Source organism: Pteronotus mesoamericanus, unplaced genomic scaffold (assembly GCF_021234165.1).
Source record: "Pteronotus mesoamericanus isolate MK-2021 breed Mesoamerican mustached bat unplaced genomic scaffold, CSHL_Meso_final scaffold_125, whole genome shotgun sequence".
In the NCBI taxonomy this organism is placed as follows: domain Eukaryota; kingdom Metazoa; phylum Chordata; class Mammalia; order Chiroptera; family Mormoopidae; genus Pteronotus; species Pteronotus mesoamericanus.
In genome coordinates, this window is record NW_026555304.1 from 9,598,418 (window position 1) to 9,742,596 (window position 144,179).

At 39.4% G+C, this 144,179-nt stretch overlaps 1 protein-coding gene and 2 pseudogenes across 4 annotated transcripts; all 3 read right to left on the reverse strand.

Moving 5' to 3' along the window:
- Positions 1–24,101: 24,101 nt before the first annotated feature.
- On the reverse strand, positions 24,102–108,901 carry PTPDC1 (protein tyrosine phosphatase domain containing 1). Of its 4 annotated transcripts, XM_054588082.1 has the most exons (10): positions 73,243–74,119; positions 71,206–71,290; positions 48,080–48,251; positions 45,582–45,662; positions 45,235–45,353; positions 44,058–44,195; positions 40,988–42,219; positions 30,782–30,967; positions 28,824–28,934; positions 24,102–26,020 (listed from the first exon to the last, which is right to left on the reverse strand). In XM_054588082.1, the coding sequence occupies exons 2-10, from the start codon at positions 71,282–71,284 to the stop codon at positions 25,904–25,906; spliced, it is 2,235 nt and encodes a 744-aa protein (XP_054444057.1). In that variant the 5' UTR covers positions 71,285–71,290; positions 73,243–74,119; the 3' UTR covers positions 24,102–25,903. The 4 variants fall into 4 exon arrangements, with proteins under 4 accessions (XP_054444057.1, XP_054444058.1, XP_054444055.1 ...); XM_054588083.1 differs by lacking the exons at positions 71,206–71,290; positions 73,243–74,119 and adding an exon at positions 108,678–108,901; XM_054588080.1 differs by lacking the exons at positions 71,206–71,290; positions 73,243–74,119 and adding an exon at positions 48,724–49,066.
- On the reverse strand, positions 36,842–39,637 carry LOC129082247 (diphthine--ammonia ligase-like; annotated as a pseudogene).
- On the reverse strand, positions 60,253–67,191 carry LOC129082248 (bromodomain adjacent to zinc finger domain protein 1A-like; annotated as a pseudogene).
- Positions 108,902–144,179: the final 35,278 nt, after the last annotated feature.

Genomic DNA, 144,179 nt, shown 5'->3' on the forward strand with positions numbered 1-144,179 from the left:
CACAAGAGCAAGTAAATCTTCAAGAAAAGTAAAGGTGATAAGGAGAAAAAACAAATTTTAAAAATAAAGAGATTTAGCCCTCTCTGGTGTGGCTCAGTGGATTGAATACCAGCCTGCAAACTAAAGGGTCACTGGTTTGATTCCAGTCAAGACATATGACTGGGTTGTGGGCCAGGTCCCCAGTAGGGGGTGCTTGAGAGCAATCACACATTGGTGTTTCTCGCCCTCTTTTTCTTTTTCCTTTTCCCCCTCTCTGAAAATAAATAAATAAAATCTTAAAATAAAATAAAAAGATTTAAAATATTTGAGAAAAGATGAGAGATATAGATCAAAGAAGATTCAACATAAATATAATAGTAATATCCAAAAAACCCCACAATAATGGAAAAAATATTAAAAAACTATAATTTAAAAAAAAAAGAAAAGTTGCACAATAACTACATATTTAAATGGGAAAATGAACCCAGGCTGGCCAACAATTATATGTACTCTAGTAAAATTATTGGACTTTAAAAGCAAAGAAAATGCCTTTGGACAATCAGACGAGAAGACCAAATCATTTATAATGAAAATAAAACCAGATTGATACCAAACTTTTCAAAAGGAACATCATACCAGAAGACAGTGATGATACTCATGTGTAAGATGTCTACAGATTTGGTGCAATTCCAACAGCCTTTTTTTTTTTTTTTAAACCTCTCCCAAGTATATGGTTGTTCATTTTAGAGAGGGAGAGAGAGAAACATTGATCAGTTGCCTCCCACCGGGGATTGAACTTGTAACCCTTTTGTGTGCAGGATGACGCTCCAACCAACAGAATCACCAGGCCAGGGCCAAACAGCCTTTTTTAGCAGGACTGGGAAAGAATTGGGAAAAGAATTTTATTTTCAACTGATGCAATATTTATATATAAATGCTACAAACTCATATAAATATAATAGTAACTTGGGAAATACTGTTCACATGAGTTCTTTCTGAAGAATCTTCTGGACTTGGGGTCAGGCCAAATCCCTCCTATAACTTTTCTTTTCTTTTTTTTTTACAATGCATGAGGCATATAAAAAAATATAAAATATCTGAGTCCATATTAAGATAAGTGACGAAGATGAGACAAACCTATACAGAAGAATTCCAGATTAATTTAGGCAGATAGTCCTGTTTCCCCCCCTTAAATGTAAGATACACTCAGTAATTGGCTCCCAGGAAGTGAAGAATGAAAGGGGATGGAGAGATGAGTAAGTTTAAAGTGGAGAAACCTGGCAAACACACCCTTAGCCAGGTGATCAAGGTCAACATCATCAGTGATGTCATGTTCAGAGCATGAATCATGATATGGTGTGAGAAGGGAACTTCACCTTTATGAGAGGTTTTCCTCTCAAAACACGTATTCCCAAATCCAAACATGAGAAAAACATCAAACAAATCCAAACTGAGGGACATTTCTTCAAAACCTGGAACGTAAGAGCTCTGAGAAACTGTCACAGTCTAGAGGAGGCTAGGAGACCCAATGATTAAATGTCATGTGATGTCCTGGATTGGATCCTGTGACTGAAAAAGGACATTAGAAAATTAATGAAAGTCTATGGCCATACCACCCTGAATGTTCCCAATCTCATCTGATCTCGGAAGCTAAACAGGGTCGGGCCTGGTTAGTACTTGGAAGGGAGAAAATTAATGAAATCAAAATAAAATGTTGAGTTTAGTTAAGAGCATTGTACCAATGTTGGTTTTATTAGTTAAGTAATTTATTTATTTTAGAGAGAGGGGAGGAGAAGGAGAAAGAGAGGAAGAGAAACATGATGTGAGAAACATCAATTGGTTGCCTCTTGTACATGCCCCAACTGGGAACCAAACCTGCAACCCACACGTGCCCTAATAGGGATTTGAACCAGCAACCTTTTGCTTTGCAGTATGATGCCCAACACTGAGTTACCCAGTTAGGGACCAGTGTTGGTTTCTTAGTTGCAACAAATGTACCATGGTGATGTAGAATGTTATCAATAAGGAACTGAGTCAGGAGTATGCAATAATTTTCTCTACTATCTTTAAAACTTTCCTGTTAACCTAAGACTTCACTTTTAACAAATATAGTTTTAAAAATACAATTTTAAGGTGTGTTATGGACTAAATGTTTGAGTTCCCCCAAATCATGTTGAAGCCCAAACCCCAATGTGATTATTTGAAGATGGAACCTGTGAAGAGGTGATAAAGGTTAAATAAGATCACAAGGGTGGATCCAAAATCCAAAAGGGCTGGTCCCCTTATATGAAGAGGAAGAGACTCTCCTCTTCATTCTCTCCTCTATGTAAGGACACAGCAGGAAGGCAGCCGTCTACAAGCCAGGAAAAGGACTTTTACCAAGAGCCAATGCTGCCAGACCGTAGTCTTGGACTTTCAGCATCTAGAACTGTGAGCAAATAAATTTCTATTGTTTAACTCACCCAGCCTACGATTCTTCACCTGTTAGGGCAGCCTCAGCAGACTAATCTAAGATATATGATTGTACTATGATAGGGGTGTGCCCAGGATGCTACTAGAACACTACAAAAGAGGAATTCAGGTTATGAATTCCTCATGCTACTAAGCAGCACAACTTGTGAAATATTTACCAAAAAAAGAGAGAGAGAGAGAACTTGAATCATACCAGCTAAGTTTACTAGAAGACAGAATCATGCTGAAGACAACATTGGGAGGCAACCAGAACATCATCTTTGGGAAACCATACAGGACAAATGACCTATTTTCTTCATACGTAAATCAGAAAGGAAAATTAGGCACAAAATCTATAGATTAAAAAAAAAGGTCTATCCACCAAGTGTAGATCTGCTTAGGATCCTGATATGAACAAACTGTTAGAAAATAGTGATGACAACTAGACATTTGAAGATATAAAGGAATTACTGTCATTTGTTTTTTAAAAGTCAGACATCTTAGAAGTACAAACTGAACTATATACAAATAAAATCATGTAATTGTGCAATTAGTTTCAAAATTAGCTAAGAGAGGAAAAGGATCCCTATAACATGAGGGCAGAGTAATAGATGAGACAAGATTGGACATAAACTATTTTTGATAAAACTGGCTTAGTTGGCTATATGGGAATTCATTATTCTACATTCTCTAAGTTTGTATACCTTTGAAATTTTCTATAATAAAAAGTTGGAAAAAGAAAAGCAGTATGTGATTTTGGTTTCATGGGTGTATACACCTCAGAACTTATCAAATTGTACACTTTAAATATTGTATGTTAATTTTACTTCAATGAAACTGTTAAAGAAAATAACATATTCCTGGCTGGTGGGGTTCAGTGGATTGAGTGCTGGCCTGTGAACCAAACAGTCGCCAGTTCTATTTCCAATCAGGGCATATGCCTGGATTGCAGGGCAAATCCCCAGTTGGGGGCATGTGAGAGGCAACCAATTGATGTATCTCTTGCACATAGATGTTTCTCTCCCTCTCTTTCTCCCTCCCTTCCCCTCTTTCTAAAAATAAATAAATAAAATTTAAAAAGAAAATAAACTATATCTGCAAATGAATAAAAATGTTTTGGAAGGAAGAATGTTAAAATGGTCATGGTGTTTTTCTCTGGGGAGGGGTTTGAAATGGGCTGTTACATTCAAGGGGGACTGGAACCCTAACTTATTACTTGGATTTTTATAACACAAATGTGCCCACATATTAACTGTGTTATTTTTAAGTTAAAAATAAATGACTAGCTCACAAATAGGATCTGGAGATTGTTGACTCTGATTCTTCAGAGAACTCCTGAGTTGCAATGTTTTTACAGTAGAAGCTTTGTTTTTATAATCTGAAATATCTCTCAATTAATAGCAACTTATCTGTTATTTAAAAAGCTTTTCCTTGAGAATTTCCAAAGGACTAAGATTGGAAAAATCTGCTTTTTAACAGATGTTTTACATTTTCTCCCCAGTTCTATCTATAAATATGTAAAAGTAAAATACTATTTTTCTAGACTCTGACTAATGCATGAATTTTGGGGGCCACTGCCCGTTCAGAGTACACTTCTATTACCAGATGTTTGTCTTCCTGCTTTCTATAGTTAAAGGTTTCAGAAGAAGTGTAGCCAATACAGCCACACTATTATTTTCTTCAACAATTAAAAATTTTAACAATCAGCATTTACAAACTAATTTTAAGGCACAGAAATCTCAATTTAATTTAAGAGCCTCAGAAAGGTTTCTGCCCATCACCTCCTCACATGGTGCTATTGGTATTTCCCTGAAGTCACCATTGAGGGAATTCTGACAGTGCACTTCCTGGCCACCACCCAGGATTGTGAGTCATGAAGAAACCCTGGTGTATAAAATAAACCTCAGGCAAATGAGTAATGGTACTTTAGAAAGTAATGCGTCCAAACCACAGAGTAGAAAATTGAATTAAATACAGGACCATCTAAATTCTTTTCCCCTGGTGTCATTGACTCAATCCTCACTCAGCTACCTTCAGAGTCCCTGGCCTTAGGGACACAGACATGTAGCTGGCCCACCACTAAAGAGACAAGTAGCCCTGGGAGCACATAGCAGGTCCAGGCAGGATGGCCTTTCCCTAGAGCAGACCCTCAAAGCCACATTCCTTTGGTAAGATGGAGAAGGCTCCACAGTAGGAGGGACACTCACTTGGACTTGGCCTACAGTTTTATGTTAGAAAACACAGGTATGGAATTCTGGATAAAGAAACAATGTCTAGAGGGACTTCTGGCCTTTTGTTCTGGGGAGACCAAGTCATTCTTTGTCCCTGGGCTATAGGAGAGAAGAAAGTTGGGAGAAATAAAGTCAAGAGGCATTCTAGTGCCAAATTTCAAAGAGCCCTCCCCCTAATTTTTTGAATCCACAGACACAAGTGGGCCAGAAATATCACATTTCTTTTTTCAAATCAACTCTGTTGATTCGAAGTTCCCATTCATCCCATCACCCCACCATATTTGGTGAAATATCTGATCTCAGTTGATTCTGAGCCCCACAGTTGTGCTGAGGTTCAGGGACCATCTGTGGCCCTGAAATGTTGCATAAGTCCTTTGGGCCTTGGTCCTCTGCTCCCCTTTCCAGATGCCACACTGGGCTTGAGGCCCAAGGAATTTCAGCAAGGCTGGAACATGTACACATTTTTTCCTGAACATTTAGAATTGCTCCTGGAAGCTAGTCTCTCCAGAGAGCCAGAGGGAGTCCCATTTCATGACAAAGAGTTGATGCTGTGTGTATTTTTCATGCCCATAGACATGCTGATGAAGAGGGATACAGGAACTCAGAGACCTGTCTTAATGTGAGAGAGAAGGTTCTGCACTGGGGTAGGGAAGCATTTACTAACACTTGCTAAGGGCCTTGTTCCTGTGTCAGGACCCTGGAGATGCAGAGATGAGTAAGGGTTTGTCTTCACAGGAGAGGGTGGATCTGAGTACAGTGTGAAGTCCTACAGTGCAGACATGGAAGACTCCAGAGGAGGTGACAGCTGGGAGAGTCTGCAGAGCAGGGCAGCTGTGGATGGAGAGGGCATTCTGGGAAGAGTAAACAGCAATGCCAAGGCCCAAAAGAGGGGCCTGCAACTAGAGACACTTAGGACTGGTCAGTAGACAAGGAGGCTTCAGTACAGGGCTGTGGGAGATGACAGGGAACTAGGGGACCCACCCGGAGTCAAGTTAAGACAAATAGAAGGAGCGTTACATGTCATGCAAAGGCTTTGCACTTTGTCCTCTAAGCAATGGGGAGCCAGAAGAAATGTTAACATGGAAAGGATCATAATAGCATTGTTCTCAAAAGTGCACAATTATCTACATTATGTATTCTCATGGAAGCTTTTTGTTCACTTACTTGTGTAGCATCTCCCCACAGCTGAATGTACAAACCATGACCAGTGTTTCTCCAGGTCATTTGGGTACTTGTGAAGGACAAATGGAAGCAAATATAGAATGAATGGATTGCAGAAGGATACCATTTCAGGATCTGTATCCGTTGAATATGGGAGTGGGGGTCAGGAGTTCAAAACCACCAGGTGCTTAGATTAATTTATGCTTATCATTTTTCAATGTGGAATTTTCACTTACTTGTGCATTAAAAAATTATATCAAAGTAACACACAGGTTAAATGGTAAACCTAGAAAAGAGTTTATAGAAAGAAGCTCTGCTCCCTGCTCCATCTCCTCCCAGTCCTGCCTCCCAGAGTTATCCTCTTTAACTCTCTAGATAGTTCTCCCTGCAATTACCTCCACAGCTCAAAATAATTTGCTCATTTCACCTTTTTCTTGTGGACACTACTGACCTTCACTCCTCTGATAGCTGAGCATTTCTCTCAAAGACCTTTCCCCACCCCCCAACCCCAGGTGGACTCTCCACTACATTTAGTCTTTTTAGCCTAATTTTAACTAACACACTTAAATTTCTGCTTCTTGTTCCAGCAACTAGAGACAATGGAACTCTCTGACTACCCATTCTGTGGAATGAGCCAGCCTGTCCCCTTCCCTCCTCTGGCTTTCCTTCTCCCAAAGGCAGACACAGGGCCCTGAAGACTCTGAGAGCCCATGGAAAGATGCTGAGGACTCAGGGAGTGTGCTAGAGGCTTTATTGAACTTGGATTTGGGTGGGGTGGCTGTGCAGGTGCAGTCCTCAGAGAAGGCTGGCATTGAGCAGTTGTAGCTTGTGCCTGAGCCCAACAGGACACACAGCTTTAAGGGTAGGTATTCCCATCAGCCTTGCATAGTGGGAAAAGGAAGGGAAAGAGGCTCAAACTGATGGACCAAGGCAGGGAGCTGGGAAAGTGGGTAGAAAAGGACTGGACACCCACATTTCAATACTCTTCAATTTTGTTTGAAAATCAAAAAAAGACCAGATTGCAGGTGCCAGTACTGGGGTTCTGGCCAATTTGTTTTCCATGGGACATTCATGCCTCTGAATTCTGAAGGGGAGAACATGTTATTTTGCAGTGAATGCTAGGCTTGGGTTCAAATCTAGGTCCATCCCCTCCCAGGAGTGTTTGTTCGCAAACTGGAGGGCCTGGGGAAATTCTTTGTGTGAAGCAGCCCCTACTGAAATGGCATACTGCCCATCTCCCCAGTCCAGAAGGATGGACAATCTAGAAAGACATGCTAACATTTACTACAGGAATCATGGGCAATATAATCTCTAAATCTCAACCTGCTCAAATTATGGAACCTTCCAGAGAACTTACGTACTTTTTTCAAAAAAGTGAAGAAAATTCACTGTAAGAATAACAATGATAGTAACCCTTTTAAATCTGTAAAGCATTTTATGTTGATGAGATTTCCACACAGCAGTCTAAGGAATTACAGAGAAGGGGCTGGGGTCTCCATTTTACAGGTGAGGAAACCAAGACTTCAAACTCAAGTCACCATGTTCAAGGTCACACAGCTGTTTTTCCCTCAGAACATAGACTATATACTGTGAGGTACACTTAATCTCAATAGATTACACATGTGTATCTCCATAGAAGTCCACCAAGACCAAGATCTGGAACACTTTGTACATCCCCTGCACTTCCCAGTCAGTGACTCTTCCCACACACACGAGACCATTTTGACTTCTTTCACCATGGGCTAGTTTTGTCTAAATTATATAAATCATGTTGTATATATTACTTATGACTAGTTTCTTCCACTAACATAATTTCTCTGTGATTCATTCATACTGTTGTGTGTACCAATAGTTCATCTTTTTATAATTGTTGTGGTATTTCACTGCACACACATACACATGTGCTCATATATGAATACACATGTATACATGCACACATACATATGCATGTGTACATACATACCTACTTCTCTTCTTCTTTAAAATGATACTTTGGGTAGTTTCCAGTTCACAAAGCTGGAACTTAGAATTTAGATCTTTCCATTCTAAGTCCATTCCAGACTTCTGGGCTCAATTACCATATGTTTTATCTATATAATAGTAGCAAACATACACAGTTGCTTACTCACCCTTGCCCCAAAGTGGCACTGGAGGAAAAGACAACTGGGTCCAAGAGGGTTTAGATTCACTGTCTGGTTGGAGATCTGAAGATGGAGCTAGCATATCGCTTATTTGGCACATCTATTTCCCTCGATAGCACATCAGCCCCTGAGGGTGGGGCAAGATGTGTCGGTTCTGTTCACTATCTCATTACAACATAGTAGGTGTTTCATAAAAGTTAAACAAATGGATTTGAAGGTTGTTGCCAAATAGGTGGACTGTGATAGCCACCCAGGGTGACATCTGGTCTTGTCTTTTCACTTGTAGGTTTTATTATTATTCAGGTATGACAAGGCCAAAAGACAGCTGCCATTGAAAGATAGTTTGTAAGTCACAGTTTCCAAGAGGGGACACGACTCACCACAGGGGTAGGGGAGGAATATGGGGAGGCACCGGGATGGGTTAGGAGGCAGAGAGGAAGGGGAAATATGGGCAAGAGCCTGTATTGTTGTTTCTGAAAGAAGAATCGAGCGAGGCATGGTAAGCAGGTTCAGGATCGGTCAGTTGGAATAATATCGGCTGGCTCTAGGGCACAGGGATGTCCCCAGCTGTGTGGCACCTGGCTCTGGGATGGCTAGGGCAAGTGGATAAAGGAATAGCAAATATAAAAGAGGTAGTGGTGGTACAGGCTCTGGGAGGGTTGGTTTGCATATGAGACAGGTAAGACCCTTACTCTTTCTAGGAGTTGGCTAGCCTGGAAGAGGCCATTCCTCTAGGTCTGCAAGGCCCTACATACCACAGCGTCACAACACAGTAAATAAAAGATATGATTAATATACTTTGCTCTTCAATATTTAAATCAGGTGTCTTTTCTTGTGACACCAGCCCTGATTGCCTCTGTCACTCCAAGGAGACATAGTTCTTCCTTCTCAGCACTCCCCTACTCACCCAACCTCACAGCCATCTGTGAGCATCTGTCTTCCCACTGGGTTGGGCTTCCATGGAGCAGAGAGCTAACCCATACTCATGAGGGAAGACAACAGGTTCCTGTTTCTTCTGATGGAGTGCATTGCAGCTGTCTCTCCAAATGGTGGTAACATGTACACACTAGCCCAGGCAGGAAGGCTGAAGAGTAGGAGGAGTTATTTTGCATGGGTGAGGTGAATTTCACAATCACTTCTTTTGAAAGTCCTGCCAGGACTCCCTCTGTAGATGGTATGTTCTCTCCCTGATCCCTCAATGGTGTTTATGTGTGCAAGAAGGGAAGGGTCTCATCCTTTCACCTCGATAGCTGGCAATGGGAATTTGCCACCACCTCATGCTATCTCTGTTTTAGGTCATTTATTTGAGTGAAAGAGAACAAAGGGGCTGCAGAGGAACATCCTGGCTGAAAACATACTTGAAAAGTTTAAGGAAGAATTTGAGACACTTCAGATTAAGGACCAAAACCAATTCACTCAAATGTATGAAAAGCATGGAGAAATCATAAATCTGGTATTTAGTTACCTTTTATTTGTTTAGTTGTTCAGTCTGCCAAATTACCCAGATCTTAGAGTTGAAACCAGATATTTGCCTAGGAATAAGTAGAGGATTACCTCCAAATAAATGCATACACCATGTTGACTTCATTCTTAGTGAGGGAGCCCATGGATGGATGTGTGTGTGCATCTGTGTGCACATCTGGTATTCAGGCCTGCAGCCCACAGCAGTATTCAAGAGACCCCAGATAGAGTGACTCACATAGTTATAGTGAAGTAGCATCATATTTAAATTTATGAGAATTTAGATACCCTTGATCATACCAGAAAGGGAAGGGGGGGGTAAGACAGAACAGCAAATCCATTATTCCTTCTGTTGATTCCTGTGTGCCTATTAGGGATGAAGAGTATGAGAGCTGAGTATGATTCTGATGTTTAATCTTTAGCAAGTTTTTTATACAATAAATCCTATCAACCTTTTACTGATGTTGTATTATGCTCTGTATACTGGACACCTATATGTGCATGCCTAGAGCTTGATTTATACAAAACCATGTGCTCCCTGCATACCATATTCCCCAGCTAAGGGGCTGTCAAAGGAAATTTGACATATGTGGCCTTCCCTTTGGTACTGACTTAAGGACACTCTCTGAGTCAGATATAACTCGGATGTGAATTAGATATGGCATCAGGAATTCTGCCATTGCAGCTCTAATTCTTTATTATTGACAAAGCACATTCTCAGTCTTGAGCAAATTTGATCCCCCAACAACCCTGGAGGAGGTTGGACAGGCAGAGTTTCCACATTTCACAGATTAGGTAGCACCAACCACCAGGTTCAGGTTGCTATGTTTTCTGCAGGGAAACACTAAGGTGGAGACTTCTTTGCAGGGAGTCAGATATGTTCCTGAATTTTTATAATTTAGAGCTGACTTGAAACACTGCAGCCGACTCCTGATGCACAGATGTGGCTTGTAAAGAGGGTCAGGGAGGAGCAGCAGAGGCCTGTCCTTGAGGGGCAGGGCTTCTCTGCAATTCTCTCCCCCTCGGATGGTCTCAGACTGCTCTGAGCTCCACCGGCCTCTGCTCTGTTCCTTCATCCTGCCTTTTCCTGCCAGGACACAGTGGCCTGCTGGGCACACCCTAGCTCAAGCTACTAAGAGGTTATAAAGGAACAGGATGTGAGACTTCTGGCCAAGATGGAGGCATAGATAGATATACTTTGACTCCTCACACAACCAAAGAAGGACAACAACAAATTTAAAAATAAAGGATAACCAAAACTGCCAGAAAATCGAACTGTATGGAAGTCTGACAACCAAGGAATTAAAGAAGAAACATTCGTCCAGACAAGCAGGAGGGGTGGAGATGGGCAGCCGGGGCAGAAAGGACACATGGCAAGGCCGCAGCTGGCTTTGCATGTGGATAAACCAGGAGGAACAACTCGGGAGCAAGACAGACCACACAACCCAGGGTTCCGGTGCAGGAAAAAAGGCCTCAAAACCTCTGGAGGTAAAAACCTGTGGGGGTTGTGGTGGCAGGAGAAACTCCCAGCCTCACAGAAGAGTTCGCTGGAGAGACCCACAGGGTCCTAGAATGTACACAGACCTATCCACCCAGGAATCAGCACTAGAAGGGCCCAGTTTGCTTGTGGGTAGTGGGGGAAGTGACTGAAAGCCGGCAAGAACCGAGCAAGCGGCATTGTTTCATCTCTGACCCCTCCCTGACAGACAGCGTCATAACGCAGCAACCTGGGCTGCCCTGCCCTGGTGAATACCTAAGGCTCTACCTCTTACAATGTAACAGACATGCTGAGACAAAGAAATATGTCCCAAATGAAAGAACAGCTAAAAGCTCCTAAAATAGAACTAAGCAATGAACAGACAGCCAACCTATCAGATGTGCAGTTCAAAACACTGGTAACCTGGATGCTCACTGAATTGGTTGAGTATGGATGCAAAATGGAGGAAAAAGTGAAGGCTATGCAAAGTGAAATAAAGAAAAATGTACAGGGAACCAAAAATAAAGGGAAGGAAACTGGGACTCAAGTCAACGATTGGGAGCAGAAAGAAGAGATAAACATTGAACCAGAACAGAGTGAAGAAACAAAAATTCCAAAAGAATTAGAGGCTTAGGAACCTCTGAGACAACTTTAAACACTCCAACATCTGAATCACAGGGGTGCCAGAAAGAGAAGAAGAAGAACAAGAAATTGAAAACTTATTTGAAAAATCAATGAAGGAGCACTTCCCTAATCTGGCAAAGGAAATAGACTTCCAGGAGATCCAGGAAGCTCAGAGTCCCAAAGAAGTTGGACCCAAGGAAGCACATACCAAGGCACATCATAATTACATTACCCAAGATTAAAAATAAGGAGAGAATCTTAAAGCAGCAAGAGAAAAGGATAGTTACCTACAAAGGAGTTCCCATAAAACTATCAGCTGATTTCTCAAAAGAAACCTTACAGGCAAGAAGTGGCTGGCAAGTTTTCAAAGTCATGAAAGACAAGGATCCACATCCAAGATTACTCTATCCAGCAAAGCTATCATTTAGAATGGAAGGGCAGATAAAGCACTTCCTAGATAAAGTTAAAGGAGTTCATCATCACCAAGCCCTTATTATATGAAATGTTAAAGGGACTTAGATATCTAAGAAAAAGAAGATGATCAAAAACTGTGCAAAAAACTGAGCAAAATGACAACAAACTCACAACTGCCAACAACTGAACCTAAAAAACAAAAAAACTAGAACAGGAACAGGATCAGAAATGGAGATCAGAGGGGAGGGGGAGGGGGAAGAATGGGGGAAAAGGTACAGGCAATAAGCAGCATAAAGAGTAGGTACAAAATAGACAGGAGGAGGTTAAGAATAGTATAGGAAATGGAAAAGCCAAAGAACTTATATGTATGACCCATGGACATGAACTAAGGGTGGAGAGAGGGGAAGTCGGGGGGGAGGGGTGGTATGGGATTGAAAGGAATAAAGGGGAGAAAAAAATGGGACAACTGTAATAGCATAATCAATAAAATATATATTTTTCAAAAGAGAGAATAGGATATGATTTGGTATTCCCATTTGGACCCTGCCTTTAAGTTTTGGTTTTATTTGCCACAAATTCTCAATGGTTCTATGTGTTCTTTGGCAGTTACTTCCCTTTCCATGGCTTGAGAGTTCATTGCAAGGATCCCTATTAACTGAGAGGGGAAGGTGTGAGGGGCCAGCAGGGCAGTGGGGCTCTCCCAAAATCCCTTCTACCTAAAATGTGCTCAGGGTATCTTGAGCCTGTAATGGACTCAAGGCCCTTATGATATTATCAATAGCTACCATGTTGCAAAGTCTGTGATCCTCAGGTACTCCACTAGGCATGCTATATCCATTACAGTGTTCAGTCCTGACAGGCGGTGGCTTGGTGGAGTGGAAGAGACTTTGATCTTGGGGTCAGAAAGTCTCCATCTCTTAATCCCAGTGCTGTCCCTATCTGGAAGTATGTCCTTGGGCAAATACATCTGGGAGCCTTCTCAGCTGTCTTGAATAAAACTATCTAAATAAAAAGGGTTTATGAGAATTCTATAAAAGACCAAGTATGACAAGTGCTTGCTAGATCACCATTCAAGCAACTTAGTGTTATCATCACCTTTGTCCTCCACACACCAGAGCTTCCTGTGCAAGTGACTTTTGATGCCTGCTTAGAATACATGTGGAATGTCAGGGCTGGTCCTGAGTGCCCAGGACTGGAACAGGAAGGGAACAAGTGTCACTGACTTTTCTTTTGTCGATCAGATGTGCCTAAGTGATGAAGAACCACTGTGTGGAATGTGCAAACCCTTTGGGGACCATAAATACCACCAGGTGGCTAAGATTTCTGATGCCTACGCAGAGAGAAAAATGAACTTTGCCAGGATATTCAGCTGTTGCTGCAGAGATCTAGGAGTACAGTGCAGGCAACGCAGGTATGGCTCTCACAGCTTGTGGCATCTCCCCAAGTACACAGCTGGGAGATGTTTGGTTTCAGTTCAAAAGGTTTTCTCTTCAAGCCACTAGGCTGACTGAGGCAGTGCTTAAATGCAAGGGAGAAATTACATGTGGCAGTCTCCAGTACTGACTTTCCTTAAGTGTGTCCTGAAACAAGTCAAGCTTCAAAATGTGCACCTTGAGAAATGAGTGAATTCTGATTGCTTCAAGGGCTTCCAAAAATAGTAGGTTAATGGACATATCATTTACCCTCTTAAAAGGTGGGTAAGTGAGGTGTGTCCTAGCTTCTATGGCCTGCTTTCTTTATTTCGTATTTTCTCCCTGCAGTAAAGGTTTTAGGAATTAACCTCTGGATACACTTTGTCAAGAGAACAAAATTTTCTAAGTCATTCACACACACACACACACACACACACACGTGCGCGCGTGCACGCATGCTTTGAGGACTAGGTGGTCTTTGAGAAACAAATTCTAGTGGTGAGCTTTCAGTTCTTGTAGAGAAGGGACATCTACAGATGGCCAGGGAAGAGGTCCCTAGGGTCCAATCTTGGCCACAGTAGCCACCTAAAAGTTGGTGCCATAGGTTGAGTTCTTTGGAAACAGAAGCTAAGACAGAGTTTGGGGTACAAGATATCCAAGATCAATCCTTGTAAAGGAAGGGATAAGAAACAGATGAAACAGAGGGGAAGGCAGGCTGGACCAGAAGCACTTGTTCAGGTAGAGACTCTGGAAACAGCATGGCCCATCAGAATTCCACATTGTGCTGAAATGGCCAGGCTAGTACAAGTCCTCTTGCTCAGTCACTTAGCATGGCTGCTCTGAGAAGGCAAACAGAAGGATTTGACAGCTGGGGACTGGTCATACAATGCAGGCAACAAGTCCTCCCTGGAAAGGCAGATCTTGGAAGAATATCTGTGTCCACCACAGCTGACTTTTACAGATCTTCTCAATACCTAATAATATTTGTTAAAATAGGGTTTATTACTTCTTCATCTGGCCAAGATGGAATAACAGGGTCTGAATTTACTCTTCTGTCTGAACAAGTAACAGCAAAATAAACAGAAAAATATAGGAAACAGTGGTTTGCAAGGCATTGGAGCTCAGGCAATGAAAAATAGTAATTCCTCACATCAGAAGAATAGAGAGCTTCCAGTCAATGGAGATGTAGGTAGACATGCATGCCTTGCTTCATTGCACAACCAAAAGAAGGAACACAACTAACTTAAAAAAACACCCAGAACTGCAAGAAAATGACCCAGAAAAAACACTCAGAACTGTACTGAAGTACAACCAAGGATTTAAAGAAGCTATATTCATGTAGGCAGGAAAGAGGGGTGAAGACAGGGAGTCAGCTGGAGAGTGGACTTGGTGTGGCAGCATCGAAGGGAGGGCAGAGAGGTGGAGAGGCAGAGAGGCAGGGAGGCAGTGGCCGGCAGAACGGGCAGCCCCATATTCACGTGTGGTGGATAAAAATCAGGGAGACATATTATGAGCAAATGAGCCCAGCCCCAGACCAGACCGTGCAGCCCAGGGTTTCAGTGCTGGGAAAAGAAAGCCTCATAATTTCTGGCTGTAAATGCAGTGGGGACTGGGATGGCAGAAGAAACTGCCAGTTTCTCGGGAGAGCCCAGAACTTCCACAAACTCATCCACCCTGGGAACCACAACCAGGACAGCAGCTGGACAGGTGCATCGCATACAGGAAATGAGTGAAGTGACTGGAAATAGGGTGAGGGCCTGGAAAGCCCCCAGAAGTCAGTCAACATGGACATTGTCTCCTCTTCAACCCCTCCTCAACACACGAGCCATGGTTGCCCCACCTTGAATACCCAAGGCTCCGCTCCATACGATTTAACAGGTGCACTAAAATGGAATCAAAATGGCTCTACCTAGTACACAGACACAAGAAGGCTGCCAAAATCAGGAGACAAAGAAATATGGCCTAAATGATGGAAAAGGACAGTACCCCAGAAAAAGGACTAAACAAAATGGGGATAATCAGCCTATCAGATGAAGAGTTCAAAACACTGGTGGTCAGAATGCTCAAAGATGTTCTTGAGTACAGGAAAAGCATAAGGGAAAAACTGAAGACTCTACTAAGGGAAATAAAGAAAAATCCACAGGAAACCAACAGTGAAGGGAAGGAACCCAGGACTCAAATCAATGATTTGCGACATAAGGAAGGAATAAACACTTAACCAAAACAAAATGAAGAAACAAGAATTCAAAAAAATGAGGAGAGTTTAAGAAGACTCTGGGATATCTCCAAAAGTGCCAATATTTGAATCACAGGATGCCAGAGAAGAGGAAGAGCAAGAAATTGAAAAATTATTTGAAAAAATAATGAAAGAAAACCTCCCTAATTTGGCAAAAGAAATAGACATAGAAGTCCAGGAAGCACAAAGAGTCCTAAACAAGTTGGATCCAAAGAGGTCCACACCAAGACAAATCATAATTAAAATGCCAAAGCTTAAAGAAAAAGAGAGAATCTTAAAAGCAGCAAAAGAAAGGCAGAGAGCTACCTACAAAGGAGTTCCCATAAGACTATCAGCTGATTTCTCAAAGGAAACTTTGCAGGCAAGAAGGGACAGGCAAGAACTATACAGACTGATGAAAAGCAAGGACCTACAACCAATATTATTCTATTCAGCAAAGCTATCATTTAGAATTGAAGGACACATAAAGTGCTTCCCAGGCAAAGTAAAGCTAAAGGAGTTCATCACCACCAAGCCCTTATTATATGAAATATTAAAGGGACTTATTTAAGAAAAGATCAAAACTATGAACATTAAAATGGCAAAAACCTCACAACTATCACCAACTGAGTCTAAACAACAAAAGCAAACTACGCAAACAACTAAAACAGGAATAGGATCATAGATATGGAGATCATTTGGAGAGTTATCAGCTGGGAGGGGGTAGGGAGAGAATGGGGGAAAAGGTAGAGGGATTTAGAAGCATATTTGGGTAGGTATAGTATAGACAGAGGAATGTTAAGAACAGTACAGGCAATGAAGAGGCCAAAGAACTTACATGCACAACTCATGGACATGAACTAAGGGGGTGGGGATCACAGGAGGGAAAGGAGGAAATCAGGTGGAGGTGGGCAAAGGGGGAAAAAATGGGACAACTGTAGTAGCATAATCAACAAAATATACATAAAAATAAAAATAATAATTCCTGAGAGATGGAGTATAAACAAGGTGAGCCCTAAAATTGCTCTGGCTTACTGCCTTTAGAGAGTTTCCAGGCCAAGGAGCAGAGAGAGGGAGCCCAAGCAAAGTCTGGCAGATTCCCTCACTTCAGGAGACAGACCTGAGAGTCTAGAAAGGTCAAGGCAGGTCAAGCACACAGGAGAGAGTCCAGAGAAGAAAACACTGCACAGAGAACCCAGAGATCTGCAAGAAGACCCATGAGTTTTCAACAGAGAACTGGTCCGTCAACACATTTGTAGGGAAAGTGCTGCAGGTGGAGAGGAACCATAGGAAAGGATTGAGGGAAAGAGGACAGGGAATATGCCTATTTCCACTAAAAAGACTGGACAAATTCATTAATCATTGGATACTGGGACAGTACTCACGAAGTCTTAGCCCCATCAGACCCACTTAACAAATAATGGGAGAACTGAGAGGATCAAACTTTTTCCAAGTAACTTAACTTTATCCCTGGACAAAATTTAAGATTCACAGAAATACAAAACTATCAGCATCCAACAAGGTAAAATTCACAATGTCTGGTATCCAAACACTACCAGGCAGCTAAAAAGGCAGGAAATTATGGCCTATAATGAAAGCAATAATTAATAAGTTCAAATCAGAACTGAGGCAAATGCTAGAATTAGCAAAGACATTAAAAATTATTATAATTGTATTCCATATTTCAGAAAGTTAGGGGCATGGGAGATATTTAAAAAGATTCCAATTAGATTTCTAGAGATGAAAACTACAATGTCATGAAAAATACACTGGATAGGATGAACAGCAGGTTACAAAGACACTGAAAAAGAAAGTTTTATGAATTTGAGGGCTTGGCAATAGAAACTATAGAAAATGAAAGAGAGGAGTAAGAATTTTTAAAAAACAGCATTGGCAAGCCACAGAACAACTTCAAGTGTCCCAATATATGGGTAACTACAATCCCTGAAGGAAATGATAAGGTTGGTGGGGGGCGGGGACGGGACAGAAAAAATGTTTAAAGACATTATGAAATAATGGCCAAATATTTTCCAAACTTAATGGAAACTATATAAACCCACATCTGGCACCTCAAACATAACCTAGAGAAAAAGGAACTCCAGATTCCCATGAAACCTGGTCTTCCAAATCTTCTCAGGCCTAGGCACAATGATCGCTCAGGCAGCACAGTGTCACCTCTTCCCTTACCAGATGCATCCCCTCCATGAACCTCCTGATTCCGCCCAACCCCGCCCCATCTCTCCTGGCCATTCTCACCACTGGTTCCATGTGTGGTAAGTAAAAATTCAGGAGGGATCTCTCAGGAGCAAGGAGTACCAGACCATACCAGCCCCCAGCCCAGGTTTCCAGTGCCAGGAAGATAAGTCCCCATAACTTCTGGCTATAAAAACCAGTGGGGATTGAGTCAGTGAAAGAAATTTCTGGAGTCTCAAGCAGTTCCCCTTAGAGAATCCAAACATGGACTTACTCGGACTCACACCCCCTGAACTCTAGCACCAGCACAGCAGCTTGAAAGGCACCTGCAGAATACACAAAGGAACAGGTGTCTGGCATCAAGGTGGAAGCTGAGAGACAGCTTTCCCCCAGACAGAAAGGCAGGCAAGGCCACAGTCCCTTTTCTGAGCCATCCCTTCCCAAGCCACAGAGCTGGCAGGCAAGTGCTATATCTGCAACTCCATCAACCTGGATAACACTGTTTGCTCCACCCTGGAGATCTTCTGAGACTACATCCCACCCAACTTACAGACCCTCCCAAACTGTTAATGGTAACTTTTCCATATGAATGGCTGGTCTCCCCTTAGGCTTCACAATTACCTAAATCCTATCAAACAAGCAGCAGCAAGCCTCAGTAATCCCCAAGCCCCCATACCTCTTGCTAAGTGGCCCTAGGCTCAGTACTAGCGGCATCTAGCCTAGATTTACAGCTTGGCTTCACCTGGGAATCTCCAAGCCCAGCACAAGTAGCAGCCATCTCAAGTTGCATTATAGCTCAGGCAGAGTGGCCCCTGGCAGAACACATGTTGGGGCTGACCTTAGCCTGTATCACCCAGGAAACCCCAGAGCCTGTGCTCCCAGTGGACAGCTACAGCAGCACCACCTGCCTTCCCCTGCACAGCTGATCCTCAAAAGAGGAAGGTTGATGGTCAGTGGCACAGACAGTCCTTGCAGCTGACTGGCCCTGGGTAAATCCCTCCCATTGATCAGCCAACAGCAACCAAGGCTCAACTACAAGAGGGTGTACTTATCTCACACAGAGAGTGCACCTCAAGTTCCCAGCTTCGGCAATAGGGGAGGCTGTGCCACTGGACATTACAGGACACCTAATACATGGGCCACACTACCATGACAGAGAGTCAGAGCAGCTCCACCTAATACATAGAAACAAACACTGGGAGGCTGCCAAAATGCGAAGACAAAGAAACGTGGCCCAAATGAAAGAACAGATCAAAACTCCAGAATGAGAACTAAACAAAATGGAAATAAGTAATCTCTCAGATGCAAAGTTCAAAACAGTGTTTATAAGGATGCTCAAGGAACTTAGTGAGGATCTCACAGCATGAAACAGATCCAATCAGAAACAAAAGATACACCAATTGAAATAAAGAACAATTTACAGGGCAACAGCATTAGAGTGGATGAAGCCAAGAATCAACCCAATGATATGGAACATAAGAAAGCAAAAAACAAGCCATCAGAACAACAAAAAAGAATCCAAAAATATGAGGATAGTATAAGCAGCCTTGGGGATAACTTCAAAATGTACCAACATTCGCTGCATAGGGGTGCCAGAAGGAGAAGAGGGAGAGCAAGAAATTGGAAATCTATTTGAAAAAATAGTGATAGAAAATTTCCCTAATTTGGTGAAGGAAATAGACATACAAGTCTAGGAAGCAGAGAGTCCCAAACAAGATTGATGCAAAGAGGCCTTTTCCAAGACACATCATAATTAAGCTGCCAAAGCTTAAGGAATCTTAAAAGCAGCAAGAGAAAAGCAGTTAGTTACCTAAGGTGGGGGGTGGTGCCCATAAGTCTGCCAGTTGAGTGCTCAAAAGAAACTTTGCTGACTAGAAGAGGTTGGCAAGAAATATTCAAAGTCATGAAAAATGGGGATCTACAGCCAAGATTGCTCTACCCAGCAAAGCTATCATTTAGAATTGAAGGGCAGATAAAGTGCTTCCCAGAGAAGAAAACTAAAGGAGATCATCATCACCAAACCATTAGTATATGAAATGTTGAAGGAACTTATTTTAGAAAAAGATAAAAGCTATGAACAATAAAATGGCAATACATACATATCTATCAATAGTTCAATCTAAAAAACTAAGCAAACAAGAGGAAGAGAGACAGAATCATGGATACAGAGAGTGTATTGATGGTTGCTAGATGGAAGGGGGTGTGTGGGTGAATGGGTGAAGAGGTGAGGGGATTAAGAACTACAAATTGGTAGTTACGGAATAGCCAAGGAGGATGTAAAATACAGTATAGGAAATGGGAGTAGCCAAAGAACATATACGCATGACCCATGGACATAACAATGGTGTGGTAATTGCTTGAGGGAGTGGGGGCTGCTGGGTGGAGGGGGCCAAAGCAGAAATATTGGGACAACTGTAATAGCATAATCAATAAAGTTAAAAAGTAAAAAGCAATAAACAAAACTTTCTAACAATAATAATGCAGATAGCTAGACAGTATAATATGTTTGGCTTACTAATAATCAAATAAATACAAATTAAAATTAAAAAAATATTCCTTCCTGATTTATCCTGGTTTTTGAGTATGTCACTGTCATGGTTTTCTTATTGCTTCCTTAGGCATTACATGTGTGATTTGGCACAATCTGTTAGAAACATTTTATTACTTTGAAGTGTAGAACCATTACTTCCATTCTGTCAGTATTCACTGCACTCCCTCATTTTTTATTTTTATTACAAAAAAACTCATTTATTTATTTTTAGAGAGAAAGGAAGGGAGGGAGGGAGAAAGAGCAGATGAGAAACATTGATGTGCGAGAGAAACATTAACTGGCTGCCTCCTGAACACACCCCAACAGGGGACTGGCCTGTGCCCCAGGCATGTACTCTGACCAGGAATCGAACTGGCAACCTTTCACTTTTTGGGATGATGGCCAACCAACTGAGCCATGCTGGTCAAATCTCACGCCCTCATTGTTTAAAAAATTTATTTATTTATTTATTTATTTGTTTGTTTGTTTGTTTTCAAATACATTTGTCTCTGCCTACCCCCACCACTTTCCCCTGCCCCCCTCCCACCTCTCCCTCCTTCAATCCCCCCCCACTTTAAAAGTAATTGCCCCAGGTACTTCCTCTATATATGCTGAACACTACATCAGATGGTGTTATCATTTTTGTTGCAACCATTAAGTATGATTTAATAAACTTAAGCGATAATCCATTACGTCGACTCATTCCAATGTCCTTTTCCTTTCTGAAATTCCAAGCCTGTTTTTTTTGTAGCAGTTGCTTTCGTTGAGAGGATATCCTCTGGCCACCTTTGATCAGGCTGCCCCCTGTGGTATAGATGCAGACTGGGTGGGTGTGTCAGTGGGTCTGCCCCCAGCCCAGAAGTGCTGATTCACACCACCTCCTTGAAAATGGGTGGGGACAGTGCAACTCTCCCTCAGCACCTAATACCTCATGTGGTCCTTTTATGCCAGGTTGTGTAAACCCATCTGCCTAGGAGGCCCACTAAGGACCAGGAGAGAGAAGGATAAGAAGACAGCATGTCAGCTACTAAAAGGGCCTGTCACCATGCTCTGCTCTCTTGGTGCTGGTGGAGATGCCGACCAGCCTTCTGTGCCACTTTGTTTAGCCTCATTGCTGCTGGGTGGAAAGGAGTGCTACAGGAGTATGACCAGTCAATTCCACTGCCTAAATCTTCACTGCTCAACTCATTGAGGAGCTCCCTGCCCCTCATTAGAGTGGGGGAATTGTGTCCTAATCTCTCCTTGTAAGGTCACCAGTCATGTTGGATTAGGGTCACTCTAATGACCTGATTTTAATTTTCTCTTTAAAGACCGTATTTTCAAATTTAGTCACATTCTGACCTGTTAGGGGTTAGGACTTCAACACAGACATTTTAGGAGGGCATAATTTAGCCCACAGTACCTCCCTACCTCCCTGGGAGGTAGTTAGGTAGTTGAATGTAATTATATTTAACGAAGAATTAATTAGCACATATTCTATTTCAACAAATCAGAGTTAAGTTTTGAAGGACATTCTGAATTAATGGAATGATAGTGTTGAGAACTAACCTTCCAGCAATGGAAGTGGGGGCTGAAGGAGGTAACTAAGTGGCAGACATTGCAGAATTCAGTTAGAGTGCTGACAGAGGGAGAAGACAGCATGAACAAGTGATGTGGTAGGTGTGGACATGCAGTAGACTTGGCTCTGGATGGATGTACAACTGAATAAATGATCCTGTGTGCTTTCAGCATCAGCAGAGGACCAAGCACGGAGTACTCTTTCAGCAATCCTGTTGATGAAAGAATATGAGTCTCATATTGGTCTCTTCTACTTGTATTGGGGCTCTACTGTGAGCATACAGGATGTTCTTAGAAAGAATCAATCATTTAATCTAATTAACTTTGTTATAATTACTCAGGAAATGTCACCTAGTGGTCCCAGAAATACTGCATTTCATATTTGGTTGAACCATATGGATGGCTAATATTTGGCCATTTTGACCTAAAGAAATGGCCATTTCACATGGTTCAACCTAATTCAATATTTGAGTCATCTGTTTATGTTTTTATTTTTAAAAGAAGGAAGGAAATGACCAAGCAATCCACTAAATCAAAGCCAAGGAATATTTGAAGACTGTGATCAAATGGTCACACAAGTAGGAACCTTTTCCAAAAACATAATTACTTCTCCAAATAGGCGATATTAAGAGTAAAATATCTTTTCATTATAATCAAGAAAGCTAAGCAGCAAGGGTCTAATAGACCTCTGTTGTGATATAAGTTGCAGTGGATCTATGAAATTTTTCTGTGCAAAAGGGATTATGATATGAAATCTTATTGTAACATTATTTTCAGTGACTGCATGTTTTATTGGCTGGCTTGGAATGAAGGTTTATCACAGCTCCACTAATGAATGCCCCTATTGTGAATACTTATAAATCAGTTTTATTGTCAGTGTCAGGCTAATCAAGATCAGCTCATGCCTAAAAGCATGACTAAAAAATAATGCACTACTGCATAACAGGATTTGTGGCACTTTTCTCCTGCCATTTTATCTGTACACAATGTTCAACCACCTAGAATCGAGAACTCCTTGAAATAAGGTCCTAATCCTGGGCCACATTTACTAAAAAGCACCAAAGATAATGTTGTTGATTTACTTGCATTTAAAATATATCAATGCTTGTTAATTTGAAACAACAATGAAGATCTTATGAGTATACTGTCACTTTTAATCAAGCCCCAAAATAATTTGGAGGACTTTAAAAATCAAGAACTTGAGGGATATACTCTATCTATAACACAGTTTCTGGAAATTTTTTTTCTAGACATTTAGAGAATAGTCTGAAACAGCACCCAAGTGTATGAATAAGCATTCTCCCTTTAAGAGAAAATAGAAAAACTTTATCTCTATTAAAATATGACATATGGCTACTTTCATGGGACTCAGTGATGAAAGGACACACTTTCTCAAATACTAGGAAGCTGGTTGAAGATGTGACTAAGTTGATCAGCACAATACTTCTGAGTTATGTAAATACACGAAGCAATGTCTGAGCCAGTGGTACTTTAGCTCAAAGAACATCAGCAAATATTAAGAAATAGAAAAAAAAACATAAGTGGCAAAAAATCATGCACTTCCTTAGTGTAATATGCTGGAAATCTTATGAGTGTAGCACAGCAAGTTCAGCATTTTCCAGAGGACCAAACACATGGTCTATTTCGCAGCACTAATGGACAAGAGGATGCTCTGTAATACCAGCATGGAGTCTAGTGCTAGGAGGGCCTCAAGGCCCCTGATGGAGTGCTCCATGCTGGGTAGCTCTACCTGGTTAGGGACCCCATAGGTAGGTGATTTCAGGAGAGAGGAAAGCATGGTTCAGAATCAGTCAGACTGGGATTCCATCCTCAGGCAAGTATGAACAATACTTCTCAGTCTGGTAAGACAAATAAGCCTCCCTCAGGTAGTTTATATGTGTGCTCTTGGCCCTTCCTATTTATGTTGAGCTGAATTTTGCAACCCTGTAACTCCTTCCTTTAGGTAGATTTCTATTCTCTGGGCAAGAAAGACCTCCTGAGCCATTCAAATATAGGAAGTTTGGAATCTTGTCAGTCTTGAGATTTTCCTCATCTATTCCTCTTAGAATTCTTCAATCCTGGTCCCCCGATCCACTTGGTCATTCTGAACCAACAGAGCTGCGACTGACCGGAGATTGGCTAGCTGACTGTTCAGCCTACAACGCACCCTGCCCATCAGGATAATCTAATCACAAACTGCATCTTTTTCATCAGGATGTGCATGACTCTCAAGCTAAAGAAGTACAAGATGAGGGTTTAGGTTGTTCTTTTCATGTTTATTCAAATGAATACAATAATTGTAGACAGCCCAATTAATTCTTCCACCAACTCTCCTTTCAGGTTGGTGCACTTAGACTTTAGGTGTGCACTGCCATGGTTGCATTGTGGTTGTGCAGGATCTATCCTTTAATTTGAAACGATTACTTCAGACTCACAGGCCAATAGCTCTCATCTCATAAGCCATGATGCTACTTGCCCACATGAGACTGAATGAGAAGATAACAGACATCCTTTTGGGTAAAAAACATTTTTATAACGTACCTTTGGATAAAATGTAACTGTTTTTCCCCTACTTACACAGATCAGGCACTTGAAAATAAGAAATATCAGCAATGAGAAACTCAGTTCATTAAAAACATTAGATTTGATATCCTAAGAAAATTCAGAGTGTAAAAGAGAATGGCATTTATTGTTTGCCACCAGAGTTAGTAAGACTAATAATAAAATACTTTTAATGTGCTAGACCTTGACTCACATATGCAGATCAGAGAAACTTCATTTGTTGTAAATTAGTATTCCCTGATAATCTGTCTTTTTGATTAAGTACTTCTTTAGTTTGACATTGGTTTGATTAATATCACCCTTATTGGGATATTATCACCTTCAATCCTCTCTGGCTTGGTCTATGGTACCCCACATCTTCACCTGAATAATAGTTATGGCTTCAATAGCTGACTGATAGTTTGATTCTACAAGGGACTAGTTTAGGCAGTTACTTTTTCTTATCTAAAGCCAGTAGGGTGAATGAAACCTAAATGGATTAAATTCATTTAAAAAATCTTACTTGTCCTAATCAAAAGGCAGTCAAAGGCAACTGGGTCTATAGAATGGCAGACTGGGAGGCATGGGCCAGATCTCACACTACCACACTATCAGCGTGAACGGACATGGCTCTGGGGAGCAGCTACGGTGCTTGGAGAGAGCAGGGCTGCAGAGCCCACCCCATGAGATAGGCCTTCCCATGGAGTCCTGCTTCAGCGTAGCCGCCCACAGTGCCCACAGCTGATCCCAGTTCCTCTGTAAAGATGCTATTTGGCTCAGCAGCTGCCCAGGGGAGTGGGAATAAGGCTTGATGTGTGAGAACCACTCCTGCCTCCTTGACAGTAGAGGTTGGCAAAATCATCTAAAAGCCTGAGCAAGTCTACTTTCTACAGGTAAAAAATCCCAACCATCTCACAGTCATTTCTTTAATGTAAAACTAAACCACCCTGAAAAATATACACTTTGAAACACTCTGCCACACTTACAAAAAAAGCTTTCAAACATTTTTAAAAAATCCTTTAAAAATCTATCAACAGCCTTCTTAAGAAATATAAAACACTTGGTTTAAGACACTTGGTGACTTCCTTATGTCATGCATCAGGGACGGGTAAACAGTGAGGTTTTACCATTGACATCTATTTGGTAAAAACTCTAGAAAGAGTTCTGTCAACAGATGTTTTGGAAAGAAGAGTTACAACGTTTTTCCAAAGTGTCAAAAAGAATAAGGATGTAAACACTACATACTTAAAATATTAATGTGACAATATTAATTCAGTTAAATAAAGTGGCACCAACTTTGTGGCAATTTTTTAACACAAAAATGTAGTTCATTGACATTTTAAAATAAATAATTGCTCCAAAGAGAAATAGTCATTCTTAGCACAAACCAAGAGCTTCTGAAATAAAGTGCGAGGAGACAAAGCAGCTCCACACTTTAGCTTGTTCACCTATGAACAGAAATGCCTCCTGGATCTTCTGGTCTGAAATATGCGCCACGAGAGGAAAGTCAGCTTCTCTAAACACTAGGCTTAGGGCTGTCTTTTGTCATTTTTCTTTTTTCTTCCAGTGTGTGCTTAAATATTTTCTTTAGGGTGTTGTAAACTATTGGTCCATTTTCAGACTCAAAATTAACCTGGTGACAAAGAAAATTTATATTCAGGATACTGTAACAAGAATTTTAATCAGTCTATTTTGGGAGAAAAGATATGTGGTGGAAAAATAAAACTAGTATTTATAAACAAAATTCCATATAAATTTAAAAGTATACACATTTCATACATTAACTTTAATTGAAAGAGTATATTAGAATTGTCAATTACATCAATGCCCAACATATCAATGAAAACACAAAGAATTAAATTGAGTGATTGGATACACAGTATACCCATTAACTGTCAGGAAGCAAGTCAATAGCCAGTATGAAGTGAGTTCTGAATCCAGAGACAGATCACTGATGATATAAGGAAAAGGTCTCCTCAGGAAGACAACATGCACTAGCTGTCATGTTGCACTGGGGTGACGTGAACAGGAGCCTGGCTCTCTACCCACTAGCCATGCAACCTCAGGTCATACCTGACCTCTCTGTAAAAAGACCACAATGCCCATCTCCGTAGGGTTCTGAGTACTAAATATGAGAGCCTGACGTGTGTGACACATATAAAAAGCTGTATAGCAGTTTCCTCTCCCCTTGGTGGGAAGGCATCAAGTACACATATGTGGACTGTCTGCCCAAGTTCATCATAGTGCAAGGTTAGGAGTGATGCAGCATAGAGAACCAGAGCATGCCTTTACCCCAGCCCCAAAGAAATGTGTGACTCCTTAGGACAGGGTCAGATCTTGGCCAGTGACTCCTTCCTCCTGCAAGTGGACGGAGGGAGGGCTATCCCCTCGTGAAGGTCTGGGAAGGGTCTGGGATTTCAGTCTGCTCACAAGCTAACAAGTTCATTTGCCAGCTTGAGGTCACTGGCAGGACATACTAGACTGCAAGGTCAGAGACAAACAATCTTCTAACTTGAACAACATAATCATAGGTGGAAGCTACACAAGGAGGGTGTTTACATCATAACTGATGATCCCAATGTGGGGACTGCAGCAAGCCTGCTAAGCTCTGGCCTGAAGGGAGACTTCTCTTTAGGACATAGGAAGCAGATGCCACACAGACTTCCTTGAAGAGCCCGGGATTTTTGGAGACCAATATTAAGGATTTATTTTTTCCAGTTAATTCGGGCATCTTTATTTTAACCATTATATTTTCTATCATACTTGGAGAAACTTTTTACTAACATTGACAAGTTTCATCTATTTACTTATTAAACACCAAACCACAACTCTCCCCACAAGGCAAGTAAACTGTTGGTCTATGAGGGTCTATGAAAATGTAATGAAATAAAGACTTAAAGGATCACATGATCAGAGTTTGCACTGTGAAAACTCAAATGCCATAAAGCTCCAGATGAGGAAGATGAAAGCGTGACAGAATAATAGCACTTTGGAAGGAATGGAGGGGAGAAGACTGGTGAATGGGCACAGATAATAACTGCTATCATCATTCATGTTTATCACAGACATCATCATTAAAAAGCTGGGTTCTTTGTTAAATGACATTTTCATAAGTGAGAGAGGTACCAACAAAGTAGCTGAATGGGTGAGAAGAACCTCTTCATCTGGCAGGAACTTGGCTCTTTTCTTTAGCCAGGAAAAATTGCTATAAGCCAAAAGGATGTGCAGCAAAAGGAATTTTTTTTTTTTACTCTTTGCTCAGGATTGGCCAACCAGGACACATTACCTAATTGTCAGTGCTGCATGATGAATTCTCACTAGATGATTTCTTGTTTAGACCCAAGGTAGAACTGACTCACCAACAAGGTTCTCTGACTCCTACTAGCACATCATGTAAAAATACTTTCTCAATACCCAATTGTTTCTCTCCTTATAAAAGTTCTTTGTTCAAGGTGCTGGCAAGGCTGTGGAGAAAAGGGAACACTAGTACACTGCTGGTGGGAATGCAGACTGGTGCAGCCATTGTGGAAAGCAGTGTGGAATTTCCTCAAAAAGCTGAAAATGGAACTGCCTTTTGATCCAGTGATTCCCCTGCTGGGACTATCCCCTAAGAATCCCAAAACGCCAATTCAAAAGAACCTATGCACCCCAATGTTCATAGCATCACAATTGACAATAGCCAAGTGTTGGAAGCAACCTAAATGCCCATCACTTGATGATTGGATCAAAAAACTATGGTACATTTACACAATGGAATACTACGCAGCAGAAAGAAAAAAAGTACTACTAAACTTCGCGACAGCATGGATGGAACTGGAGAGCATTATGCTAAGTGAAATAAGCCAGGGGGCAAAAGACAAATACCATATGCTCTCACCTAACCAACAATACAAGCGGAACCTAACCAACAATACAAAGACGCAAGGAAAATAAGACCAGCAACACTGAAAGGAAAAGAAGCCAACAGAGACAAGAGGGAAGGAGGGAGGGGGGGTGGGGGAATAGGAAGGGAAGGGGCAAGTCAAGGAACATATAGCAAGGACTCATGGACAAAACCAAAGGGGAAGAGTTTAGGGAGGGAGGGAGGGGGCAAGGGAAAGTGGTGGGGGGAAGGCAGAGACAAATGTATTTGAAAAAATAAATTAATTAATTAAAAAAATTCAACCCCTCCTGCCCCCCAAAAAATAAAAGTTCTTTGTTCAAATGTTCTCCTTCCAATAAAACTCCACAGGTCAACTTTTTCTATTATCACTGTTAGAAAATTGATATTTTTTGGCTGAAGTCTGCAACTACTTTCAAGAAATGTCAAACACATTTCCATTAAGAGGAAACATAGGTAAAAGTTTTATTTTAGAGGCAGCTGGTGACCTCTGGATTCTAATTTGCAAAGATCACGCTGCTTGCAGTCTGAAGGGGGAAGGAACAGTGCCACCCACCTTAGTGAAAGCTTTAATGGCACGAGCAAGGACAGCTTCTTCCACATCCATGGGAATTGTCTGCAAGCTCACTATGCAGTGCAACACGCAAAGAATAGTCTGGTACTGGCCCTGTTTTTGCAGAAATCAAAATCAAACAAGTTTACTTTTGAAAAACGCCTCAAGAAATAAACTCAAAGCAAATGCAAAGCCTGAAACTGGTTTATGACCAAGTATTCAAAACCTCTAATACCAGACTATCTACCAAGGGCTCTACCACTGTTAACTGCTGTGTTTGAAAGCTTTCAGGAGAGAAAAATCAAAGCTGGTTAGTTATTACATGAAGTACAATTTCAAATGAAATGTCTTCCTTGAGGTGAACTGAAGGGATGATCCATTCTTATTTCTGGACACAATTGTCTCAGTTGGGCTGGTGTATGCTGACGTGTCACGGCAACCATGGACTTGCATGCCCTGTCCACTGCATACGCTATGGAGGGAAGGAGGGGTAGAAGAAGAGACAGAGCAGCCCTCCAGGAGCATGCCAGAACTTCAGGGAGAAGGTCTTTGATAAATGAGCCATGACTTGATTCCTGGGGCTGTTCACATTAGAGAAACAAAGGAGAAACCCCGCCACTGACAGTGTGCATCCAGTACGCATTGCCCCTTAAGGGTCACTGACTTCATCCTGGACATCTACTCAGAGGGCATTATCTGAAACACAGAAACACCTGCAAATACAAACGATTATATCAGTGATGCTTACAAAAGTAAAAACCTAGAAATAATGTCAATGTCAAATAAGAACACATGGTGTTGGAATGAGTGATGATGAAACCATGTCATGTAACAAAAAGTGCACAGCTTTGTGCCAGAGCTATTTGAACTCTGCTCCAACACAGGGTATGTACCTTGGGTGGGTTACTTCACCTTCCCTTTTCAGTAAAACAGGTCCTCTACCTTTCCAGGCTATGGGGATGAATGAAAGTGAAAATGGAAATTACACCCTAGCAAAGGCCTGGCCTACCATAACCCAAGAAGCGCAACTGTCTCTCTTATCCCCTTTAGATTCATTTATGTAATTTAGCTGCTGAGAAATAGCCTAAGAGAAGGACTCCTGATACAGGAAAGAAAATCTTACCTTTAAAGATGTGTGTCACACTACTGCATGTCTGCATGTCTGTGTGCGCATTAGCAGATGTGCAAATGAGGAGGCACTGCAACACAGTATGTAACTCAAAGTCCCTTATGAGATAACATTGTTTCCTAAAATAGTGTATTTTTAAATGAAAATTTAATATCTCTGTATGGTTAAAAATATTAAATTGTATAAAAGGATCTACAATGACAAGTATCCCTCCCTCTTTTCCTAGATCCATTGCCTCCTAGTGTATTCCTTAAGACAACCACATTATCAGTTTCTTGTTTTTCCTTCTATAGTCTTCTATATTTTATACATGTACTATGTAACTATGTATGTGACAAACTCCCTGTTCAAAAAAAATACAAATGAGTGCATATTCCAACCCATCTCACAGCTCCTCACATTATATGCTTATGGTAAATAAGAGGAAACATAATTGAAAGTGAAAGTGGTTAATTATGACATATCCTCCCATGTTAGAGTATTACCTATCCAACAAAGTTAATATTTATGAAAAACACTAAATATGGTAATTAATTGTAATTTTGAGCAAAAATGAAGCATAAAGTTCCATGTGAAATGATTTTACCAAGTAGCATATGCAGTGTTAAGACTTGAAAATGTTTTAAAGTGGCTCTCCTGGGATTATGGACATTTCCCTTTTCATTTTTTATCTTCTAAATGTTTACACTGGGTATTTCTTCTTTATCTTGGAAAAACTTAAATTAGACCCAGATATGAGATTCCATATGAATTCCCTTTATATAATTTTTTTTTTTTTAGTTTGTGAAACCTATACAGTTAACATCATCAATTGGTCCAACAGCTACTTTACCTTCTCTAATAAAAACAGTGCTTCTGCAGCGTCCGCATGCCTGTCAACCAACATGCTCATGTCCTCTTGGGTTATCACAGGCTCCTTCAGCTGCTCCACCCATGACCACATCAAACTGCACAGGATGAAAGGATCTTTTTCACCACATATTCTTTCCCAAGCTCCATTTCGGGAATTCAGTTCTTTCTAAAAAGGAAGAAAGAGAAAAAGGGAGGGAGAAGGGAGTAAGGGGGCCAGGGACCAAGGCACCATTTGGCATCTGATGATCCTCAGGCTGTCCAGGAGAAAGTCTCAGGCTCTGGGTATGCGCTGGGGCCCTTCCCAGCACCCCCACTTCCAGGAGGCATATTGAGTTGAAATATTTAACTTTTCTAAGCCTCTGTTTCCTCCTATTAAGTGTGCCCCTACCCCAGAGGTGTTGTGCTGAGGTCTGCTAAAACTCCTAGTGCAGAGAAGGGCTTGTAGTTAACCAAAGTTCTCCACTTCACTCAGAAACCACAGAACAGTTCAGGATGAGAGCCTGCTTTTTCAGGGTCTCGGCAAACAAAACAGAAATATTTGCGGCAATGAAGTAGAATGATAGGTTGAAAATCATAAATAAGCGAACATTTACAAATTAACCTGAAATAAGGGAAAGCTTCTGACTGAAACTTCAAAGTGTGCTCCCAAGAAGTGCCTAAAAATTGATAAATGAAGTGTATGTACTACTTTCAAATTCCTTTTTAGAATCCTATGTAGAATTCAACAAATAACAAAACCTGTACCCGGAAATTTGATAGAGTGAAAACTACTAGGAAATCTTGCCACTACTCCAAATGCCTGGAGATAATTTAAACAGGTGATTTAAAACTTCACCTCACAGGGTGTAGGGGAAAAGTGAGATAAGAATTTTAACTTCTGACAGGACTTTTAATTTTAGATTTATGTTTTAGTAAATAAAATGTTTGCAATAGTAATACGCATACTTACTAATTGCTACCATTCATTCACCCATTCCATATTTGCAGAACAGTTACTATATGACAGAAATTATGATACATGACTTACCTCTGATTCCATAGCAACCCATCAAAGAGTCCCCTATACAGAAAATATGTACTGGCTGGCTCAGGAAAGATGACATAACGTGCCCAGGAGCCCAAGTCGAGAAAGGGGCAAAACAGGCATTCCCACCCAGGTCTACTCCACCCAAGTCTGTGATATTCCTGCCATGCCACCAGGGTCCTCTGGCACTGGGTTTCTACTTATTATCTCATAAATAAGCCAATACTTTGAGAAGAGAAGCTGGGCAGAAACGACAAACTCAAAGACCCTCTTAGTAAATGACTGTTACATCACTGTTTTCTGAAATCTTCAGTGGAGTTGGGAAAAGTCATAAAAATGATTACAATTATTAAACACATAAGCTGCAGCCTGGCTCGGCTGCATTCGGACCACGTGACCGTGAGCATGTCACTTGACACCTGTGACCCTTAGTTTCCCCATCTGTGATACTTAATTCATAAGGATGGTACAGATTAACAAAGAACCTGTAAATAATATCATCTGCTTCAAAGGATTATTGTGAAAATCACATGAGATAAAAGACATGAAAGGGCATATTACAGGCACAGGTGGCACTATGCTATTTAAATCATGTTCACTTTACTTTTTTTTCCTAAAGATTTATTCTTAGAGAGATGGGAAGGGAGAGAGAGAGGGAGAGAAACATCAATGTGTGGTTACCTCACGTGTCCCCTACTGCAGAGCTGGCCTGCAACCCAGGCATGTGCCCCGACAGGGAATTGAAGTGGCGACCTTTTGGTTCATGGGCTGGCATTCAATCCACTGAGCCTCACCAGCCAGGGCTCACTTTACTTTTTTAAAAAATATTTTTTTAGTTTTTCAATTACAGTTGATGCACAATACTACAAATATAGTTTCAGGTGTACAATCCAGTGATTAGATATTTATATAACTTACAAAGTGATCACCTTGATAAATTTAGTACCCAGCTGACACCATAGAGTTATTACAATATTGACTATATTCCCTGTGCTGTATTTTACATCCCCATGACTATTCCGTAATTACCAATTTTTACTTAACCCCTTCACCTTTTTCACCCAATGCCCCAATTCCCCTCCCTGCTGGCAACCATCAAAATGTTCCCTATATCTACTGGGGGGCTCCCAAAAAACCACCAAGAATTATTTTCTGGAGGGCAGATACCTTAAAGTACAGGCTTCCCCCACTAGGTGTGTGTTCTAGGGATCCGTCTGTATCACTGTACCAGAGGCTGCATTCAGCTTCAGTGAATTTTTTTTCAGTGAAGACTCTTTGTTAGCTCATTTCTTGATGGGTGATTTATAAGCCCACCTGCCCACACCTAACTGAGTGTTCAGGAGTTTTTGACCAAAAACAGCATGACCCCAATGCTACACCCTCCCTATTCACGTGATCTTGCCCTGAGAGACATTTTTTCCCCCTGAGGAAAACAGTTCTCAAAGGGAAACATTTTGCCAATGTGAAAGAGGTGAAATAAAAAACAGCAGAAGCACTTAAAGGCATCAAAATCAGAAGAATTCAACAATTGTTTTGAGCAGTGGGAAAAAAGTCTCAATAGGTGTATTACATCAAATGGACAGTACAGTACAGGTGACTTAAGTTTAAACATGCAAGAATATACAATTTTATAAACAGCTTCCACTTTTGGGGGTTCCCCCTTTTATGAGTCTGTTTCTGTTCTGCTTATTTAGTTTTTTAAGGCTTATTTACTTATAGAGAGTGGGGAAGAGAGGGAGAAAAAGAGGGAGAAACATCGATGGGTTGCCTCTCCCATACCCCAACTGGGGACCAGGCCCACAACCCAGGTATGTGCCCTAACCAGGAATCAAACCAGCGACCTTTCACTCAGAGGGACAATGCCCAACTGAGCAACACCAGCTAGGGCTGTTATTTTGTTTTTGATTCCACGTATAAATGAAATCATCTGACATTTGTCTTTCTCTGATTTATTTCACTCAGCACAATACCCTCTAGGTCCATCCATGTTGTTGCAGGTGGTAAGATTTCATTCTTTTTTACGATTGAGTCATAATCTATTGCATATCTGTTCCACTTCGTCTTTATCCGTTCATCAAATGGTGGACACTTAGTTTGCTTCCGTATCTTGGCTATTGTAAATAATGCTGCAAAGAACAAATGAATATATGTCTTTTCAATTTAGTGTTTTGAGTTTCTTTGGATAAATACCTGGAAGTGGAATTGCTGGGTCCTTCCTTGTCTCTTCCTATAACCTTTATTTTAAACTCTATTTTTCTGGTATAACTATTGCTACCCCAACATTTACTCTTTTTCATTTCCATTTTCATGAAATGCCTTTTTCCATCCCTTTACTTTCAGTCTGTGTCTCTTTCAATCTGAAGTGATTCTCCTGTGGACAGCATATGTAAGGGTCTTGTTTTATTATCCATTCAGCCTCCTGATGTCTTTTCACTGAAGCACTTAACCATTTACATTTCAAGTAATTGATAGACATATGTTTATTGCCATTTTATTATTCATATTTTTGATTCTTTTCTTTTTTTTCTTTAAAAAGGCCTTTTAACATTTTTTATAATACTGGCTTGGTGGTGGTGAACTCCTTTAGCTTTTTCTTCTCTGGGAAACTTTTCTTTTTGTAAGTTTTTAATTTTTTAAAAATTTTTGAATCATGTTTATTCTATTACAGTTGTCTCAATTTTTCCCCCTTTGGCCCCCACCACCCATCCCATCCTCACCTCCCTCTCCCAGTCAATTCCCACTCTGTTGTCCATGTCCATGGGTCATTTGTTACATGTTCTTTGTCTAGTCCCTTGCCCTTCTTTCCACCATTGTCCTCTTTCCCCATCCCCTCTGGTCACTTTCAGTCTGCTCCAGGTTTCTGGGAAACTTTTTATCTGTTCTTCAATTCTAAATGATAGCTTTGCTGGGTGAAATAATCTTGGTTGTAGGTTCCTGCTTTCATCACTTTGAATATTTTGTGCCAACTCCTCTTGGCCTCCAAAGTTTCTGTTGAGAAATCAGCTGACAGGTTTATGGGAGCTCCCTTGTAGGTAACTAAATGATTTTCTCTTGCTGCTCTTAAGATTCTCTTTGTCTTTAACCTTTAGCTTTTTATTTATTTTTGTTTTACAATAGCTTTATTCATAATTGCAAAAACTTGTAAGCAACCAAGGTATACTTCAGTAAATTGTGGTATAGGATTGGCCAAAATTCACTTTTTTTTTTTTCCGTAGAAGGTATTTTTCATTTTCACCAATAACTTCATTGATTTGGATATTTTGAGTTGGCTGTATCCTGTGTGGTATAATGCTGATTGTTCTCAATTATTGTCTCGATTCGATCACATCAACTTTAACTGGTCTACCCAACTGTAGAGCATCGTCCAGTGAGAAATCTCCAGCACGGAACTCCGCAAACCACTTTTGACATGCTCAATCAGTCACAGCACCTTCTCCATACACAGCACAAATCATTTTTTGCATTTCAGTTCCATTTTTACCTTTCTTGAAATAACAATGCATAATATGCCAAAAATATTATGCATTTTCTCCCATCTTTGATATTAAGATAGCTACAAAAAGATTCTCCAATTTTGATAGGTTTTTAAAAATGTATGTTGATAAGACAGCTGTCACAATATAACGTAAAAAAATTGTTTTGAATGATGTTCAGGACAACTCAGTGCTATTAAAGTTATCTTACAGAAAAAAAAAATCCCAAAAAACAATGGAATTTTTTGGCCACCCCAGTATATCCAGACAATGGAATATTATCCAGCACTTAAAAACTCATGCAAAGATATGGAGGTACCTTAAATACACATTGCCAAATGAAAGAAGGTAATCTAAAATTCCAACATACTGTATTATCCCAACTACATGACATTCTCAAAATGACAAAACAATGGAGGCAATAAAAAAAAAAATCAATGGTTGCCAGAAGTTGGGAGCACAGGAGATTTTTTAGGGCAGTGAAGACATTCTATATAATACATAATGATGGGTACATGTCATTATGTATCTGCCCAATGTACAATAAACAAGTGAATCATATGTAAACGATGAATCTTGGGTGACATCAATGTACCAAAGTTCACAGTTTACACCATGATTCATCAATTGTAACAAATTTACCACTATGGTGGAGCATGTTGATTATGGGGAAACTATGTTTGTATGGGGGCAGGGGTGCATGGGAATTCTGTATGTTCTGCTCAATTTTGCTATGAACCCAAAACTGTTGTAAAAAATAAAGTCTATTTTTAAAAAGTTGTCTAAAGTTAGCACAATGCTGAAAAATTGCGTTTTAGAAATCCGTTATAAAATAATCAGTGAGAATTAATGATAGTCTTTCTGATCGTCCAATAATGAATATATTGAAAATAAAAATGATACAGCAATTTGGTGACACCCAATAGAATAAACTTGACTGGCTAAATAAAGTGGTTGCTTTTTTTATCCTCATTTTCAATTGCTTCTGTACCATAATATTATTGGCATAGGTGAGAACAGTGAAGAGATAAAGAGGAAAATAAACCAGTATGAGGAAGAAATGTCACAGAAATATGAAGCAAAAGTAAAGAAATGGCACATATGATATAGAGGATGTGAATGGGATGTGTTCATAAAAGTCAAGAGTGAATCCAGAGTAACTTGATAATAACATAACATTCACATTTCCCCAATTAATAAATGATCTTCTTAACTTTCTCTGATGATATATGTATATATTTTATCCTCATGCAAGGGTCTGCTTACTGACTTTTACAGAGGGGAAGGGAGGGAAAATGAGAGGGACAGAAACACTGATTGGTTCCCTCTCATACATGCACTGACCAGGGACTGAAACTGCAACCTTGGCATGTGCTCTGACTGGGAATCAAACCTGCGACCATTTGGTTTATGGGACAACGCTCTGAGCCACAGGCCAAAGAGGATGATACATATTTTTAAGAATCAAAAAATGTAATGAGAAAAAGCTGGACATAATAATTGAGAAAATGCTAAATAATTTTTTTCACATAAATATGGCAGCTTAGTAAACAATGTTCAAAAATGCTTTTAAAGAATTACGTAGATAATGAAATGTTCAGTAGTTGCCAGTCACTGGCGACACCTTGTCTTTCCAGTGCAATTCCAAAAAACGTAGGTAAGCCACAGGTACAAATGCATCAGCTGAATGTATGGCTATTTATGATGAATCTACAATTATTTTCTTCTTAAACAGAGAGCAATCCAAAGTGAATGTTTCATACTCTCCACCATCTCCACAAACATGGACTCCATGTTTCTTAGAAAGCTCTAAGAGATAAGGCTCCATCTGATCCAGGGTTTTTCCAAGATGCTTATCTGGCTCTAAACCCAAAGCTGCCACTTTGATGATGATTGCCTAAATGTTATCATCTCTTGGAGCAAATGTTGGCCAAAGGTAAGCTGAAGGCTGAAGATTAAACCTTTTACACACATTTTCAACTCCAACACACTGATAATCAGAAAGTATATAACCTACTGATATTCCTTCCACCTTTTCTTTAACAAGTTTCAAAAGGTCAGAGATCTTTAATCTCATCACCTTCACATTTGGTGTATACTTGTCCTGTATCCACATGCCTTCCTCTTATGGTATGGCAACAGAGAGGAAGAGTCATTGCTTCTGCATACAAATCAATGGCATGATGGCCTACTGTCTGATACATGTAGCTTTCCAGTTCATTTGACTGCATATGGTTTTCAGCTGGTCTTGGATTTGCTAAAGCAACAAATCTGATGCCTGGCAGTATGCACCGCACCATAATGTAACAGCTGTCCTTCCAACCATGGATGAGAGCTGCAACTCTCATGCTGGGCACAGTGCACATGTGTGGCAGGCCTATCGTTAGCATTCTCACTATGATGTGTCTTGGTGTCGGCCTCTTTAGGTTCATCTTGGTTGGGACTCTCTGTACTTCCTGGACATATATTTCCTCCATCAGGTCAGGGAAGTTTTCCATCATTATTTTTTTCAAACATGTTCTCAATGCCTTGATCTTTCTCTTTTCTTTCTGGCACCCCCATGATGTGAACATTGTCCCAGAAGCTTCTTATAGTATCCTCATTTTTTAAAAATTCGTTTTGCTATTCTGAGTGGGTGTTTTCTGCTTCCTTAGCTTCCAAATTGCTGATTTGATCATCTGCTTCAGTACTCCACTGTTGATTCTATGTATTCCTCGCTTCTGACCGGTTCTTTTATGTTTTCTATCTCCATCTTTATGCTTATCTTTGTCGAAGTTCTCACTGGGATCATTGAGCATCTTATAACTAGTGTTTTGAACTGTGCATCTGGTAGTCTGTCTGCATTTTGTTTAGTTCTTTTCTGGAGTTTCATTTTATTCTTTCATTTGGGACATGTTTCATGTGGGACATATCTCCTCATTTTGGCTGTCTCCCTGTGTTTGTTTCTATGTATTAGGTAGAGCTCCTATGTCTCCTGGTCTTGGTATAGTGGCCTTATGTAGTAGGTGTCCAAAGGGCCCCAGTGGCAGAGCCTTCCCAGTTATCTTATCTGGGCATTCCAGGTCTTTCCACTATGGGGACTGTGTGCACCCTTTTGTTATAGTTGAGCCTTGATTGCTGTTGGTATATCAGTGGGGAGGATTTACCCCCAGACTGCTTGGCCACATGTACTGGTCATGACCACTCAGGAGGGTCTGCCCCATAGAGGAGAACAGCCTTCAGCAGGGCTCTCGTGTCCACTGAGTCCACCCCTGAATGGGTTGCTTGTGGAAGTGGTTGGGTGGTGCTTTGGCATGGTCTGAGGTTGTCTACCAGACGCACTGGTTCTGGGGCCTCCCAGGAGGTACAGGCCAAGGTCAGCTGCTTCCTGTGCCCTTCCCGGGGCCACTGCGAATGTGCTTCAAAGCAATCTGTAGATAGCTGCTACTTATACTGGGCTTGGAGATGCCTGGGAGAGGCCAAGCTGCCCACTAACGCCGGCTGCTGATAGTACCAGGCTGTGGACCACTTAGCAAGAGGTATGGGGCATGCTGAGGCCAGATGCTGCTTGTTTGAGGTTTTAGAAAGTCTGCAGCATGAACCAAGACAGACCATTAGTATGGAAAAGACATTGGGAATAGTTGGATGGACCTGAAATTTGGGTGGAACAGAGTCTCAGGAAATCACCAGGGAGGGATGAACAGTGTTAGCCAGGTTGATGGAAACTCATATATGGTGCCCACCTGCAGACTCTGTGGGGAGAAGGCTCAGTAAAGGAAATACAGCCTCTGTCAGTACTTCTGTCTGGGAGAGCTGCCCCACCATCCCTTGCTAGACAATTTAGTTCCTCTCTCTATGTCCCTAGTGCATTTTGAGCTGCTGTGAGTCTGAGTCTGTGTATGGGCTCTTTAAAAGGAATACCTGGGACTTCAGGGGCCCTCCATCTCACTTAGCCACTATTCCTGCTGGTTTTCATAGCCAGAAGTTATGGGGATTTCTGGACTGAAAGCCTGGGCTGGGGAAACCTGGTGTGGGGCTGGGACCCCTCACTCTTCAGGGGGGATATCTCTGTAGTGGAGATATCCCTCCTTATTTTTAACCACCACACCGTGGGTGTGGGGCGAGCCTGTACTGAGTTCCGCCCCTATAATCAGTCTCTACATGGCTTCTTTATATCCTTAGTTATAGGACTTCTGTTCAGCTAGGTTTCAGGCAGTTTTGAATGATGGTTATTCTGTAGTTTACTTGTAATTTTGATGTAATTGTGGGAGAAGGCAGTTACCTTCTACCATCTTAACCGGAAGAGTCCTCATTTTACTCTTTCCAGAATTCAACTAATTTGTTTTTATTACTGAAAGGTGTATAATAAAATCCAGAAAAGAAAAAAGGCAAACCTTTCCAAACAAAAAGCTGTGTGTCGTGTTCACCTCTAGGAATGCTTTCATATGTTATACATTGAAACAATCTGGCTCACATACTGCACTAAGAAGTGTGGGCACAAGTGGGGCTGACCCATGGGAGGACATGAACTGTCACATGTAAAGCCAAAGGACCTGCTGCAAGCTCTCATGACACACAGTGACGCAGTGGAAAGATCTGCCAACTGAGTGGAAGGCTTGTTAATTTAAGAGTAGGCAATAAAGAACACACTTCATGTTGAAAAAAATAATACATTTAACTATTTGTTAAGCAAAACACAATTCTGATTGAGAGAGTGTGAAATGCTCTTTTCCTCAGTTACAAGTGGGTGTGAGGCTCCATGCCTATTGCCCCACCTCTGCATCTGGAAGGGTGTGGCCCTCTTGAAAAGTGTACCCACCTTGCTTAATTAATGGCAGAATACAGAAGAGTAGCTATACAAATAACCTGTGGTAGAATATAGACTAACAAGTCAAGATTTCACATTTGGGCAGTTTACCTGTTTCTGATGAAGTTTATAAGGACTGCCTTTTCTCTAGTTCAGCTGCTCATTCAGGGCAGAAAATGTGGCTGATTTAAGGCAGTTCAACACTCTTTTGTGCTGAGAGTACAACACAAAAAGGGATTGAAATTTTAAATTTCACATTCTAATTTAAGTAAAAGCCAAGAAATGGACCCCACAGACTTAATCTCAGCACACAGGTATTCTGCAGTCTCTCCCATTTGCCTTCCAGATATGGCAGCTACCTCACTGGGGCAGTACTGGGGAGTCTACAAGAGGTAATGCTGAGCAGAGAGCATCTGTCATGCTTCCTCCCTACCTCACTCAATACTTGTACAGATGAGCTCTGGAAAAGAATTGCTCTGATTTCATTTGTGTGTCAGTGGTTCTCAAACTGTGGCCTTGCTAGGCCTTGGGTTGACCTAGAGATCCTTCAGGTCAGTTTAGGTTGTTTGCTATGGCCTGTCCATGTATCCGTCAATGTGTCCGACAGACCCAGCAAGTAAAAAGGAAGCTATTGATACCAATCGTATCCATGTTTTCCTTACTTAAGCACCCTGCCAAGAGCTAAGAGCTTTCTTTCAGAGAGACTGAAGCAAGCCTGCACAACAGTCCACATCTGTCATTTCTAGGACATCGGGCTCTTGTTACAGCTGAGAAAGCTGAAGTTCAAAAGTATACCAACATGTATTCAAATTCCTACAACAAATAAGTTTGGGAAAATGCATGATGTTTTTGCACTGACATCAGTATTTCCCAAGCATATGTAATTAAATGAAAGGCAAATACCTGCCACATTTCTACCTTCCTTTTCACTTCCTCCTTTTCTGCAAACTCACTGAAGTTTGCCAGGGCTTTGGCTGCCAGTATTCTCCTTTTTTCAACATTCAATTCAGACTGCAGAGCAGTGTGTGGTGTCACTCTGGGCACATCTTTGCTGTTTTGGGTTTTCGGTCCAATTGAGGACTGTGAGGACTGTGCTTTGCGGCTGGAGCCACAGTCTACAGGGATGCTGCCACTACCATGAACTTCACACAGACGTGGGATGCCTTGCTGGGGAGAACAGTGTGGTTCCTTGGGGATATTTGCAACGCTGGATGTAGCTGATTCCCCAGGGTTGTATGAAACTGAAACACCTGAAGAGAAGGTTTTACTCCGTTGTACTTCCTTTGGAATAGTCTTCCTTTGGAAAATTGGTGACCCATCATCTTTGAATTCTTCCAAGTCTCCAAATTTAGCCTGATTCCAGAAAGAAAATGTACTGCAGACCAGCATTTCCTTATTGAAATCTAGCCGTGGAGTCTGTGAGGTGTCACGGTGGCTAATAGACATCTGCTGCCTGGGGCTGTGGCAAAACGAGACTTCAGCAGGCACTGTCCATGGAGTCCCTGACTGCTCCAAAAGTGACTCAGACCTCTGTAAATCCGAGTCGCTGTAGCTGAGCTGCCTTTTCAGGCGAGTCAGGGGCTGAAGGCACTCTACATTCCGCCTCTTCCAAAGAGGGCCAAACTCTTGTTCACTGGAAAGAATCACATCCTGATTCTCCAAATCTGCCATCACTGCAGTGGGAGTGAAGGAGTTCAATGCATCACTGTCATGCCTCAGTATCTCTTTGTCTAGCTGCATTGTGACCACCTCAGAAACAGTCTTTTCAATTTCAGCAGAGAGGCCAGGTATTTCTACCACTTGTTCTGTCACTACAGGCCTGTTCTCAGCTAAGTCCAGCAGCAATTTGCATATGAGGTGGATAATTTTTGGCACGTGTTTCAAAAGTCGTGCCTCATAACCATGAAGTAGATGCCGCTGGCGAATCAGATACTGTGTTAAGGTGACAGCATGTGATTTGGGGTCACAGCAAGAGAATATGTTGCGAAGAGGAATCAGAAACTGAGTAAACTCCCTCACACATAATAGCTGTCCTCGAGTCTGAATGGAATTGGGTCGCTTTGCCCGAACAAATATAATGGCTTGATCAGCAGTCATTCTTGTCGCAAAAACTAAGTAACAAGCTATTAAAACACCTAAGTAGAGAAGAAGAAAGAACTGGATAAGAAAAGCTTGTATATATTTGTTTTTATTTACCAATCTTTGATGATTTAAACTTGATATATGTTAGAAAACTATATAAATAAGAGAAACATTTTAAGGATAATTTTGCAATTTTTTGTAAAGGTGTTTATATATTTACCTGTTTATACAGTACCCCTCACTTTGACTAAGAACCCTCAGTGCCCCTTGTACCCAGGGGTGAACAGGGAAACTGTCACAGTGAAGCTAAGTGTGGATTAAGGGAGGATGACTGAATAAGACAGAGTAAGGGGGAATGACTGAGTACTTGTGGGATGAATGAACGCTCAGGAATAACTGAGTAAGTGTGGTGTGAGAGGAGGATGACTAAGTGCAGAGTGAATGAGGACTGACCAAGTAAATGTGGACTGAGGGGGATGACTAAGTGTGGCATGAGGTGGGTAGCTAAGTGTGAAGTGACGGAGAATGACTAGTGTGGAGAGAGTGAGGAATGACTGAGTAAATGTAGAGTAGGTGAGAAATAATTGAGTTAAGTATGAAGTGAGCAGGGTGACTCAGTAAGTGTGGAGAGAGCAGGACGACTGAGTAAGTGTGGACTGAAGGGTAACAATTGAGTAGTAAGCATGAAGTAAGGGGGGATGATCTGGCATGTTTATCCTGTTTATGCCCTATTCCAAGATGAGAGAAGTAAAATTCTGCTTCTATGTCCCATTTAACAGTTTCTGAAGATTGCTATGCAGTGGATCCAGACACTGCACTTAGAACTTCCCACTCCTGCCTTTGCTATCAATTGTTGACACTTTCCTGCCTGGCATTCTACCAACTTGAACATTTTTAAATTTAGGAATTATTCACATTCACAAACTTTTTTTCCTGACAATTCTTCTTGCAGACTTGTCTTTACACTAATGTGTTTTTCTCCATACCATGATATAATTATATATTGCTGTGAGCACTTAATATTAAGGAAAAGAGCTTTAACAGTATAAATACTATGCATTCTTATTCATTTAAAATTAAAATGAATATTGAAAAGGTGATAATTAATCAATTAGTTCAAATATAATACTTAATTACTATCAAAGTAAAAGGCAATCAAAAGACATTTGTGTAATTCACCAAAGCTGTGAATCTTGTTACATATCTCAGAACCTCTGAACACTGCATATTCTCTCAGTATGTGGTAGGTAGGGTCCAACATATCATTCTCACTAGGACAGGGAAACTCTTTAGTGTAAGTATGAAATATCCTCAGACCTATTATTACATGCAAAATTTTGGCTCAACCATAAGAGCTGATGATATTGAGCAGAACTGAATCCACATCCTGACAAAGCTCCTGAGCAGGTGGGAAACTCCATGGCAGATACACAGGTACGCTGTGAACAGAGTCAAGCTCAGGTGTCTGGCTGAACCAAATGGCAATGAAGATTCCAATGCCACAGTCTTTATTTCTGCCCTAATATCAGCACGGCACTGAGATTCTCCTGCCTTTTTAAGTAAAATCATTGATTTTTATATAGAATTCTAGGCACAGATAGACTGTCCTTCACAAACAAAATTCTGACAGCCATGAATTTAAATCTTGGCCCTGCCACTTTTTTTTCTACTGGAGGGAGCAAATTACTTCCATGTCTTTAAAACTCACATTGTTTCTAAAGACTTAATAAGACAGCAAGTGTAAAATGTTTAGAACAGTAGTTGAAACAATGCTTGCTATTTTGATTATTATTTGGCTATGGAAAATAACATTTTTTAAAACACTGGGTATTAAAAAATGTTATTCCTTATATGTTTAAACAAGACAATAAAACTATCTCCTAGAATTTACCTGTTCGACCGAGCCCTGCGTGACAATGGATAGCTACTTTTCCTTCTTGTAAGGCAAATGTCATCACCTTCACCATATCTAAGATGGTGGTGAGTGATGCTACACCATAATCCTTCCATCCGAAATTGTAGAAATAAACTGGGCAATGGAAAAGAGAACAGGAAAAAATGTCAACATACAAGAAAAATACTTGCAAGGATATTCGAAGAAAGTGAGTGAATTCATAGACTAGAATTCTGTAAGTCATGCAGATCTCAGTGGAAGTGTAGGCCGAGAATAATAGGCTTTTTACATTTCCATGAAATTTATTGTTAACATTTCTTACAAAGCACATTCCGCATTACTGAAGGTATTTCCTGCTGAAACTCAGCCAGAAAGAACTACGGAAAAGCAGGATTGCAAATTAATAAAGTCAATGATCTATGCCAAAACATCTCAGCTATGAAGAGAAAGCATACAACCCTGAACCATAGAAATGCATCTAAAATGACTGATGAATGGCAGAAGATGGTACATACACATTTTCAACCCAGTGGGGAAAAAAGAACTAGATATAGCTCTTGAAAAAAAATGTCCCAAAATTGCAGAGGTTAATCCTTTCCAGTCTGGTGTAATTCTACCCCTAAGCTCCCATGACTAAGAAGCTTCTGGAAGTGCCACATAAGGAATCCTGGCATCCTATCCAGGGGCAGTACTGCTGTGCAGCAGCAAAAGCAGCAGTGAGCCCTGGGTTCCAATCCTTTAACATGGTTAAGCTGTGTGACCCTGAGCAAATCAGAACTTGCTAAAAGCCTAGGTGGCCTCATGTGTGAAGTAGAAACAACTACATTACTTAACTGCTTTAAGGATAAAATGAGATGACAGGTCTAACATACTGTTAATCAATACAGGCACTAATAAAATGGTACCATTATTTCTATAGGGTCTCTTCCCAATGTCCCTGTCATAGAAATAGAAAGCCTGTGCTTTCAACAGCAATACCACACACACACACACACACACACACGAAAGACAGCATTCTTTAAAATCAAAGTTAGTTTATCTTCATGTTTTAGGAGCCTTATTACTATGCAGTAGGCATTTGTTTCCATCACCTTTTAAACCTAAGAGTTGAGCAGACAAAAGTTTCTGAGTGCTGTCCTATATAACTCATGCAGAGGAGGGTGGAAGGACTTACTGCCAGCTTCCATGAAAGCTTCGGGAAGGTATGTGAAACCACTTTCTTGTTCCAGAGGGTTCCCACAGCTGGCATGCTCACCAGGCCGCTGCAGGTTAATGATTGTTTTTAAGCCATGGCTCAAAGGAAAAGGAAAAAAATTAATCACATTGGCAGTTAGCTAGCACTATTAAAAAAAAGCCACCACTTTTGGCATTAATAAAACATTAATTATTCTTAAATTTCCTATTTGAAATCACTTTTTTATGCCTATCATTAAAATGAAAACACTTCTCCATTGAAGTCAAAAGCAATGGAAGAGAAAACTTCTAAGTTTGCTTATGGAACTGTGTGAACAATGCATTTACCTCTGAAACTGCTCAATGATGTGGTACTTCTCAAGGAGCTCAGTAGATGGGCGAGCCATTGCCAGGATGTTATCAGTGACCCTAGAGATGAGAGGACAATCTGGTGAGATGCACAAAATCTAGAACATTCCAGCTCCAAGGACTGAGAGAACAGGTATCATGCCACCACTTTTCCTAAGATTTCAATAACTCTGTAAGATAAGAATTCCTATACAAATCTGGCTTCAATTTTGCATTATGATTAGGATTCTGAGAAACTCCAGCTGCTTAAATCTCTGGAAAAAGTATTTACAGAGTGTGAAGGTCAATGGAGGCAATCTGGCTTCCTCACCCAGGTGTCTGGGGGACTAAGATAAGTAGTGTTCTCATAGCTTTGAGACTGGGCCCGATAAGCACTCCCATAGCTTTGAGAGGGCTCACATGCACAGAATCTCACCATGTTATACAACCTGTTTTGGTTCTCTGCTGGCTTTGTTTCTTTTTAGTACATAAGTGGGTAGGGGCTCCCCACTGGGACGCAAAGGAGAGAGAGGGGACAGATGACATGCACTGTGACACGTGAGGACACGCAGCTTGTAGCAGGTATGGATCGCCCACCCTTAAATAAAGGCCTATCAGACATCCCCATGGCTCCGCGGCTTTTTCTTCTGTTGCAGGAATCCCATGAACCTGTATGGCCTAGAAAGGCTGCAATACAGACTGTAACAAAACATTTTTAGGGATACTCAAGAGTTTCTAGTGCATATGATGGAGAAAACTTCAACTGGCAGCAAAGGTGACAGTCTAGGTGGGTTATCCAAAGTTTTATTAACCAACTGAGGAGAACCAACTAGAAGGCATTTCTAGTTCTTGAACTATCTGCAGTTCAGCTACCTATGTGTTAAATGGGAATAAAAACACCTGCCTTGTAGGGTTGATATGCAAATTCAACATGGTGTGGGTGCAAAGTCTTTAGCAAAAATCCCCACATGTACTTATAAATAAATGTTGAGTTATTGCAACTTAGAAAAAAATAAAAGCTTTGGAATTGGGTGGGCCGGGTTTCAAATGCTGGTCTTTCTACTTTGTAGCTGTGTAGCACATTAATTAAGTTTCTCTGGACCTAATTCCTGTATCGATAAAATGACATTACCAATGCCTACTTCACAAGAGTTTTACAAGGATGAGATGATAATCTGAAAGTACCTAGTGCAGTGTCTGGCCTGTAGCCAAATGCATATTTACTGAGTGTACAAACAGAGACCCAACAAACGGCTGTACCTCATCAGGGCTCTGGCTTCACTCTGTTCTGGTCAAATTTCTCATCAGTATTCTGGCAAAAAGTATATCAGGCAGTATATCAAAAGTTGTGGGTCACAACCTGAGAGAAGTAACATTAAATGAAAAGGGCAGGATCCAAAAAGATACTGACCCTATCCCCAGGGTAATACCTGAAATTCAACAGGGATCCCAAAAGCTTTGGAACCCCCAAAATTTAATAGTACTTAGTATAAGAAGAGATGTGAAACCAGAAGAGAGGAAGAAAGATGGTTTAAGTCAACTATAAATCAAAAATATGAATGTGACCTTAAGCTTCATTATTAGAAACTTACTTGTCAGACCACACCTCAGGAATAGTGCTTGCTTCTTCATAGTAGTCTTTCAGAAAGACAGTGAAAGACTACAATATGATTTGTGGAGAACAGTGACAGTGGACAGCCAACTATATCCACGTAACCAGAAAATCCAATATGAAAAAGTACGGGTTGCAAGTTAGAGGCTGGTTGACAAATATCTAATTTGTAAATGGACTCTTGCTGTATAAAATGATTCACCACTAGAATTCTTTAAACAGTGATTTCCTCTAAGTGTGTCTCAAATGGGATTTGATTATCAAAAATCTTCAGACAGCACTACTCTGAAAAGATACACTTAACAGTTTATGATTAATAAAAAGCAGTACGATTCAATAATGATTCAACTGCACTTATATACCATAAAAAAAATGCAAGCATCTTACATTGCCCACTGGACCAACAACTCGTAACACTCCTACTGAGACGGTATTTGTATGAAATGGGTTCTTTCACAGAGTATAGGACCAAAATTAAAACAAGGCTATAGCTTACCTTTATGAAACTGAAAACTACATATGTACCTCATATTTTTTCAAATTTATAGCTCAACATTTTTATAATTTCTGAAGTTTAAGAGCTATTTATCTAGTTAGCATTTCCTGAAGATATTTACATGCATTATTTCACTTAAGTAAAAAACACCCTATGGAATTGTTTTTGTTATTTCCATTTCACAGAGGATAAAACTGAGGTTCAGAGTGCCTGTGTGAGAAGGCCACAGCTTGTTAAACAGCAAGGCCAGGGATGGCAGGCAAGGTTCCGACTTCAAATCCCCACACTCCCTCTTCCATAGCCTCCTGCCACCAGGCACCACCGACATCTTCATTCCCTTTTCCTGCACAGCTGCAGGTCAGAGCTACCACAGATGACAGAATCACTCACCAGGAAGAGTAGATGCCCTTAATGGCCTGCTCCTGCTCACTCCAGCGGGCTGGATTTTCATACTTGCATGATCTGCCACCGCATGCCATGGAGCAGGCCACATGTCCAGGAATGACATGTCGTAAACGCTCTCCCACTTTTGTATACTTTGGTGTTGGACGTCCTGAATTGCCTAGAACATGCAAGGAAGGAATTCAAAATTCCACTCTCCACACGGAACAGTGGCCTGGAGACAGCTTGTATTTTATCTCGGGATTGTAGATCAGGAGCTGCTGTTAACCCCTCTTCACGTTGTCAAAATTAAAACCATTAAAACCAAGTGCACTATCTCTTAATACAGGAAACACTTTGATACACAATCTCCACGTGCGACAGTGGTCACAAAGAGGAAGCGACTTTAGAAGCAGATCTTTCAAAACGGAATGAGGTTTGTTCAAAAACTACATTTTAAATATAAAAACACAAAACATTCAATCATTTTATCTCCTATTACACATCCACTAAAACTCTTAGCATAACATACAATAAAACATAAATATAGAATTGTCAAAATTTAACAAGGTATAAACAAAGCACACCCTCTTCAGATTCCTTAAATTTAAACTCTAAAGTGTGGCAATCTTAAAGAAGAAAAGGAGTTTTACTTTTTCTCTTGGGACAAATCGGGTTTCTCTTGGCACAGCTGACAGAGGACGCAGCTACCATCACCTGGAGAGAGGAAGAGGACAGCATCTTGGTGACAGAGCCGTGCTGCCCGTGCAGCAGTTGCAGTCCGGTGTCTGAGTTTGAGTATTGGTGGCCCTGCAAGGAGCTGAGAAAGGGCGTGGCCGAGAGCTGCCTGGGAGGTTATTGCACAGTGTGGGGCCACCAGGAAAGCTGGAGGGCAGGAGATGTCAGCGCCAGCTTGTTCCGTGATGAAGTTACACTGAGATATGAGCATCTCTCTGCATGATCTAACAGCCATTCAGGATAGGCTGACTTGTTTCCATAGTGACGAACAAAGGAACTACTGATTCCCACTCAGAGTTGTGCAGACAAAGTCCCAGAGGAATGCACTGTGTTTTGGACAGATTGTTCAACTATGTGGAGGAATAACATGTATTTTAAATAAATTATTCATAAATTGTGACTGCTCTATTTTGTTTTTCAAACACACTTAAAAGATCTGACTGTTCAAAAAAATGACATCTAAAATACTGAAATGGATTTAGAAAAAATGTTTTTATGACGCACTCTTTTACATATATACTAAAAGATTTAGATTCTTTTATTTATTTCATATCTACTCTCTGAACATGTTGAAGAAAATTATCTTTTCACTACTCTCTGGAACGGGGCAGATAGAAAGTTAATTGTAATGAAATGGGACATGCTGGATATCTTATAACATTATTGAAACACCATTCCATTTTTCAAAACCAAAAAATCTTGTTTTCTTCATAGAACTATTAAATACTTGGGTAAAACAAATAAGGACATCTTCAGGACTGATAAATTAATCAGAAAACACTTAGTTTTATATTTTTATTTTCAGAATAAACCCAATTCTTGGTGATGCCTTTATTGGATAATAGCCAACCTTCTCAAAAACTCAAAACACAATTCTACGTTTTTTGTCAGTGACTGGGGAAAAAGAAACTTGGATAATGTCCTGGCAAGGCATACAAAAAAAAAACAAAAGAAAACCAACAACACAAAACAAAAAGCCTCACTAAGGATCACATTTTTTAAGGAACTGGGTGAGGGGGAGGTTGCAACTTGAGGATAAAGAACATAAAGAGAACAGAAACTCTAACAACCACCAATTGTCCGCCTCCTCCCTGGTTAATGTCAGGCTGTACCGCCCCCGCCCCCCCCCCTGCTCCCACCCCAACCCTCATCTCCAAAATTCTGTTTTAGTCATGTGCAGACAGAAACAATCATTGCCACAGACAGGGGGCTTTTTTTATTTTGTCCTGTTTTATTTTAACAATTAATAATGCCTTAAGCAAGCACCTTTTAAAACACATCCCCCCCAATCTCCCTGGCAGGATAAACTCTGTCAAATAAGATAGACAATTTGGTGCTCAAACTCCTACTCACAGTGTAGCACTATGCCATTGTTATTTTGTATACAGAAACAGAGAATAATTTTTGAAATATAACCAATACAGAAAGCAGGCTTCTAAAAGGGTAGGTGCAGTGTGGAAGGAGAGGTGAAACCTGATGGCAGATGGCCCTCAGTGCTCAAACCAAGGGGTCCATGTCTGCTACCTGGGGAACGGGGAGTCAGACTCAAGTTTCTGAACAAGTGTCTCTGCAGAGATTAATGCTGCCCTGCAGAGACAGAGTTGGAAGTCCAAGACTAGGGACCTACTGGGACAGTGACTGTAAATGGAGCAAAGCATGGGTGCAAGACAGTGCAGGGGCGGATAGGTGGCAGCTGGAGGACAGGGGCTGGAGACAGTGCTCGCACTTCCTGCCTAAGTGAGCAACAGAGACACTGAGGCTGGTTAACATGGGAGCCAGTGAGGAGAAGGTGTGTGACAGCCTGGCAGGTCAGCTCCATTTGAGATACAAGGCGTAGGAAGTGGCGACCAAGAGGTCTCAGCAGTGAAAGGGAGATCCTGATGTCTGTAACTCTAAGGATATCTACAGCACAGAGTGCAAGTGACTAGGGGTCTTTAAGAAAGTGGAGCTAAAGCAGCCCTCTTTCTCCCGTGGGTGCTGGGATGCACCCAAAGTTAGACTGGTACTGAAATGAAGCACTGCCCACCTATGGGGAGATTAAGGCAGAGGCCTGCGTTTCCCTTAGACACAACAGAACTGTCGACCCACTGTCTCATGCTTCAAACTCTCCCTTGGCAAAATGCCCAATTCACAGCCAAATCCATTTTTGAAAACTAGTTTTAATTTATGCCAAATGGCTTTACAATAAGGAAGCATACCACCAGCGCCACCCCTAACACTCTAGACTCATATCCCTCCAGCCTTTGACCACATGGATTTTCTGTAAACTTTTAATCATACTGCAAATATATTTTTTTGTTTTAGTCTCATTAATGGAAGCACAATAATTATGATACATCAAGCTAATCAATTATTCCTTAGCTGTTAGATATTAATGTTGTTATCAATGATTTTACTTAAAAATAAAAACATTTTCAGGACTAGAAATTCTATGATTGTCCTGATTCTATGTTTCTCCTTCAGTAAATTTCTGGGGATGATATGACTGGTGAGCAAAATTAATTTTGAAAGCTCGTATTTTTATTGACAGATTTCAACAACCAAGTATGGAGATGCTGAAAGAGGTAATATTTTTAGCAACTCAACACAGGTTTCTTTCTGAGGCCAGAAAGAAATACAGCACTAAAATATGGATCAAGAAATGCTGTCTCTGGTGGTATTGTGCCAACTTTCTTTACCCCAGAAATCTCCCATTATTAAATTTGTGGGTCAATTAAGTTATACATACTCATGTTTTTGTTTCACACATCTGTAAGAAAGCATATTTGTACTACAACCTGAAACCAATTTAAAAATTTAAATTGGGATCAACTATAGATTGCTAATAATAAAATGTTTAGACTCTTAGAAATAACATTTTAATTTTTATTTTAATTATAAAGATTAAAAAAACCCCAGAAGCCTCATTTATTTTTAGGTAAACAGGAACAGCAAGACTACTTTAGTTATTTCATATTTTATATAGAATGGAATTTTTTAGAGTAATTTTATGAAGGGAATGCTTTTAACAGACACTTAAAAGGTGCAGAACCTTTTTTCCTGGTTGCCACAGAGAGCTTCTGTAGAAGCTTATTATCCTAAGCTGCATTCACTGCTCTCTGCTCTCCTTTCCTCCATCCTGTACAATCATTACTTAATTTGAAGGCCATAAGAACCAACATTAATGTTGTTTTCCCACTTACCTGCTAACAACCAATATATTTTTCCTCCTTTGACCATGTATTTTTCTAAATATGTAAGAAAATGTCAGTTTTCTAAATCCCATGAATATAAAATCATAGGGACCCTGACTCATTACTGTTCCTACCCTTCTCACTTCCAAATACGCTATCTCTAAAATGGAGTCAGGCTCCAGGAAAAAGCAGGGAAACAATATTGAAGATAATCCCCAGGAGCACTGCAGTCCCAAGCTCCTATAATCATTAAATGAACAATGTACTACTGCACCCCAGTCTCCTCACCAGAACACTTTGTACCACTGGCCTGTTTGCAGGTGGGCAATCCAGACCCACCCACATTTTTACTCAGATCCATCCAGAGTAATATTTAAGGAACCAAATGAGATACTGATCATTGCAAATGTGAAATGATCTACACTCATAATAAGCACAATAAACAGTGAAATTAAAAAGGAACCTCAAGAACTGGTAATTTCCCATTATACTCAAGATTTCAGAAAGGGCTAATAATTCCTACTAAAACACTCGTGGCAACAATGAGCCCGAGAATGCCGTAGGAGCAGGTCCATCTAATCTTAGCCCTAAATCAATAAAGGAGTCACGTCCAGGAACTGTGTTGCAGGAACTGGACCGGAACACCTACTTTCCAGCCTCTTGTCTTCCACTTTTTGTGACAGAAGGCTCACGTGTCACACAGCAGCTAAGGATTTTCTTTTCTATTGAAATGTCTATTCAGGGAGGTGGAAGAGGATAAACCAGGGATAAATGGTGGTAAACACACAATACACAGATGATATATTTAAAATTGTATACCTGAAACCCATGTAATTTTATTAACCAATGTCACCCAATAAATTCAATAATAAAGGAAATGTCTAAATCATTCTTTACATTTCTGAATTGGATTACTTGTTCTTAGTTGTTGAGTTTTAGGAGTTCTATGTGCATTCTGGATATTAGTCCCATATTAGATAGATGATTTGCAAATAATTTCTCCCATTCTGTAGGGTGACTTTTCATTCTTTTCATAGTGTCTTTTGATGTGCAAAAAAATTCAATTTTTATGAAGTTCAATTTCTTTTTACTTTTGTTGACTGTGTTTTTGGTGTCATGTCCAAGAAATCACTGCCAAGACCAATATCATGAAGCTATTCCTGTATGCTTTCTTCTAACAGTTTTATGCACTTAACCCTTATATTTAGGTTTTTTATCCATTTTGGGTTATTTTTGTATATGGTATAAGGTAAGGGTCTGACATTATTCTTTTGCATTTATGTACCTACTCTTCCCCCCCATTAATTCAGGAAAACATAGTCTTTCCCCCACTGAAGAGTCCTGCACCCTGGTTGAAAATCATTTGACCATATATGTCATGGCTTTTATCTGGGATCTCTATGCTATTCCATTGATTTATACATCTGTCTTTATGCCTGAACCACACTGTTTTGATTACTGCAGCTTTGTATTAAGCTTTGAAATCAGGATGCAAGTCCTCTAGCTTTGTTCTTATTTTTCAAGGTTATTTTTACTATTTGGGGGCCCTTCAAGATTCCATGTGAATGTTGTGGTAAATTCTACTTCTGCAAAAACCATTATCAGGATTCTGACTAGGAATTGCATTGAATCTGTAAGTCCTATTGATGGACTGATATCTTAGCAATATTTAGTCTTACAATCCATCAACAGAGGATGTCTTTCTGTTTATTTAGAACTTCTTTAATTTCTTTCAGCAATGTTTTGCCATTTTCAATAAGGCTAGTTGAGAATACTGGGGCCCTGATTGCCTTCACCTTACCTTGTTTGTAGGTCAGAAGTTCTGGGTTGTGAAAGGCAAGCCAAAAAGACCAGAAGCTACTACCCTCACTCAGCTTGCAAAGCAGGGGTATCACTTAGATAAGGGAGCCACTGTCCTCATCCCCAAGCAACAGAGCCATGCCTAGAAGATTATACCCAAAGGCAGAACTTAAAAACAGAGAACTCTGGAGCTCTTTTAAAAGAAACTGTCTTTATTTGAAACATAGTGTGAGAAAGTTCAAGTCTAACAATGTTCACAAAAACAGTGGAGGCTTTGGTGTCAAGCAATTAAGAGGAGGCTGGTAGATTCATGAGAGCAACAAGCTAATCTATAAATCAGCTAATTTACTAGAAAGAACAAGACAAAGGGATAACTTAGAGGAGCCCTCATAAGGTAAGAACAAACCTCAAAGACTGGCCTCAAAAATCACCACTGCCAGAACTTAATTGGATACTATAAAGCAATGTATGCCCCAAGGCTTTGTCAAAAATAATAGAGTGAGGAGCAGGCCAATTAGTGAAATCTTATAGCTGGATGTCACAAAAATTGAGAGAGAGCACACTTAACAGAAAGATTAGTGAAAGAGAAAAAGCACTGCCAAAACACTGCTGTCCCTGGGTAACCGTGTTTGCATGCCTAAGGCTGTCCCTTCCCTCCCAGGAGTCACATCTGGTCAAGTCAAGTCTCTAAACAAATAGACAAGCAAAACAAAACAAGTCTGGTAGAGAAGAGGGGATCTAGACGTATCATTAAGAACTACCTGTGAGAGAGGACCCAGACATCATATGTGCATACAAAGACGTTTAAGTGACCTTTATAAAGACTGCGTTGGCCAAACAGTCCGTATGTTTTTTTTTTCCATAAAATAAAGGTCCCATTTTTCATTTTCACCAATAACACTATTGATTTGGATATTCTGAATATGTTGGCTATCTCCTGCATGGTACAACTTTGTTCTCAATGAATATCTCGATTTGATTGATACCAACTTCAACTGGTCTACCCAACCCAGGAGCACTGTCCAGAGAGAAATCTCCAGCAAAAAACTTCACAAACCATTTTTGACATGTTTGATCAGTCACAGTACCTTCTCCATACACTGCACAAATCATTTTTTATGATTCAGTTGTGGTTTTACCGTTCTTGAAATCATAAAGCATAATATGCTGAAAATGTTGCCCACTTCCTTCCATCTTCAATATTAAAATATACAAAAATTCTCTGATTTTGGTAAGTATTTTTGTAAATGTATGCTGATATGACAGCTGTCACAAAACAATCTAAAAAAATTGTTTCAAATGAAGTTAAAGACAACTAAGTACTACTAAAGCCATCTTATTGGAAGAAACCAAACAAACTTTCTGGTCAACCCACTATGTTCAGAGAACTAAAGAAAACCATGCTTAATGAACTCTGATCAAATAAAGAGCCAAAAAAATTTTTAAAAGACAAAAAAACAAATGGAAATTCAAAAACTGAAAAGCACAATAATAATAATAAAAAATCACTAGAAGGGTCCACTAACAGTCTTGATGCAGCAAAAGGAAGTATTAGAAAAGTGGAAGATAGATTTATAGAAATTAGGCACTCTGAAAAACAAAGAGAATAAAGAAAAATAAACAAAGATTCAAAAATATGTTGCATACCACTAAGTGTACCAACATACATGTAATAGATATACCAGAAGAGGTGTAAAAAAAAAGCAGAAAAAATATGAGAAGAAATAATGCCTCAAAAACTTCTCATATTTGATTAAATACATTAATCTACACATCCAAGAAGTTAAAAAAACTCCAAGTATGAAAAACAGAAAGGGATCCACACGAAGATACGTCACAGTAAAAATGCTGAAAGTCAAACACAAAGAGAAAAATGATTCCCCATGTAACCGCAATTAGATTTAAACTTATTTTTCATCAGAAACAAATGGAGACCAAAAAGCAAAGGGATGATATATTTAAAGTACTGAAAATCAAACACTGTCAACTAAAAATCTTATATCCAGCAATATTATGTTTCAAAACTGAAGGGGAAATAAAGACATTCCCACACAAACAAAAAAACAGGGACATTCTTACTAGCACACCTAGCTTACAATAAATATTAAAGGAAGTTCTTCAGATCAAAAGCAAGTGAACCAAGACTTTAATGTAAATCCACAGAAAAAGAGAACGGATACTGGTAAATTATAAGCCAGTATAATTTACATAAGAATATAAGACGGTAAAAATATGTTTTTCTTCCCCTTTCTTCTATTAAGTGATTTGAAAATGACTGTACAAAACAGTATGTACATAATTATATTGCTGGGCCTATATATTTAAAAATATAATATATATGACATTAACAGCACAAAGGAGTAGGTAGGAATAGGGTTGCTTTAAAGTAAGGACATGACAGAAGATGACAAGTCACATCCACAAGAACAAATGAAGAAAAACAGAAAGCGCAAAAAACAAGGTTAATATAACAAACTAATATACACAGTCTATAAAGAACTCTTACAACTCAACAATAAAAAGACATAAAACCCAATTTTAAAAATGGGCAAAGGATTTGAATAGAGATTTCTCCTAAGAGATATGCAGATGGTCAATAAGCATGAAAAAATGTTCAATATCATTAGTCAGTAGGGAAATGCAAATCAAAACCGCAGTTTTATATTCTTCAAAATGTTAAAGACATGGAGTCGCCATGCAACCCAGCAATTCCACTTCTGGGTATATTCTCAAGGGCAATTAAAAATACTCTACACAAAAACATGTATACAAAATTTCATAAGAACATTATTTATAGTATCCAAAAGCAGAAACAACCCAATTGTCTATCAATCCAAATGGATAAACAAAACGTGGTATATCCATACAATGGACTATTATTATTCAGCAATAAAAAGGATGAAGTATTGATACACATCACAGTGTGGATGAACCTTGAAAACACAACATGTTAAATGAAAGAAGCAAACACAAAACATCTTATGTATTATCTATTTATATGAAATGTCCTGAATAGGCAAATCTATATAGACAAAAGTAGATTAATAGTTGCCAGGGATTAGGGAGAAGGGAGAATGGGGACTGGATGCTGACTGGTACAAAATTTCTTAATGATCTGATGACAGTGTTCTGGATTTAGATGACTGTGATAATTTCACAGTTTGTGTACATACTAAAAAAAACACCGGGTATTTTAAAGGCAAATTCTATGGTATGTAAATTTTACCTCAATAGTATAAAAACACAGGCAGGAAATCTGAATGGGCATTTCTCAAAAAATGATATAAATATGGCCAATAAGCACATGAAATGATGTTTAACATTATTAGTCATTAGGGAAATGCAAACTGAAACCACAGTGAGATACCACTTCATACCCACATGAATGATTATGAACAAGAGTCATATGATAAGTGTTGGTGAGGATATGAAAATGTGAGAGCCTTTGCAGACTGCTAGTGGGAATATAAAATGGTAAACTACTTTGGAAAACAATCTGACAGCTTATCAAATGAATAAGCAAAGAATTAGCATGCAAATTCTACTCTGAAGTATATACCCCCCAAATGGAAACATACACCTATACAAAAACATGGAACACAAATGTTCAAAGCAGTATTACAATAGCTGAGAAGTGGAAACAACACAAATATCCACCAACCAATGAACGCATAAAAAATGTGTGACGCAGACTAGCTGGCTCTCCTGTCTTCCTCCACACTGTCCCTCAGTGTCAGTGGGGCTCAGTGGGGAACTGAGCCTCCAAATCCACCTGGTGTACATGAGGAGAAAAGGAGTGGTAAGGAATGGGATAGTTGGCACTATGCTTCCCACCTCCCCTTCTCTCACCTCATGTCCACAGGACACATCAGGAAAATGAGCTTCAGTTACACCCTGCAGCAACAAAGTGGGGTGATTCACCCTTTCAATTTCCCTCTCCCAAATGGCTGTGGGGCCCAGTGGGAAGTTGATCATCTTTTTTTATCCAGGAAGCTGGTCTTACACCCCCAATGAAAAGTAACATGAGAGTGCAGGGCAATGCCCCACCTTCCCTACAAAGGTGTCAGAGAGCTAAAGGGGAAGCTGAAATTCCACCTCATTCATGTGCAAGGCAGCAGTCTAAGTAAGTGCTTCACTTTTGTTGGGATGGAGTCAACAGGCTGAAAGGGAAGTTAAGCATATACATTCACCTGGTTCTCAAGCTTCTTTTCAACAGGGAGAACACTCACTAAAATAGGAAGAAACAGAATCCAAAATAGCTACAAGATCCCTTGTCATACCAAGAACCAAGAAAATCACAACTAGAAAGAGAAGAGACTATCAACAGACATCAAACAGACATGATATATTGATGAAATCCAATTAGGCTTTTAAAGAAGCTGTCCAAAAATAATTCAACATAATTACCAATTCTCGTAAAACAAATGAATGGAAATGCTCAGCAAAGAAGTAGATGTTATTTTAAAAAAACCGAACAGTAGTAACAAAACTAAAAAATACATAAACCCACAATTTTAAAACTCTCTGAATGAGCTCAATAGTATAGTGAAGATGACAGAGAATATCATTATTGACCTTGAGGACAGATCAACAGAAATTATACAATATGAACAACAGAGAGTAAAATACACTAATAAAAATGAACAGATTCTCAGAGGCCTGTAGGTCATAAACTAAAGAGCTAACAACATTTTATCATTGAGTCCCAGAGGGAAAGCAGAAAGAGAGTGAGACTAAAAACGTATTCAAAGAAATAATGGCTAAATCTCCCAATATTGGGTAGAGACTTAAACCTACTTGTTCAGGAAGCTAAATGAACCTTAAATAAAATACACCAAAGAAATCCATGCCAAGATGCATTATAATAAAGCTTCTGAAAACTGAAGACAAAAAGGTCTTGAAAGCAACCAAAGAGAAATAACATAGTTCTAGGAAAAATCTAATCTGAATGAAAGCCACTTCTCACCGAAAAGAATGAAGACTAGTAGGAAGTGACATTAACATTTTTCAAGTTTTTTGAGAGAAAAGAACTGTCATATGCAAATTTTATATCTGGCAAAAATATTCTTCAAGAATAAAATAGGAGTGACAACAGGACAGAGGAGTAGGCAGCTCTAAACGCCCAGCCTACCAACGGAAACAAAGAACAATCACAAACAGTCAGAACCTACTGTGTGAGAACTCTGGAAAATATTGAAAGATGTACAGCAACCAAGCAAATGCTGAATCAAGAAACAGGCAAGACTGTCACTTGTACCCTTGCCCCACCACTCTTGAAAATGGCAGCCTGAATGTCCAGTGTGGAACCCTCCCAGAGGGAACAAAGTAGACCTTATTCGCAAATAATAGTGTGTGTTTGTTCAAATCTCTCTGGGGGATACTCAAAGGACTGATACAAGGTACCCAGGGCAGAAAAGTAATGAACATCATTTGAAAATACTGTGTGGTGAACAAAAAGTCCGCAGCCTCCTGGGGCGAAAGACTACCGATGATATACTAGAAAATGCTACCAACATTTAAAGACTAAACTCCAATTTTATACATCTTACTGAAAATACAGGAGGATGGAACATTTCCAACCCCTTTTATGAGGCCAGGATCTCTCTTTCACCAAAGGCAGATAGATAGTAAGACTATAAACTATAATCCAATGTCTCTTTATTAATTTTTACTTGAAAAAACATATCATTTTATTTGTACACTTAAAAAATTGTACATAGAAACTTATAATACAGTTCTGTAAAACTGGAAGAACTGTCAGGGAAAAGGGAGGGTGTTACCTTTTATTGATCATGAAGGAAGTTAAGAGATATAAAATAAAAACAATAAAATGTTAAAACAATTATAGAACATTTACAAAGTACAAATTTTATAAATACAAAACAAATTCACAAATTGCTCTGAATGCTAAATAAATATCTAGTTAATAAACTCAGACTTAAAACCTCCAGCCAGCACTGGTACAGCACTTTAAGGATTTGAAATTGGATTCATTCATGTGTAGTATTGAAAGAATGTGATGATTAAAAAATTCTTAGACATATATACTTTTTTATAAACTGTGCTATAACAGAAGATTTATCTGTGTAGGTAAATCTTCCTTAATACCACACATCTAAGACAAGTCATCAATGACAAAATAAATCTTAGACAAAAAAATATTTTCCAAGATATTGGGACACATGCATGATCTCAAAATGTACAAAAACCTCTGTAAATCAGTACTGCATCTAATATATCTATCAAATTTATTAGATACTGAACAAAACTGAAGCAAAGGAAATCTTTCCTACATTCTCCTGAGTGCTTAATATTAAAATTGAGAATATAGTGCAGGACACACTTCAAAGTGGTCACTCACTTGTTATTGCTTTATACATATATGTGTGCTTTATAGCATGATTTAATAATGTTCCATTTCACAACAGTTTGTTTTCCTTAAATACATCCTTTAGAAGGACAAAATTAGATTCATGATTTTTTTGCAGGCAGTGGCATGCTAACTTGATACACATTCCAGGGTACGACATGAAGTCCAAATTTGGGGGCCTGAATATGGAAAAATGCTTGAAGCCTCGTTCCAGCTTTTGCTTCACTTGTGTTACAAGGGCTGTACTCAAAGCAGTTCAAAAGCATCAACTCAGTGTCATCGATAAACTCAGATGCTAATTTATATTCACATTTGTTCACCTTTTCACAAATTATATTTAAGGCAATGGGCTTTTTGATGATGTCATAGTAGCCTGGGACCTGGATTTTAGAAACAAGTTTCAAAAAAGGTCAGCTGTCATCATGCCCTACCAATTCTATAACAAGTTGCTCAAAAGCAGATAGTTCATGAACTCTTTCTTGTTGGCCTGAACTTCTTCGATTTCAGTGTCACAGGAGATGATGCTGGAAATTGCCTTTTTCTGCCTCTTCTCTTGGATTCACTATATTGGAGAGAAAGTTTTGAAGCAACATTTAGAGATCTTGACTGCGCACTTGCCTTTGTGGTAATGACTCTGAAGTTAGGGAAGTTGGGACTATTTTCTGGTGTATTATTAGCATTTTTCCTGCTTCTGCATTTTCTACGAGGACTAAGTAGTTTCACAAATACATCTGCTTGTAATGGGTCATGATTCTGGTGAGTAGAACGACTGGCAATTCTTAAAGATTTAGTTTCTGTGGGAGGAGATCTTATCTTTCTTAGGCTTCTACCAGTAGTTTTAGAAGAAACAGTTGTTTTTGGTGTATTCTGCTGACTCCTAGAAGTGTATATTCTAGGATCTCATTGGCCACGACTTGAAAAAGAAGAGTTAAGTTTCCTTGTTTTAATTGGCAATCTAGTTTGTGGTCTTCCTCATTTTGGTGGGCTGACTTCTTCCTCTTCTTGAGAGTCATCTTCCCCTTGTTCTAACTCATACTCCTCTTCACTTTGACCCTCTTCCTCACCATCAACTTCATCATCCTCACCTTCCATACTGCCTTCCATCTCTTCATCACTTTCCAAGGATGGCCTCTGTCTAGAGGAGAGTCCTCTAGAATGTTGCTTTGGCCAACACTCTCGACAAAACAATCTCCTTCATGTGCAGTCTTGAGCTTTGGTCGAACACAGTAGGTATGATGACCCTGATCACAGTCGTCACAAAGTACCATATTTTCAGCATTACCCTTCTTTCGGCAGATCTTACAACAAGCATTCAGTATAGATTTAGACCATATCACATGATGATCCAAGATGGAGAGGTGAAGAGAGACTTGGGATAGATTAGAAAAAGAAAGAAGAGACTCTCTCCAATGGTCCATGACTGTTTTATAAGAACACCCACTGTCACTGACATCAAGTGGAGCTTTGAGAAAATGCCGCTCAATGCCCTGCTCTATTTGAAAGAGTGCAATTGCCAGATAATAAGCGCCATTATCAGTGCCATTGTTCACCGAGTGTGGTGTACTTGTGTCAGTTGAGACAGTACTTGGAGTTTTTGCTTTTACGCCCAAAGTCTGTCTTTTACTGTGATCTTTGTTTGTTCATCAATTTCCATCTCTTCTACGTTTTTACTCACAGTTTTAATTCCCATTTTCCTTCTTTTCTTTACTTAACAGCTCACACCATCCATTTTCTAATGCCAATCTCCAGATGTGTTGATCTGTAACCTTTATTGCTTCTAATGTTCCTTGGTAGATTCTATCTTCAATATCCAAAAGAAGATCTCTCAGTCTCAATTCAAGCTGCCTCTCTGAAGACATCTGAGATGGATTATTTGCATTAAAAGCTTTTCCTCGAGTATATACAAGTTTGCTATCAGTTTGAGGTTTATCTGAAAAATGAAATTTCTCTTCAGAAAAACAAGCTAGCTGTGCACATATTCTGCTTTTCTCTTGTAACAAAGATTCTTTTAAGGCACTTTCTCTATGTCCTTTAGAATTAAGAGCTTCAATAAGCTACTCTAGCTGTTCACAAGAGCTGTAAAAACACCACCAGTATGGCTTATACCCTGGTTTTGGCCACTGCACAGAATCATCACATGGACCTTGGTCAGTGTTGGAGGTAGATTCAGACATCAAAGACTCCCCAGTTTTAGTGGATACTGGAGGATTTTGAGACTATACATTATTCTGAAATGATGAAGGTCTAGGCAACAACATGTCTTCAGTGAGACCAGAATAATCTTTAGTAAACAATCCAGGAATAGAAGGGAAAATCCAGTTATTGCCTATACGTGCAGTCACAGCCCAAGGGAAAGATATTGGTGCATGCTATGGTACTTTGGATTTTTTTCTAAGGGCTCTTTCTCTTTTTGTTGGTGTTCCTGTTTTGAAGATTATTCCTCATCAGTAGTAAGAGGTTCTCTTGTTAAACAGTTGATCTCATCTTGCCTTGTAAATTTTTTAAATCCATTTTGTCCTCCTTTCCCCCTTCTACTTCTTTTATGTAATCCTGGGCCATCTTCATCTTTGGTGACTGTTTCTTGATCTAGTTCCTTTTGCTCTATTTCTTTGCTCAGTGCATGTATCAAAATCTTCCCTTTCTTCCTCCCCAGTAGATGTATCTGCAGCTGAATTTCTTTGCTCATCCTTCTTCAATTTTTCTTGTTTCTCTTTCATTTTTTGTTCTTGCTCCTTAAGTTTTTTTGCCTTCCTTTTACGAATTCTAGCAGCTGCTTCTTCCCCCTCTTTTTGATGCTGTTCTGCTTTTAACTCCCAGAACTCCTGCCTTGTCTGTCGTAATATACCAACATAATCTTCAATAAAATCCCTAGTAGAAACTAAGGTCAGTAGTTTCCCACAGAGAGCATGAAGTATTTTCATTTTTTCTCCTGGTGTCAAATCATACACTGAAGTGCTTGACAGTTTCTTCACTAGACTGGGGTTGCTTAAATGAAGCTCCATACAGGCATCATCTGTAGCATCAAATCCTCCTCATTTCTGGTATTTGTACTTTGCATTTGCTGATGTTGCATCAGCACCGGAAGCTAAGATGTGCAGTCTGAGGATTTCAGAAAGAGTGCATCTATCAAGATCCAAGCTTTTCAAACTGCAGCCTTTGGTGTCAGCATCAGTTCTTTGCTCTTTGGCTACTTCCTCTTCTTATTCAGCTATTGCCTACAAGATGGCAGTCAGAAAGAAAAAAAGCAATTCACATAGTGGGCCTTCACCAGTATTTCCTACAAGAGCTTCCTCTAACACTTCTAGGGTTACTCCCTCAGGAAACTCATCTTGAAGATCAAAAAGTTCTCCAAATGCATTAAGGAACTCTAAAACCATCAGAGCATCACCAAAGATTTCAGGAGGCAGTCTAATTTTCACTGGAGTTGGTTCTGGAACTTCCTTAAGATCATCACATTCCGTATCTTCTCTAGGTTTACTCCACTGTTTTAAGTGTTCCATATATTTTTGTTTTCTTCACAAAATTTCTCTCATTCCTTTTCTTTTTCTATTTTAAATCTTTCTTTTTCTTCTTTCTTCTTCAGTCTCTCCTCTGCAACAATTTTCTTTAATTCTTCCTTCTTTTTCTCTTTATCTTCCTTTTCTTTTCTCTTTGTTTCTAGGGCATCTGTTTTTCCTCTTTTTAATTTAGCCTTTTCAAAAGCCAGTGACTTCATTTCTTCTCATTTCAAAAGTTTGTCTCTTTCTTTAGTAGCTTTATTCTTTTAAGTTGCAATAGTCCTCCCTGGGCTCCAGAAAAGGCAGGGGCAGAGTGGGCTACAGACGATGCCTGAGGAGAGACTGGCTGTCTCTTTAGAACTTAAGCACAAAATTGTCAACAAAGTGCTGGCAAACCAAGTCCAGCAATGCATAAAAAGAATTATGCACCATTATCAGATGGGATTTACTGCAGCCATGTAAAATGGATGAACATTCAAAAATCAATCAATATATTAATCCACCATATCAACGGACTAAGGAAGAAAAATCATATGGTTATATCAACTGACACAGAAAGAGCATTTGGTAAGTTTCAATGCCTATTCATGATAAAAAAAAAAAATCTCAGCAACTTAACAAGAAAGGGCAATTTATTCAACTTGTCATAGAGCATCTACTGAAAACTCAACATCATACTGAAAGGTGAGGGACTGAATACATTCTCCCTAAGATCAGGAAGGAGGAAAGGATATTTGCTCTTATGACTCTCAATTCTGCTCAGTAGGAGTTCTAGGCCACTACAAGACAGAAAAAGAAACAGCATATGTACTGTAAAGAAAAGAAACCAAAACTATACTTATTTTCAGACATGTTTATTCAGGAAATCTCAAGGACTCTCCAAAAACCTCCTGGACCTAATAAGTGAGTTCAGCAATCCGCAATGAGATACCACAAACACCTACTAGAATGCCAAAAAAATAGTGACAACACCTAATGCTGGTGAGGCTGCAGGGAAATTTGATCACTCATACACTGCTGGTGGAGTATGTAAAATGGTACAGCCATTCTGGAAAACAGTTTGGCAGTTTCATATAAAACTATACATGCAACAATGATATGACTTAGGAAGTACGCTCTTGGCTCTTCATCCCAGAGTAATGATACAACTCATGCTCATACGAAAACCTGTATGTGCATGTTCAGAAGAGCTTTATTCATAATAACCTCAAAATGGAAACAACCCTGATGTCGTTCAATGAATGAATGAATGGATAAACTTCTCTATGGTATATCTATACCAGAGAATGCTACTCAGCAATAAAAATAAATACATGGTGATACACACAACAATGTGGATGAAATTCAAGGGAATTAGGCCCAGTGAAAAAGGCCAAACTTAAAAGGTTGCATGCTGTATGACTTCATTTATATAACATTCTTAAAATAATAAAATTATGGAAATGAGGAACTGATTAATGGTGGGTCATCAGGAGCCAGAGTCATGGCTATAAGTGGGTTTGGCTATACAAGGGCAATAGCGGGGTCCTTGTAGTGATGGAACTGACCAGAATCTTGACTGTAACAATGTCGATATCCTGGCTGTGATTTTTGTACACAGTTCTAGCATAGTGTAAGATGTTACTATTGGTGGAAAGTGAGTAAAGGGTAAATGGGATCTTTCTGTATTGTCTTGCAATTGCATGTGATTGTGCCATTATTTCAATATTTTAATTAAAAGTATATATATAAGCAAAGAAAAAAGAGCCACAAGGAAGGTCTAAGAGAAGGTTACTTAGCAGAGGTCAGGACCAAGGGATGGAAGGCAACTAGTATCGTATATGCCACATGACCTGGCACGGTGTGAGCTCTGTGGAAAAAAGACCTGAGCTGGGTGATGGCCAGGCAGGGCTCAAAGGCTGGTCATGAATAGGAGGGTTGAGTAAATAAGTACACACTTTAGGGATAATAAGGGCCAGGTATCTTATTCTTGGAGAAGAAAACTATAAACATAAAAATGAGAAAAGCTAGAATGATGGTATAGTGTTTGATCAGAGTGGGAAGTACCAATACAAATTCATGGTTTTCAATATATACAGATAAAAACAGAAACAAATATGTATGTAAAAGTGGATACATATATATACATATATATGAGCATATATTTCCTAACTTTGTCTTCTAGGAAGCTTGGGAACAATGACATTTCAGCAGTAGTGAGCACACCTGATAGTGAGTCCATCTAAATACCACTCCTCACTAAAAGGACCCATGGAGAAGTGGTTGATTTCAGAGCCGGGGCAGAGAAAGAACAAAATGATACTGAAAGACCTTGTTGTGCCAGGAAGCAAGGAATGCAGAAATGGTGGGGACATATCAAAAAGACAGAGCTTGCAGCTTGAGGCGGCTCTTACTGGACAAATATGGGACAATTTGAGAATTAAAACAAAGAATTATATTCCACTGAACAAAACAGGAAATCTAAAAAAAAAACTGAACAATCTGAGGCAATGCAAGATGGCGACAGTGACCTCAGCATTACAGAACTGGGTAACACAGAAAATAAACCTGCACAGGAACTTTTGGCCAAGAGGGAGGTATAGGTAGATATGCTTCACTTCCTAATATAGCCAAAGAAAGAGTAACAAAACACAAAAAACCATAATTGCCAGAAAAATTGAACTGCATGGAAGTCTGACAACCAAGGAGTTAAAAGAAGAAACATTCATCCAGACTAGTAGGAGGGGTGGAGACGGGCAGCCGGGGGGGTTCCAGTGCGGCAAAATAAAGCCTCCAAACCTCCAGCTGCAAAAACCTATGAGGGTAGCAGGGCGGGAGAAATTCCCAGCCTCACAAGAAAGCCTGTTGGAGGGGCCCACAGGATCCTAGAACATACACAAGACCACCCACCCAGGAATCAACACCAGAAGGCCGCCATTCACTTGTGGGTAGTGAGGAAAGTGACTGAAACTGGGGCGAGAGCCAAGCACGTGGCATTGTTCCTCCTCCGACCCTCCCCCACATACAGCAACACAATGCAGAGAAGTGGGCTGCCCTGCCCTGGCGAATACCTAAGGCTCTGCACCTTTTAACATTAACAGATTCCCAGAGACAAAGAAATATGGCCCAAATGAAAGAACAGATCAAAACTCCAGAAAAAGAACTGAGTGACAAGGAGATAGACAACCTACCAGATACAGAGTTCAAAACGCCAGTCATCAGGATGCTCACAGAAATGATATGGCTACAAAATAAAGGAAGAAGTGAAGGCTATGCAAAGTGAAATAAAGAAAAATAAGGAACCAACAGTGATGGAAAGGAGACTGGTGCTTAAATCAATGATTTCAAACAGAAGGGAGAAATAAACATTCAACCAGAATAGAATGAAGAAACAAGAATTCAAAAAAATGAGAAAAAGCTTAGGAACCTCTGGGACAACTTTAAGTGTTCCAACATCTGAATCACAGGGGCACTAGAAAGAGAAGAGGAAGAGCAAGAAACTGAAATTTTATTTGAAAAAATAATGAAGGAAAACTTACCCAACCTGGTGTAGGAAATAGACATGCAAATCCAGGAAGTTCAGAGTCCCAAAGAGGTTGGACCCAAGGAAGCATACACCAACAAGACACACCATATTTAGATTACCCAAGATTAAAGATAAGGAGAGAATCTTAAAAGCAGCAAGAGAAAAGGAGAAAGTTACCTGTAAAGGAGTTCCCATAACACTATCAGCTGATTTCTCAAAAGAAAACTCATAGGCAAGAAGGGGCTGGAAAGAATTGTTCAAAGTCATGAAAGGCAAGGACCTACATGCAAGATTACTCTATCCAGCAAAGCTATCATTTAGAATGGAAGGGCAGATAAAATGCTTCCCAGATAAGTAAAGTTAAAGGAGATCATCATCACTATGCCATTATTATATGAAATGTTAAAGGGACTTATCTAAGAAAAAGAAGATCAAAACTATGAACAGTAAAATGACAACGAACTCATAACTATCAACAACTGAATCTAAAAAAAAACAAAGACAAAAATACACTAAGCAAACAAAGAGAACAGGAACAGAATCACAGAAATGGAGATCACATGGAGAGTTATCAGCGGGGTAGGGAGTGGGGGATAAGAATCATAATTGGCAGGTACAAAATAGACAGGGGGAGGTTAAGAATAGTATAGGAAATGGAGAAGCCAAGGAACTTAGATGTACAACCCATGGACATGAACTAAGGGTGGGGGAATACTGGGTGGATGGGGTTAAAGGGCGCAAAAAAATGGAACAACTGTAATTGCATAATCAATAAAATATACTTAAAAGAATATAAAAAAAGAAACTGAACAAATAAATAGGAAAAGAAAGGTCTTCCACACAGTAGAATACCAATTAAGAAATACAGATGGAATGATGGAATTAGAAAACTTCCATTTAGCTTTCCAACATAGTAATAATTAATTCAGGCAAGAAACATCAATGGATGATAAAACTACTGAGTAAAAGTTGGATGAGAAACAGGATATTTACAGAGTCTCAAGGCATCACTCCATAAAATATTAATCATGAAAGGGTAAAGAATAATTTATAATGGGTTAATCTTAGCAGACACCACTTTACTGACATGATCAAACTTAACATTCCCAGTGATGGGGCAAAATGACTTCCTGAGTCCCCTGACGGGATACAGTTGAGAAAAGCATAGAATCACTTCTATGATGTTTCTGCTTAAAATGAATAACCTCAATCCTATCACGACAAATAGCAGACAAACATGAATTGAGAAACATGCTGCAAAATAATGGCCTGTAATCTTCATAAAGGTCAAGAAAGAACAAACTATGGTCCTTCAAAAAATCTAAAAAACCTTGACAAGTATACTTTGGCTATTAAACGATACTATAGGGATAGCTGGTGAAACTTGAATTCGGCGGCGGGGGTGCGAGGGGTCTCTGGGTAAACAGTATATAAAAATTTTTTGTGTGCTTTTTTGTAAGCCTGAAACTATTTCAAAATAAAATAACTAACACCACATCAAGAGAGACAACCAGACATCATGGGCATCCTGATACGAGAGAACGACACCATCCATGAAATACTGTTGCCAATAAAAAAACAACCTGGCTAGAGTCTACATCCCTGTATCAATTCACTTCATAGAAAATACCACATGGATATAATCAGCAAAATACAGATTGTGGCAAACTCAACAGGGCAGAAACCTGGTTTCTTCAACAAATAAACTGTAAGAAAAAGAGATAGGGGGAATAGGGAGAAACCCCAAGTTTAAAAAGGTGTAAAACACATATCAACCAACTGTAATACATTGACCTTTGATGGGTCCCAATTCACACATACATACATCTATGAGAAAATTAGAAATTTGAGCAGTGTTTAGATATTTGATAATATAAAGCAATTATTAATATTTTTAGTTATGGTAATGATGACATGTTTAATGAATGATGAAGTAAATGAAAGCACAGAAAAGGATGGAAGAAGAGAGTGAGTTGAAGTTGTTAATGCTGGGTGATGTTACATACATAGGGGTGTGGTACTTCCATGGTTATCTTTACTGTGTTCTGTATACTTTAATGTTTGGAATTTCCCCAAATAAGAGTTTCCCGTCCCCCCCCCTCCCCGAAAGTAGTAGAACCAAGATTTAAATCTATGTCTGTCTCATTCCAAAGCTAGTGCTTGATAAGTTTTCTATTTCCTTTTAAACATAGTTTAAATACTGTATTTATGTATCCCCTAATTAATTTTTCCCATGCTTCATTAGTGGACATTTAAAAAAAATACTTCCCATCCCAATATTAACCCAATTAAAAAAAAAATCTGACTATCTTTATTGATGAGGTACACTTTGAAAAGTTAGATATAAATTAATTTTTTTATTTTTCCAGATTAAAAATTAGCTATATATATACAATGAGGACAATTTTAATTAAAAAGATGTTTTTGAGAAAGGTAAAAATCAGTTTACCTAGAGGATCACAATAGAGGTGTTACAGCCTTCCTGGAGGTGTTTAGAGATGTGTAGGATTTTTTGATTATTGCCATAATTTGGGGGCATTACTGGATTCAGTTGTGGGGGAGGCAGGGATACTGTCTGCAGTACTGGGGCTCTCCTGCATAATGAAGAGGTGCCTCACATCTAAAGCCAACAGAATACCCCGTGAGAAACACCACTAAGAGGTAACATTCCAACAGAAAAAAGGAAAGGGAAAAAGGTTCATCTGACTTTTATACTTGTTAGTTGAAGAGCTACTTAGGGAAAACAACCCATTATTCCACAATGAAAACAGCAAGTAGACAACTATTATTGCATTTGTTTTAGACAGCACTTCTTCCTAAACAAGGGAAACTAACATACAGTAAGTCTGGCACATATAACTGTCCACAAATAGTAGTGATTAGTAGTACCGTCCCTTTGAGTCAGCACTGACTCTAACAAGGTCAGAAGTGGGAAACACTGGTTTTCTCGGTGAATGTGAGCTCCCCCTGGTGGAGTGGTTAGATTCCAACAAGCGTACAATCACCTCGAGAACCAATTATTCTCAGCAAGTGTTGAACTCCAATACTTTTAAACCCATACTCCTTTACTTTTCCTTCTATTATCTAATCTACACTTAGTGGGAAAAACCATGCAAAGTTCCCTACACAGAAAAACTAAAGTGAACTTGGGCAAAATCCAAAGTGGGCAGTAAGAAAATCATGCAAGGTATTGTAAGGGGTACTGTAAAAAAAAAAAATTACTCAACATCTCCTCGCTGACTACAGTGCCAAAGTGGCAAAAAAATCAAGGCACGTTTCCAGCTTGGAACCTGTGTGAAAGGTAAGTGGTAGTGAGAGTCCAAGTCACAGCATCCTGTGTGAAATATCAGAATACTGATATTTTCTCACACAGGATACTGTGTGAAAAATCAGAACTGTGGGAACACAACTGAGGAGAGACAAAAACTGGGAGCAGCAAGGCTAGCATGCTTTTGAATGTGCTTTTACAAGTGACACTGCAAGTCAAAGAAAGAAATGAAAGTCTGGTTCACAAGTAGGCATTTGATGAGAGGAACAAACAGACAATTTCAGTCTAAGGGTACTGCAGGAGACAAACTTTGTTTTTAACACTTCCTTCTTAACAGGCCAAGGTCATTATTTAGGATTTTGAAAAGAAATTTTTTTAAATAACTTAGTGGCTTTTCTTTTTTTAAGATTTTATTTACTATTTATTTATTTTTAGACAGAATGGGAGTGAGGGAGAAAGAGAGGGAGTGAAACATCAATACATGGTTGCTTCATTGTGCCTACAGTGGGGACCTAGCCCACAACCCAGACATGTGCCCTGACCAGGAAATCAACCCTTAGGTTCACAGGCTAGCATTCAATCCGCTGAGCCACACCAGCCAGGGCTGAAAAGAAATTTTAATAGGTCAAAATAGTCTGGCAGAAAAAAACAAAAGGCCACAAATAGTACCTGCAACATGAGACTCCAACATGAAGAATCATGCCTTTCTTTCATGTCCATTCACACAGTTTTTTAAACTTTAGTTCGCACAGAGAGACAAAAATGTCTATTAAAGAATGATTACCTTTCATGTTTGCAGCATGCCCACTATTATTCAAAGTGGAATAGGGTTGTTCATTCTGAGGCAAGACTCCTGCAGCCATGTTTGTCTGATGGGAGAAAAAAAGATTACTTTTTGATATTTTGCCCATGGGACATTGACTTACTAATCATATATGTGTTAAACCTCTGCTGTCTAACACAGTAGTCATTAGTTAAGTAGCTAAGTAGTACTTAGCTACTAAGTACTTGAAATGTGACTAGTATCGATCTGAGATGTGCTGCAGGTATAAAGTACAAGATTTTGAAGATTTAGTACAAAAACAAAGAATGCATAATATCTCATGAATAATTATTTTGAACTCATTCTACATTGAAATATTTTTCATATACTGGGCTAAATAAATTTTTAAAATTATTTTTCTCTGATACTTTTAATTTTTAATGTTGCTACTAGAAAACCTAAAATTGAATACATGGGTCATATGATAGTCTACTGAACGATGCTGTGCTTGAGAGTAAGGATATTATAGAGGAAAATAAGACATATTCTCCCTTATATATTTAGTCTGTCAGGAAGATAAAAAGTAGACACAAATAATGCTAATACATGCTTAGTGTCACAAGACAGGCTTGGACAAAGGGAAGGGCTGTCCAACTTCAGCATGGCTGCAAGGCATCAAGGAGAAATTTGAAGTTGAACTGGGCTCAAGAAGTAACATTTATTGTGGACTTGACAGTATACTAGACAACTGAACAGAACCCTTTATTCTTTACTAATTCAGTTAAATGAGGGTTTACAAAGTTTATAAGACTTTCATCTATAGTTAAAGTATATGACTAAGGGATTTTTGTGTCACTATGATTTCCACTGAGGAAAGTTAAGTAAACCATTTTATATATCAAAAAAGCAAAAATTGTTCAGGTTTCTTAAGCTCTTACTAAGTGTCAGATTGTGAAATTAGAAACTTATATTAATGGTCGCTACCTCTGATTCCTGACACGGAGTAACCAAACCCTTATAAATTCCTAAGTCTTAAGAGCACTAGGAGAATCTTTTGTTCTAGTAAGGAGATTCGAGGTGAGCTCTTAGATGAAGGCTGGTCACCAGAAAGATCAAACCATGCTTAGAAGTCCTCTGGGGTGATGGGGGGAAAGGTTCTTTAGCAAAATCCTACCCAACATGAGCATGACCTCCACAAAGTCTTTGTTTGAACAGTTACCAGCGATGTCATCACACAGCTCTGGTAGTTAGAAAGCTCTTCATCATGTGGGTGCTCTGTAATTTCTGCCCATTGGTCCTATTTTTGCCCTTTGAGCCCACATAGAACAATAAACCCTTCTTTTCATGTGTCTAAAGTTGGTGATCATGTTCCCCTTACTCCTAAATTACATCCTCCCAGACTACACACCGGCAGTTCTTGTCATCACTCTTCACATGTAAAATGGTTCTAGACCTCACCACCCTGGATACCCCTTTCTACTTCTGTTCTATAGTTATACATATACCAGTGCCCAGAGCTGAAGTCTATCCTCCAGAGGTGGAGTGATCACTGAAAGTTAGAACAAAAACAGCTCCCTTGCCTGGAGAGTATATGTGGCTTATCAATACAGCAGCGCTCTCAGCAGTCTCAATACATACCAAGACACATCAACAGTTAAAGAAAAAAAAAACTGGCTAGAAATTATTTGTAATACATCAGACATTCAGTATGGATGGTTATACATATATTAAACTTTAAAGTGAAATAAATGGTAGAGAATAAAAAGTAAAGTCTCCACTCCTATCTCCTAGTCCAGGTTTTACTCCCCAGAGGTTAACAATGTAATCATTGGCTTTAGTTCTTCTATGGTGTAGGAAGTCACCATACTTACACCTCTGGTTATTATTTTAATATGTTTAAACCATATTATGAATTCCTGCCATAAAAGATGAGGAAATCAGCTCAATATAACATCTAATATATATATAATCTATATACACACAACTTTTTAGAAAATAACTTACGAAGTACTGTGCTCGGATCCATATAAAAGAAGTATAATCTTGTTATTACCATACCTGTGCTGCTCAGAGTTAAACATTCCAAGCATCAGTGTCCGATGGACTGTCTTTTCTTTCATCAGTTGTTTAAAACCAAAGCAAACTTGGTTTTGCTACAAATTTGGACCATGGGTTTCTTATAGACTTCCTCCTGTTTTTTTTTTTTAATAAGTTTGCTTGTTTGTTTGTTTAGAGGGGAGGGAAGGAGACAGAGAGGGAGAGAAACACTGATCAGTTGTTGCCTCTTGTATGCACCCCAACCCGGGACTTAACCCACAGCCCAGCCATGCACCCTGACCGAGAATAGAATTGTCGACCTTTTGCTTTGCAGAATAACACCCAACCAACTGAGCCACATTGGCCAGGGTCCCCCTGGTTTTATTTGCCTTTTTCTTATTGACCAAAAAAATGTAAATCTGCATCATATCCTTGAGATCTTTCAACATCTTAATCATGTTAGGGCTATACCTACCATCTACCTGCTTTTTGAAAATATTTTCCTGAGCCCTCTGAACTACTATTCTAATGTGGATGAGAAGCTTCCCAAACCCACCACCTGGCTGTTAACCTAGGATGTCTTTTATTATACCCTTGAGTGGGGGCCTCTGGTCAGACTCTACTTGTCAAATATCTTTTTAATAGTTTATCATGTTTTAATTATGTTTATAGTGGGTTTTGCCTAGCATTCTTACTTTTGTGTAGTCTGTTTCCTTTAACATTTCAGCCTTCAATGCCACAATAAGAAAGGCTTCCTCAAATACATGATGTAAATCCCAGTTTAATGTCTCCCATTTTGGATTGCTAAATGTCACTTTGTTGCAGGTTGACAGTACTATTGTTAAAACATAACAATCTACAGAATTAAAGATGGTCCATCTTCAAAGAATATCATATATATCCTAATGTGACTATACTTTTAAAGAGTAAAAACATCTCTTTATTTGTAATTTATATATACTTGTAAAGTTTAAATATTGTACTATGTTTTTATCAAACATGAATACATGCTTTCTAAGAAAAATTAATTCTTCTAGGAAAAACAGAGGAAGAATGGAATGTTTTAAGGGTGCAAGTCCCAAGAGTTACTACACATGCTTATAGTTAAACTACCAATTTTCAAAGATCTGAGATACATACAATAAGCATTAGCTTGAGAAACAGAATATTTCAAGACCTGTCAAAGTCTGAGAGTTAAAACAAACAAAAAAAATCAGCCCTACTTGTATTTGTAGGGCCCTGAGAGGCATACAGTGCAGATTCTTCCTCATTCCTCTTGCAGTTGCTCATCACTTGCTTTCATCTACAAGTGTAGTAGCCTGAGTTCCACTACTCTACAAATTAAACAATGTTCCTCTTTGCCCAAGCACCTGACATACTTTCATCCTGTTTTACCTTTAATTCTTCTGTCTTCCTCTGAGAAATTCCTATTACTCATTCAGCAGGTCTCATTACTGACTTCTTTTCCCTATTATTTGAAAATCAGTATGGCAGCTCCAGAGCTGCCTTCATTTTAAGGCTAACAGCCCCACTGCCAAGGTGATGCCTTTCTGAGGCTTTCACCTGCTGCTCTGCGTATCATGAGGTCTTTCTTTCCTGGCTAGTGCAAACATGAACTATTTCCAGCCCTCTGAGAACCATGAAAATTGTTCTGTCTGCTCCCACCTGTTTCTCCCCCGGCCTCAGTACTCAGTCAGAAATGCACACATCAGTACTCAGGCAAAAATGGTTAGTTTAGGCCAGCAAAAACCTGGAGGTCCTCTGCATGCCTCCAGAGCTCACTCCTTCTGCTGGTCCCATTTCTCCAGTACCCTACATTGCAAATTCCAGCCACCTCTGCTCTCTGCTCATTTCTGAGACAGGCTCTGTTTAGGACCTACTCCCTTTATTATGGCCTGGAAACTGCTGGAACAGGGAGGCAGCTGGTGCAATCCTAACTAAGCTCACCATGTTTGCTTCTCTTCTTTCAGAGGCCACAGCCTTGAGAAGCTAGCTTTCCAATGTCCAAAACCCATTTTTTATATATTTCATCTGGTTGTTTTAAGGCAGGAGAGTAATCCTAGTCTCTGTTGTTTAATATTGGTTGGAAGCAGAAATCCCCCTGGGCCCTCTTCAAATAACTTGAATCCAGGGGAACTCTGTAAAAGGCTCAGCTTGTGGTCAGCTTTGCATAAAAATATGAACTTACAGTCCAACTGTGTTTAATTTCTGGTCAATTACATATAGCTCAATTAGGCTGGCAGTCAGAAGTTCTGTGTTTAAATCTTGACTCTGTTCATGCAAGCTATATGAACCATTTTGAGCTTCATTTTTCTGTTCTGTGAAACAAGAATTATTATATCTATTTCTTCAACTGTCATGAGGATGAGAAGAGATCGCGTATATGTGTTTCTAGCTATGTCTGGTATATAGATGTTCAATAAATGCTTGTTATTTTAATTCGCAAGTCAGTACCTGTAATATCTTTTTGTTTCTTTTCCTTCTTAGCCTGTGTTCACTTCCTTTCCCTCTTACTGTAGTAAGAATTTATATTCACTTCATTACCTGTAAAATAGTTCTGCCAGTAGTTAGTAAATGGTTGAGCTTCTCAAGATTTATGAAAACACTAACTCTAACACATCTGAACTTACTTCATGGGCCTGGCTGTAGAGTCAGGAGAAAAAGGATTTGATTAGTGACTCTGTCATTTCAATGCACAATAAAAAATTATTTAATTTCATTTCCTGTTGCTAATGACATATATTTTGCTCACTCTATCATATAGTTTACTTTTATCCCAAAAAGTCCCCTCAAATGACTCAAATGTTTAGGATTAATCGCACTAATTAGTACCTTATACTTAAAACTTAGAACCACAACGAACTCATGCTGTTAAGAAGAGTCATCACAAAGTAAGAGTTTGACATAAAGAATGTTGTATTTCACAAAAACATTTCACACAGAGACTGGGTTCTGAGATAGACTGAGTGCTTAGGTCACTACTTTCCCTTCCATCTTCCAGACAGAGTGTTCTGCCAAAATCTACATGTGTACTTTTTGGAGCAAATTGATGGGAACTAAATGAAGTGCCTGGGAAGTGAGAAGTGTGATGTACTTCTTTCCAGACTCGCACAGCACTAGCATCCAACCGGCAACAAAATCATCTTGGGTGCTTGTGGAAAACATACAAGGTCTGTCTGGAAAAAGTCTGGCCATTGTTAATATAAGGAGAACAGTTTGCACAACATCGATGCAACCTGGCAGGCAAGGAGAGTGGAATAGAGAGTGGATTTGTGCACATGCGTGAACAATGATGACTTCACTGTTCAGTGGAGGTGGGGATCAGTGGGAGGTGGTATATGATGAGTGAGGATGTGTACTGTGTGGCTGTTGCATTCAAAATGACTGAGCAAGTAGAGCAATGAATCGCATCAAATTTTGCATTAAGCTTGAACGTTCCTCCATAGAAACTATTCAGTTGATTCAGAAAGCCGTAGCTATGGGTAACTGGTGATTGGAAGTTTCATCACGACAATGCACCACTCATACACCATGTCCCATGTAGAGTTTTTTGACGAAACATCAAATTTCCCCAGTGACTCAACCCCCCTAAAGTACAGATTTGGTATCCTGTGATTTCTGGTTTTCTCCAAAACTAAATTCCTATGACTGTATTTCTGTCGATCTCTCCCTATGTCTATCAAGATTTGCTTTACAAATTTAGGTGCTCCTATGTTGAATTCATAAATATTTACCAGGATTATAGCCTCTTGTTGGATTGTTCCCTCTATCATAATGTAGTGTCCTCCTTTGTCTCTTACTACAGCCTTGGTTTTAAAGTCTGTTGTGTCATATATAAGTATTGCTACTCCAACTTTTTTTATTTCCTTTTCCATTTGTGTGAAATATCTTTCTTCATCCTTTTATTTTTGGCCTGTGTGTATCTTTTGTTGTGAGGTGGGTCTCCTGAAGACAACAAATATGTGGATTTTGATTTTTTACCCATTCGCTTACCTTATGTCTTTTTATTGGAGAATTTAAGCCATTTACAATTCAAGTAAGTGTTGATAAAGATACATATGTGTTGCCATTTTATTTTTTTTAACTATATTCCTCTGGGTTTTTTTTTTCGTTTGCTTCTACTTCTTTGAGCAAGCCCTTTAACATTTGTTGTAATGCTAGTTTGGTGGTAACAAACTCCTTTAGCTATTTCTTATCTGGGAAGCTCTTTATTCCTGCTTAAATTTTGAAGTATAGCCTTTCTGGACGAAGTAGCTTTGGTTGTACGTCTTTTCTTTCATTGCTTTGAATATTTCAGGCCAATTTCTTCTGGCTGGAAAGTTACTGTTCAGGAACATCTATGGGAACTCCCTTGTAGGTAACTATTGCTTTTCTCTTGCAGCTTTTAAGATTTTTTCCCTGATATAGAATTAAGATGGCAGAGGAGTGAGTGGAAGTCACACTGACCTCCTCCCAGGACCAATCTGGAATTACAACTAAATTGTGGAGAAATCCCCTGGAACAAACAACTGAAAAACAACAAGAGAGAACCTTTATAACCTTGGACAGACAGAAGAATCAGCTTTAGCACAACCTTACTGGTAAGCAGTGCAAAAGAAACTCGAGAAGGTGGGTGGGGTGCCCATGGGTGGCAGCACTAGAAGGATATTGATATGGCCAGCTGGATCCCCCAGATCCAAGAGTGGGATCTAAACCATAAGTGGGGATCTCCAGCCTACAGTGCCAGGGCCCAAAAAGTACACAGATAACAGCCAGCTGTGACAAGTGGCGGGGTTGCTCCCTGGCAGAAACAGGCGGCTGGAGACACAAAGAGCCATTTAAAGAGCAAACATGTAAATTTTTATTTGCAGCCACTTACCCTGGTCTCAGGCAGTCAGGGGAAGAGTGGGCTGGAGACACCAGAGGAGAGACTGGGGAAGGAGGCTTTGGGGAGAGAACTGGGAGAGTAGCTGGCGGAATCCCAGTGCTGACTCACTCCCCTTAGGGCAGCAGCCATCTTGCTCAGGTAGACCATTCCCCTGAGAAGCAACAGTGTGAGAGGACCCAACAGCCCCACCCTAAGGAAAGACTTGGCCCTGCTAAGTACAGAGTGGCAGCCACTGACAGTAGATCCCTAGTTAAAGGGAGAGTAGAGTGGTCTAGAGACTCTTGAGGAGAGACTGGAGATGAAAGCTTTGGGGAGAGAATAGCTGGCGGGAATCTGATGTTGACTCCTCCCCCATATGGCAGCAGCCATCTGACTCAGGCAGGCCACACCCCTGAGCAGCAGTAGCATGAGAGGACCCAATAACCCCACCCCCAGGAGGAACTCGGCTCAGCCCTGTGATGTCTAAAGCCGGCCTGCTGAGTGCAGAGTGACTAGATTAACAGCTGAAGGAGACTGGCACAGACATGAAAGATCCAGAAAGAAAAAACAGCAGTCTCCTACCACAGAAATTCACACCACAAAGTCAGGAAATCAAGACAGATCAACTTAAGCAGAATCAAAAAAGAAAAGTCTCACAAATAATGTGAAGACAAAGAAACACCCCCTGCCCTGGTCGAAGGGAAAGGAGAAATCCCCACAAAGAGAACTAAATGAAATAGAGGCAAGTAAATTAACCGATATTGAGTTCTAAACAATGATTCTAAGGAAGCTCAATGAGCTCAGTGAGCTCAGAGAACTACAAAAAAATTACAGGAAAACTATGAGGAACTTACTGCAAACTGTATCAGCATGAAAAAGGACATAGAAATGATCGATAAGAGACAAGAGGAAATGAAGAGTACAATTTCTGAATTGAAGAACACAGTAGAAGGAATCAAAAGCAGGCTAGATGAAGCAAAGGATCGAATCAGCAAGCTGGAAGATAAGGTAGAAAAAAGTTCCCAGAAAAGCAAGAAAATAAAAAAAGACTCAAAAAGAATGAAGAGGCATTGAGGGAAATGCAGGACAACCTGAAATATAATAATATCCAAATAATAGGGATACCAGAAGGAGAAGAGGATGAGGAAGGGATAGAGAACCTACTTGAAAAAGTGATGGAAAACTTCCCTAATTGGAGGAGAGAAAAAGTCACACAAGTCCAGGAAGCACAGAGGGTCTCATTCAAGAGGTACCCAATGAGGCCTACTCCAAGATACATCATCATTAAAATGGCAAACATCAAAGACAAACAGAGAATCCTAAAAGAAGCAAGGGAGAAACAGGTAGTAACATATAAGGGAGCCCCGATATGGCTAGCAGCTGACTTCTCAACAGAAACACTGCAAGCCAGAAGGGAATGGCAAGAAATATTCCAAGTGAAAAATGAAGGCCTGCAACCATGACTGCTCTACCCAGCTAGGCTCTCAATTAAAATGGAAGGCGAAATAAGGAGTTTTCCAGACAAAAGAAGGCTGAAAGAATATGCTTCCACTAAACCAGCATTGCAAAATATGCCAAAGGATTGCTTTAAAAAGATGAAGAAAAAGAATCTATGAACACGTAGTTCCTTTCACTGTAACCAATATTTGATATTACCAATATTTTTAATACTTAATCTGATTATGACAATGATGTGTTATTTTGTTACTTTATTATTGGTTGAAACTAAACCTGTTTTTATAGATTTCTTGCCTATGTCTATTATTTTTAAAAAGCTTTAAATGACTTTTTGGTATTTATCTATTTATTGATTAAATGTTTGTAAAATTTTTTTTCAAAAAAAAAGCAAATAAAAACTATTAACCCATTTTTAGATGTGTTGCAAATACTTTCCTATTCTATTAATTGTCCTTTAACTTTTTTATATGTATATTACTGTAAGTCTTAAATGTTTAATATTATCATGTTTTCAATATCTTACTTTATAGCTTCTGGTTTTGAATGTTACTTCAGGGTAAGAAAAGTATTATTTTGTATTTTATCCTAAAACTTCTTAGATTTTACATATTGATTTTTAACTCACTTGAATATTTTTTGTATTATGTGTGAAATAGAGCTCTATATTTGTTTATTTCAAGTAATAGTGGTCCATGCACCTCATTTGTTTAATAAGCCTTATTTTACCCATTGATTTGAAATATCAATTAAATCATGTATTACATTGTTAGATATACACATTTGTTTATAGAATGCTCATTTTATTTCATTGATCTACTTGATTATTTCTGTGCAGTATCATGTTGTTTTAATTGCTGAGACTTTATAATGGATTTAGCTTTTTAAATATTTTATAATGGACCTTGACATTTAAATAAATAAGTAAATAAATCTGCATTAAAAAGAAGAAGAATGAACTGTGTGACCTTTTGCGACAACATGGATGGAACTGGAGAATATTAAGCTAAGTAAAATAAGCCAGTTGGTGAAAGACTAATACCATATAATCTCACCTGTAAGTGGAATCTATTCAACAAAATAAACTAATGAACAAAATAAACCACAAGCCAGGAAACATGGAACAGACTGAAAGTGACCGGAGGGGATGGGGAAGGAGGACAATGGTGGAAAGCAGAGAAGGCTAAACAAAGAACATGTATGAATGACCGATGCACACAGAAAACAGAGTGAGAACTGACTGTGGAAGAGGGGGTGGGGTTGGATGGGTGGGGAGGGCAAAGGGGGAAAAATTGAGACAACTGTAATAGAATAAACATGATTTTAAAATATATTTTAAAAACAAATAAATTTTTGCATTATAGTTTACATTAAAAAAAGAAAAGATTTTTCCCTCTCTTTCAGCTTTCACATGTTAATTATAATATGTCTTGGTGTGGGTCTCTTTGGGTCCATCTTGTCTGGGACTCTGCACTTCCTGGATGTGTGTATCTTTTTCCTTCACAAGGTTAGGTAGGTTTTCAGTCATTATTTCTTTAAATAGGTTCTCAATGCCTTGATCTCTCTCTTCTTCTGGTACCCCTATGATGTGGCTGTTGTTATGCTTCATGTGTTCCCAAAGGTCACTTAAACTATCCTCACTTTTTAAAATTCTTTTTGCTGCTCTGATTGGTGTTTTTGTCCTACCTTGTCTTCCAAATCACTGATTCGATCCACTTCATCTAACCTGTTTATTCCCTCCAGTGTATTATTTATTTCAGATATTGCATTCTTTCTTTCTTTATTTTTTCACTATGCTTTCCTCCCACAAACAACCTTTTTCTTGTCCTCTGTGACGGAGACACTTCGGTTTTCTTCACCCTATGTGACTGCTGCTGCTTGTTTTTTTTCCATCTGAGAAGTCCACATGCTGTTTATTTTATTTTTTAAGTGTATTTTATTGATTGTGCTATTACAGCTGTCCCGCTTTTTCTCCCCTTTATTCCTCTCCACCTGCACCCCCCTTCCTACCAGAATTCTGCTCGCCCTTAGTTCATGTCTGTGGGTTATACACATAAGTTCTTTGGTTTCTCCATTTCCTATACTATTCTTAACCTTCCCCTGTCTGTTTTGTACCTACCATTTATGCTTCTTATTCCCTGTACCTTTTTCCTTCTTCTCCCCTCTCTCCTTCCCCCTCCCCGCTAATAACCTTCCATGTGATCTCCATTTCTGTGATTCTGTACCTGTTCTAGTGGTTTCTTTAGTTTGTTTTTGTTGATAGTTGTGAGTTTATTGTCATATTACTGTTCATAGTTTTGATCTTCTTTTTTCAGGTGAGTCCCTTTAACATTTCATATAAGAAGGGCTTGGTGATGATGAACTCTTTTAACTCTTCCTTCTCTGGGAAGCACTTTATCTGCCCTTCCATTCTAAATGATAGCTTTGCTGAACGGAGTAATCTTGGATGGAGGTCCTTGCCTTTCGTGACTTTGAAAACTTCTTGCCAGCCCCTTCTTGCCTTCAAGGTTTCTTTTGAACAATCAGCTGATGGTCTTATGGGAACTCCTTTGTAGGTTAACTGTCTCCTTTTCTCTTGCTGCTTTTAAGGTTCTCTCCTATCTTGAATCTTGAGTAATATAATTATGATGTGCCTTGGTGGATGCTTCCTTGGGTCCAACTTCTTTGGGACTCTCTGAGCTTCCTGGGCTTTCTGGTAGTCTATTTCCTTTGCCAGACTGGGGAGGTTCTCCTTCATTAGTTTTTCCAATAAGTTTTCAATTTTCTTGCTCTTCCTCTTCTCCTTCTGGCACCCTATGATTCAGATGTTGGAACGTTTGAAGTTATCCCAGAGGTTCCTAAGCCTCTCCTCACTTTTTTGAACTCTTATTTCTTCCTTCTGTTCTGGTGGAATGTTTATTTCCTCCTTCTGCTCCAAATTGTTGATTTGAATCCTGGTTTCCTTCCCTTCACTGTTGGTTCCTTGTATATCTTTCTTTAATTCACTTTGCATTCACTTTTTCCTCTGTTTTGCAACCATACTTCACCATTTCTGTGAGCATCCTGATTACCTAGTGCTTTGAACTCTGCATCTGATAGGTTGGCTACCTCTTCATCACTTAGGTGTATTTTCTCTGGAGCTTTGATCTGTTCTTTCATTTGGGCCATACTTCTTTGTCTCAGCATTCCTGTTACATTGTAAGAGGTGGAGCCTTGGGCGGGGCAGGGCGGGGCAACCCACATCACCGAGTTACAGCGCTTTGTGTCGGGGAGTGCTCAGAGAAGGAACAATGCCGGTTGCTCAGCTCTCACCCAGCTTTCAGTCACTTCCCCTGCTACCCACAAGCAAATTAGCTGCTGCTTCTTAATCACCTTTACGAATTTTCTTCTTCTCTTCATTGCTGACATGATAGAGCTTTTCAGGATTTTGCCCTAGGTTTTATTATCATCTATTTCCATACACACCAGAGGATTTCTTCCACTCAGATGACTTCAGTAATCTGATGACTCCCTTATCCATAAATCTAGGCCAAATATAAGTTTTGTGCTTCAAGCTTAAATAGCTAATCATCTATGAGACCAATCCACTTAATGGTCTGAAAGCACCCAAAATGGAAGATACCCAGTTTGATCTCTTTTTTTCATCCCCCCTCACCCCAAGCCTTCTCCTCCTCAAGTATATCCCAACTGGATGGTCACTGATACCTGCAAGCAGCCAGTTACTATGCCCAGAAACTTGGTGAAGCTCCTCTAGTCTTCTTTCTCCATCATTTGCCACAACCAAACTTCACAGTCTTTTATTCTACTTCAAAAATATTTCTAAAGCCCACCCACCTTTCTCCAACTCCACCAGCACTACCCTAGTTCAGACCACCAAGCCACCAACGTTTTCCTTCAGAATTACTGCTGCAGTCTCTTAGCTGATTTCTGTCTCTGCTGTGTTCCCCTTTCGATCATTTCTCTACACTGAAACCAAAGTCTTCTTTTCAAAAGCACTCTCGTTACATAATTTCTGTGCTTAAAATCATCCAAACACTCCCCATGGAATAGTTAAGAAAACATAAACACCAGAATACAGTTTAAAAGGTTATGTTTGATCTGGTCCTTGCTAAATCCACCAATATCAACTCTAGGGCCTTCCCCTATTGTCCCCCATCCCTCCACAATGCCACATGCCAAAAAACTTCCATTCCTTAGAACTGCCAAATCTTCTCATGGCCCTGTGCCTGAATCTGTCTCCATCTCTTCTAAATCCTGCTCACATATTGCATTCTTTATTTTTGACTGGTCCTTTTTTATGGTTTCTGTCTTTTTTCATGCTGTTGAGCATCATTATAATCATTACTTTGAATTCTGTATCTCATAAATTGCTTGCCTCCATTTCATTTAGCTCCTCTTCTGGAGAACTCTCTTGTTCTTTCATCTGGGGCCTGCTGCCTTTTCTTCCCATTTTGGCTGCCTCTTTGTGTTTGTTTGTATGTATTAAGTAGATCTGTAAATACTCTGGTGCAGACCTACGTCACATGCTGCTTGTGGCTGCCCCTGGACAACTTGTTTTGAGCTATCAGTGATCCACAGGTTGTGACTCTCTCTGCTTGGTCTAGGTACATGCAGAAAGAACCAAGCTGCACACCATAGGTAGCTTTTACCAGCACTGGCCTAGTGGAGGGTCAGCTAAAGTCTCAAAGCAACCACTGATCTGTCTCTGCCTGCAGTCTGCCTTTTAAGCTTAGACATTGAAAGAGCCTCCAGCTGCACTCCTCAGCAAGGCTTAAGCTCTACAAGGCAGGGCAAGAGGGGCTCCTGCAGGTGGGGCTATTGCTTCCCCCACAGGCTGATGCTGCTTGGAGGCAAGTGCTCTGCCTAAGAAAGATGGCTTCTGCATTATGGGAATGACTGAGCACAGGGATCCTGGCAGCTGACCCTTCAGCCCTCTCCCCAGAGCCACCAACCCCTCATACTGCTCTTGTCTTGGCTCCCTTTACCAGAGCCAAGGGTTAGTGGCTACAAACAAAATTTTGTGTGTTGGTTCTTTAAGAAGATGGCTATGTCTCTAACAGTTTCTTTCTGGAGGACAAAAATCCTGTTGCTTTTCATAGCTGGATGCTATGTGGATGCCTTTCCCAGTCTGGTGCTTTAGACTGGGAAGGCAAGCTTGAGGTTTAGACTCCACACACACTTCTCAGGGAGGGCTCCTCCCCCTCCCCCCAGGTGCTGAAGTATCCCTTGGAAACATTCAGCTGCTGCCTGCTGGGTCCCAACCAACCTTCTTAGGTCTCTGCACTTTCTACCAGTCTCATTGTGGAGATGTTATTTCTTCCCTAAGTCCTTAGTTATAGGCTTTTCTCCATATAGTGTTCAGTTAGGTATTCAGGATGATTTTTCTATAATTTAGTTGTAATTCTAGTTTGGGAGGAGGTCAGTGTAGCTTCCACCTGCTCTGCCACCATCTTGGAACCTCTCAATAAACTCTATTTTTTAAAAATGGGAATAATGGTAGTGCTCACTTAATAGCATTGTGATAAGGAGTATATGAGTTAAATTATATAAAGCACCTGGAATATTGCTCTGTATGAAGTAAGCTTATGTGTTTTACTTATTATTATTATTGTATTATCTGTGAACATAGAATATTTATATTGCTTTCATGGGTTTACTCATATCCCCTTACACACTTAAAGTTTTCATCCTCAGATTCTGCTACCATGACTGCTATGCAGAATCTAATCATATTGACAGCATTTCTTTAAGTGTGGGCAGAGGGCCTCCTATATCAGAATGAGCTGGAGTGTTTTGATGATAGATTGTTAAACTCTTCATCAATACAGATTGTCAACTCAGACGTTTTGAGAGTGGGACCAAGGAATTTACTCATGTCAAGAACACAGCCCCTTACACATTTTAGCCTGCTCCCTCCTAACAGAAACACAAATGCAGCTGGCCTGAACATAAGGTTACAGAATCCAAACACATTTTCAATAGAGTTGTTGGCACTTACTAGCTTTGTGATCTTGGGCACATTTATCAACATCTTCAAGACTCACCACCTGCCCAGTGGTTGTTGAAAGTTGACTTAAGAGTCTGCATGATCTAATTTGTGCCTGATCCATAACTCAGTTTGTTCTCAACAAGAGGTCAAGGTGATGTTGTCAACTTCAACGGGGTTGTATCATCCCTCTCTTCAAAACCTTTCTAGCTACTCTATTTACAATTTAAATCAGCTCCCCTTCCCTGCTTCACTTTTTCCTCAGGACTGAGGAAGAAAACATATCTAACATTATACAGGGTCCAGCCAGAGTAAGGCCCGCTTGAACGTGGTTGGTAGGGCAATAATATGGGTATAATAATTTATAGTTTTAATTTGAACATTTCACCTAAAATGTCACATGGTGTGCTTGAGTGTGATGTTTTTATGTTACATAACTACATGCTTATGATTTTGTAATAAAAGATTTTGCAATAAAATAAGGGTGTTATTTGTGCCAGATCCTGTACAATTTACTTACTTATTCCACATATTTTCTGCTTTACCTTACTAGAATGCATGCTCCATAAAGGCACAGATTCCTGTCTGTTTTGTCAACTATTCTATCTCCAAAGCCTACAACAGAGTCTGGCACACAATAGGTACTCTGTAAAGATTTGTTGAATAAATACATGAATAAAAATAAACATTCAATAAAAGATAGACTGGGGAGGCAAGCTTGAGGTTTAGCTACCATTATCATTAGTTGCGACCACCACCATTATCATTTAATCTCTCTGAACCTCACTTTTTCTGTAAAGGAGAAGTGGCAATCATGCCTTATGGAACTCAAGGTTATTGCTAAGAGCATAACAATGACATTACAGCACCACTATGCAAATATAAGACATAGTTTTTCCGTTAACTTAGTTTTGCTTATCACATTTATATCTTCGACTTGTTGCTGATCTTCAACCTGACAGATTTGTGTTCTTTCTAATTCCCTAAAAAGTCAATCTGTTTTCTTTTCCAATAAATATGCATGGTGACATTAACTTCAACCCTCAGCCCAAATTTTCTCTCCTTTGGGATGCCCTCCTTGACATCAATTACACATTTTATTCACATCTCCTCCTCATGAAGGGCTCACTGAAGATTCATCCAGTGTCTCAGATGCTATAAAATATAGTTTCCTAATATTATAGTAGTATTTTGTCCTCAAAGAATTAAAGCACTCCTTATGATTCTTTAGTAAAACAAAACAGATTTTCTTTTAAATTGAAATGTCCTCACCTGTAAATCTGTACCCTGAAATAAATGACAGAACGATATAAAATCCCTTTTTTTAAATCCTCACCTGAGGATGATGATGATGATGATGACTGTTGCTTTTTAGAAAGGGGGGGAGAGACATACAGACACTGATGTGAGACAGAAACTTCGGTTGCCTTCTACACGTGCCCTGACTAGGGATTGAACCTGAAACCTAGGTATGTGCCCTGACTAGGGATTAAACCCACAACCTTCTGATGCACAGGACAATACTCCAACCAACTGAGCTACCCAGCCAGGGCATGAGATCTCTTTTTCTCCTCAAATCACTCCTGGGGCAGTCAGGCAACATTTAAAAAATACCTTCCCTTTTTTTCCAGTTCTCACTCCTCATACCCACAGCCTTTTAACAAGTCCTCAGGGAAAGTATTAAAGGCTGCCTTGAATATACAGGTCTGGCATTTCACTAGGGACTTCACTGGCTTCTATGCTCTCACTCTTAAATACACTTTAGGGAGGGTCCCCACTCTCAGGAGACTTGTAACACATTAGGGAAAAAACAACACTATAGCAAGATCCTTGGGATTTCATCATTTAAAGAAACATGCTGGTTCAGATTCTACAAGACACAGACTATGACAAAACAGATGAGTAAAATGTTAATGAGATGAAGCTGGTTTTCACAAGCTAGGTTTCCATACTTCCTTGCTTTTTCTCACCAACAGCCACACCTGGCTAGTTATTCTCTACAAGCTTAAATCAACCTCATGTCAATATCTCCACCACAGATACTTCCTAAACTCATCAAGAGGTCAACAATTCCTACCTGAACAGAACCACCTGGAGGACTTTCTTTAAAACCCAAACTATTAAACCCCACTCCAGAATTTCCCCTCAGCAGGTCTGTGTGGGGCTAAGAATCTACCTGTTTAATTGGCTTCCAGTGATGCTGATGTTCTGAGAACCAATACCCTAAGTAGTTGGCATTTACCTCACAGCAGGTATTCATAAAATCTACTGTGAAGGTGTGTCTCCTGAGTTCTGTTTAGCTGTCAAACCACAAAGCCTTTTTAACAGTTCCTGAGCCAGTCTTCACAAAATCTTGAAATACATTAAGAAACTCCACATTTATCAATCAGATCTAGAAAGAGCCTCATATCCCTGGGTGAGGCCTGGGTACTAATGCTCCTAGCAAAATTCTATTTTAAACCAAACACATAACCTGGAAATCATGGCATGCTATGCAGGTGATACCAGCAAGAAGAAAGACTCCCCACACCAGCCACTTTTTGGTCAAGCACCAGATTACATACCATTTTGGACACCATAACTTTTATTCCTAACCAATAAATGTTCATTATCTAAATATTTATTTTCATAAATATATAAATATTGTGGATATGATTATGTTAACATTTTAATACAGATTTTATGACATACTGTTTAGAATTAGTTCAACATAAAATGCCTAAAATACTGGGTAAAGTAGAGTATTCACCTTACTATTTCCATTTATTTATAGACCTGGATGGATAAGCTTTTCTACCTCTTCAATTCCTGATTTCTCTAAGAAAACAACTATTCCATGGAACATATTTCAAGTACTTGGATGACAAATCTGGGTAACTTAAAATACAGGCGGGTATGTGGCTCCTGGGACTTCACAGGCTTAGATTAGACCTTCCATAAAAGATACACAGAACATCTGGCTTAAGTAGTGGGTTGAGCTCATGCACTAGCTTCCCCTTCCTCCTGAGGCCTGAGTCAAAGAAATTTTAAAAAGAATATGCCCACAGAGCAAGGAGTAGGAGGAGGTTATCAATGGACTAGTTACCTCAGTAAGCTTTTGGAAGAAAGTAAGCAGTAAGTAAAGAAGGAAATAAAGTCCAGAGACAACTAAACTGAGTTGAGGAAGCTGTAGCCCAGAATACAATCATGACCAGGGTACAACGGGGGAGGTACCTTATCAGAAAAGATAAAGACGGTGAGGTGACCATCTTCTAAATGTTGAAACAGATGCTCAACCAAGATTTCTATACCCAGCTCTACCCTCCTTGAAAAACAAAGGAGAAATTAAGACATCTCCAGATTAACAACAAATAATTAAAAAAAAAACAAAACAAAACTGAGAGCATATGTTGCTAGCAGACCTGCCCTACAGGATATATGAAAGGTTTTTCTTCAGGTTGAAATAAAAAACACTACAAGGTAACTTAAATCCCTATAAAGAAAGAACACTAAAAACCTAATTAATTAGGTATTATGAAAATGCATTAAATATAACTATTTTCTTGACCTGCTTTAAAAGACACCTGCATAAAGCAATAATTATAAAAATGAGTTGATGAGCCCTGGCTAGTGTGGCTCAGTGGACTGAGTGCCAGCCTCTGAACCAAAGGGTCGCTGGTTCGATTCCCAGTGTAGGGCACATGTTTGGGTTGCAGGCCAGGTCCCCAGCAGGGGGCACGCAAAATGCAACCACACACTGATGATTCACTCCCTCTCTTCCCCTCCCTAAAAATAAATAAATAAGAACCTTTAAAAAAAGATTGAAAAATATTTTCTTAAAAATTTGATTTAAAAAATAAGTTGGTGAGCTTACAATGTATAAAGAGGTAATTTAAATTATAGGACAATAACAGTACAAAAACAGGGAAGGTAATGGAAGTTATGTTGGAGGAAAATAAAATTTTTGTATAGTACTGAAATTAAGCAAATATTAATCTGTTTAACTAGACGACTGTTAAAATTAAGACGCTAATTGTAATCCCATGGTAAACACTAAGAAAATAACTCAAAACATAGAGAAAAGAAACAAAAAGTAATTGAAAAGGGATAATTAAAAATATCTAACAAAAAAGAAGCCAAGATAAAAAATAAATACTAAAGACATAAAACATAAAAAAAAGGAAAATCGCACGCATAAATCCTAATTTTCAGTAATTATATTAAATGTTAATAGATTGCATACCCAAACCAAAGTCACACACTGACAGAATGAATTTAAAATATGATCCATCTAACAACATATATATAAGCTCTATATGAGAAAACTACAAAATTCTGATGAACAAAATCAAAGAACTAAATAAATGGAGAGACATTCCATGGTCATGGATAAAGATTCAATATTGTCAAGTTCTTCCCAACTTGATCTATAGATTCAATGCAATCCCAGCAAGCAATTTCATGGACATAAAAAAACTGATTCTAACGTTTATATGTAGAGGCAAAGACCTAGAATAGCCAGCACAATATTAAAGAAGGACAAAGCTGGATGACTGACACCTATTTCAAGGCTTACTATAAAGCTACAGTAATCAAGACAATATGGTATTGGTAAAAAAACAGACACAGATGAATGGAACACAACAGAGAGCCCAGAAACAAATCCACATAAATATAGTCAACTGGTGTTTGACAAGGGAGTAAAGAAAATAAAATGGAGCAAAGACAGTCTCTTTAACAGACGGTGCTAAAACAAGTGGACATCCACTGTGCAAAAAAAAAAAAAAAAAAATCTAGACACAGACCTGATGCTCTCCACAAAAATTAACTCAAATGGATAATAGACCTACATGTAAACTTATAAAATTATAATGTAAAACTCTAAAAGATAACATATGAAAAAAACCTAGGTGACATTGGGTATGGTGATGCCTTTTTAGACACAATGCCCAAAGACAGGAGAGAAGATGGCGGAGGAGTGAATGGGAGTCACACTGACCTCCTCCCAAAACCAAACTGGAATTGCAACTAAATAATGGAGTAATCACCTGGAAAGCAGTGGAGCGATAGTGGGAGAGGAGCCTTGGTGCCGCAGACAGTGGATTCTACTCTCACACATCCCAACGGGTGAGAACTGGGGTGGAGGCTCGAGAGGGTGGGCTGGGTGCGCACGGGCACTGGCACCAGAGGGACATTGAAACGGCCAGTTAGCTCCCCCAGAGAAGAACGGGGTCTGAATCATAAACAGGAACCCCTAAACTACAGCAGCTAAAGCCGAGAAAATACAGACAAAACGCAACCCCAAAAAGCTTAGGGGCGCTCTCTGCCAGAGACAGGTGGCTGGGGATGCTAAAAGACATTTAAAGGGCAAATGCAAAAGTTGCAGTGGCAGCCACCCTCCTTGATCGCTGGGTAGAGGTGGCAGCAGGGTGGGCTGGTGCCTGGGAAAAGAATGGTGAGGCAAACTTTCTGAAGAGAACTGAGACAGCGGCCGGTGGAGCCCGGGTGATAACGCACTTCCCACTCTGCAGCTACCATCTCGCTCAGGCATAAGGGAATCAATCAACCTGCCTTTCGTGCGCTCCGCACAGAGCTTGTACACGTGGGAGCTGCGGGGCTGAGTGCAGACTGGATGGGAGAGCCTTGAGGAGAGACTGGAGACGGAGGCGTTGGGGAAAGAATGGGAGGAGGAACTGGGGAGTCCCGACTCCCTCCCCGTTCGGTAGTCTCCATTGTGGGCTGGAAAGGCACGACCCAAAGAGGCAGAAGCGGGGCGCGCATGAACCAGACTGCCTGCGATTGAAACGCAGTCCGCACAGGGGGTGGATCCTTGGCCGAAGGGGTCACAGAACTGCCCAGAGACCCCTGAGGGGAGACTAGAAACGGAGGCATTGGGGAAAGAACGGGAGGAGGAACTGGGGAGTCCCGACTCCTTCTCCTTGCCGTAGTCTCCATTGCATGGGAAGAGGCCACACCCCCAAAGAGCCAAAAGCCAAAAAGCACACATAGACACCCCCAAAACACCCAGAGCAGGCACGCACACTTGCGCCGAGTGACCAGCGACGGTTGACGAGCGTGTGTGTGACCCACGCGGGCTGGCGAACGCTTGCAGCGGCCGGCAAGGCCTCACACAGACTGGCACCCATACGGCCTGCGAGGGAGTGTGCAGAGCAGCAAGGGCAGGCGTAAATTGACCTGCCCACCGCGATTGCGGAGCGGCCCACAAAATTAGTAGAGCTGCCCAGAGTCCCTGGAGGAGAGACCAGAAACAGGATTAACCGGAGAGTCCTAGAGCTGATTTCCTCCCATTTCCGTAGTCCCCATTTGGCGAGGGCAAGCAACGCACCCAAAGAGCCAAAAGCGGGGAAAATACACAATAAAAGACCCTAAACTGACCAGTGCCGCGAAGCTTGCGTGCCAAGGGGGGCCAGATGAGTACGCGAGGTCCCGAATAAGCCCCCTGGTCTGGGGCAAGCACATGCGAGCCCAGGGGGGTGGGGGACCCTGCCGCGCTGGGAACACGCTCAAGGAGCCCGCGTGAGAGCGCAGAGAGATGCCAAAAAATAGCCCAGCCCTGACCGAAGGGGTCACAGAGCTGCTCCAAGCAGGAGTCAGACACAGGCATTAGACTCCTGAAAGGCTCAAACAAACAACCCAAGGCCCTATAGGGTCAACAACTGACATCATTAGAGGCAAGCCCAGAAAGAAAAGTAAAAGACAAAAATACTTAACAGACTCTCACAAAAATGGGAAGAAAAAGAAGTTCCCCTCAAATGAGTGGAAAAGGGGACTCCCCACAGAGAGAGCTAAATGAAATAGAGGCAAGGGAACTATCAGATATGGAATTCAAAACAATGGTTCTAAGGAAGCTCAATGAGCTCAGCCAGCTCAAAGAGAACTATGAGAAACTGCAGAGAAACTATCAGGATCTTACAGCAAACTATATCAGCCTGGAAAAGGACATAGAAACTATCAAGAAGACACAAGAGGATATGAAGAATACCATTTCTGAATTGAAGAACACAGTAGAAGGAATCCAAAGCAGGCTGGATGAAGCCGAGGATCGAATCAGTGAGATGGAGGACAAGGTAGAAAAAAGCTCCCAGAAAGAACAAGAAATGGAAAAACGGCTCAAAAAGAATGAAGAGGCATTTAGGGAAATGCAGGACAACCTGAAACGCAATAATATCCGTATACTAGGGATACCAGAAGGAGAAGAAGAGGAGCAAGGAATAGAGAACCTCTTCGAAAAAGTCATGATGGAAAATGTCCCCAATTTGAGGAGAAAAAGGCTCTCATGGATCCAGGAGGCACAGAGGACCCCACTCAAGAGGGACTCAAGGAGGTCCACTCCAAGACACATCATCATTAAAATGGCAAATGTCAAAGACAAAGAGAGAATCCCCAAGGCACCAAGGGAGAAGGAGAAAGTAACATACAAGGGGGCCCCGATACGCCTAGGAGCTGACTTCTCAACAGAAACACAAGCCAGAAGGGAATGGCAACAAATATTCCAAGCCATGAAAAGCAAGGGCCTACAGCCAAGGCTGCTCTACCCAGCTAGGCTCTCCATTAAAATAGAAGAAGAAATACGGAGTTTCCCAGACAAGAGAAGGCTAAAAGAATACATCTCTACCAAACCAGCACTCCAAGATATGCTAAGGGGACTGGTTTAAGCAGATGAAGGAAAAGAATGAGACAGAGAGGAACACAGGTACAAAGAGAAAAGATGAGTAAGTTTCTATCAGTAATATCTCTCAATGTGAATGGACTAAATGCCCCAATCAAAAGACACAGGGTAGCTGAATGGATAAGAAAACATGACCCACACATATGCTGCCTACAAGAGACCCACCTCAGAGCAAGAGACCTACACAGATTGAAAGTAAAGGGATGGAAAATAATATTCCAAGCAAATGGGCATGAGAAAAAGGCTGGCGTTGCCATACTTGTATCAGACAAAGTAGATTTCAAAGCAAAGGCCATAAAGAGAGACCCAGAGGGGCACTTTATCATACTTAAAGGAAGAATCTATCAAGAAGACATCAACATTGTAAACTTATATGCTCCCAATATAGGAGCCCCCAAGTTTATAAGGAAATTGTTGGATGACTTCAAAAAATATATAGACAGCAACACACTGATAGTAGGGGATTTCAACACCCCACTGTCAAAAATGGACAGATCTTCCAAACAAAACATTAAGAAACATATCATGGCGCTGAATGACACACTGAATCAAAGAGACTTAACTGACATATATAGAACCTTACATCCAAAAGAATACACATTCTTTTCAAATGCTCATGGCAGTTTTTCAAAGATAGACCACATGATAGGACACAAAGCAAGCCTCAGCAAATTCAGGAAAATTGAAATCATACCAAACTTTTTCTCAGACCACAAGGCCTTGAAACTCGAAATCAACCTCAAAGAGAAACTTCAAAAACTTGCAAACTCATGGAGACTGAACAGTACACTATTAAACAATGAATGGGTCAATAATGAGATAAGAGAAGAAATCAAAAAATTTCTGGAAACAAATGAAAATGAACAGACAACTGTCCAAAACCTATGGGACACAGCAAAGGCGGTCCTGAGAGGGAAGTTCATAGCAATACAGGCTTGCCTAAAAAAGATAGAAACATTTCAAATAAAAGACCTAACAATACAACTTCAAGAACTGGAGAAACAACAACAAATAAATCCCAGAGCAAGTAGAAGGAAGGAAATAGTCAAGATTAGAGCAGAACTGAATGACATAGAGACAAAAAGGACAATTCAGAGGATCAACCAATCCAGAAGCTGGTTCTCTGAAAAGATAAATAAAATTGACAAGCCTTTAAGCAGAATCATCAAGAAAAAAAGGGAGAGGACCCACATTAATAATATCAGGAATGAAAGAGGAGAAATAACAACTGATACCACAGAAATACAAATGATCGTCAGAAACTATTATGAACAATTATATGCCAAGAAATTTGAAAATCTTGATGAAATGGACAAATTTTTAGAAAAGTATAATCTTCCAACACTGAAGGAGGAAGAAACAGAAAGCTTGAACAGACCGATAACAGCTGGGGAAATTGAAGCAGTAATCAAGAAACTCGCAGCACACAAAAGCCCAGGGCCAGACGGTTTCCCAGGAGAGTTTTACAAAACATTTAAGGAAAAGCTAACCCCTGTCCTTCTCAGACTATTCCAAAAAATCCAGAGGAGGGAAGACTTCCAGACTCCTTCTATGAGGCCAGCATCACCCTGATCCCAAAACCAGATAAAGACCCTACAAAGAAAGAAAACTACAGGCCAATTTCGCTGATGAACATAGATGCTAAAATCCTCAACAAAATATTGGCAAACCACATCCAGCAATACATTCAAAAGATTAACCACCACGATCAAGTGGGTTCATCCCAGGGATGCAGGGATGGTTCAAAATATACGCAAATCAGTAAACGTGATACATCACATAAATAAAAGAAAAGACAAAAACCACATGATCATCTCGATAGATGCAGAAAAAGCATTTGATAAGGTACAGCACCCATTTATAATCAAAACACTCAGCAAAATGGGAATAAATGGGGCATTCCTCAATGTAATAAAGGCCATATATGAAAAACCTACAGCTAATATCATACTCAACGGGCAAAAACTGAAAGCTTTCCCACTAAGATCGGGAACACGACAAGGATGTCCGCTCTCACCGCTTCTTTTCAACGTCGTATTGGAAGTCCTAGCCACAGCGGTCAGACAAGAGAGAGAGATAAAAGGCATCCAAATAGGAAAGGAGAAAGTAAAACTATCATTGTTTGCAGATGACATGATAGTGTACATAGAGAACCCTGTAGACTCTACCAAAAAACTCCTCAACCTAATAAGTGAATTTGACAAAACAGCAGGATACAAAATCAACATTCAGAAATCAAAGGCGATTTTGTACACCAGCAATGCAATAGAAGAAGAAGAAATCAGAAAAAAAATACCATTCGATATAGCAAGAAAAAATATAAAGTACCTAGGCATAAATTTAACCAAAGACGTAAAAGACCTGTATGCAGAAAACTATACAACATTGAAAAAAGAAATTAAGGAAGACACAAATAAATGGAAGCATATACTGTGCTCATGGATTGGAAGAATTAATATCCTCAAAATGTCCATACTACCCAAAGCAATTTATAGATTCAACGCAATCCCTATTAAGATACCAATGACGTATTTCACAGAAATAGGACAGACATTTCAAAAATTTATATGGAACCATAAACGACCTCGAATAGCCGCAGCAATTTTGAGAAAGAAACACAAAGTAGGAGGGATCACAATACCGGACATCAAACTCTACTACAAAGCCACCATACTCAAAACAATCTGGTAGTGGCACAAGAACAGACCCATAGACCAGTGGAACAGAATAGAAAGCCCAGAAATAAGCCCAGGTTTATATGGGCATCTAATATTTGACAAAGGGGGCAGAAGCATAAAATGGAGCAATAGCAGCCTCTTCAACAAATGGTGTTGGGAGAGCTGGACGGCTACATGCAAAAAATTGAAATTGGGTCATCAGCTGACACCATACACAAAAATAAACTCAAGATGGATAAAAGACTTAAATATAAGTCACAACACCATCAAAGTCCTAGAGGAGAACATTGGCAGGAAACTCTCAGATATCCCACACAGCAATTTTTTCACCGATATGTCTCCTAAAGCAAGGGACATAAAGGAAAGAATAAACAAGTGGGACCTCATCAAAATAAGAAGCTTCTGCATGGCGAAAGAAAACATCAGCACAATGAAAAGGGAGCCAACTATATGGGAAAATATATTCGCTAATGATACATCAGATAGAGGTTTGATCTCCAAGATATATAAAGGACTCACTCGACTCCACTCCAAGAAGACAAAAGATCCAATCAAAAAATGGGCAAAGGACCTGGACAGATGCTTTTCTAAGGAGGAGATACAGAGGGCCCAGAGGCATTTGAAAGGATGCTCAGCATCACTAGCCATCAGAGAAATGCAGATCAAAACCACCATGAGGTACCACCTCACACCGGCCAGAATGGCCATCATAAACAGATCTACAAACAACAGGTGCTGGCGAGGCTGTGGAGAAAAGGGAACCCTAGCACACTGTTGGTGGGAATGCAGACTGGTGCAGCCACTATGGAAAGCAGTGTGGAATTTCCTCAGAAAGCTGAAAATGGAACTGCCTTTTGGTCCAGGGATTCCCCTGCTGGGACTATACCCTAAGAACACCAAAACGCCAATACAAAAGAGCCCTATGCACCCCAATGTTCATAGCAGCACAATTGACAACAGCCAAGTGTTGGAAGCAACCTAAATGCCCATCAGCAGATGATTGGATCAAAAAACTATGGTACATATACACAATGGAATACTACGCAGCAGAAAAAAAAAAAAAGAACTACTAAACTTCGCGCCAGCATGGATGGAACTGGAGGGCATCGTGCTAAGCGAAATAAGCCAGGGGGCGAAAGACAAATACCATATGATCTCACCTGTAAGCGGAACCTAACCAACATTGCAAAGATGCAAGGAAAATATGACCAGCAACACTGAAAGGAAAAGAAATCAACAGAGACAAGAGGGAAGCGGGGGGGCAGGGAAAGGGAAGGGAAGGGGAAATTCAAGGAACATATAGCAAGGACTCCTGGACAAAACCAAAGGGGAAGAGCTGAGGGAGGGAAGGAGGGAGGGGGCAAGGGAAAATGGTGGGGGGAAGGCAGAGACAAATGTATTTGAAAAAATAAATTAAAAACAAAAGATAAGGGAAACTACAAACAGATCTATGACCATAAAATTGATAATTTATATTAAATAGACCAGTCCTTGAAGAGTACAAACTACTAAAACTCACTCAAGAAGACATAGGTGATATAAATAGACCTGTATCTAAAAAAGAAATTAAATTAGTGGAAACTCTTCCCCCAAAAAGAAAACACCAGTGAAACAGATGGTTTCACTAGTGAATTTCACCGAAATATTAAGGAAGAATAATACCATTTTTACAATCCCTCCCAGAAAACAGGAGAGACTACTTCCCAACTCATTCTCTAAGGCCAGCATTTACCTATTCCAAAACCAGATATATTACAAAAAAAGAAAACCATACACCAATACCTTTCATTAATTTAGATGTAAATATTAGCAAATTGAGTCCAGCAACATATAAAAAGGGAAATACATCATGATCATGTGGGGTTCATCCAAACAATGCAAGGCTGATTCAAGTTCTGTAAATCAATTAATGTAATTTATCATGTTAATAGACTGAATAAGAAAAATCATGTGATCATATTAATATACACAGCAGAAACAAAATTGTAAATCTATTCATGACAAAAACTCCCAAAAAAACTAAGAGTAGGAGGGAACTTCTTAACCTAATAAAGACTTTTTTAAAAATCACAGCTACTATCATACTCAATAGTGGCATGTTAAGTTTTTCCCTAAGATCAGGAATGAAGCAAGGATTTTCTATCTCACCACTTCTTATTCAACTTCATACTAAAAGTGATAGCTAGTGTAACCAGATAAGGAAAAGAAATTAAAGATATCCAAATTGGAGAGGAAGAAATGAGACTGTCTTTATTCACAGACAACATAATTGTTTATGCAGAAAGCCCCAAAGAATCTACCAAATAACTCATGTAAATAAGTGACTTTAACAAGGTTGAAAGGTACATAGTCAATTTACAAAAGTCATCTGCTTTCCTACATACAAGCAATAAATACTTAGAATTTGAATTTAAAAATAATATATTTGTAATAGTATCCTCCAAAATACAGTATAAATCTTAAAAAAATATGCACAGGATCTGTGTATAGAACACTAGAAATCCCTGATGAAAAAAATCAAAGAAAATCTAAATTTAAATGGAGATGTTTTGTTGTACTGGAAGACTCACAGAAACTGGAAGACTCACAGAAACTACAAAATTCACAAAAGAAAACATAAAGGACAATCTGCAAGACTTTGGGTTTGGCAATGAATTTTTAAGTACAATACCAAAAGCAAATTAATAAAATAAAAAAATTCAAAATTAAAAACTTTGGTTCTGTGTAACATTGTTAGGAGAATGAAAACACAGATTGGGAAAAAATATCTGCAAATCACATATATAATAAAATACATATACCTTCTGGAATATGTTTATAGGGGAAGAGGCCAGGAGAGTTAGCTACTCACATGAACAACAGTCCAATTCACTATAATAAATACTTGAGCGCCTACTAGGTACCAAGAACTAGGAGAGGTATGGGGGAATATAAGGACAAATATGATAGTCCTTGATTTTTAAAAGGCTAAAAGCAAAAGCAAGAACAAGACTGACAGGAAGTATAGTTTTCAGGAGAGAGAGAAAATGATTTAACATTCCCAAGAAGCCTACTACTCATTTTTCTGTTTAAAGATATTAGATTATCTGTATGTTGTATTTTTAATTAAAAAAAAAACCTAAAAGGCCATCAGTGCATGTGAAAATGTGGTTGCTGTAAATTTTCTTAAGAAATTGGTACTAGTTTGAATATTTTCAAATAAGAAATACCTGAAGAAATTACATCATATATGAATAAGGAGGGACCCCCAAAAAACCAGCATTATCTTCTGGAGGGCAGGCCCCTGTAGTACAGACTTCCTCCACTAGTTGAGTGTTCTAGGAACCCATCTGTATTAGTGTACCAGTTGGCATTGTAGTGAGAGACTGTGTTTGGCTTCAGTGAAAATTTTGAAGACTCTTTCAACGTGTTTGCCCATTTCATGATGGGTGATTTACAAGAGCACCTGCCCACGCAGTGCTGAGTGTTCAGCAATTTTTGACCAAAAACGACATAATCCCCATGCCCTAACCTTCTCTATTCACCTGATCTCCCCGAGAGACATCTTGTTTGTTTCCTCAGGTGACAAAAGTCCTCAAAGGGACGTTTTGCTGATGTGAAAGAGGTGAAACGATGAGAGCAGAAGCACTAAAAGTCATCAAAATTAACAAGTTCAAAAAACTGTTTTTTGGGCAGCGGAAAAAATGTCTTGATAGGTGTATTGCATCAAATGGAGAGTACTCTGAAGGTGACTGAAGTTTAAATATATAAGAACATATCAATTTTTACACATAACTTCCATTTTGGGAGGTCCTTCATATTTCTCATGGAATAGAAACCAATTATGTTTTTGTTTTTAACACATTAGATAATTTTTAGGGCCACAGAACTATTTTGTCTAGTACTAGAGTGACGGATACATGATGTTATCCATTTCTCAAAACCCATGGAGCTTTATAGCACAAAGAATGAAGCTGAATGGAATATTTTAAAATGCAATATTAACAACATCAACTAGGAGGATGGAATGGAGACTGGAATGGAATTTAATTGTATTACAAATATATGGCATTACCTCACTGCAGTGGGGAGAAAGGGATCTAAGTAACTTTGGAAATGACTGGAAACTAAGACAAAAGGAACTGTACATGAGCACTGTGGATGGTAATGCTGTTTCTCATGGAGGTATGGTGAGAAATATGATACTGATATGCATGTACACTGGGACGGAAAAATAATTAAAACGTTGGTGAATGGTAGGAACCAGGTTTGTCAGTGTTGGAAGGAAAAATTCAGGTAAGGGGAAAAGGCTAGAATGAACCATACAGTTCTGAATTAGCATCTAAGACATCAGTGAAATTCCTGTTTAGCTTATATAAAAACTGATGAGTAAAAGTAATACGGATATGTATATATACACAGGTTAATATACACACATTATTTCCTCGTTTCGGTCCTTAGGCTGATAGAACCTAAAAGCAATGACACCCCAGTAACAATAAGCACATCAGAGCAAATTCCAGTTTCTAATACCATTCTCCTGGGATCCTTGCTGAAATGGCTGATTTTAGAGGTAGAACAAAATGTATCAGATGAGCCTGGAGCATCCATCTTTTAGTTCCAGAAAGTAGGGAGGTACTCAAAGCACAAACTGCTGGGAATATGTCAAAGGATACAGAGTCAACTGAAAGAGCTCTCAATGGCGAAAAATGGAACAATACGATTAACAAAATAAATAATGCAGTTTTCAGTTATAACTGTCTGGTAACAGAAAACTTTAACATTTTCAATGATAATAAAATTAGGTAACCTCTGACATTTTTCCAACTTTCAATCATGAAAATTGTGTTCTTGCGCAGGCAGATTGTTTTCAGAGTAGGAGGGCAGAATATACTAGGGAACATAGCTTCAAATAGAGACACACTGGAGTATGTTTACAGGGGAAGAGGCCAGGGGAGTCAGGAACTTGTATGAACAACAGTTCAATTCAGTGTAATAAATACTTGAGCCCCTGTAAGGTACCAAGAACTAAAGGAGGTATGAGGGAATACAAGGACAAATAAAAATAGTCCCTGATCTTTAAAAGATAGCTGTCTGGTAGAAAGAATATAAGCACATATCCAGGGAATAATGAATCCAAATATTTAAAGGACTGCTGTGTGGAAGAGAGTCAAAGGTGTTCAGTAAGACCTAAGGGACGGGCTAAGGAATGAAGAGTATATACAGTAACAGGCTGACTTGGGTTCAATGGCTGGCACTAAATTAGTGATTAATAGATGTTAAGATCTCTTCCACAGATGCCGAATGCAACAGGATTCACTCTGCTGAAACCAATAAACACCACCATTTAGGTGATAAAATCATTTCCACCCTATATTGTTAAATCACTTAGAAAAATTAGTTTATTTTTTATTTTTTATTGTTCAAATACATTTGTCTCCAATTTCCCGCCCCCCTACTTTCCCCTGCTCCCCTCCCCGCTCCCTCCTTCAATCCTTTCCCATTTTGGCTTTGTCCATGGGTCCTTTATACATGTTCCTTGACTTGACCCTTCCCTTTCCTTTCCCTGCCACCTCCCTCCCTCCTTCCCTCTTGATTCTGTTGGTTTCTTTTAATATAAAGAAAAATATTTCAATTGTTTCATTTTCACAAATGTGAAGAATTTTAAAGTTTGTTTTGTCTATCAAGGTCTACCCCTGATGTCTACAATCTCTTTATAGCAATTTAGACTATTAAGGGCATTCACACTTTAAAAATCCACTACTCCCTGCTGAACTATCAAATCATTTGCATTAGATGAAAGAGGAGAAAATTATCTAAATGAGAATACTTTTCCCATGTGCACAAGGAAACATACACAACTAACTAAAGAGAGACGAAAACCTTCCCTATGGTCCTGCTTATTATCTGTTTTTGAGGAGCTTTTGCTCAAAGGAAAGAAAACAATTAATAGAGTCAGCCAACTTTGTAAAAAGCCTTTTACTGACAAAATTAGGCAGGCTAAGTTAGAGGCATGCTGGGACCTTTGCAAAACAGGTGAGCAGAGGAAATGTGGAGATTAGTCAGCACTGGAGCTGAGAAAATGAACTCAGCTTTAAGGAAGAAAGGGGTAGCAGTCCAATAACAGTGCTAAGACATGGTGAAGGTAAGCTTGTTCAGGTAAGCTGCCAATATAAAGTACAGAAATATAAGACAAGTTAAAGATGTAACAGCAATGATGACAGTGAGCATTATAAAGCATCCAGCTCAGGATGGTCAGCATCTAGGAGGAACCTGGCCTGCAGAATACCTCAGGTGGATGAGCTGGGAAAGACAGACACTGGAATTAGCTGCAATATATTATTTCAGCAACATATTAAAATATTACAAATTGACTTAAAATGGTAAAACATTTTTTTTTAATTTTTAAAAAATATTTTAAGAGAGGGGAAGGAAGGGAAAGAGGGAGAGAAACATCATCAGTTGCCTCTTGCACACCCCCAATTGGGGATCTGGCCTGCAATGTAGGCTTATTCCTGACCAGGAATCAAACTGGTGACCTTTCAGTTTATCAGACGACACCCAACCCACTGAACACCACCAGTTAGGGCTAAAATGGTAAAACATTTCTATTGAAGAACTGTACACATAGTAGATAAAAATAGGCAGAGAAAAAAATCTCATAGCCTTGAAAAGGATTGACCTAAATGCTGACAATCGGCGTATGGTTAAATTTTATTCCTTTATAATGTTTCTATATTTCCCCTTTTTACTTATATTATTTCTTATTTTGTTATTATTCAGATGACTAAAACAAACTTAAAAAATTAGTTTACTAACATCTTTTCCCAAATACAAGTGACAGGCCAGATGTCTGCAGAGATCCAAAAAAAAATAAAAATCTGCTGTGGTTTATAAAGAGTGTGGATTTAAAAAAATGACCTTAAAATAAGAATCAGCCCATCTACTTATGGAACTTGTTTGAAATTTCAACTCAAATGAAGAGGGTCAAAGCCCCTATAGGAGATCTGTCATTTTATATGACCATTATAAATAAAATCCACTATTAAGAGAAGAGCAAATTAGATTAGTAAACTAATGGACTATTAGCAGTGGTGGGAGTCTAAGTGTTTTAGGGTTTTTTGGGGGGCCTTATTGGTATTTTCTAAATGTCTATACTCAATGTTTTAGTTTTATAGAAATAAAAATGGTAATTTCAAAATATTCTGTAGTTGCACTGGACATGATTATATACATTTCTAGGTATTTAATGCTACATTTTAAAATACATTCCCACCATTGTTTTAATTATTTAATATAAATTTAACCTGTGACTTGAGTCATTAGTATATAATTTCTCACAGACTATCAGACCTTAAAAATGAAGACAAAAATATTGTGTATTTCAAAACAGTAATAATTTGTCAAATATATTTACATATTAGCAGTAGGTATAATAAAATTGCTAGACAGTTTGAGGTAACACACAAAAGGCAAAATGGAGTTTAACAACCCGGCTATTTTCTTTGGAACACAAAGATTTTAAATGTGAATACACTGCTCAACTTTAAACGCATTTTTATTCAGGTATCCCTCCCGTATAATTCTAAGAATTCCAGCATGATTTTATTTTCCTATATTACTTCAAATCTTCCCAACTCCACACCTGATGCTTTGCTGTGAGCAAATAAAGTAAAAAATAAAAATTCTGAAGGGTTGGCTGAGAATTTGAAATGTTAATAACTAAGTGTAACTGACTAGATAAACCTTCTTTCAGAGATTCTCCCAAAGAACCTTTCTGAAGGTGGGGATGGGAGGGTGGCCAGTGGGGGGTTTAGGGAGTCAGAATTAAGGAACAAAGCAGAGAAATATATTTTTCTTCCTGAGGGGTAGTCTTGGTTTCTAAATTTATCTTGTAGAGGAATTCAATAAATGGATTATTTGGTCCCTATTCTAGCAATAAAACTGCTTAAAAAGAACTGGAATTATGTGATTAGAAAGTATTTACCATATATTATAATACTAGAATAAAAAATGCAAGCAATAAAATAGAATGCAGAGTATGAACTCATTTTTATAAAGATAAAATATGTGCATAGACAAAAGATTTAAAGTATACCAAAATATTAAGAGTGTATTTTATTTTATTATTTTCTGATTAGGAATATTTGACACTGAATACACATTACCTTTATAAGAAAAAGTTATTTAAAAATGTTATTTTTAAAAGACCATATATGTTAAATGCAAACTTCTTGGGAAACAGTATTGGGAATAGAAAATAAGAACAAAACACAGTCACAACACTAATTAAACTACTGGGCAATTTAATCCTGAAAGATGATGTTTTAAAATGAAGAAAATGTCATTCTATAGGATCTTTTTTCACCTAGAGTTATTAATCTTTACAAGCTATAAAAGTAACTTATCAAAGATGATTTTGCAAAAGTACAATTCTAAATGAAAAAATGTTTCCAGGAGGAGCTAAGATCACATGGCCTTTCTTAAACATACTGGATAGGAATTTACCATTGAATCTATTATAATAGATCCATTTAATGCATTACAATGCTTAGCACACAGGAAGTACTCAAAATTTTTTGATGAAATAAAGTCCTGATTTTATATACACAGAGTCTGGAAAAAGTCCAGCCACTGTTAACATACAGAGAATGGTTTGCACAACATCAATGTATCCTAGCAGACAAGGACAATGGACTAGAATGCACATGTGTGAACAATGACAACTTCACTGTATCAGTTACTGGGGGTGGTAGACACCATTGAATGACCATGTTTATTGTGTGGCTCTTGCATTCAAAGTGGCAGCGAGTGGAGCAATGAATCTGCATCAAATTTTGCATGAAGCTCGAACATTCCTCCACGAAGAAGATTCAGAATGCCGCAGTTATGGGCAAGTGGTGAATGGCAGCTTCATCATGACAACGCACCCACTCACCCATCACGTCTGGTACAGAGCTTTTTGATGAAACATCAAATCAACCAAGTGACACAGCCCCCCTACAGCCTAGATTTGATGCCCTGCAACTTCTGGCTTTTCCTAAAACTGAAATCACCTTTGAAAGGCAAGAGATTTCAGACTATCGATGAGATTCAGGAAAATATGATGGGGCAGCTGATGGTGCTTGGGAGAACTGTGTGAGGTCTCAAGGTGCCTACTTTGAAGAGGAATGAGGCATCGCTGTCCTATGTACAATGTTTCTTATATCTTGTTATTGTCTTCATTAAATGTCTCTATTTGCCATATTACATGACTGGATACCGTCTGGACAGGCCTCCTGTAAATAGCCAGAAAACTCTCCTTTTGAAAAGCAGAATACCACAATTACTAGATTAAACATGCAACAGAAGAAATGGTGCTGCTTGAACTGCAGTGAATAGAAATGATGCAGAGACCAAAACGGTGTGTCTTTGTTTCCCTCAAGTAAACAATTTGTGGGCCTCTTCCTTTACCTGCAATGACCAGCTCCTTGTGCTACAAAAGCTGCAGGCAGCATCCAAACAAAAAATCTAATCCAGAGATTGATACTTATTCATGCCCACATAGCGAGCACAGAGGAAGTGTTTTTTCATAGCTGCTAGAACAAGGCCAGGCGGTCCACGCTGCAGTAAAGAATGCCACTCAAGAGGTTATGAATTAAAATCATAAGGTTTAGCACCAAACAGAAAAAAGTTAGATTTTAAACCATGACAAAAAAGTAATGTCCAAATAGCTAACTAGATAGCCAGAAAGCATGATTAGTAACAAACTGAGAAAATGCTAAAGCAGAATCCCTAATGTTATTTTTTTCATGCAAGTGGAAGTAGGTAAGGAGTTTTGAATCTTCTTCATCACAACAAGTCACTTGCAAAATACAGTTTCTTTAAAAACCCAATCTGCTCAATTTGCTGTGATCAGATGGATCACTGTTTGCACAATGAAAAAAATTAAAATATGGAACTTCTGAATTATGTCTAAGGTTACTGGGCTACTTGTTCTCTCACATACCTGTTTTAACGGTCAGTCCATACTCATTGTTTGTGTTAAAATTCCCATTGGCTTAAGAATCAATAAATTTTATGGAAATCATTGAGAAAGATTTTTTGGACATAATTTTCTACCAAACTAGGTGTCCATAAAATTGCTGTCAAATGGAATGATTTCAAGGAAAAAATAAGATTACAACTTCCTAGAAGTTAAGCTAAACGACTATCAAAACATTGACATTTTAATGGAACAAGTGGAAACTACATCACTTGAATTACCTGTAAACAGTATTTCAGACCTAGGGAATCTTTAACTGTGATTATTTGTTTTCCTTAAGTTCCCCATTTTCTGACACAACCTACTTGCACAATCTTAATTGAGACCTAAATTTAAGAGAATTTTCTAACCAATATTCTGTTACAAATGACACTCAGCATGGAACACATTTCCTCACCATGTTAACATTCAGAGACTTTATAGTTTTATTGTTCAAGAATTTATCACAATCAGTATTTACCTGGTCTTCTTCACTGCTTTATCTTCTACATCTAACATAGTATCTAGCAATAATAAGTGTTCGTAAGTATTTACTGAATTAACAAATGGATAATTTTAGTCATACAGAGCAAAATATGATAAAGACCTAAGTAGCCTATATGGGCTTAGATTTCTCAAAAATATTTTTAAAAGCTTGATGATTATTTGTATGGACTCTAAAAATGCTTCACACACAGTAGATCCTCAAAAAAGTTGCATCTCCTTTTGGAAATGAAAATGACCTTGAATATTACAGTGGGGTTGGAACTCACAAATTTACTCTAAAGAAAGTGAAGGAGAAAGAGAATAGAAGAAAAAGAGTTGTACTTATTACTCTACCACAGTTTTATACAATACATGGTATCTTAGATAAAACTCTGGAGGCATTGTCCCCATTTTAAATATAAGCAAAGTGAGAATCAGAGAGGAAGTCACTGGCCCAGGTCAAGAAAGTGTTGGAATTGGGATTAGAATACCAGTTCTTCCTTAAACTAAAGCCGACTTTGCTTCTTCTACTTCATGTTGTCTCTACATGACAGCCAGAAAAAATATATATATAACTTTTTCCAGTAATACACACTAAATGCATTAAATTAATAGTTATTATTTGCAAAGAAACATTTAGATCATTCAATTATATAATTTTACAACAGGAAATATGTAAGCAAATTAAATACTTAAATTAGATGTATCTTTTGGTGAGGTTCAAGTGATATGGAAAAGAACAGATAAAGTCACTAGAAAAGAAACATTTCAATGCATATACTTTCAAACCCACCATACCACTTATTTTAGAACTAACAATCTTCAGACTTTGTGGCATTTTTAGTTTGGAAAAATGGAGATATACCTTTCACAGAACAGTGATTTAAGATTTATCATCAGGATAATTTTCAGACTTCCAACTGGAATTTAAAGTTCAAGCCTGTCTCTTGGAAGAATTTTCTAAATTTTGTGAACATTAACAATCTACATGATTAACAACAAGGAGATGGTTAATTAATAGGACAATACAACAGAACATGAAAATAATTATGTTACACTGGTAGCATTTATGGATGAACAGTAGTTTTTAAAGTTTTTTTCATGGTGTTTTAAAGCTTGTTTAACATCAACTTTAAAATAAATGACTTGATCTGTTTTTTTAGGAAGGTCTGAATATCACTGAAGGAAACTCTACCAAAACGCCCCCCAAAAACCAAAAAACAAACAAAAACCAAAAAGGCAAAGCAAATTGTCAGCACTTTCTCAAACTGAGAGCTGTTCAGCAGTGCAAGGTGCGATCTCAGAAGCCTTGGCTTCTCCCAATAAAGGATTTCCTTCCAAAGCTTGGTCATTCACCTGTCTGGCAGAGGAGAAGGAATCCCTGCTCAAGAAGGGAACTTTGAGTCCCTTGGGTACTACCTCATGTGGACTAAGTGGGGAATTAGATTACAGTAGTTGTTCTCAAAATGCTCCCTGGATCACCAAAATGGAATCACCTAGGAAAGTGGTTAAAATGCAAATTCCCAGGCCCGGTTCCAGATACTGAATCCACATTTCTGTAGGAGCGGTGGTGGTGCTGGGGATCTGCGTGTTTTAAAAGCCACAAGGTGTAATTCTTGTGCACGGGGATGTTTGGACACACTGGACTGATGGCTGAGAGACACGATGCGCGGGTGGGTTTGGAGGTATGCACACTTCGATTTAAATCTCAGTTTTTCCATTCAATAGTTTTGAGCGCAGAAAGTCACCCAAACTTTCTGAGCTTCAATTGTTTTCATACAGACAGTGAAAACCAAGTAAAATTTTGAGTGTATATACGTACGTTTGTGAATGCTACTTTGCTTTGGTCCCTTCATACATCTAACTATCCAGAAACGTCCGCTTCTATTCCCCTAAAGCAGTCTTTCGCACTTTTTTCTTATTATCTTCCTCTCCCCGTCAGATCCTTTCTAGACATTTTCTCTCCTAATCTCTCAGCCCTCGTGACATTTAAAAGTCACAGAGAAACTGTTTACACCTGCTTATGCTCCACAGCCTTTAGGGGAGGGCACGAGCCACTGTATTGTCTAAGCTCTTTTTGCCTTCAAGAAGGTGAGCACGGATCGCAAGTCCTAGAGAGAGGTGACTCGGTCAGGTTACACCGCTAACGAGCGCAGAATCATGTCTCCATCAGTCACAAAGGTCTCCTGTGGTTATCCCAGTATTTAATGATTTACTTTTAACTAGTTGTCAGCATTAGAAAATCGGGAGCTTCCACGTGAGAATCCTGGCATTCAGCTTCTCGAGACCACGTCCCGAGTGGCGCAGGCCCCGAAGCCCCCGAACATGCGGCCCGAAACCCTCCTTCCCCTCAACGAAGGGGCCCAAGCGCTCACCGCGTAGAAGCCGGACCATCAGGACGCCCGGGAGCCGCCAGTGCCGCTCCCCCTGCAGTAGGTCGGCGCCCAATTCCTAGCTCCGCTGCCCCCGGACTCCGCCCGACGGGGCTTTCACAAGCCCCGCTTTGAACTCAGGGGCAGCTGGATTCTGGACCGCCCTCCGCCGGACGGTAAGCACCCCCACACATCGCGGCCTCACCTACCCGCCCGACAACCGCACAGCGCGCGGACCGCTTACCGAGAACAGCGGCTCTCAGCTCAGAAGCCGCTCCTCCACCACCCCTATCTGCCCCAATCGCCGCTTGCGCCGCCGCACGTGATGCGCGCTGGCCAATAACAGTCCATAGCGGCCCGTGACGCCTCCGGAGACTCTGGGCGTGGTGAGAGGGCGCGGTCATTGTGGGGTTGGTGGTTGAGTCGGGGGCGTGGGAGAGTGGCGGGCTGGGCCGCAAGTGGTGAGAGGACACGCGGGGCCGTGGGTTGGGCTCTGCCAGGCTGCGAGGAGCCCCAGTGTGGCTCTGACTCCCTCTGCGATCAAAGTTGGTGAGAGACGGAAGGAAAGCAACACTGCAAGGTTCGGCTCCCCTTTCTCCCAGGAGGGGGAGCTGCTTCCAGTTTCCCGCCTTTGTATGGCTAATGCTATCCTCTCCCGACATTGGCCACCTAGCATGCAACTGGTCCCGGGATGTTCCTAAGTACTCCTCCAGTAGGGATCGGAAATACTGGAATTAGAGCACGGCCCGGTTGGCACCCCATACCTGCTACATCCACAGACGAGCTGATGGGGCTCATAGACATGTGACAAAATCCCAAAATTTTTATATTCTAACCCCCTAGGCTTTTAAAAACTCTATCATAAAAGAATGTGTTAGGTAGCCCAAGGATCTGAACTTTCTGTGTTATCTTTACAGCTTGGCTTCCACCCACTGATTTACCTCATGGACCAAATGGTTGTTGAAGCTCCAGCCATCACATCCTTGTTTTCGAAAAGGCTTTTGTAAAAGCCACATCCAACAACTTCTACCCACATTTTATAGATGTGAACTTAGCCATAGGCCTCACGGAGCTGGGAGGTGTAGTCTAAGCACATATCTGCCCTCAATAAAATGCATTTGGATAAGATGACTAGCAGATCCTACTACATCTTGTTGCTTTTTAAGTATTTGCAAGGGGTCCTGTATGACATAGCTCAGTAGAAATAAGTCCTTTCCATGGATGCACTCAACAATTTATTAGGAAAAACGTACTCTGTGACTCACATCTGTGTCAGATGCTTTACATATATGCTTCTATTTAATCCCGCAAGGCACACATTCCCAGTTCCATGATGCAGATGAACCCTGGAAGGTAAAATGGTGACAAACTAAATGCAGAAGAGCTTTTAGATAGACCACATGATCTGATATGAGTTGCTGCACAGTATTGCAAGCACATGGGCCTAAGGAATATAATTTTGGGTGCTAAGTAAACGAACACCACTCTATTCTGTCTAAGGCTGACAAGAATCAACAAGACAAAGATAAGGCCACTCTCCTGTATCTCAGGAAGCAGGCTTCATATGATATATTGATGTAAAGGTATTTCCTGTCAAAACCAATATGATGGTGTAAAAACTGAAAATTTTGAACTTTATACTTCCTAGCATGGACTAAGGGTGATTAGTAAGTATTGGAACTCATATTATGCATTCAAAAAGCTTTAATGCCTATTGTATACTTGCTGCTCCATTAAGCATCAAGGACTAGTGAGGTAAGTTAGACATTGCCTGCCTTTAGGGAACACACACTCTGGGTAAAAGGAAAGCACACAAGAAAATTTGAACATATCATAACTATGTATGGTATGGGACCATGTGAGAAGAGCGTCCCTTGGGTGGGCAGGGGAGGGAGAAAGAGAGAGTTGTCAGAGAAGACTTTCTAAAGAGATGATAACTGAACAGAGTCTTGAAAATTGAACTGGTGAGGACCAAGCTAAGTGTAGGGAGTGATAGTACAGAAGTATATAGATGACAAAGAGAGTGGCACATACAAGTGCTGGAAGGGAATGAAGAGAGAGCAGGTAGAAGAGCATATTGAAGGAAATCCAAGATGGCTGCAGAGTAGCAGAAAGCTCCATGTACTTGCTCCCAGACCTGAACTGGTCTGGCAGCTAAGCCACAGAGTAATCAAGTCAAAAATCCAGCTGAGAATGAGAGAGACCAAGAGTGAGTGAGTGTGTATGCAGACAAGTGTGTGTGGCATCTGCATGAGTGGGCAAGAACCGGCTTGCCTGCAGGGCATTCAGGAGCAGGAGGCCCTGGCTCGTCTGGTGGAGCAGGTACCACCGCTGCTCCCCAACCTGGCACTTCTGGCCCTGTAGATTTGGGGTGGGAGACATTTTGAGGAATTTAAAATATCCTCCTTAGGAAGAAGTCTCTGGAGTGCCTGCACCTCAGCACCCAGATGTGTCTCTGTGCCCTCCGCCCCAAGCAGGGCCATGCACCCCACCACTGCCAGGAGCCAGCAGCCACGATCCAGGGACTATGGTACTTACTGGGGAAGGGGCTACTGCCTCCCCGATTCCAGTCACCATGTGAACTGCAAACCAGACAGAATCTGACTGAGAAGGCTGCAAATTAGCTCAGGAGCTGGGAGCTCTGGGGGCGGAGGGAGATGGCCAGGGTGGTGCTGGCTGCAGAAACATGGTGGGAGGGATCCCTGGAGGGAGCGGTAAGAGCACCATGCCACTGCCAGGTGTTATAGTATCGTCGCAGGACTATTTTCAGTGCCACCTGTGAGAGATCCAGAGAGAAACTTTATCTAAAACTGTCAGAGACTCTGTAAAGCTGTGGGCAGCGCTGACCTAGAGAGACTTTGTACTTTTGGGGGAGGGGAATGTGTGCAGAACAGACTCCTCCAGGGCTTGGTGCTACAGTGTGTGGGTCACACGGAAACTCTTGAAAGAGGAGCGGAGGCAAGACTAGAGATTTGGAAGGGACCCTGTCCTCACGTGTGTGTGCATGCATGCACAGTGGCTCTGCAAACAAAGAGCTCAAAATGATGGAGTCATGTTGAAGGGACTGTGGGACTTGACCCAGTACAGCTTGTGAGCAGGGGACTGTCCAGACTGGAGCGTTTGGACCCAGGTCTCCTGCAAGAGCATCAGGCTGCGTACTGGATGGCCAGGAGCTGTATACCTGAGATTCCCTGCAGCCAGGCAGGTATCCTCACAGACAGGTGTGCCCAAACCCCACCTGCAGGATTACAGGCTCTGTAGATAAGTGAGGCCAGGCTCTGGAACCCTGTGCTGTGTGCATAGCCAAAGGAAAAGAAAGAAAAGCTTCGAACATCCACTTTCTACCAGACACTATAAGCTACACTGTTCCTCAGGCCCTGATCCACTGAACCCAGCAGAGAAGAAAGATTAGAGCAACAAGGGGTGTTCATGGCTGTGCATAGCCTCCTAGACAGAGCTGCTGTCTGCAGCCAAACAGGAAAGAGCTGCCCCTTTTACACAGATTTGCCCCTCACAGCAAATGGACTACTAATTCACTAGAAACCATATGTTACAGGAAAGAATCTGGGATAGACCAAGATGTGTGGTGATGGGGTGGGAAAACATTCCCACCATCTTCCCTGAACATTGAACAGCGCCCCCTGGGGGTGACCCAGGGTTCCCACCCTCCTGATCCCACCAGATGCCCCGCCTCTGGAGGCAGATGGAGAAGGTACTGGCAGTCTTTTGGGGTCATTAAAGGAACAACCCCTATGCCCTGCCTGGGCTGATGGAAAGCCAGGACGTCAGAAAAGTGGGAATTAGCCAAATCTGAAGGAGATAGTCACAGACTGTGGATTGCTTGTAGTCTCAAATGGGCTGCCTAAGGCGAGACTAGGATACCATCTGACATTACCAGGGCATGGGTCCAGAAAGAGAAGACAGTGGTAAACAATGGATTCTACTGAGAGAAATTCCACCACAATTTCATTATTTGCGTTATGTTCTCTCCTGCATAGCTTTTTAACATTCATTTCTTTTCCTTCAGTGTGTATCTATTATTTCACTAGTTTTTTAAATTTTAGTTTATTTCAAATTTCATATTTTGCTCTCCCATTCTCTTACTCCATTTTACCTTCTTCCTTCCTCTCCTTAATTTTGTTTTAAATTTTACTTTTTCTCTTGCTATGACTTGCTTTTATTCCACACTAGTTCTGCCCTCTCCACCCTCTCAAAAACATTTTTTTCTTGATATTAATCATCTCACATTCTTTTTCCCATTCTTAAAACACATTTACTCTCTCTCCAGCTTTACCAATCTTAGCTCGTTGGTTGTTGATATAGTGTTTGTTGTTGCATACTTTTTTTTTAAGTCTAGATTCTTTTATAGCATGTCATTTTGAGTTGGTGATATTTTCTTTAAAAAGCAATAACTCCCTAGATAGCTTCATAAAATAGTGTCACCTTTATATAAGATAGACTTTAAAAAAATTTTTTTATTGTTCCAGTACATTTGTCTCCATTTACCCGCCACCACTCTCCCCTGCCCCACTTCCCCCCTCTTCCCCCCTCAATCTTTCCCCAGCTTGGCTTTGTCCATGTGTCCTTCCATCTCTTCCTTGATCTGACCATCCCCCCTCCCCTCACCGCCATCCCCCTCCCTCCCTCCCACCTTCCCTCCTGTCCCCAACAGTTTCTCCTTTCTTTCAAAGTTGTTTGTCATATTTTCCTTGCCTGCTTAGTTTGCTGATGAAGTTCCACTTATACGTGAGATTATATGGTATTTGTCTTTCACTGCCTGGCTTATTTCACTTAGCATAATGCTCTCCAGGTCCATCCGTGCTGTTGCAAAAAGTAGCAGCTCTTTCTTTCTTTCTGCTGCATAGTATTCTATTGTATAAATGTACCATAGTTTTTTGATCCACTCATTTACTGAGGGGCACTTAGGTTGCTTCCAGCACTTGGCTATTGTCAATTGCGCTGCTATGAACATTGGGGTGCATAGGTTCTTTTGCATTGGCGTTTTGGGATTCTTAGGGTATAGTCCCAGCAGTGGAATCACTGGGTCAAAAGACAGTTCCACTTTTAGCTTTTTGAGGAAATTCCAAACTGTTTTCCACAGTGGCTGCGCCAGTCTGCATTCTCACCAGCAGTGTACTAGGGTTCCCTTTTCTCCACAACCTTGCCAGCACCAGTTCTTTTTTGGTCTGTTTATGACGGCCATTCTGACCAGTGTGAAATAATATCTCGCTGTGGTTTTAATTTTCATTTCTCTGATAGCCAGTGATTATAAGCATCCTTTCATATGTGTCTGGGTCCTGTGTATGTCTTTCTTGGAGAAGTGTCTGTTCAGGTCCTTGGCCCATTTTTTCATTGGATTGTTTGCCTTCCTGGAGTGTAGTTGTGTGAGTTCTTTATATATTTGGAGATCAAACCCCTGTCTGAGGTATCATTGGAAAATATTTCTTCCCATATGGTTGGTTCCCTTTTCATTTTGCTGATGTTTTCTTTAGCCATGCAGAAGCTTCTTATTTTTATGAAGTTCCATTTGTTTATTTTTTCCCTATATGTCCCTGGTTCTAGGAGATATATTGGTGAAAATATTACTGTGTGGGATATCTGAGAATTTTCTGCCTATGTTCTCCTTTAGGACTTTTATGGTGTCACAACTTATATTTAAGTCTTTTATCTATCTTGAGTTTATTTTTGTATATGGTGTAAGTTGCTGGTTGAATTCCAATTTTTTGCATGTAGCTGTCCAGCTCTCCCAACACCAGTTGTTGAAGAGACTAATTTTACTCCATTTTATGCTTCTGTCCCCTTTGTCGAATATTAATTGACCATAGAGACATGGGTTTATTTCTGGGCTCTCTATTGTGTTCCATTGATTTATGTGTCTGTTCTTATGCTAGTACCAGACTGTGTTGATTACAGTGGCCTTGCAATATAGTTTGATGTCAGGTATTGTGATCCCTCCTACTTGTTTTTCTTTCTCAAAATTGCTGTGACTATTAGCAGTCATTTACGGTTCCATATAAATTTTTTAAATGTTCTATGTCTGTGAAATACACCATTGGTATTGTAATAGGGATTGGGTTGAATCTATAAATTGCTTTGGTAGAATGGACATTTTGCTGGTGTTAATTCTTCCAATCCATGAACATGGTATATGCTTCCTTTTATTTGTGTCTTCCTTAATTTCTTTCTTCAGTGTTGTATAGTTTTCTGCATACAGGTCTTTTACTCGGTTAAGTTTATTCTTATGTACTTTATTTTTCTTGTTGCTATAGCAAATGGGACTTTTTCCCCTGATTTCTGATTCTGATATTTCATTTTTGGTATAAAAAACTACTTTCGATTTCTGAATATTGACATTGTGTCCTGCTGTTTTGCCAAATTTTTTATTAGGTCAAGTAGTTTTTTAGTGGAGTCTATGTGGTTTTCCATGTATACTATCATTATCATGTCATCTGCAAACAGTGATAGTTTTACTTCCTCCTTTCAAATTTGGATGCCTTTTATTTCTTTTTCTTGTCTGATCACTGCATCTAGGACTTCCAATACTATGTTAAATAGAAATGGTGAAAGTGGACATCCTTGTCTTGTTTTGAATCTTAGTAGGAAAGCTTTTAGTTTTTGCCCATGGTGTAGGAGGTTGGCTGTAGGTTTTTCATTTATGGCCTTTATTATGTTGAGGTATGCTCCCTGTATTCCCACTTTGATGAGTGTTTTTATCATAAATGGATGCTGTACCTTATCAAATGCTTTTTCAGCATTTATTGAGATAATCATGTGGTTTTTGTCTTTCTTTTTGTTTATGCGATGTATTATGTTTATTGATTTGCAAATATTGAACCATCCTTGCATCCCTGAGATGAATCCCACTTGATCATGATTGATGATCTTTTTAATGTATTTCTGGATGTGGTTTGCAAATATTTTGTTGAGGATTTTAGCATCTATGTTCATCAGCAATATCAGCCTGTAGTTTTCTTTCTTCATTGTGTCTTTATCTGGTTTTGGGATGAGGATGATGCTGGCCTCACAAAAAGACTTTAGAAGTCTTTCCTTTTTTTTGAATTTTTTGGAACTGTTTGAGAAGGACAGGGGTTAGCTCTTCCTTAAATGTTTTGTAAAATTCTCCTGTAAAACATCTGCTCCAGGGCTTTTGTGTGCCAGGAGGTTTTTGATTACTGCTTCAATTTCACCAGCCATTATGGGTCTGTTCAAGCTTTCTGCTGCTTCTTCTTTTGGTACTGGAAGGTTATATTTTTCTAGAAATTTGTCCATTAGATCAAGGTTTTCAAATTTCTTGGCATATAATTGTTTATAGTAATTTCTTACAATCCTTTGTATTTCTGTGGTATCAGTTGTTATTTCTCCTTTTCATTTCTGATATTATTTATTTGGGTCCTTGCCGCATCCTCTTCCAGCCATGTTGTCTGACAAGGTCCAGCTTTGGGGAGAGAAGCTTCAAGGAAAGCGTCCTCCTGGAAGAGGACAAGGCATAGGGACAATTGGTAGTACGGGGAATTATATTACTAGAAATCATAGTTTTCATTGTATATATGATCAACCTGGGTAAGATAAATAAGACACATGAGAATGAAACCGATAGGCGAGCCTCGGATGTAATTCTAGTTTCCATAGAACTAGACACAGTCACCACCACTCCTGAATCATCTGTAACTGCGTGTCCAGATTGTACTAACAATTTACTAGTTAAGTTAGCAAGGAAATTCCCCTCGAATATCCCTGAGAAACAGTTTATAGATGAACTACAACAGGCGGAGCTCATGGAGCCAGCTTATACTCCTGTGCCTCCACCTCTGGTAGCTAAGACCATTAAAGAAAATAAAAAGAAATTATACAGACCCCTTCCCACGGCTCAGGGGTCACCTTTTGTAGCCTATTGGATAAAAGGAAAATTGTGGTATCCCCTTCAAGGAGTTAACAGCATGAAAAGAATCCCTGACCCCCCTCCCCCATTGCCCTATACAGGAGTTTACCAGGAAAGCATAAGAATAGTCAAAAAAGATGGAGTACATATTCCCTACGCTAGCTTGCCTTTCATGAAATGCTTGGCACAAGCAGGACCCCCCTAGTGCTTATGTACAAAAGAATAAAGAAATAGCTTGAGGAGGTAGTTACGGACATATTATAAAAAATGTTGTCCCTACTTATTCAGGAAAGAAGAAGGTAGGGAGGATTGGCTAGCTGATGAACCATAGAATTATGAGAACCAGGAAAAGCACAAAATAAGGTATAAAGTTTGCTCTTAGTAATTGCTTCTGCTCAGCCAACCCACAACAATATGTAACCGCAAATGTCTGATGCTCGCCAAAATAAAACTATATAAGATATATGAGACTTGCAATAAAGCGGAACAGCTTTGCACTGCCTTTGAGTCGTGTAGTTGTCTGTTTCCCATCGCCGACGCCTTACCCACTTTCGGGATCCCCCTGATCATGCTGCAGCTGGACTGCGGCAGGTCCTCTCCCTTTTTTTCTTGATGAGTCTGCTTAAGGGTTTGTCGATTTTGTTTATCTTTTCAAAAAACCAACTCCTGGATGGGTTGATCCTTTGAATTGTTCCTTCAGTCTCTATGTCATTCAATTCTGTTCTGTTCTTGATTATATCCTTTCTTCTGCTTGCCCTGGGATTTGTTTGTTGTTTCTCCAGTTCTTGAAGCTGAAGAGTTAGATTGTTTACCTGAAATGTTTCCATCTTTTTAGGTAGGCCCCTATTGTTATGAACTTCCCTCTCAGGACTGCCTTCACTGTGTCCAATGATTTTGGACTGTTGTGTGCTTATTTTCAGTTGTTTCCAGAAACTTTTTGAAACTCATCATTGACTCATTCAAGGTAATAGTGTACTATTCAGTTTGAATGTTTTTGAGTTTTTTTCCTTGAGGTTAGTTTCCAGTTTGAAGCCTTTGTGGTCCAAGAAAATGCTTGTTATGTTTTCAATTTTCCTGAATTTGTTGAGGCTTGTTTTGTGTCTTATCATGTGGTCTATCTTTGAAAATGTTCCATGTGTATTTGAAAAGAATGTGTATTTTGCTTCTTTGGGGTGAAAGATTCTATAAATGTCAGTTAATTCCATTTGATCTAATGCATCATTCAGTCCCACAATAACCCTGTTCATGTTTTCTTTGGAAGATCTGTCCATTATTGACATGGGGTGTTAAAAGCCCCTGTTATCAGTGTGTTACTATCTATATCTTTCTTGAAGTCTTCCAAGTATTTACTTATATATTGGGGTACTCCTATGTTGGGTGCATATTGGTTTACAATGTTTATGTCTTCTTGGTGGATTCTTCCTTTGAGTATTATAAAGTATCATTCTTGGTCTCTTTTGATGGCTTTGTTCTGAAATCTATTTTGTCTGATATAAGTATTGCTACCCCTGCTTTTTTTTCCTTGTCCACTTGTTTGGAATATTTTTTTTCCATCCCTTTACTTTCAGTCTGTGCAGGCCCTTTGTTCTGACGTGTGTCTCTTGTAGGCAGCATATGTATGGGTCATGTTTTCTTATCCATTCAGCAATCCTATGTCTTTTGATTGGGGCATTTAAGCCATTTACATTTAAAGTTATTATTGATAGGTACTTACTCATTTTTTTCCCTTTGTACCTGTGATCCTCTCTTTCTCACTCTTTTTCTTCATCTTCTTAAAGCCATCCATTTAGCATATCTTGTAGTGCTGGTTTGGTGGAGGTGTATTCTTTTAGCTTTCTTTTGTCTGGGAAACTCCTTACTTCACCTTCCATTTTAATTGAAAGCCTTGCTGGGTAGAGTAGTCTTGGCTGCAGGCCCTTGATTTTCATGACTTGGAATATTTCTTGCCATTCCTTTCTGGCTTGTAGGGTTCCTGTCGAGAAGTCAGCTGCTAGCCGTATCGGGGCTTCCTTGTTAGTTACTACCTGTTTCTCCCTTGCTGCCTTTAGGATTCTCTATTTGTCTTTGGTATTTGCCCTTTTAATTATGATGTGTCTTGGAGTGGTCCTCACTGGGTTCCTCTTGAATGGGACCCTCTGTGCTCCCTGCATTTACATGACTTTTTCTCTCCTCAAGTTAGGGAAGTTTTCCATCATTACATTTTCAAACAGGTTCTCTATCCCTTGTTCTTCTTCTCCTTCTGGTATCCTTATTATATGGATGTTATTACATTTCAGGTTGTCCTACATTTCCCTGAACACCTCTTCGTTGTTGTTTTGGGGTTTGTTTGTTTTTTTGAGTCTTTTTTCATTTTCTTGCTCTTTCTGGGAGCTTTTTTCTACCTTGTTCTCTAGCTCACTGATTTGATCCTCTGCTTCATCAAGCCTGATTTTGATTCCTTCTACTGCATTCTTCAGTTTAAAGATTGTATTCTTAATTTTCCCTTGCCTCTTATTGATTGTTTCCATGTCTTTTTTTCATGCTGGTATAGTGTGCAGTAAGTTCCTCATAGTTTCCCTGTAGTTTTTGGTAATTCACTTTGAGTTCACTGATCTTCCTTAGAACTGTTGTTTTGAACTCAGTATCTGATAGTTTACTTGCCTCTATTTTATTTAGTTCTCTTTCTGAGGATTCCTCCTTTAACATTGATTGGGGGGTGTTTCCTTTTCTTCTCATTATTTGGGAGACTCTTCCTCTTTGCTTCTGCTTCTTACATTGATCTGTCTTGATTTCCAGACTTTGTGGTGTGAACTTCTCTGGTAGGAGACTGCTTTTTTTTTCTTCTTTCCTTCTGGATCTGCCTCTGATAATGTCAGTTGTTGACCCCTTCTGACCTTAGGCAGTCTTTAAGAGACTTTCAAGAATCTACTGTCTGTGTCTGTCTCCTCCAGTTGTTAATCTAGTCACTCTGCCCTCAGCAGTCAGGGCGGGGTAGAGTCCCTCCTGTGGGCGGGGCTATTGTGTCTTTTCACACTGCTGCCATTCAGCAGAGTAGTCTGCCTGAGTATGATGGCTGCTGTCATATGGGTGAGGGTCAGCACTGGGATCCCCGCGGCCTCTCCCTCAGTTCTCTCCTCACTGCCTCCATCGCCAAACTTTCCTCAAGCATCTCTAGACCACTCTGCATTTCCTTTAGCCAGGGATCTACTATCTGTGACTGCTGCTCTGTACTCAACACCCGGGCCTGTGCAACACTGGACCGAGCCAAGCCTACTTGGAGCGGGACTATTTTGTCTTTTCACACTGTTGCCACTTGGGGGAGTGGTCTGCCTGAGCAAGATGGCTGCTGAAGAATGGGGCATGAGTCAGCACTGAGTCCCTGTTGTCAACCCTTTCAGTTCTTTCCCCCAAGTCTCCTTCTCCAGTCTCTCCTCAGGCAGCTCCAGCCCACTCTGCCCCTGCCTCCACTGGAGCCCAGGGAAAGTGGCTGCCACTATACATTTTTGCCTTGGCCCTTTAAACGGCTCTTTCCGTCTGGAGCCACCTGTCTCTGGCAGAGAGCAAACCTGCTGCTTTTTGCAGCTGGCTGTTATCTGTGTACTTTTTGGATTCTGTTGCTGTAGGCTGGAGATCCCCGCTTATGATTTAGACCCTGCATTTCTCAGGGGGATCCAACCGGCTGTTTCAATATCCCTCTGGTGCTGCCACCCATGGGCGCCCAGTCCACCCTCTTGAGCCTCTACTACACTCCTTACTAGTTAGGATGTGCTAAAGCAAATTCCTCTGTCTGTCTGAGGTTTTAAGGCTCCTCTCTTGCTATTGTTCAGTTGTTTTCCGGACGGTTTCTCCACAATTTAGTTGTAATTCCAGGTTGGTCCTGGGAGGAGGTCAGTGTGACTTCCACTCACTCTGTCATCTTGAAATTTCACATTTCTTAATTTTATTCCTAGATATGCACTATTTTTATATTTCAAACCTCAAATTATATCATTCTCCTGACCTACTTCATTTTTGTCTTCCTCCTGCCTTTTCTCTTTTTCCTTGTAAATTTTATTTTTTCCCTGTATTAGTGTGGTTTTCATTCCTAACTCTTAGTATTTCTTCTCCTTATATCCTCTCAGAATCACTTTTCTTTCCTCTAGATATCTCATAAGCTTTTGTTTCTTTGTTTTTTCCTTCTTATTCACATTCCATTGGTATTAATCCTTGCTCATTAGTTGTTGATATTGTTGTGTTGGATATTCTTCTCCAATTTGTTTCTTATTTTTTTCGCTATTGTTTTTAATTTTTTAAAACCTCATATATTACTCTCCTTTTTACTTATTCCATTTTGCGTTCTTATCTCCCATTGTTTTTAATTATGATGTAAATTATATTTTCTTTCTTCACCTTGCTTCTATTCCCTACTTTTATTATTTTTCTTCCCTCTACCTTCTCAAAATTATTTTTCTTTCAGTTAGTCATCTCATACTCATTTTTCCTCTTTTATAATAGTCTTAATATCTTTACACCTATATTAGAATTTGCTCCTTTGCTGTTTATAGTGTGGTTGTGAGTGCAGGTTATTACTATGGTGGTGGGTTTTGTTTCCTGGCTTATTTTGTTTTGTTCTGGCAGCACCTATACAAGAGGGTACAAGATGTGGTGGGTTGTGGGACTCAGCCAGCCAGCCAGAGGGAAGAACCCACCAAAGAATGGCTCAACAACAACCAAAACCCAATTACAGCAAGAAAGCCCACAAAAATGGCATAAAGGGCATCTCAAGAACATCCAGCTCAGGATATCAAGGAGTCTGCACCACTGGGTCCCATGGGTCTCTTACAATAGAAGGACAACCTGCGAAGACAGGGACCAATCTAATATGCAGACACAAACAAAAAGAGTCACCTAAAATGGAGACACAAGAAACAACAGCCAATAAAAAGGAAAGGAGGATCCCCAGAAAGAGTTCTAAATGAAACGGAGGCAAGCAAACTATCAAACACTGAGTTCAAACTAATGCTTATAAGAAAGCTCAAGGAGCTGAGTGAGAACTACAAGGAACTCTATGGAAGATACAAAGATCTTGTTGGCAACTACAATAGCACAAAAAGGGACATAGAAACTATGAGCCAGCGGAAAATGAAGACTACAATATCTGAAATGAAGAGCACACTAGAAGGAATTAAAAACAGGCTACCTGAAGCAGAGTATTGAATCAGTGAGTTGGAGGACAAGGTAGAACAAAAACTCCCAGACAGAGCAGCAAAACAAAACAAAAAAGACTCCAAGAGAATAAAGAGGATTTACAGGAGATGCAGGGCAATATGAACATAATAATATCCATATCATAGGAATACCAGAAGGAGAAGAAGAGGAGCAAGGGATAGAAAACCTGTTTGAAAAGATATTGACAGAAAACTTCCCTAACTTGATGATGGAAAAAGTCATGCAAGTGCAGGAAGCACAGAGGGTCTCAATCAAGATGAACTCAAAGAGGCCAACCCTAAGACATCATATATAAAATGGCAAATTTAACGACAAAGAGAAGCTTAAAGACAACAAGGGAGAAACTGATAGTAACATATAAGGAAACTCCAATAAGTCTGTAAACTGATTCTTAAGAGAAAAACTTCAAACCAGAAGGCAATGGCCATAGTATTCCAAGTAATGAAAAGGAAAGGCCTGCAACCAAGACTACTCTACACAGCAAGGCTCTCGTTTAAGATGGAAGACAAAATAAAAGAGTTTCCCAGACTGAAAGAGGTTAAAAGAATACATCTCCCTCAAACAAACATTGCAAGAAATGCTAAAGTGACCACTTAGAAGAAGGAGGAGGAAGAGGAGGAGAAAGTGGGGAAGAGAGAGAGAGGAACACAGGTGCAAAGGGAAAATATGGCAATGAATAAGTACCTATCAATAATAACCTTGAATGTAAACAGATTAAATGCTCCAAAAAAAGATATAGGATAGCTGAATGGATAAGAAAACATGACCCGCATATATGCTGTCTACAAGAGCCCCATCTCAGGACAAAAGATCTACACAGACTGAAAGTGAAAGCATAGATAAAAATATCCCAAGCAAATGGAAATAAAAAAAGAAGCTGGGGTAGCAATACTTATATCAGACAAAAAATGAAGACCTATAAAGAGACAAAGAAGGTCACTACATAAAATTCAAGGGAGTAGTACATCAAGAAGATATAACCATTGTAAACATATATGCACCCAATGAAGGAGCCCCTAAATATATAAGGAAAATCTTGGAGGACATCAAGAATGGTATTGACAGCAAGATATCCATTGTAGGGGATTTTAACACCTCATTGTCAACAATGACTAGATCTTCAAAGCAAACAATCAACAAGGAAATTGTGGCATTGAATGACACTCTAAATCAAATAGACTTAATTTTTATACACAGAACCTTTCACCCAAAAGAAGCAAAATATACATTCCTTTCAAATGCACATGGAACATTTTTAAAGATAAACCACATGATAGGACACAAAACTAGCCTCAACAAATTCAAGAAGATTGAAATCATATCAAGAATCTACTTGGATCACAATGGCTTGAAATTAGAAACCAGCCTCAAGGGAAAAAACTCAAAACATGGAAATACATGGAGACTGAATAACATGCTATTAAATAATGAATGGGTTAACAATAAAATCAAGAAAGAAATAAAAAATAACATGGAAACAAATGAAAGTGAACATAAAACAGTCCAAAACCTATGGGACACAGCAAAGGCAGTCCTGAGAGTGAAGTCCATGGCAATATAGGCTTACATTAAAAAGATAGAAAAACCTCAAATAAACAACCTAACCATACATCTACAAGAACTAGACAAACAACAATAAACAAAGCCTAGAGCCAGTAGAAGGAAGGAAATAATCAAGATTGGAACAGAATTAAATAACATAGAGACTATAAAACAATTCAAAGGATCAATAAATCCAGGAGCTCATTAAAAAACAAATAAACAAAATTGACAAGCCTTTAAGCAGACTCATCAAGAAAAAAAGAGAGAGGACCCAAATAAATAAAATCAGAAACAAAAGAAGTTACAATCAATAGTACAGAAATACAAAGGATTGTAAGAAATTACTACGAACAACTATATGCCAAGAAACTGGACAACCAGGGCAAAATGGCACAATTTCTAGAAACATATAATCTCCCAAAACTGAATCAAGAAGAAGCAGAAAAACCTGAATAAACCAATAACAGCTAGTGAAATTGAAGCAGTAATTTAAAAAAAAAAAAACAACATGAAAAAAAAACCCACGAAACTCCAGGACAAAAAAAGCCCTGGACCAGGTGGTTTCACAGGAGAATTTTACAAAACTATTAAGGAAGAACCAATTCCTATCCTTCCAAACTATTCCAAAAAATTCAAGAAGAGGGAAGACTCCCAAACTCTTTTTATGGGCTGGTGTTATCCCAATTCCAAAACCAGGTAAAGACACAACAAAAAAATAAAACTACAGGCAAATATCACTGATAAACATAGACGCTAAAATCCTCAACAAAATACTGGCAATCTGGATCCAGCGATACATTAAAAAGATCATATGCTATGATCAAGTGGGATTCATTTCAGGGATGCAAGGATGATATAATATTCACAAATCAATAAATGTAATACACCATATAAAGAAAAAGAAAGACAAAACCACATGATCATATCAATAGTAGCTGAAAAAGCATATGATAAAGTCTGGCACCCATTTATGATAAAAACACTCAGCAAATTGGGAATAGAGGGAGCATACCTCAATATAATAAAGCCCATATATGGTAAACCTACAGCCAACATCATACTCAATGAGTAAAATCTACAATCTTTCCCCTTAAGATGAGGAACAAGACAAAGGTGTCCACTTTCACCACTTTTCATCAACATAGTATTGGAAGTTCTAGCCACAGCGATCAGACAGGAAAAATAAATAAGACATCCTAATTGGAAAGGAGGAAGTAAAAGTTATCAATTGCAGATGTCATGATAGTGTACATAGAAAACCCAATAGTCTCCACCAAAAAACTACTTGACCTACTAAGTGAATTTGGCAAAATATTAGGATACAAAGTCAATATTCAGAAGTCAAAGGCACTTTTGTACACTAACAATGAAATATCAGACACAGAGACTAGGAGGAAAATCCCATTTACTATAACAACAAGAAAAATAAAGTACCTAGGAATAAGCTTAACCAAGGAGGTAGAAGACTTGTATTCAGAAAGCTACAGAACACTAAAGGAAGCGATTAAGGAAGATACAAAGAATTGGAAGCATATACCATGTTCATGAATTGGAAGAATTAACATCATTAAAATGTCCATATTACCTAAAGCAATCTATAGATTCAACACAATCCCTATTAAAATACCAATGGCATATTTCACAGATCTAGAACAAATACTACAAAAATTATTATGGAACCAAAAATGACCCCAAATAGCTGCAGCAATCTTGAGAAAGAACAAAGTCGGAGGGGTCACAATACCTGATGATAACTATAGTACAAGGCTACTGTAGTCAAAAGAGTGTGGTACCGGCATAAGAACAGACACATAGATCAATGGAACAGAATAGAGAGACCAGAAATAAACCCATGTCTCTATGGACAATTAATATTTGACAAAGGGGGCAGGAGCATAAAATGAAGTAAAAATGACCTCTTCTGTAAATGGCATTGGGAGATCTGGACAGGTACATGCAGAAAAATGGAATAAGACGACCAGCTCCCACCATACACCGGAATAAACTCAAGATGGATAAAAGACTTAACTATTAAGTAATGACACCATGAAAGTCCTAGAGGGAATCATAGGCAGGAAAATTTCAGATATCCCATGCAATAATATTTTTGCCAATATATCTCCTAGAGCAAGGGAAATAAAGGAAAAATAATAATTGAATGGGACTACATCAAATTTAAAAGCTTCTGAACAGCTAAAGAAACCATCATCAAAATGAAAAAGGAACTGACCATATGGGAGAATATATTTGCCAATGATACCTTGGACAAGGGTTTGGTCTCCAAATTATATAAAGAATGTATATGACTCAACACCAGGAAGACAAACAATCCAATTTAAAAATGGGCAAAGGACCCAAATAGACATTTCTGCAAGGAGGATACACAGATCGCCCATATTTAAATGAAAGAATGCTCAACATCACCAGCCATCAGAGATGTAAATTAAAAATACAATGATATACCACCTCACACCAGTCAGAATGGCCATCATTAATAAAACAACAAACAGGAAGAGCTGGCTAGGATGTGGAGAAAAGGGAACCCTAGTGCACTGTTGGTGGGAATGCAGACTGGTGCAGCCACCATGGACTATAGCATGGAATTTCCTCAAAAAACTAAACATGAAACTGCCTTTTGACCCAGTGATGCTACTGCTCTGGTTATACCCTAAGAATCCTAAAACACCAATTTAAAAAAACTTTTGCACCCCTATGTACATAGCAGCACAATTTACAATAGCCAAGTGCTGGAAACAGTCCTGATGCCAATCAGTAACTGAGTGGACCAAAAAACAGTGGTACATTTACACAATGGAATACTACACAGAAGAAAGAAAGAAGGAAGTCCTACCTTTTGCTACAAAATGAATGGAACAGGAAAATATTATCCTAAATGAAATAAGTCAGGCTGTGAAAGACAAATGCAATATGATCTCACCTATAAAAGGAAAGTAATGAACAAAACAAATAAACAAATGAGCAAAATAGAACCAGAGGCATGGAAGCAAGGAACAGACTGACAGTGACCAGAAGGGTGGGGGAAGAGGGTGAGGGTTGGAAACAAGGGGAAGGGACTAGTTAAGGAACATGGATGAATGACCCATGGACATGGACAACAGGGTGGGGGATTGACTGTGGGAGTAGGGGGTGGGTTGGGGGAAGAGACCAAAGGGGTAAATATTGGGACAACTGTAATAGAACAACAATAAAATATTTAATAAAACAGTTTTAAGAAAACAGTAATGCAGTGTCTTGTTATGACGGGTCATGTGTGCCATGCCAAGGAGTTTGCATCCGTTGGCCTCTCACATCCTTCCCTCCATGCATTGGGAAGAGTTTCTTTACCTTGTGTGCATTAATGACATTCTTAATTTAGATACGTCTGCTCCCCCAGCTGATGTCTGGGCTAATTTGAACATCACCAAGTGTGAGAGGTAAAGTAGTTGGATGGGAGGTTAAGGAGAATGTTGAAGCATCTCCACTAGAGGGGAAGTGATGGGAGTTTCTCTGGGTCATGAAAAGATTATGGGATTGGATGGAGAGCTGAACCAATGGTAGAGGTTATGTGTGATATTTTCTTATAGTCTGGATTCTTGTTGCTTCATTTTCATATATCACAACTGGATACACATACTGTATTTTATTCACTGGGAAAATGCACACTGTGTTATTATAATCATATTTTCTAACCAAAAATTAAATACTTAGTGCTTTAAATCAGCACTGCTATGGCAAATTCAGACTATGTAGAAATTTTTTCCCTATGACAGTTTGGATATGGTGTGCTATTAAAAAACATTTTCTAGTAATATGAGCAAAAACCATACCCAATTTTACTCTTATGTGACATTCACTTAACAACCTTTTTGAAGTTTCAATACAATAACAAAGTTTCCAGTGGGAAAATGATTATTGTGTTATTTATGTTATACACGAGTTCTTTGGTTTTCTAAATTCCTAAGGGCTTAAAACCATTCCATCCTCCCACCCAGAGTGAAACAGAGATTGACTGACTAGGAAAGATTCTACCTTTAGGACCTCAAGTACTGTGATTTCAAGACACACCTGGTAGCTGTGATCCAGGGATAGGAAGCCAGAATTGATAGTAGGTGCTGCTGCAGCTGCCCTAATAATCTCTAATCTTCCAGAATAGAAAAGGGATACCAGAGAACTGGAAAGAAAAACCTGACATTTCCAAGACTTTGCTTTCTTGTAGAAAGAGCTGAATAGGGAAGACAGAGGACCTTGTCTCATTCTCACCTTCCAAATCTCATCAAAATAATTTAACAACATAGTTTCAAATGTAGCTTCTACAACTGCAGCCACAAGGATAATGGAATGGAAATGGTGAATACCAATTTGTATCATCCACCACACAGAGATGTCATTAAATGTCCTGGTGAAAGAGGAATTGTTAGATCTCAGTTTTATGCTCTATCCTCCTCAAAGCATGCTCTGATAGGTGTGCAGAAGCTTGGCTGAAGTTGGTGCACTTTATATTTGATCCCTTGAAATCAAAGGTATATAATTTTAAAAAATGAAGGAATAAGTTATTACATATAAACCTAGATTTGAAGCACTGTAATGCTGGCTTTTAAACAAAATGCTGATAAAGGGAAAAAATGATTCAAGAATTAGATATGAATTAAATTCATTCATGTGAGTTTGAGTCATTCTTTCTTAGTGAGTAAAGTTGTGAGCTTTAGAGTAGGCAAATTAGCTGATGATGAAAGTTGAATAGAAATCAAATGCTTCTATATAATTTCCCTCCTTTCACTGCCACCCTAGAGTAGAAGTATCATTGTGGAAAGATTATCACACATGGAATACTGTTCAAATGATGTGATGCAGATGAAATGCAATTTTTCATCTCTCTAGCAACTTCATAGGTTATTGGAGAAAGACTTCTTTGATATACCTGTAGAGCTATTTCATTATTCCTACTATAGAAAAACCGAAAAACCTGTCTATGGAAATTGTTATTAACTTGGGAACAAGAGAGGCTTAATGAGTTTGCAATAAAGAACAGTAATATTAAGAGAAGACAGCATTGTAGTTGATATGGAATAAAAACTGAATTGTGTTCAGAAGTTCCATGAGGGCCACTAATTAGAGCCACTTGCAAGAAAACTTTTTAACTCATTTTTAACAAGCGATGGTGTATTTTTGGTGATGCATTTCAAAATAACTTTTCTTAAGGCATAAAAAGATGACAAATTAGGTTATATTAAAATGCTGTGTTTTTTAAAAGCATGTTTATGTATTTTAAGCCCCATTCTTTCTTTTTTTTCACATTCCAGATTTGAGTATCTGAAAATTAATAATTGATTAGACCTAACTCAGTGGACTGCTTTATGAATTAAAGCATTAAAAATCCTGATATAAATATGAATCTTTAAGCATTGTTCCAATCTTCCACCAAATGCATTCTTTAATTTTAAAACAGCTTATCCAGAGATTAAAAGCTGAAGGAGACAGCCACAAACAGTAGAATCCTAGAAGTCTCAAACAGACTGCCTAAGGTCACACAGGGACATCTGGCATCATCAGAGGCAGATCCAGAAAGTAAAAACAGCAGTCTCCAACCATAGAAGTTCACACCACAAAGTCAGGAAATCAAGGCAGATCAACTTAAGAAGCAGAAGCAAAAGAGAAGAGTCTCACAAATAATGGGAAGACAAAGAAATAACCCCCCACTCGAAGGGAAAGGAGGAATCCCCAGAAAGAGAAATAAATGAAATAGAGGCAAGTAATCTATCAGATCTTGAGTTCCAAACAACAGTTCTAAGGAAGCTCAATGAGCTCAGTGAACTCAGAGAGAATTACAAAAACCTACAGGGAAACTACAAGGAACTTACTGCAAACTATATCAGCATGAAAAAGCACATAGAAACTATCAATAAGAGACAAGAGGAAATGAAGAATACAATTTCTGAATAGCAGAACACAGTAGAAGGAATCAAAAGCAGGCTAGATGAAGCAGAGGATTGAATCAGCGAGCTGGAGGATAAGGTAGAAAAAAGTTCCCAGAAAGAGCAAGAAAATGAAAAAAAGACTCAAAAAGAATTAAGAAGCATTACGGGATATGCAGGACAACCTGAAACATAATAATATCCAAATAATAGGGATACCAAAAGGAGAAGAGGATGAGGAAGGGATAGAGAACCTGCTTGAAAAAGTGTTGATGGAAAACTTCCCTAATTGGAGGAGAGAAAAAGTCACACAAGTCCAGGAAGCACAGAGGGTCCCATTCAAGAGGAACCCTATGAGGCCCACTCCAAGACACATTATCATTAAAATGGCAAATATCAAGGACAAACAGAGGATCCTAAAGGCAGCAAGGGAGAAACAGGTAGTAACATATAAGGGAGCCCCGATACGACTAGCAGCTGACTTCTCAACAGAAACACTACAAGCCAGAAGGGAGTGGCAAGAAATCTTCCAAGTAATGAAAAGCAAGTGCCTGCAACCAAGACTGCTCTATCCAGCAAAGCTCTCAATTAAAATAGAAGGCAAAATAAGAAGTTTCCCAGACAAAAGAAAGCTAAAAAAATACACCTCCACCAAACCAGCACTGCAAAATATGCTAAAGGGACTGCTTTAAGATGAAGAAAAAAAGTCTGTGAATACTCAGTTCCTTTCATAGTTGCCAATACTTGATATTACCAATATTTTTTAATATGTATTAATCTGATTGGGACAATGATGTGTTATTTTAATTGTTACTTTATTATTTGTTGAAACTAAACCTGTTTTTATAGATTTCTTGCCTTTTTCTATTATTTTTAAAAAGCTTTACATGACTTTTTGGTATCCTTTATCCATTTTTCGATTTAGTGTTTATAGAATTTTTTCCCTAAAAAAAAAAAAAAAAAAAACAGAACAAACCATTAACCCTTTTTCAGATGTGTTGCAAATACTTTCCTATTCTATTACTTGTCCTTTAACTTTTTTTATATGTATATTACTATATAATCTTAAATGTTTAATATAGTCATATTGTCAATATTTTACTTTATAGCTTCTGAGTTTGAATATTTTACTTCAGGGTATGAAAAATACTAGTTTGTATTTTCTTCTATAACTCCTTAGATTCTACATATTGATTTTTAATTCACCTGAATATTTCTTGTATAACATGTGAAATAAGGCTCTATATTTATTTTATTTCAAGTAATAGTGGCCCATGCACCTTATTTGTTGAATAAGCCTGTTTACCCATTGATCTGAAATATCAACTTAATGATATATTACATTGTTAGACAGATATATACATTTCTCTCTAGAATGTTCATTATATTTCCTTGATCTACTTGATTATTTCTGTGCTGGTGTCATGTTGGTTTAATTGCTGAGACTTTATAATGGTTTTAGATTTTTTAGTATTTTATAATTAACTTTGATATTTAAAAAAATAAATGAAATCAAGCTGCAAAAGAAAGAAAGAAAGAAAAAGAAAAGAAAGGGAGAGAGATGGAACTCCTATCTTTTGTGACAACATGGATGGAACTGGAGAATATTAAGCTAAGTGAAATAAGCCATTTGATGAAAGACAAATACCATATGATCTCACCTATAAGTGGACTCTATTCAGCAAAATAAACTAACGAACCAAATAAACCACAAGCATGGAAACATGGAGCAGACTGAAAGTGACCAGAGGGGATGGGGAAAGAGGACAACAGTGGAAAGAAGGGGAAGGGACTAGACAAAGAACATGTATGAATGACCCATGGACATGGACAACAGGGTGGGAATTGACTGTGAGAGGGAGGGGGGTGAAGGAGGAAAAATTGAGACAACTGTTCTAGAATAAACATGATTTATAAATTTAAAAAAAAAAGCTTAACCCGTGGCATCATCTCCAGTTTTGTTCTCAATAATATACTTAGCCATTGCTTACCATTTCTCTGTATCCATCTATTATAATTAAGATAAATGGACAACTACTCTTGAACAGCCAGTGATGTTCTTATTGGAGAACTTGCCCTGTTATTCTACCTCCAATGTCCCATTACAGGTATACTTCAGAGATATTGCGTGTTCAGTTCCAGAACACTGCAATAAATTGAATATCACAATAAAGCAAGTCACATGACTTTTTAGCATCCAAGCGCATATAAAAGCCATGTTTACTCTATACTGTCATCTATTAAGCGTACAATTGTATTATGTCTCAACATTTTATATACCTTAATTTTAAAATACTTTACTGCTAAAAAACACTATCATCTGAGTCTGTTGGAAAAGGGGCACTGATAGAACTTGCTCAATACAGGGTTGCCACAAACCTTCAATTTGTAAAAAAAAAAGAAAAAGGAAAAGAAGAAAAAAACAGTATCTACAGAGCATAATAAATCAAGTAAATAATAAAGTAATAAATCAAGAGCATAATAAATCAAGTAAAACAATTTATGCTTGTATTGGGTAGAATAAATATTCTGGCATAACAATTACCCAGGTTGTGCCTTTGTTCCTTATAGCCATGTTAACTGTGTTTTAAATAATCTATAGTACAATCTTCTCTATTAATATGAGCTATTTTTAGCAGTGCAAAAATTTTTATTGAAATTTTGAAAATTTTATCTCTTACATAAGATGGGCATTCTTGTTTAGTCACATCCATAGAGTACCTTAATTAACACATGCATGTAACATTATGTTTAAGTAAGTGAATGCCAATATGTTCCATGGCAAAGAAACAATGTTGCATCATCATGACACAAAGATAACACTATTATAGATAAACTCTCCTGCCAAGGTTGTGAATATAGATTTTTTTTTTTCTTAAAAACAGGAATACATCTATGCACTCAACATAGGAGCACCTATATAAATGAAGCAAATACTAAGAGACACAAAGGGAGATATTTACAAGTATTACAATAATAGTAGAGAATTTTGATACCCTATTTATATCCATGTATAGATCATTCAAAAGAGAAACTGTACTAGGAAACTTTAGCCTTAAATGGCATATTAGATCAGATAGACTTAATACAATAGATATGTAAAAAAAAATTTACCCTAAAACAGCAGACACACATTCTTTTCAAATGTATGTGGAACGTTTTCCAGGATAGGTCATATGTTAGGTCACAAAATAAATGTCAATAAATTTAAGAAGATTGCTATCATATCAAGCATCTTTTCTGACCACAGTGGAATGAAACTAGAAATCAACTACTTAACTACAGGAAGAAACCAGAAAACACACACACATGTGGAAGCTAAACAAGATGCTTCTAAATGACCAATGGATCAATGAAGAAATCAAAGAGGAAATCAAAAAATACTTCAAGGCAAATGAAAATGCAAACATTCCAAAATCTATGAGATACAGCAAAAGCAGTTCTAAGGCAGAAGTTTATAGCAATACAGACAGACCCACAGTAAGAAACAAGGAAGTCTCAAATAAACAGTAATATTACACCTAAAAGAAACAGAAAAAGAACAAAGGCCAAAGTTGGTAGAAGGAAGGAAATAATAAAGAATAGAGAAGAAATAAATGAAATAGAGACTAAAAAATGGAAAAGAGCAATGAAATTAAGAGCTGGTTCTTTGAAAATTTAAACAAAATTGATAAACTGTTAGCCAGACCTATAACTAAATAGAGATGTGTTGGGTAACTCCCGGCCTGGTTTCAGAAGCTATAACCCTGCCGACCCGCTGGAGGGCCCCAAGGCTGGAGATAATCAGGAGGCCTTGGAGAAACAGGCTCCTGAGGAGACTTGGCCTGTTCCCCCCTGGCAGGGGCATAGCTCCTGCCTCTCTCCTTTGCCATGGCCGGTCAATTAGCTCATGACAAGTAAGGGACCTCGTGCTGAGATTTTCAACCTAAGGCAGGCGTTGGCCTGATTTTGGCAGCAGATGAGAAATTGGGGACATGGAGAAGGGGCGAAAAGGCCCCCACACCCCTCAGCTTGGCTTGTATATGGCTGGAGTCCTCACTGCAGCGGAGAACCAGTCTCCTATCTCTTGGTGGTTCCTTCCTCTGCCTGGCTCAGGCTTGAAACAATGCCGGGGCGGGTTACGGGGGGGGGGGAGGGACAGCCCTAGATCAGATCTGGCAGATCCCGGGTAATCAGGCCTAAAAATAAATTCTATAGTTTGCTCTGTTCCTTCCTCAAATCTCTGATCAGCTCATGCTGCGAAGGACATTCACATTATTTACATCCCTTTCCTTGTCAAGACATTTGCTTTATTCACACCTTTTACCCTATATCTTTAAGACACCTTTAAGTCCACTCCCCCCTTAACAATTGTCTCTATTGTTGATTTTTGTTCCCTCTCAGACCCATGTAAATCACTGATTTCCTGTCACTTGTTTTCCTAAAGGTATTTATTCTCTGTGAAATTTATCTTGTGAATGTAATGAATATAGGTATGCTTTCCTGTTATACCCCACTGATAAGATTTTCAATAAAAGCCTTGGAAAAAGGGGCAACTGGGGCCTTTCTCATTAGGGGGATGTGCCAGGGCCTTCTCTGGTAGGAGAGAAGTGCCCACGTCTGCTCCCCCGGCAGAGAAGTGTTTGTACGTTTGTGTTTGCCCCCCTCATCCATGACGACCCCGGGACGGACTCCGCGGGTTTCAGAGCCCTGCTCCCACCTCGGCTGGCCCCAGACGGTTTCCCCTCAGGTTTCAGGGAGCGCTGCGCTCTCTGCGGCGCTCTCCCGCGGCGTTTTCCTTGTAGCCGGCTGCGCAGTGCGACAACCTGCTGTATTTCACTCCATGCCACATGAATTATGAAGATCACCACTCTGACTGATGGGGACAGGCACGATTTCTGGCTCTATATGAACTCAAGGCATTTCTCTTTCATTCTTCCCATTGTTTATTTCCTGGAGTTTGCATATGCATGTGTTGGTTGTTACTAAAATGATACCTGAGGCCAAGGACTCTCCTCTTGGATTTCCCTTCTCTGTCCTGTGACTTGAAATTTCCATGGGGCAGTTCAATGGCTCATCTGGTTCCTTACCCATTTCTCTGGGTTTGCTGTTCTTCACTGACTTATGCCCAATGTCTTCAAACCTGTTGTTTCATATTTGTCCTTTTAAAGTTGTTTTAGACAAGAGGCTAATTCTGGTTCCTGTTACTTCATTTTTTTAAATTAATTAATTTATTTTTTCAACTACATTTGTCTCTGCCTTCCCCCCACCACTTTCCCTTGCACCCTCCCTCAACTCTACCCCTTTGATTTTGTCCATGAGTCCTTTCCCTTCCCTTCCTTTTCCCCTGCCCCCCCCCCCCCCCCCACCTCCCTCCTTCCCTCTTGTCTCTATTGGTTTCTTTTCCTTTCAGTGTTGCTGGTCTTATTTTCCTTGCATCTTTGTATTGCTGGTTAGGTTCTGCTTATAGGTGATATCATATGGAATTTGTCTTTCGCCCTCTGGCTTATTTCGCTTAGCATAATGCTCTCCAGTTCCATCCATGCTGTCACGAAGTTTAGTAGTACTTTTTTTCTTTCTGTTGCGTAGTATTCCATTGTGTAAATGTACCATAGTTTTTTGATCCAATCATCAAGTGATGGGCATTTAGGTTGCTTCCAACACTTGGCTATTGTCAATTGTGCTGCTATGAACATTGGGGTGCATAGGTTCTTTTGAATTGGCGTTTTGGGATTCTTAGGGTATAGTCGCAGCAGGGGAATCACTGGATCAAAAGGCAGTTCCATTTTCAGCTTTTTGAGGAAATTCCACACTGCTTTCCACAATGGCTGCACCAGTTTGCATTCCCACCAGCAGTGTACTAGGGTGCCCTTTTCTCCACAGGCTCACCAGCAGCTGTTGTTTATTGATCTGTTTATGATGGCCATTTTGAGCAGAAGCAAATAGGAGGTATTTTGAAAACATTTCTGTCAGATTCCTAGAAAAAGGGTATTTATCTCTTTATAAAGAGTGATGTGTTTCTGAGCTTTCTACTCTGTTAAATCTATTGAACGACTTTTGTATTAGTAAAATAATTTTAATTATTGTAGCTTTAAATATCTTCATGTTTAGTTTTTTCTTTTATTTTTTTTAAGAAAAACAAATTTCACAGTCTTCTCTGTAAAAAAGAAAAACGCCAGTAACTGTGACACTTCTTAGAAGTTCATTCATCATGTGCTGTTATTTAAATTTAGTAACAGGGGTGAATCTGCAGGATGGAGGACAAGTAAACATCCAGGTAACTAACATCTTCATTAAAAAATAATTAAAAATATTACAATTTAAATTTAAAAAAGGAAAGATTTTAGTGCAGGCCTGAACTACCCTTCTCAAGTACCCCAAAATTAATTTGTTTTTACTTGTCTGATTTTTCACAATTTCTTCCAGAGTCAGTGTGGCTGTACTTCTGACGCATGAGGGTGGGATCAATAGAGCTCGAAGTACAAGTACCAGAGCCTTTGGCTGAAGATCCAAGTCCAGTGGGGCTGTGTGGGCAGGTGGACCCACGCCCTGGGTCATTGTGGGAGCGCACTCCCCCCGGGTGCTCAGAGAGATGTCGGCTGGAATCCCAGGGCTTCCAGGCTACTGCACTCTGCTTTAGGACATTTTAAGCACAGTGATCCTGCCCTCCCAGACAATGTGAGTATTTTGGATCGGCGCTCTAACAGCACTGTGGGTAGTGTAGTTCTGCGTCCTGGGGCATTGCTCGTATTTAGTCCAACCCTGAGGCACTGTGTATTGTGCTCTCCCAGGGCCTCCAGGTGGTGTAACTTGGTGTCCGGTCATCCTACTCTGGTGCTTCTGGTGGGCGAAGCCCCGATGGCCATAGCCTCCTGGGGAGGGAGGGTCAGGAAAATCAAGGACTGTGGCTGGTGGGGAAGTCTCGCACAGACCGCGGGTTCCCTGAGGTTTGATTTTCTCCCTGGTTTGAGCAAGGAATAGTTCGGGTGATTTGGGGAACACAGGCACTCTTGGCTCAAAGCAGGCGTCCCCACAGTTGTGGGCGTGTGGCTTGGGTTTCTTTCCTGGGTATTCAGAGGGGCACGCGCCCGGTGGTGCCCACCGTTGAGTTGCTTGGCCCCTAGAACCCTGGTTTTAGGGAAAACATGGGCTTCTAGACTTATTTGGGTAGTGAGGGGCGGCCGAAGCCAAGCAACTAGTGTCAGAGTCTTGGGGATGTTGGAAGACCTGGTAGGGTCAGTATTCCGGGTGCATGGAGGCGTCCCTCGGACCAGCCGGCTTCCTCCGTTGTGGGGGCCTTTCCAAGGGCCCCAGGTAGAGTAAGTGGAATGCAGCATACAGTCAAGGAACTTTTCCCAAGCCCCGCGGGGCTACTGGCTGCCCCCCAGAATTACTGGGAGTGGGGTGAGAGGTGAGACATCTGCCCTTAAGTTCTTACTTTTTAACTTTCCATTATGAAAGCATTGCAAGCATACCTAGAAGCATCTGTGGGGCTCCATGGATTCATCACTCCGATTCACCATTTATTTGTGAGAAACTGCCCTTTCCCCCTAAATCTACCAATGCATCTCTGGGCATTTTTTCTACCCAGGGGCTTATGCCAGGCCTATATCAGAATCCCTGCCTCTGTAGGGAGGGTTGAAAACCAGGTGTGCCCCTTTCTCACTGAAGCTGTCATCAGTGTGGAAATAGGTAAAACCTGTGTCTAACACATGCCACGGGCTCAGTAATGTTACTCTGCGTTTTTACTAAACTCCATAGGCATATTGATGATGTCATGCCAGGTGTTACCGTGATCTCAGAGCAGGCTTGTTCTTTTTTTTAATTTAATTTTTAGTTTTTTATTATTCAAATACATTTGTCTCCATTTTCCCACCACCACTTTCCCTTGCCCCACCCACCCCCACCTCCCACCCTCAATCCTTCCCCACTTTGGCTTTGTCCATAGGTCCTTTATATATGTTCTTGGACTTGTTCTAAGACCCACACCCTGACTCTGTAGAGGGATAGAACCTTCCTGGTTACTTTAGTGAAGAGGACCCCAGTTTCAAGCTTGGGGGTTTCCAGCCTGCCTTCTGGACCAGAAGAGAATCTTAAGGCTGGAGCTGCTTCTCTGGTGCTCAGGTCTGCCCTGGAACACACCATGCTCCCCCCCACATACAGAGGGATTGCCCATTAGGGTGGGGAGAACTCCTAGGGGCCTGGCAGCCCCTTCTCAGGTGGGCAGCAGTTCCATATGTACCCATAGTGTTCTTGCTCATAATGATGGTGGAGGGTACATTGCTTTGCTTGTACTTGGTATCTCCAGTATAGTAGTCCCTTCTGGGCTCAGAACTGCAGGTGATTTCCCTGGGGCTTCCTGACATATCCAGGGAACTCCCTCCCTGGCACTGAGGAAACTACTCTCAGGGCCTCTGAGTAGTGTTTTGGGAGCACTACTGTGCTGGCAGTGTGTTTTCTGTGCACTGTCATAGTTTATCTCCTCATCCATTTTTGTCCATTATATAGTAGAACTCTCACTTCGTAGAGAGGGAAATGGTATAGTAACTTTTACCTTGGAGGTAGCTGTTCTTTAACTTTCAAAATTTTAATGAAAATTTAAAAGGAGGTGCCCTGTATTTCAATTTTGCCTCATGCATCTAATGCTGATAAAGGCAAGACATTTGTTCACTTTCTTTTGATTTGTGTCCCAGCCCCTAATGACATTAACTTCTATTGATGACATTAATGACACCAACAGAAGGCAGGAATCAGACCATCTAGTGTTTGTAGTTTATCCCATCTCCTCTTAAGGTGTTTTTTCGGGGTATGGGAGGTGTGTAGTATTTTTTGGGGGGGTTTGGTTTAACTATGGGGTGGGAAGGGAGATGACTTATTAAATTTAAAATTATGAAAATTTTACAGATACAGCCAAAAGTAGTGAGAATACTGTAAGAGAACCTTGTGTGCCATTCACTCAGGTTCAGCAAGTGTCAACATTCTGTTCTTCCTCTTAGTTTTCTCTGCTGAAGTGTTTTGCAGCAAATCTCAGAGAACACCCTAGGTGTAAATACTTCAGCATGTATCTATTTTGAATAAGGACTTTTAAGAAAATACCCTTTATTTTATATAAATATATATTATGTATATAATATATATATTAACCCAACAAGATTAACCCAGATTTATTAATGTCACATAATACTAAGGCTGTATTCAATTTCCACAGTTCTCACAAAATGCCTTGGTACAGTTCAAAGCCTGCTCTCAACAGCCCAGGTTAGAGGCATGTGCAGGACAATATGGGGAATTTTGCTTTCTGCATCCCCCCTTGACCCTTCTCAGCCATTCTGGCCCTGCTGATCTTGTTAATGGCAGGATTCTCCCTCTTGGCACATACTGCATGACCTCAGATCTTGCCTTTTTGAGTTTTCCAGATTTCCCACTAATCTGGTGAGCTGTTAGGTCTTGTCAGTTCTTCCTCCTGTTCTCCTTTCTCCTCACCTTTATGTTAGCTCAGCATGTAGTCTTTCGCCCTGTTTTAGTTCATCTTCTTCCTGTTACAAAAAGGCCCTTCTCTCTTTATTGCAAATTCTGAAGTCTGAGGACTTCACAATTTGCCTTCATTCTATGTCCCTCCCTTTTTCTCTTTTGTAAAATAGGGCAAATAACAATGTTAGAGTTGTGATGGGGAAATGAGATCTTTGGAAATGGTGAGGGTGTCTGGCACACAGTGAGTGTTCAGGGAGAGTGTGTTGTGGTGATAGTGATTATCCATTCTGAACTACCACCCTAAACAGCCTTTCCAGAATCATTTTCACCCTTCACTTCAACTGGACTCTGGTTTACAGCCACATGGGACTCTATTCCAATCCATGCAGTTTTATTTCCTCAGGGCTATATGCTTGAAACATGTATCCTTGTTATGTAGCTTAGATGTTTCTGTAGTGCAAAGATTCTGAGTGTTCTCTGGCAGAATTAGTCCCAGAGCGCTTGTACATGAGGACATCAGGGCTAGCATGATGCATATGGACTGTCTGATTATCTCACCGGTGTTGAGATGGTTTTTTGAGGGACAAGCACCTTGTCTGGCTACTGGCTCCTTCTGGGTCTCTGCTTAGCACCTAGATGTAAGGATATAAGGAGTTGTCCTTTCTGTCTAGAAAGCAACATTTGTGGGGGAAGTGATGGAACCTCAAGTGGGAAGGGGTTAGGGCTGTTGTTGGAGAGGGCCGTGGGTGGCAAGATAATAGGCATGGATCTTGTTCTGTGGTTAGTGAGACCCACTGCAAGTTTTGACCAGAGTGGGATCATGATTTCTTCCTTTAGTTATCTCATCTCTCTGTCCCCCTTTATAACGAAAGTCATCAAGAGAGTTGTCTATGCCTGATAATTACAGTTTTTCTCTACTGAATGTCTATTTTATACTTCTGCAACAATTTTGGGATTGTTTTTTAGATAACTTATTGTTAGTGATTTCTTATTTAATTCCATTTAGGTCAAAGAACAAAGTATGTACAATGTCAGTCCTTGTAAATTGGGAGTTATTTCATGACCCAGCATATACAGTGTCTTGGTGAATGTTCCTTGAGCGTTAGACTAGAATACATTCTGCAGTTGTTGGGTGTTGTTCTAATACTATGTTAGGTCAAGTTGCTTGATTGTTATTTTCAGATCTTTTATTTCCTTATGATTTGTTTAGTTATTTTTATCAACTTATTTAGCAACAGTGTCATCATTTTATCAATTACTGTGACAGGGTGTTAAATTCTTCAACTAAGGTTGTAGAATTTTCTGTTTCTTCATTAATTCTGTTTTTTTTCCTTCATGTATTTTTGAAGCACTGTTATAACATGTATATACATTTACCTATGGTATATTTTTCTGATGAACTGACCCTTATATTGAGAAATATTTCTTTGTGTCTCTGGTAATACTTTTTGTTTTGAAATATACTTTGTCTGATATATTGCTGCTCCAATCTTCTCATGCTTACTGTGTGCTTGTATGTCTTTTTCCATCTGTTGTTGTTGTTTTCTTTTTTTGAGCTGATCTATTTCTATATTTAAAGTATGGTTCTTATAGACAGCATATGATAGGGCTTGTTTTTTTTAAATCCAGCCTGACAACCTGTGCTTTTTAATTAATTGGCGGGGTTTTTTTAATGTAACTGTTGGTATGGTTAGATTTAGATCTCTACTTGTATTCTATTTGCCTCCTCTGTTTTTTGTTCCTTGGTTGTTACTCCTGTCTTCTTTGGGTCAATTGATTATTTTTGGAATTCCATTTAAATTAATTTAATTGCCATTTAGCCATACCATTTGCATTTTACTTTTTATTTTTAGTGGTTGCTCTAGATAAGACAGTATACATCCATAACTTTTCACAGTCTACTTAGAGTTAATATTATACCAGTTCATGTAAAATGAATAATCTTGCAGTCTTCCACTCTTCTATCCTTTATACTATAGTTGTCATAGGTATTGCATCTGCATATGCCATCAATCACACAATGTGATTTCAACTTTTTTTTTGCTATAAAAAATTAGGAGAAAAAGAGACTTTTCTTTATATGAATATACTTATCAGTTCATTCATCACAGAAGTTCCAGTTTGCCTTTTAACATCGTTTCTCTTCAGCCTGATGAAACAAACCACTTCTCCTAGTGAAAGTCTGTGGGCAATAAATTCTCTTGGTTCTCTCATTAATCTTGGATACTTTGAGAATTGCTGGATCATAGGTGTATGTTTAGCATTATAGGAAACTGCCATATACTTTCCAAACACATTGTGTAATTTTACATTTCTGCAAGCATTGTATGAGATTTCTGTTACCTCTTGCATTGGTATTGTCTTTAAGCCATTTTACTTGATAAAAGTTTAACTTGATCTGTTTTTTACTTCTTTTCCAATTTTATTTCTTTTCTTCACTTTTGGCATTATTTATGTTTCCTAATCAAATTTTGCATAGAGATGGTGAGATCAGACATCCTTTCCTTCTTCCTGATTTCCTGGAATTTATTCATTATTTTATCACTTAGTATGGTATTAGCTCCAGGTATTTTTATAGGTGCTTATTTATTAAATTGAGGACACTTCCTCCAATTACTAATTTTCTAAGAGTTTTTAATCATGCATAACCATTGAACTTTTTAATATTTTTCTCCATTTATTGAGGTAATTTTTTCCTTTATTCTGTTAATGAAAATAATTAAATTGATTGTTTTTATTGGTAAAGTAACATTGTATTTCTTGACTAAATCTCACATGGTCATGATATATTATCCTTATAACATATTGCTAGATTTGACTTGCTAATGTTTTTAAAGGATTTTTACATGAGGGATATTGGTCCGTGATTTTCCTGTTTGTAATGTCTTGTTCAGGTTGGTTTTGGTGTCTGGGTTATGCCAGCCTCATGAAGTGAATTTTTTTGACCTATTCCTGTCTTTTCATATTTAAGTATTTGACAGAATTTGTCAGTGATCCTAAACATTTCTTTCTGATAAAGTTTAAAATTATGATTTTAATATCTTTCACAGAAATGTGGCTATTCCAAATACCAGTAGTAGTTTTGGTAAGTTTTTTTTTAGAGGAATTTGTGCTCTTCACCTAACTTTTTAGGACTTTGCTCCAACAGTTTATTTTTTTAGTAGGAATTTCTATATTCCTTTTAATGCTTGTATGATTTGTAATGATGTTTCCTCTTTCAATCCTGGTACTGATCATTTGACCTTTTTTTTTTTTTTTGTTATTTTTGGTACTTAATCACTCTTCTTAAGGGTTCATTAATTTTTTGTAAGACACTTGACCCTCTTCTTTTATTCTTTTTTTATTGTGTTAAAAACACATAACATATATTTACCCTCAATAATTTTTATGTGTACATTATGGTATTGTTAACTGTATCCACACTGTTATACAAGAGATCTCTAGAACATTTGCATCATGAAAGAATGAAACTTTACCCATTGGACAACTTCTTGTTTCCCTTTCCACCCAGTCTCTGGTAACCATTATTCTACTTTTGATGTTTGTACATGGTCCAGCACAAATAACGCCCCTTTTTATTACAAAATCATAAGCATGTAATTCTGTAACATAACAGTATCACACTCAAGCACATCACATGACATTTTAGGTGAAATGTTCAATTTAAAACTATAAATTATTACACCCATATTATTACCCTACCAACGACACTGAAGCAGGTGTTACTTCTGTGGGGCCCGGTAGTGTTTTAGATACTTCATGGAAGTGGACTAATGCGTTTGTCTCTTTGTGACTAACATATTTCACTTAACATGTCTTCAAATTTCATCCATGTTGTAGGAGAAGGCAGGATTTCCTTCTTTCCTAAGGCATACCTATAGGTGAAACCTAATGAACAAAACAAATAAGTGAGCAAAATAGAACCAGAGACATGAAATAAAGAACAAACTGACAGTGAACAGAGGAGAGGGGGAAGGGGATAATGGTAGAAAGAAGTGAATGAATAATATTCCATTTTATATATTTACCACTTTTTCTTTATCCACTCATCTGATGATGGACATTAAGATTGCTTCCACACCTTGGCTAATGTAGGTGTGTAAATATCCTTTCAAGATTCTGTTTTCAGTTCTTTTGACTATATATCCAGAAGTGAGATTCAGGGATCATGTGATAGTACTATAGTTAATTTTTTTGAGCAAACTTTCTACTATTTCCCACAGTACCTGCATCATTTCACAATCCAACCAACAATACACTAGGGTTTTTCTCTACATCCTTTCCATAATTTGCGTTTTCTGTTTTTGATTTTTTTTATAATAGCTATTCTAACAGGTTGAGATGGTATCTCATTGTGAGTTTGATTTGCATTCTGATAATTTTTGATGTTTAGCATCTTCTCACATGCTATTTATTGGCCATTTTTATTTCTTCTGTAGAGAAATGTTCATTCAAATCCTTTGCCCATTTTTTAGTCATGTTGTTTTTAGTTAAGGAATTGTGGAAGTTATTTTTATATTCTGGATATTAACCCCTTATATGCTATATAGTTTGCATCTACTTGGACAAATTCTGTAGGTTGCCTTTATACTGTGCTGTTTGCTGCACAGAAATTTTCTTAAGTTATTGTTCAATAAAAGTTGTCCCACATTTCCCTGTTGAGCTCCTCTGCCACACCCACTCACTCCCCACCACTCCACTCCTACAGTCAATCTCTACCCCACAGTCCATGCCCATGGGTCCTTTCTACATGCTCTTTGACTTGCTCCTTCCCTTTTAATCCCTGTTATGCTACTCCCACACACCTCTGGTCACTGTCAGTTTCTTCCTTATTTCCAAGTCTCTGGTTCTATTTTGCTCATTTGTTTGTTTTGTTGATTAGGTTCCTCTTATAGGTGAGATCCTATGGTATTTGTCTTTCCCACCTTGCTTATTTCACTTAGCATAATACCCTCCAGTCCCAACCATGCTGTCACAAAAGGTAGCGGTTTCTTCTTTTTTACTGCTGTGTAGCATTCCACTGTTAAAATGTACCACTGTTTTTTTGATCCACTCATTTGCTGATGGACACTAGGGCTGTTTCCAGCACTTGGCTATTGTAAATAATGCTTCTATAAACATTGGGGTGCATAGGTTCTTCTGAATTGGTGTTTCAGAATTCTTAGGGTATATTCCCAGCAGTAAAATCAGTGGATCAAAAGGCAGGTCCATTTTTAGATTTCTGAGGAAATTCCATACTGTTTTCCACAGTGGCTGTACCAGTCTACATTCCTACCAAAAATGTACTAGGGTTCCCTTCTCTCCACTACCTCAACAGCACTTGTTGTTTGTTGATTTGTTAAAGATGGCCATGCTGACTGGTGTGAAGTGGTATCTCATTGTGGTTTTAATTTGCATCTCTCTGATGGCTAATGATGTTGAGTGTTCTTTCATGTATCTCTGAACCCTGTGTATGTCCTCCTCGGATAAGTGTCTATTCAGGTCCTTTGCCCATTTTTTAATTGGATTGTTTGTCTTCCTGGAATGGAGTCATGT

Excerpts from the sequence above, each read along its gene's own strand:
- PTPDC1 (XM_054588080.1), bottom strand. The coding sequence starts at position 48,811 with ATGCTGTCCTCTTCCTCTCTCCAGGTGATGGTAGCTGCGTCCTCTGTC. Across the intron at positions 45,663-48,079 it reads AAGGGCATCTACTCTTCCTG|GGTCACTGATAACATCCTGG; the intron begins GTGAGTGATTCT and ends TCTCATCTCTAG. Across the intron at positions 30,968-40,987 it reads GGAAGGTAGAAATGTGGCAG|AAAGAACTGAATTCCCGAAA; the intron begins GTATTTGCCTTT and ends CTTCCTTTTTAG.